This window comes from Lonchura striata, chromosome 2 (genome assembly GCF_050655825.1).
Source record: "Lonchura striata isolate lonStrDom1 chromosome 2, ASM5065582v1, whole genome shotgun sequence".
NCBI lineage: Eukaryota > Metazoa > Chordata > Aves > Passeriformes > Estrildidae > Lonchura > Lonchura striata.
This window is the reverse complement of record NC_140704.1, coordinates 4294862-4437557: the sequence shown is the minus strand read 5'-3', so window position 1 is coordinate 4437557 and position 142696 is coordinate 4294862. Positions and strand designations below refer to the sequence as shown.

The window sequence follows — 142696 nt, the reverse complement described above, 5'->3', positions numbered from 1 at the left end:
TGAGTGGAAGCCAATTTTTTTCACATCCCTGGAGGAAAATTTCCAGCCCCCATCATGATACCCCATTAACAGGAGGCTGTGGGTGATGCTGCCTCCAGGCAAGGTGCTGCCCAATGGGTTTTGGGGGAGATAACCAAGCAGACCAATGGATTTTGGGGGAGATAATCGAGGAGACCCCCATAACCCTTAGGGTTTGCACAGGGACTGGTGTTTTTTAGGTGTCTGCTCTGGGCCAAGCCAGGCCCTGCCTGTTTGTTTCAGCCTGGCTGAGTGTGGGAATGCTTTTCTCCCCCTCTCCCACTGCATTTGACACAGAAAATGTTTGAAAATCCCAGGTTTCTGCCATCTCCTGCCTCTCCCACTCTGGGTAACAGGAGGCTGAAGGAGAAGCAAACAAAGGTGTCCTTATGCTCTGGACAGCTGATGGGTCATGAAGCAGCAACTCCTCCTCTTCTCCTGCTGCCCCCTCAGGAATCCAGCTTCCCCATTGTCTGCAGCAGTTCCAGGCACGTTAAAGGACTCCTTGGTGTGGCTGTCACATCCAAACCAGGGCTGAGGGCTGTTTTTATCAATTATCCAAGCTGCAGAACACATCTGAGCCCTTTGCTGTGCCCGTGGTCTGTGCATTCACTGCTGGGCTTTGATGGGTGCAGAGGTGACAAAGACAGGGGAAAAGGCACAGCAGGCATCTCATTACCCTGCTCATCTGCACTTGTGTGCTCATTCATGTCTCAAAATCATCTTGGAGTCAGACTTTCCCTTTTTTCAGTGTTTGTGTAGAATCAGGCACTCCAGGACCTTGCTCCACGTGCAGGAAGCATCTTTTAATCTGAAACAGTGCCACTGTACAGGTGTGAGTCCAAGGGACAGAGGATGGCAGGTGGCTCATTTCCAAAATCCATTGCAAAAGCAGGGACCAGATCTCACCTCATCATGGTCTACAGCTTCCTTGTGAGGAGAAGAGATGGGACAGGCTTTGATCTCTTCTCTGACCAGTGACAGGGTCTGAAGCTGTGGAAGGGGATGTTTAGTTTGGATATTAGGAAAATATTCTTCCCCCAGAGGATGGTGGGGCACTGAACAGGCTCCCCAGGGAAATGGTTACAGCAGCAAGCCAGATGAGACTGGATTTAAATAAAGAGAAAGACATCTGAGGGTCTGCACAAGGCAGAGCAAATCTGGAACTCCTTTTCCCTGCCTCTCAGGACTCCCATCTGCAAGAAGGGATCAACCCCTTGCTATTTTGCTCTTTCTTTTTTTTTTTTTTTTTTTTTCAGATAGTGTCTCAGATGCATGAGGAATTGCATCAAGCTCCTGCTGCAGACTGGGATGTCATAAGAACACAGGGAAAAAAATCACAGGCTCCAGGTAGCGTCCCTGTGCATGCTCACATTGGCACCTGGGAGAGCTGAGGAGAAGCATTTCCAAGAGATCTGCTGGGGAGGGTTTTGAAAGTGTTTTCATGCCCATGACCTTGTCAACAGAGCTTCTGAACCTTGTGATGGCCAACAAACCTTCATCCCTGCGCCGTGCCCTCATCCTCTTTATATAAACCCAAGCCCCAGGCGAGGGCAGTCGGCCAAGCAAACACAAATTCCTTCCTTCCTTCCTTCCCTGCTTCCACCCTGTGCTCTGCTCAGCGCACGGGCCCGACATGGGGCCTTGGAGAGAAAGGTCAGGACCATTTGGTGTCCTCTTACTTTGGCTAGTGAAAGGGTGTCTCTGGCTGTGCAGCCTTCTAAAAATAAGCCAGGCTTGCAGAGAGGTTTTGCTCTCCACCAAACACAGGAATAAAAAGGCAGGAGAGGTAGGAAAGGTGTCGGGCGAGGGAGGTGTCCAAAAGCTGCCACGCTGCTTCCCTCCGAACCACACATATGCTTCCTCCTTTGTGTGAGCATCCTGCATGCTGAGAGAGGGGCAGAGAGGGAAGCAGAGGCCTCAGAAAGCCTCTCTTGCCACTGGCATGGAATGCAGACCTGCTGGAGGGACCACAAAGGGACCCCTGCCCTTTGAGCAGGCTGGCAGCAGGGGTGGGCACGATGCCTGTGAGTGGGCAGGGTGCCACCACGGCTGCACGGGGGACACGGAGCAGTGCCAGCATGCTGAGAGGGGCTTTGAGTGGCCACAGTTTGGGGGAGACCTCCTGAGAGAGAACCATGGGCTGCCCAGAGCAATAACAGCCCTTGCTCAGGGGGTCTGCTGGGTTGGGATAGATACGGGGTAAATTTGGGGTGCAATCCTTTGGGAACAGGTTTGCCTGCCAGAGGCAGACCCTAGGAGAGGTCACCAAGGGACATTTTAGGGTTTTAACCTCTTCAGGACTTTGAGGGGTCCAGCAGCACAGAGCAGGTAGCAGAGGTGGCTGTAGCTCTGATAATTCAGGTCCTGGTGAGGATCTCCCTCCAGAGCTGGCCAGTATAAACCAGCTCACTTCAGTGCTCATCTCCATCACTTTTTTTTTCCTTTGGCTTACCATGCAAATATGTCCTGTGACAGCACTTCTCCCGTGATTTTGAACACTCAATCCAGCTTGATGTTCTATGAAAGGCATTTCTCACTTGACTTTTCCCAGGCAATCCTGCCTCGACCAATTAATTGCTCATCTAAGCAAGCCCACAAAGTGTGACGAAGTCAGCAAGAGACAGTGGAAAAATGTGCCAGAAAACCACAGATTTGCCCTGGCTTTCAAAATCAGGAGAGTGTTTCCATCATGTTTATGGAGAGCTTGCAAGTTTTCATCCTGAATGCTGCATGTGGTTCCTCTGGGTAGAAGGAGGGGGATTTCCACCGAAAGGAGTGTGAAGAAGGTCATAAGAATGGAGAGCCAACCCTAGGAGAAGGGACTAAATCCTCCTGGTGTTGTAGATGGATTTTAGTCATTATATGATCAGTATTATATTTTATGGCTGCCTAAAACAGCTGATAGTGGGATTTGAGAAATCACTGGCCATATATTCTACACTATAATCAGGAATGAATCTGGCCAACTGCCCACAGCTCTGTGATTGCATCCCTCCAAAGAGCCTTATAGTATTCCTTGAGGTCTGAGTGGATGGCAAACACTGGGAGCAGTCATCAGTCTCTGACAAAGCAGAGCAAGAGACGGTGACAATAAATAAAGTGGAGGTCAATCCAATTTCCTGTGATGGGCCATTTGTGAGGGGGAAAGGGTTTATCTGTGTGAGAACCCCCTGACATTGTCCGGGCAGCCACCCTGTTAATAATCCCCTCCTTCAACAGGTAAGGGTGGAAACGTGCCTACCCAAACCCAGCTGGGATTTTACATCCACAACACAAGGGCAACTCAGGAGCTGTGGAAGAGAATGTCAGGAACACACAGTGACGGCCCCCTGGATGTGTGTAAGCCAAAACCTGGGGGAAAATGGTTTATGGGAGAGGGAACCAAGAGCTCTTCACTCAGTTCTTTCTGTAACTGCTGTGCTGTAGATCAAAGGTGCCCAACAGCACAGCAGCACAGCAGCACTGGTGCTTACACTGGAGGACAATTCATCCAGCCTGGCTGAGCTGACAAGTAATAAAAAATAAAAGCCTCGGTGGTAACCTGGGAAGGCCGCTGTTTCCCCAGGAAAACAAAAGTTTTTGCTAAAAACCTTCTTGTCCCCCTGTTTTTGACAGGAACCACCAGGAAAGGCACCGTGCTGGGCTGTGAGTGCAGCTCTCATCCCAGCTCTGAGCTTGGGCCACTCGTTCTGCCTTTCTCTGTCTCATTGCTGTAAGATGGGGAGATTCATTAATGGCTTTAAGCTGAAAGGGGGTAGGTTTAGATTGGATGTGAGAAAGAAATTCTTCCCTCTGAGGGTGGTGGGGCACTGGAACACATTGCTGAGGGATGTTGAAGCCCCATCCCTGGAAGTGTCCAAGGCTGGATGGGGCTTGGAGCAACCAAGTGGAAAGTGTCCCTGCCCATGGCAGGCATGGAACTGGATGAGCTTTAAGGTCCCTTCCAACCCAAACCATTCCATTATTCTGTGAATCATACTTAGAAAACATTGCAGGGTTCTCCAACAAGCATTTGACTGCCACAGAACGATCTTATTACATGTGTGTCGGGTTGACTTGGATGATGTCCTGGCCAACATTCATCTCCAAACAACGCTGAGGTGAGCCAGCTTCAGGCTATAAACAATGGCTGTGGTGCTCAGGAAATCATGCAGGTAACACTTCCAATTCACAGCTCAGCCATCACTTAGAAAACACCTTTGGTGACAACCAAACAAAGCTCCCAAGAGCTGATTTGATTCCTGTTTGCTCCTCAGCCCCTACGTGCTGCTGGAAACCCGTTTGTGTTGTGCTCTGCAGAGTGGGGGAAGGCAGCCAAGGGAAGCAGTACAAAATCTGCCTCTGGAGGTTCATTCCAAGGGAGCTGCAGGGACTTTCACACACGTATAGAAACTTATTAATAATAAACAGAGTCGTCTGGAACATTCCTGCATCCCAGGGAGGGGTTAGTGCTTCCAAGTCAGGGAAATCTAGCAGATGAGCAAAGAGGGGCTGCGAGGATAAATGGGAATGTTGGCGTAGGGTTATACCCAGAGGCTTGGATCTCTGGAGGAGGGGATGGGGAATTGCCTGCCCCTGATTCAGCAGAGCCAGCCCAGAGATCAGAGCCAACAAAGGCTCCTATTGCTGGCAAGAGCAATGAAATTAAAGAGATGTTTCACTATCCATCATCAGGTGTGTCAGTTTTCAACACTTAACGGCTGCGAGTTAAAGCCTTTCTCGGCTGCATTTCCAGTCATTGGCTTTTAATTTTGGGCACAAAGGAGGGAATTACATTGGAAGTATTGCAGGTGAGATTTCCTCCCTCCTGCCACACATTTCCACAGCAATGCATCAGTAATGAGACTTCATGGGCAGCGTCTTCCTCGGCAAAGCAGAATAATTAATTCCGTTCTTTACCTGGCTGCTTGTCCAAAATCGCTCTGGGGTAATGGGATAAAGACTATGCCAGTCCTTTTCTCTGGTATGTGACAGCTAAATGCCACACAGCAGATCACATCATCACCCCTCCTTGCAGAGCTGGGGTGTCTGAGGGGCAGGGCACCGTGCTGAGATCTCGCCAGGAGTCTGTGCCTTGTGCTCAGCCTCTCCAGGTGTGGTCCCAGGCTCTCCTTTGGCATCCCAGGCTGAGGAACACATCCACGGGGCACATGTCAGCTCAGCTGAGTCCAAGCAGTGTTGAAGAAACCCTGCTGCAGCCTTTGCCCTAGGTTCAGCCCCTGAGTGAAGAAATGAACAGAACCACACAGAGGGTGAGAGCAGCAGCCTATGGAGCATGGGAGGGCTGAAGAAAAGAGCCCCTTCGCTTTCACAGCCACATGAATATGTGTCAGGCAGAGATACAGGCTCCCTTTTGGCATTCACCAGACAACAGCAATTTTTCAAGGCAGCATCATATGGATTTTCCTTTTATAACCATCTCTCTCGTGGAAATCCCCATTGGTCCCTGCTATTCCAGCAAAGGAGAGTGTCTAATTCAGCTCATTTTCCCCCAGGAAGATCCAGCTGATTATGCAATAGCAATGTGTACCAGCACGTTAATGGTGCTTGGCACCTTCCTGGGCTGCACGGGAGGCAGGGGATATTGCTGTCATTATGGAATTAGTCATGCTGGAAACACCGCGGGGTTTGTTTAATCCAAGGAGAAAAGAAAAAGAATTGGTGGGGTGGGGTGAACAGAGGCAGCTTTCTGAGCCAGACAGGGAGGGAGCCAGGGCAGGACCTGGCACCTTTGCCAACGAGGGGGTGTCCCAGCAGCTCCCCCTGTTCCGGGTGCCTGGGGGTGTCCCAGGCACTGCAGGCTGCAGTTTGGGGGTTTATGCACCATGCAGGACCCCAAGAGCTGGCTAGCTGGATTTTAGCAGCTATAAAACAGTCAGGTCACTGCAGACCCCCATGGGAGGAGTGGTCTGCAGGGAAAGACCCTGCCTGGCCTTTGCTGACTAAGGAGATACACAGAGGTTTCTGGAGAACCCGTGGTCACACACTGGGGATGCTCTTGTGTTGGTGAGGAGAGGAGGGTCCAGGCCAATGCTCCCTGCTCTGCTGCTCTCCAGCCTTTATTGCAGCACTGCTGCACTGTCTGGCACTCTGCAGGTCCCCTCCACCTCCCCAGGCCTTTCTGGGGTCAGGCACCATTGTCACACACTTCCCATCCTCTCCCCTGGAAATAAGGGCACAGCCTGAGGTGATCAGCCCAGTGACCTGGGTTGGAGCCCTGACCACCCCCTGGCCCAGAGAAGAGCTGTGCTGGCTGCAGGTGCCCCACGAGGTGCATCCAGCTCCTTCTGGTGGTTCAGAGGACATCTCTGCAGGTGAGCTTGCAGCAGCTGAGACCCACCCTCACTCTGCTGCCTCTTCATCCCACCTGGCCCAGGCACCTCTGGGCTCACAGCTGCAGCTGTGTGCCAGCCTGTTACAGTGAGCTCATGGGCACTCTATTTCCCCTTCCCCAGGACCCTGTGACTCTGATCAGATAACCCTGGACCCTCCTTCCTGCCCCAACGGGGTTGGTGGAGAGCCAGGGAAGCCCACCCTGTCCAAAGTCTGTATAGACCCCTGACATTTCCTGTTTGTGCTCTTTTGCCCCACTCTCCACATGGACACTACAGAATAAAGAGAGCTGAACCAACATATCTGGGGTAAGAGCCTCTTTTGGAAATCTTTGCCATCTCCTGATATTCCTCCCCTACAGCCTCAGACTTCTGGGCTAGCCTGATATTCAGGGGGCTGTGCGAGGTGGGGAACGTCACCAGCCCTCCCCGTGCCACTGGCTGTGTGCTCAGTGCCAGGACACAGCTGGGATTGTGCCAGCTGCAGATTCTCTGCCTCCAATCTCCTCCTCCCAAGCCAAGATTTAATGGTTTTGCAGCAAACTCAGTCCCCCACCTGCGCCTGTGTAAGGGCTGCTTACATTTCACGTGCTGTCAAGGGCCTTCAGCTGCTGCTGGCCAAGCTGGCCCTCACAGGACCAGGAGAGGATTGGTCTGGACTAAATTAATGCACAGATATGTCCCTAAAGCTGCTGTGAGCCACTCAGCCCACAGGAAACACTGCCACGTGTGATGCCATAGGGAACCAGGCCAGAAAACTTGGCCTAAGGAGAAGGGAAGTCTGTTCCTCCTTCAGCCACACCATGTCCCCTCCCATGAGCTTTCCTGCTGGGTGCAAGGTCCTGACAAAGGACATTTTCTCTCCAGTTGCTTCTGGTGCCACACAAAAATGTCTGCAGCAAGGCTGGCTGTGTGGGGCAGCGTGGTGTCCCCCTCTCTCACCTCTGAGGGACGAGGAGCAGAGCTCCCATCAGCTCTCTCCATCCCTCACTCGTGCTGAGGGGGAAACAAGATGTGGTGGGGATGTGCTCTCCCTGCTGGGTACTGCTAATTAACATAAGAAACACTACCAGAGGCTATGAGGCATCCAAGCTGAGTGTAATTAGCTACATGGGATTTGCTAAGTGTCTCAGCAGCCCGGACAGCAAGCAGGGAACCTCAGGGCCAGCCTCTGCCATGGAGCTGCTGTGTGACAGCGGAGCCCCCGAGGGCTGCTCAGTGTGCCCTGCCTGCTCCAGGGCTGTGTTGGGATCTGTGGAATGGCCAAGCCCCTGCTCCCTGCCCCAGGTTGCCAACAGCACAGACATCTCTCTCCTCCTCGCTGCAGTTTATTTAATATTTATGCACCCAAGTGCTCAGGAATATCCTGACAGTTCGTATGCTCAAAAGTCCAGCGCTCTGCTGAGATACTTCACTGCCTGTGTTTCTTTTTCCTCCTTTTATCCTTTGCACTGGGCTCTGCAAAGGTGTTGTCACTGGGTCAGTCTGTTCTCCTGCCTGGGGAAGGGAGCAGCTCCCCATCTGGTGCCAGGGTGTCTCCTTGTCACCTCCATCTGCTCCTCCCAGACACGGGCAGGGATGCCCTGGTGGGATTTCATCATCTCACCTCCCTTTGCCAGGCCATGGAGATCTAGTGAATGCCAAGAAGAGGGTGTCCAAAAGCTGCCAGGTGAACCACACCTCCAGAAGCGCCTGACCTTGCCCACTGAGCACCCAGGGCATCCACACGTGTCCACAGTCAGACCCAGACAGGTTGTCACACCCCTCAGGACTTGGGGACTTTAGGGACTGTGAGCCCAAGGTAGAAAATATTTTATGCTGCTTCTGGTCTCCATGGTCACCTTGTGATGGACATGCCTGGTTTCATCTATCCTTTATGGGGATAATAAACCCACCCACTCAAATCTCTGAAGGCTTTGGAAGCCACAGACAAAGGGATCTATCCTCAAGAGGCTGAACCAGAGGCAGTAGGACACCTCTTTTGGATTAGCCAAAAGGGGACAAAAATAGCCTCAATCCCACCGTAAACCTGAACCTGGGTTGTGATTCATGCCCTGGCTGGCTGCCCACGAGGTTTGCACAGGAATTTGTGAGTGGAGCTGTTGGGTTTCTGGCCCCAGCTACCCTGAGTGCCTGCAGGAAGGATGAACCCTTCCCAAAACATGCCAAGGCTTGGAAAGGAGCATCACGTCACGCCTGGCAGGAGGAACCTGCTCCAAACATAATGCAGCTTCTGTTCAAGGCTCCCTTTTCTATTTTTACATGTGTGGAGTGGTGTAAAATGTGCTTTTTTATTGTGCTTTTAAAGGAACCCCACGTGCAATGAAACACAAAGCAAAAGGACTGGAGCCATGCTGGAAAAGGGGAGATGGGGAAGGAGAAAACAACAAAACCAAGCCAGCAACCAAAAATCTGTCACTTGCAGATGATGTTAGATGAGATGTTTGGTCCTGCTGCTGCTCTGTGTGTGCTCTCCTGCTTCCAGCCTGGCAGCCCTTACCTGTCCTCCAGGAAAAAGGAGTCAAAATTACTCACAGGAGTAATGCTGACCCAGTGAACAACACCAGGGGCTTCATGGTAGGATCTGGGGTGAGTGGGACAAACCCTGTGACAGCTTTGGCACTGAAATAATTCTCTTTCCCAGGGCTTCTCACCTGGAAGCCTTTTCCCAAGGCTTTTTGCACTGATTTTAGGCATCTTCCCTACCCTAATGGAAGAGAAACATGTCTGTATGGCCAGAGAGCAAGAAAGCCCCAAACGAGGGGGGAAAATTCTATATATTCACTTGCTTAATATTTGATAAAATGCAGTTCTGTCTGAGCCCAGGGTGATTTGGTTTAACCACAGTGTGCAGGGGAGATTTTTTACATCATTTTGCAGATAGAGGCTGAGTCTCTTGGGTCGTGCTGTTATCTCATGAGCAATCACTCTTGTCCATCCTGGGGTAAATGAGAAAAAGTTTGGGATGAGGGAAGGGGCTCCAGGTGCAAGGGAAACCCCAGGGATGGTTTTGAATGGCAACTGATTGCCTGCATTGAGATTTGCCCAGAGGGTGAGACATAAGTGCTCATCTCCTTTGCACACAGAGTGGGAGATTCTTTAATTGCCCACCTCACATCCCCCAAAAATTAATAAAAAAATTTCCTTGGGCAGGAAAGCTTCATCTTTCCCCATTCCCTGTGCTTGCAGTAAATAAAAGCTGCTCCCTGCTGCTTCTCTCGCCTTCTCTGATCTCTGGTGTTTCTCAGCCCTGGCCTCACCCCAGAGCTCTGCAGCTGAAAGCAAAGGTGGGATGGGGCTTTCTGCAGGACAGGTGCCACAGGGGAAGACAGCCCTTGTGGCTGGGGTGGGACTCATTTCCAGCTGGAGACACATGTGTGGGTTCTCATCTCTCAAACACTCTTTGTTTCTTCTCTTTTTGGGAGAGAGGAGCTTCCTCCTCTGTCGGAATCTGAGGCATTGATGATTCTGAGATTGTAGAAAGTCTCTGTCTGTCAGCCCCGCTGCCAAAGCAGAAGCCATAAATGGTCTGTGCTGGTTTCAAGGTTGTTTATTCTGTTGATCTCTCACATGTTCTGCTGCCCTGCCCAGCTCTGTCCTGCAGGGCAGCGTGTGGGGCTCTGCCCTCAGTGGGATGTGACAAACATTAAATACCAGAAACTCCCTGGGCTGGATTTACAAGAACGTGCCAATATCTGTCACCTACGTTGGACAGTGTGTCCCCAGCCTGAACCAACAGAAAAATGCCAACACCACAGTGAGACATGGAGGGCATGAAGAAGGAGAAAAAGGACAAGGCACACCCAATTTCCTCCATCTTGTCCCCTTTGGACCCCTCATCTAGAATCCTAAAATTTTACTTTTGCACCCGTGCCACACTTAATTATTACTTATATCAAACACTCAGAGCTTGTAATTCATCCTGTGAGATTGAAAACTCTTTTCCATGGACAGAGATCACAGCCAGTGTCTCTGGGGGCTCTGTCCAGGGGGTTCCTGATCCCTGCCAGGGTCCCAGACCTGCCAGGGCAGCCAGAGGGATGCCCTGGGTTCCCACACCCCTCCCTCTGGATCTCACCTGAGGTGAGAGTCACCCAGATGTGGGCAGGACTGTGGCTTGGTATTTTGGTAAATAATGCACTGAGTGACTGCAAATCCAGTCACTTCCCACCTCAACAGGGTCCGTGGGTCTCTGCCCTTGGCACTGGGAATTGAGGAGCAGGGACTGGTCAAGAGTTACAGCTTCATTTTGCTGAGGATGATGCTGTAGCTCACTGCATTGGTCTAACACCAGGACAGTCCTGGAAGAACCTTTTAATCTTGGCTTTTAAGGGCTTTTGTTTCTGTCTTAAAAGCACATCTGCTGTGTCTGTGTCACCTAACCAAGACCAGGGCTGGAGCCTGGGCTCCTGTGATCATCCACAGCATGGTGCTGCCTCAGCACAGTTAATTCCCCCACAGGAGGTGCCCTGTGTCACTCCCAACATGCAGGCAGGACACTGCAGCCCTGTTTGGGACAGCAGAAAGGTCAGCCAGCTGAAAGTGTTTGGTACAGACACACCTCTACATGAGAAAACAGCATCATCCCCAAAATGAGCCAAAGCCATCCGTCCCCCTGCACAATTGCCTTGAGAGTAGATGGATGTTTTGGGAACAATGCCCCAGGGCAAAAATCAGCTGGAAAAAACAACCTGGGAGCCAAGTCCAGTGGATTCCTTAGTGCCTCATCAGCCTCCTGAATGCTGTGTCCAATCTGCCCAGAAAATTTCTCCTCTAGATTAAACACCAACCATAAAACTCCTGGCAGGGACCTGGCCACCAAGGCTGGCTTTGTCTCTACCACCCATGTCCTAAGTCACTGGTGCTGAGCTCCACTCACACACCCCCTGAATCAGCTTTATTTTTTAGTGTGAAAACCCAAACAAGAACTGGAATAAACTGATTGAGGCCCAGGTTGGGTTGTTGCAATGGGAGGTGTAGGCATTTCTACTGGGGCACTGTGGGCAAGGGGTTCATCCCACTGGGCTGGGTGAGACCCTGAACTCACAGGCTGCTTATGGTCACTGCTCATCCCCTAAATCTTCTCTAGGGGGGAAATTTTGAAGAGGATTGGGGAATAAAAATCCTCTTGTTTGTTTGTTTGTTCTTTCTCTGTAGAGAGAGAGGATTTTTGGAAATTGGTCCAACTCCCTTCTTGCCTTGCCTGATACATTTCTCCCCATCCTCACTTGGAGGAGGAGCTGAGGCAAGTGCCTGATGCTGAGCCCTGGGATGTGGGGGGAGGCACAGTGGGACATGAACATTGTTTGGGGGGTGCAGTGCCACTCCTCCAGCTCTTCCCATTGGGAAACACCAGCAGCAGAGGCAGGGATGGGAAGAAGGTGCCCTGAGGAGTGCAGGCAGCAATTGTGGGGATCTGTTGCCCACAGACTCCCAGGCTCTGCAGCTGATCCTGGGCTCATTCCAAGGGGCTCCATCAGCAGAGCTGGTTGCCCTTTCCAGTTTTTCAGAGCTGGAAAGGGCAGAAGATTGTTTTTAAGGAGGCTTTGTCTTGCTGGAGGTTTGCCTAAGTGTGAGCAGTGCCCTACACCCTCCCTGCAGATATGGCTGTCCCCCCTGCACTCCCCAACAGGTTTGGGGATAAAATATGGAGATTGTGGGTTGATCATTGCCATGCCCCACCTGAGGATGGAGGATCCCTACAGGGAGGCAGGGCCCTGGCACAGAGAAAGGCAGCACAGCCTCCAGCCTCACTCCTGGAGAAGGTTTGTGTTGTAAATGTAGGTAAACCTGGTGGGAAGAATGATGATGTTTGACTCTAGTTTAGAAGGCTGAATGATTTCTTTATAATAACTCTACTATCATACATTAATATACTATTTAAAGGAGATAGCAAAACTACAAACCTACTTTTTCTAACTACCATATCTAACTCACAACTTGTGACCCTCTTGCCATAGTCCAGCCTCAGGTGGGTTGGATTGGCCATCAGGCTCAAACAATCCTCACCAGAATCCAACCAAGCAATCACCCCAGGTAAACAATTCTCCAAACACATTCCACATGGGAAAGACAAGGAGCAGAAATAGAAATTGTTTTCTCTTTCTTTCCTCTCTGCTCCTCTATGAAAAATCCGGAAAGAGAGAAGAATGTGCCTGTGACAGGTTTGCTCTCCACATCCTCCAGGGCACTGCATGGCACCCACTGAGCAGCAAGGCTGGGATATTTGGAAAGCTCCTTCCCCCCACTCCTTCCCAAGGGCCCAGGATATGATTCAGCCCATCCCAAAGCGGGGGCAGGTGATTCACATCCTCCCATCACCTGTATCTCCTCATCAGCTCCAACAGAGCCTGGGGCAGGAGCTGAATTGACCATCTTTGGTGCTGGATCCAGCCCTTCATGCCCTGGAGAACTGAGCAGCACCCTGGCCTTGCAGAACCTGAAGCTGCTGGGATAGAGGATGATATTGCAAGGTGCAGCATGTGCTGGAAAATCACCAGTTCTGCTGGATTTGGAGATGCTCTGTGCCCTGACTGCCTCATCCATTTATCCATGCAGCCTGACAGGACATACCCTGTTTAAATCTGCCACCCAGCTTTAATTTTTCATGTTTCTTATGCTGCAATTTTTTTTTTTTTCCTCTGAGAAATTATTTAGGCAGATGGCTGAGCTTGATATTAATACACTTATTTCAACATTTGCAGAGAGCATCTGTTCAGGGAAAAAAATCCCCTAAGTTTTGCAGGTTTAAAAAAAATTTTTTTTTCATCTTCAACTTGAATTCCAAGAATCTCAGAAGACGACCACTCCTTCTAAGAATGCTGAAAATTTCATTTATATGCCAGTAAAATGGCACTACACTGAAATGTCAGTCACTAGCAGATGATTTGGAAGGGGAGAGGGAAGTGAATGTGTGACTTGAACTGATCAAGTCTAGACAAAAAAAAAGGGAAACTCTGAAAATCAAGATCCTCAAAGGGTGGCTGAGACAAAGCTGCTGAGAAATTACAGTTTTTCCTCTTAGAGAAGATCTGACAGTTTGTCTAAATCCCACATACATCTTTCTTCCCTGGTAAAATAACCTCCTACAATAATTTTAGATTATTAATTTTTGGCCTAGCCACAATAAAAATAAAACCTGATTATGTGGTTCATCACTATATGTGAAGAATGAACCATTCTCTTCTGTCCAAACCCTCTGGGTCACCTTTCTATTAAGCTCTACTTGCACCCAAAGGACTTTCTGATGCTGAGTTATTTTATTTCTCTGTTTTATGACATATGGAGCAAAGTCAAACAGTAAATATCTTGCTGATATTTTCAGCTGGCCTCCACAGCACGTGGCCTGTCCTGATGAGCTTTAATAACAATGTCTACCCATCCCTGAGAGCTGTGGATCAGGCTCAGCTCTCAACCCAGACGTGCATTTGTGCAATTGCCTCTGCAAAAGGCTTTCTCTCTGCTTTAATACCACAGGGCTTTGAGAAGGTGGCTGTTTGTGCCTTCAGTTTTTACTCTGTCTTCCTCATTTTTCCCACTCAAGCAGCCCAGAGGGTGCAGCCAAGCAACCAAGCCCCACTTTTTTTACTTGTGATGGAGATTGATCTCAGCAGGTCTCAGCTGAAGTGGAGTCACCCACTCCAGCCATGCTGACTCTGGACAGTATCTTTGATTTGGAGTCACTCTGGATTTGGAGCTTACACTCTAAGGGCAAGAAGAGCTTTTGAGCTGTGCCTCTGACAGGTTTTCCCTTGGTTTGATCCATCCTGTGTCCAGCATCACTCCAGTCTAGGGTATTGCAGTGAGAGGCAGTGTTATAAATCACAGCATACACATGCTTTAATTATTTTGTCAAAATGATTTATAAGCTCTAACTTACTGGAAAGTACCAGGCTGTACCCATGGACCAGACTTTTCTGGTCCTTACCTGTGTTAACTCAGCACCTCTTCCTCCCACAACCCTGCTCAGGGGAAGGTGCTTCCCTGAATTTGGCAGTGCCTCACCTTGGGAAGGGACCTGGCACGGCAGAGATATTTTCCAGCTCGAGCCAATGTGCCACACACTGCCCCTGCCATCCCCCCCTCCACATCCCCACCCCAGGGTCACTCAGTTTATCCCATAACAAACTTTTCTGGCAGGGTGTCATCTCAGGCAGAGTAATAAAGATTTGCAGCTGAGGCAATGCCAAAAATACCTGGCATAGCACGCTGCATCCCAGAGCACAGGTAAGGGGGCTGTGATTTCCTCCCTTGCAGTGAGGGAGGGGAGAGCTGCAGGGGTGCTGCTTTTTGAACGTTTTCCCAGTGGTTTTTGGGTTTTTTTTGCTTTTTAATGACCTGCTTAACCCGTGGCTGAAGGGTGTAATTTATGGCTCCAAAATAAAACCAGGGGGTTCACGGCCTTCGTGCTTTGGCTCCCTCTGCTTTATCACCCACTTCATTCCTCACAGTTTTGCATGACAGCACAAGGGCTGAGTGCCACGAATGGTATGCAGATAAAAACAGGGGGGAAAGGCTTTCCCTCAAAGTCCAGCACGGTGGAAGAGTGGAAGGGAGGGGGAATGTGCTGGGGGTGGCTCTGGAGGAGCTGGGAGATGCGGTGGTGATGGAAACCAAGGGCTGGATTCAACCCCATGGACACTGAGGGGCAGGAAAATCCCTGGGATGGTGGGGACAGAGGCAGTGGTGGCCACACAGGGGTATCCCACTTGCCAGCCTCTCTGGGGTTTGCTCTGACCTCAACTGCTCCAGCCTCAGCCCCTGAAAAGTGAAGAGACCCTGCAGGAAAGCTGAATGCTGCGCAGGGAAAGGTCAGGAGGCATCCCTACACCTTCCTTCATGGCAGCAGTTTGGGGGCAGAGTGAAGGTGAGTCCCTTTCCCTCACCCTTTGGTGGAGGACTCTGCCTTCCCTGCTCTGCTCCTCCCTCCTGAGCTCCTTCCCCTGCAATTCCAGCACTGAATTTAGGTGAGAGGTAACTTGAGGGGTTGTTGACATGCCAGAGGGACTTGTTTCCTTCTGGGATTTCCAGTCAGGAGCAGAGCAGCAAAGCCTTGGGACTGGTTATCTCCCTGCAGACGGAGCCAGAGGAGGCTCCTGCTCGTGTCTGGGGGCTGGAGCCAAGGTCCTGCACCTCCTCAGCTTTCCAACCTGCTGGGATCCAGGTTTGTCAGCAACAGTGGGGCCAGAGCTTAGTCACAGCTCTCTGCTCTGAGCTGAAGGCTAAGGTTATTTCTGTATTTCTGTATTATTTCTGTATTTCTATATTTCTGTATTTCTCTAATATTTCTGTATTTCTATATTTCTGTATTTCTGTATTATTTCTGTATTTCTATATTTCTGTATTTCTCTAATATTTCTGTATTTCTATATTTCTGTATTTCTCTAATATTTCTGTATTTCTATATTTCTGTATTTCTATATTTCTGTATTTCTGCATAAATTCTCTATTTCTGTATTATTTCTCTATTTCTGTATTATTTCTGTATTTCTCTCTCCAGCTCCACCACAGACACAATTTTACAGCCCTGGAAAACATTGACTGGTGGATTCTCTTTGCGCTGATGGAAAATCCTTGAGGAAGGTCCAGGCCAGGCTGTGGAGAGCCATCCATGCCCAATCCTCTCCCTGATCTCCATATATCCACTCAGAAAATAAAATCACACCGCTTTGCTTCCCTCTGGCTTTTCGTGGGGGTCCATACCCAGAAATGTGCTCCTTTCCTCTGTCCATTTCCATAATTAAAGCAATAAGCAGTGGATGCCATTTAAATCAAGCCTGAACTCTCGAAAAGCCACCTGTGGTGTTAAAAGCAAGTCCCAAAGTGTGTTAATAGAAGTTAATTACAACATTCCCATCGAGCAGGGCTCAGTGTCCCCCAGTGAACAGGCAGGGGTGATGGGCTTGGCTCTGAGTGCTGGGCTCAGCAGCAGCACGGGTCAGGAGGGGAACAGTGCCAAGCTGGGCAGGCAGAAAGCATGGGAAGGGTGGTCTGATTTGCCAGTTAGACCCCCTAAATTGAGTATCTCACCCTGGGTCCTAGAGCCACTGGTCCACCACATCAGTGGGAACGGACCTGGCACTGCAGAGATATTTTCCAGCTCGAGCCAATGTGCCACACACTGCCCCTGCCATCCCCCCCTCCACATTCCCACCCCGGGGTCACTCAGTTTATCCCATAACAAACTTCTCTGGTAAAATAACCTCCTACAATAATTTTAGTTTATTAATGATTGGCCTAGCCACAATAAAAATAAAACATCATTATGTGGTTCATCACTGCATGTGAAGAAGCCACACTGGCTACCTGCAGGATAAATGGGATTTAAATGTGTCTTTGGCACATTGAAACCATCCCAGGAGAAGAGAGTGGACTAAAGCATCTTTAGGGCATCAGTACCACCACCCTGGGGAGAAACTCCTGCAGGCTGTTTGCAGCTTTTGCCATCTCTCCCTCAGGGTGTCCGTCCTGCTGTAGGGCCCCAGTGATCTCCTCTGACACAACCATGCAGCTGGTCCTTTGCTCATGAGTCAAGTCCAAGTTATTAATTCCATTTATATCCCCTCTCACAGGCAGGAACCATGAAAGGTCTGGGAAGGGATATTCCAGCAGCAACATGAGCACAGGACCCTCTACCATCAGTCACTGCTGTCCCAGGGCTGGTGCTTTGGGATCCTTGAGAACAATTTGGACCCATCCTGGCTCCAGAAGAAGTGCAGACGTGTGAAGATGTGCAGTGCCCAGCTCTCCCCTGGGCTGCTGTAAACATCTTCACCCATTTACATCCTTCCTTTGCACAAGGACTGGAGATCTCAGTGCATGGGCAGCTTGACATTGATACTGCTCAAAGTGGAAAGCAGAGGAAAATAAAAACCAGGAGAGGTTTACATTCACCAGAGCCAAATTGTTCAACCCAAATAAATTTGTCCTGAGTTTACTGTCTGGAAAAGCATTCTAAAATGCTTTGCTTTTCCAGACTGTTGTGATATGCCTGCTCACATGTGCACAGGGACAGGATCCAAGGAGAAACAATAACATCAGGACCTTGTCAGAAAAGCCTTCAATTAACAGGATGCTTGGCACATGCTTAAGATTAAGCATGTGCTTAAATCCACCCCCAAGAGCACAACCCTCAAACATAGTGGGGAATCCATCCTGCAGCCAGTAACTGATTCTCCAGAGCCATCAGCTGGGACTTAAAATATGTCCTCAAGTGCTCTGCAAGGCAGGGGCCAAAGTCCCACTGAGTCAGCTGAGTCTCTGTCTCTCCATTTTTAATTAAATTCCACTTTTACAGGAGGAAAAAAAATGTTCACAAGCAGTTGATTAAAGCTTTTCTAGGTCTTTTGATCAGCATGGGACAGAGGACATGTTCAGTCTGTCATTAAACATCCTCTGATGGCTTCTAGTAATTACATATTTGTCCTAAAAAAAAGTTATATTCAATTTCTCTCACTTCCATGCTTGCTGCTTCATGATTTCACCTTCTCCAAGCAGACCCTCAGTGTGTATGGAGGATAGAGCAGCATTTTTGCTTGCTCTGCCCCACAAAGTCTGTGTTCTACACAGCATAGACCCTGTTTCTGCAGAGTTTTAGGGAGGTGGCATCTCCACCCTCACTACACACATACAAAATGGGGCAAAGAATGTCCAAGTTGGCAGCACAGCTGGGAATTGGGATACTTTGACAGCAAAGCCCCCTGCTTGCTCCTCCCTCATAAGACTCTGATGTCTGCTTGTCTCCATCCCTCACCTTGGTTCAGCACCTTAAACTACTGATTTTCCTTGCAGGGAGGGTTTTGTAGGATGTGGAGAGCCTGGTACTCTGACTGTTTCTTTGGCATTGCTTTACCATTGACTGATTTGATGGCATCAGTCATTTACCATGACTTTACCCTTGATAAGCCCTGCCACTCATCACAGAGGCAAACTTGCTGTTTCCATCCTGGCTGCTTTGCCTGTGCTCACACTCTCCAGGTGTCTCCTCACTTCATCTCTTCCAGTGTATCCACACAGAATTTATTTTCCACACTAAGACAGACTGAAAAAACTTTGGTTTCTTCACTGCTGTCCCCTTGGCCTGCCACTAAATATTCTTCATCTAAGGGTATGCTCTTGAAAAGCACATAGATCCAGGAGCTGCCTCACAGGGCTGCCATTTAGCTGAGATCTATGAGTTATTATTCATCTCTGGAAGCCAGACTCACTCACTTCAGCGTGTCTGGATTCCCTCGTTACACCTAACACCTGCCTTTTCCCTGGATGGAGGTGTTATTTATTGCCTCTTGCTTGGCTACAGTGAGGACAAAACCATCCCAGCAGTTCCCAGGCTGCTCTGAGAGGTGCAGTGGCCTCGTTCCTCGGGGCTCCAGCACGGCAGGTGAGCACCGATGGCGGAGATGAGCTGTGAGCACAAACCATGCCAGGCTCACCAGCTTTTCCCAGACCCACCTGTCACTATTGGACACAAAATGAGTACCCAGAAGCTTGGTAAGTTCAAAAGAGAAAAGGAGCTAATTTTATTTCTGACCTCACAATTATATAGAATTCCAAACATGATGGTGGATTGGAGGATGAAATTGCCACCTCTCCAACCACGCTGGTCAAACCAACAGCCCATCAATTCTCTCCTCCCACAAAGAAGAATGCAGAACAATCATTATTTACATGAACAGTGTGTGAGAACTCCAGTAGAAATATCCAAACATCAGAAGGCATAGAAAAGTTTTAAAAGAACTTTACATCTTTCTAAAGAACTATAAAAGAAAACACTTTTAAAAAACAGGGCAGGACCCACCAGGCTTTATCACACTCACCAGGGTTTCCCAGACTCACCAGGAGACCATGAACCACCCCTCACCTGAGGGTGAGGCAGGGGCTGGTGGTGATGATGGGATGGGCAGCGGCACCAGAGGGAATTTCTGCCACAGCCGCTGACCATGAAGAGGGTGAGCGCTCACCCCTGTGCAGCAGTGATTTGAATTTCACTGATGTCAGCAATAAATTCACTCTATCCAGCTCAATTAATAAATTTCTGGGACCCGTGAATGCATGCAGCAGAGTGTGCAGGGTGTATGGAGCAGTCATGATCAGAAGATGAACCCACCTCTCTGTCTCCCAGCTGTCTCCTCAGTACTTCCACTAGAGCAGGGGGAATATCAGCCAAACTGCAGGCAGTGAATCCCCAGGGATTTTGCTCTGTCTTGGGGCTGTCTTGGCTTTCTAGGTGTCTGATAAAGAAGGCAGGAGCCTCACTTGCAATGGAAAATGTAAACCCCCTCCCTCCAAATTATTATAATTTCAAAATTAAAAGGCTCTCACACAAAGATACGGGAGTAGGAATAACAGTTCTTTAATAGGAAAATTAAAATACAAATGGAATAGTACAAAGGAAAAAAAAAAAAATCACTGACACAGTCAGAGGAGGCCAGGTCCCCCTGTGTGTCAGGGAGGTGACACAGCCCCATCCCAGGGTGGCTCAGCCCTCCTGCAGTGCCAGCTGTGCTTCTGCTGGAGCAGGATCCTGCACCAGGGGGGAGTTTTCCTCTGGAGCTCCAGGGCTGGGGGAGATGGGCCTGGGCTCCTCTGGGAATGCAGTGGGAAGAAAGCTGCTCCTCTGGGAATGCAGGGGGAAGAAAGCTGCTCCTCTGGGAATGCAGGGGGAAGAAAGCTGCTCCTCTGGGAATGCAGGGGGCAAAGGCTGCTGTGCTGTTCCCAGGTCAGATTGGATCCAGGTAGGAATGTTTGGCTCCTCCCCTGGGTGCAGCATCTCCCCATGGATGATGGAATTTTCTCAGCCATGCAGGGACACTCAGTGGCCATGTACAGCAGAGATCTCCTGGGAGGAGGATTGGCTGTGGGAGAGATAAAGAAAACTGCCCCATGGACAGGAAAGAACTGCCCCAGCTCTGACAGATGGGAAATAAAATACACAACCCCAGCCACATCTTTCAACCTAAGACAGAGGCAAAGATTTTTCATTGCAGGAGTAGGCAGGGTCAGCAGAGCATCCTTGTCTCAGCTGTGGGGTGAGGGCAGCCCCCACCTTTTTCAATGTAGACAGAGAAAAGAACTTGGGCACAGCCAAGGGCAGACCAACAGCCCCTGTTCAATTTAAGCATCATGTCAGATCCCCAACTTCACCATAAGGCAATTCCCAGGTCTCTTGCTGCTTTGCTACTCCCAGAAGCCTTGAACCACTCCAAAATTGTAAGTCAGACTTTACAGCACCCTGAGATTAACTGAGGAAACAACACCTCCATCAAATTTTATTTTTAAAAAACAAGATACATGGGGTACTTTGCCTGGCTGGCTCCACTGTGTAGGGCTGGGCTGTGTGGTGCTGTGGTGCTTTTTGCTTTTTCAGTGTTTCTGCAGGGATGAGAGACTCATAAAATCATCTTAAAAACCAAAATGATGTGTCACACAGTTTTCAGCTTCAGGATCCATGGGCTCATCTAAATTAAAAAACCAAACAGATTGGGGGAGCTGGGAAAGCTGGAAAAGCAGACTCCAAATCATACACAGGCTTGTTATCAAATGTCACCGTCACTACAAGAGACCAAGGGAAGGAAAACCCAGGGAGAGGTAAATCCCTTTGCAGAACTGAGAAATCCAAGGCTGCAGAGCCCATTGTTCCCTTAGCACGTCAGTTTGGGAGGAATACTTGGAGATTCAGTCCTTTTCCTGAGCAGGACGTCAGCTGCTTAATGCTTGTTAGTGCTAATGAAAATCATACAGCCCGAGTTGTGCTGCAGCCAGGAATTCCTCCAAGTGCTGCCATCTTCACTGTCATCTCAGGGAAGATGCAGGAGCAGAGCCTGAAATATTGAACTTTAAATCTGTGCCAGCTTTAAACAAAGCAAAGCCATTGCAGAGGATGCAGAGAGGTTTATTGGGTTGCCCTTGAATTTTATCCAGCTGGCTAGGGCAGGCCACAGTCACCTGCCTTTATAATGTTCCTAATAAAAATAAAAGTGCAGAATTCTCCACTGGATTCCTAAGAAAATTCTGGGGTGCCTGCAGGGCGAGAGCTCTCGTCCTACCATGTGCCCATGGGGTCCTTGTCATACCAGCCTATACAGAGATGGTGACACACCAGACCTGTGCTGGTCTCTGCAGGGGACAGTAAAGCTGGTGGAATCTCCCCCTTAAAATCATGACTCAAACCTTTACCCTTTCTTATCTGCCATGGGCAAGAAGCCAGGTTAAGGATTTGTTGGTCAGGAGTGTCCAGACCACAAAGATCACACATTTCCTCTGTGATCTCGACCAGTCTATTCACCTCTCAGCCTTAGCTTCCTTACTTTTAAAGTCTAGGCAGTAACAGCCCCTTAGAGGAAGGAAGTGTGAGGATTTGTATGTTAATATTTGTAAGGCACTCAAGGGATAAGTTGAGGAGCTCCATAAAAATGTCTGGCAGTGATGAGTGATGATTTTTCTGGGCGTATCTTGAATCCAGCCCAGGCTGCTATTGTTCCCAGGGCACCTGTGGGTACCAAGCATGGGGAACACGTTCCTTAGCTGCGTCAAGATGGGGAAAATAGGAGGCAGAAGGAAAATCTCACATTGCTCCAGTGGGTAAAGCCTTCACTCACAACTATGTATATCAAATCTGCACTAAAATCTGGATTAACTCCCAAAGATTTTTTCCATTTTTGGTCTATTTCTTCAGTGTTTCCTTTGGTGGCCATGCTGGTAGCTGGCTGGATCTGATGTTTTCCCTCACTTATTCCATGATCAGGGATCTCTGAAGTGTTGTGGCTCCCCTGAGAGGTCTCAGCCACAGCTCTCATTTCATGCAGGCGTGGGGCTGAGAGTCCCTGCTTGGTCCCGTTGCTCCGTTGGAAACATGGGCTGAACAGCAAAGGTGTCAAGGGAGAGAAACCTGAACTTCCCATTCACGTAGCTGGGAAGGGAATTTATACCAAAACATGCTATTTTAAGCCTTATTTCTGTACTCAAAGAATAAGACCACTGTGAAAAAAGAAAAAGCTTTCATGGAAAAGTGGCTGCCTGTTGGTGGGCAGTAGAAGGTGATCCATGACTTTACTAATGAATAGGGTGGTGCTCAGGAAACTAAATTTGAAAGTTTTCCATTCTAGGAAAGGCTGGCTCTTGCAATAAGACATTACTTCACTTGCTTTGCTGGGGTGATCTATTGCTTTGCAGACTGTACAGCCTTGCCTGTGGATGCAGCCACAAGGACAGAGTTAGGAGGAACTTCTCTGCTTGTCTTTCTGGATGAGTTGCCTTTTCATGCACTGATTAAATATGTAGCACTGTGGAAAGCCTGATTTTTCTGCATGGCAGCCTGGAGGTCTTAGGCCCAGGGAATAAAAAGATCATTTATCAACAGCACCTCTTTTACCCAGAGTCGTGGTGGAGGGATCAGCTCTTGGGTGTGATCATGAGAGCTTGGGAGAAGCTGCAGAAGTGAAGCAGGGCCAAAAGCAAAGCACAGGACCTCGGGATTTTGTCCATCTGTGATGAGAAACCCTGCTTGAGCAGCGAGGAATGGAGAGCTGTCACTGCAGATGGCTTGCATGGGCATCTTTGCACTCCCTGCCTCCCGGATGGGCACGGGGATGCCAACAACCACACAGTCATCTGTTCCTTCGCTGCCAGGGTGGCTTGAAACTGGTGTGAGAGCTCAGCCCTGGCGTGGTGACAGGGCAGCACAGCAATGGTGACACCATCCTCGAAAGAGAGAGCTGCTGAGGACATGGGAACTGCTATAAATAACCTGGTGCTCCGCTGTGAGCTGTGCAGCCTCCATGCAGATGGGCAGAAATTTGCCTCAGGCCGACATCCTGAGACTCAGGATTGTTCATGCTTACCTGTTACAGAGCCAGGAGGCAGAGGAGAGCAGGATCAGGCCAGAATGTTGATTTTTAAGACTTGTGAAAGGTGGCTGTCAGACCTTCCGTGTACATATTTGCACGATGCAGAGGCAAACACCAAACCAGCCGAAGCCCAGGGCAGCCCAATCAGGAGTCCTGGGGAGTACAACACAAGGTCTGCTTGCACTTCGAGGAGAAAGCTTGTGGAAACAGATCTGCTCTGACAGAGGCTGGTTTCTGTAGCTGGGAAAAGAGTGTGAATCCCAAAGCAGAGGGCTCTCCATGAAGTGCAGCTTGCTGCCAAGGAATTCTCCTCCCTCCCCCTCTCCCTTCTCTGAGGCTCTGACACTGGAAATGGTCCTGCTGATTAGACAGTGTCAGAGCTGCTGAGCCTGAAGCTGGAACATGGAGTACTGTTCTGATGCCCACGTTTTCAGAAGGAAGTTGAAAAATTGAGGAAGGTGCCAAAAACAGCCACAAAAATGATACACGGGCTGAAAGAAACGGCTTCTGCGAGATTTGCACAGCTCGAGCTGTTTAGCTTATCAGGAAGAAGATGGAGAGGACATTGTAGCTCATAAGTACGTTCTCTTAAACAAAACCAAAACAAAAACAGGTATTAAGTATGTCTTTAATCTATCAGAGAAGCCGTAGCAAGAAGTGGTGCTGGAGTGCACAGCCAGCCAAACACACCAAGAAGGGAAAAGGATTTGTGTATTCCCCTTAACTGTGAAGGTTAAAACCACTCTAGGGAGGGGACCGTGCTCCATCTCCTGGGTTGCATTTTCTCATCATGCCACCAGTTCCTGGGTGCTGGACCTCAGATAGATGGGATCTGCTGGATCCTGGAGCTCAGAGGAGAGAATACAATGATCCCTTCTGGCTCGAGGCTTTCTCATCATTCCCAGCAAGGCAGGAGGAAGGAGAGCAGATGTTCAGTGGCCACAGCCCACAGCACAGGTTTACCACTCAGAGCAGGCTTGTTTCCTCTGACCAAAAATACCAGCCCAAGGCCTGATCAGCAGCTGCACACCCTGGTGTTTAAAGGGCTGGTGCCCAAATGTGGTAGGGTGTGACATCGAGTGTTTTCCTCCTTTGGGCAATGAGAGACTGCAAAAATCAGATGAGTCTGTCCTGCTGTGGGCAATCTCAGGTCAGACAGGCCTTGGACCCACCTGTGACAGCTTTCTCTGGTGGGATTTCCAAGCTGGTGCCCCCACAGGAGGCTGTGCATGGAGAGCCTCCTCTGGCCAAAGCTGGGTTGAAAATAACTCCAGGCTTTGTGTGATGCAAACTCAGCAGCAGCCCCCAGAAATAGGCAGGACCCAGTGGCGTGGTTGCACATACTTCTGTGGGGCAGGGCTGGCCTAAAATAAGGGCTGACCAGAAGAAGAAAATGACCTACTGGAAACAGCCTGGCCCTGCTCTGCTCAGGCCCCATTTCCACCTGCGTAACGAGGTGTAAAACATTCCCCAGTGAAAACATTAACTTGTTTATATGCTGTTTCTGACTAGGTGTAAATACTTACTCAAGGCACGGACAAGGAAAAAAAAATAATAAAAAAAAAGCTTTAAATGCTTTAACATTCATGAAAAGTACTGTGTGTACCAGGAGTTTCAGTGATCACTCTGGGAGAGCCAAGTGCCTGAGCAAATTAGCCTTGGATTTGAACAACCTTGCAAACGGCTGTCTGAGAGTGAGCAAATACGGTGTTATTAAAGACAAATGAAAGTAGCAATTCAAGTGAAAAAGACAGAGTTTTGCTCGTGTAGATGCTTAATAATTTTTTCCTGCGAGCGCTTCTGTGATCAACGATGATAAGAGCCAAGCCTCCTTTACATCCATCGGCCCTCAAATGATTGTTTAGTGAATTTAGTGATGCAAATTGCACGTGTCACAGTCCCCACCGCTATCTGGAGCCCGTGATTCATTTCAGCCTGAAGATTATGGTGCAGTGTGAGGCTTTGTTTGTTCAAGAAATGCTCCTGCTCTAACCTTCTCGGAGGGCTCCATTAAACACAGTGCTTCCCACTTCATCAAGAATGTGTCTCCTATTTCCAATAAACACAACAGCAAATTAGTTAGGGAGAGGGACCCAAAGAAAACAAACACGCTTGGAGCACAGACTGGAATTTCTGTAGCCTTTGAAGTTATGGGGAGTTTTTGCAGCTGGGGAACACAGCACCAGGCAAGAACCATCTCACATCTCCTGCTGGGCTGGGCACCTGTGAAAGCCAAGGCCAAGGTGCTGTGCCAGGGCAGAGTTACTCCCCCCATGAGCCCAGATTGCTCTGGACGTAGCCAGAAGCCCATGAAAACCTGTGCAAATGTGTTCTGTAGGGCTTTAGGCCCCTCTAGGGTAAGATAACTTTTCTTTCACAAGATAATAAAGAGGCAACGTACTGCCTACTTTCCCTTCCATGTGTTTTCTCTGAACCTGCTGCCAAGGGAATTACTTCAGTCCAGCTGAGTCCTAAAGCCTTCCTACATCAGCACACACAGGGTCTGGCTGTCATTACACAGAGCATCACCCCTAAAGCTTTTGCCCAGGAGTCAAAGAGGCTGTGACTAAGCTGGTGTGGAACAGGGCATCCAAAGCTCCTCATGCTTCCAGGAGAGCTGTGCAGTCCTGGCTCCCAGGTGGGCTGCCTGGGAAGGCAGATGTGCCTGACACAGGGTGGGGCTGAGGCCATCACACCAAAATACACACCAAGAGGGCAGCACAAGCCAGGGGACGGGGTTCCATGTGTAGAGGCCTGAGGGACACCAGCTATGGCCAGGCAAGTTCCTCCTCTGCTGCTGCTGCATGCACAGGGCCACATTGACACTGCTCCTCTGGTGTCACTGCTCAGAGTCTCCACATGGATCGGGTGCTGAGCCCTCACTCCCATCAGCCCTGAATTTCCAGTTGAAGCAATCTCTGCATGGAGCCTGCTGTGCTCTGGCTCTGGAGATAGCTAATCTTGCCCAGGACTCCTCCTAGCAACAAATATGTTTGTGCCCAATGTGATAGTAAACATCAGAGGTGGAGTGAGAAGCATGCAGAGCCAGCAGAGCTGAACGAAGGAGCTCCCTATCTTGAGCAGAGTAGCTGGCTTGACTTCTCTTTTTTAAGCTTGGGCTGATTTCATGGGGAGAACAAGACATCAGATATTTCCCTTTCCTTGTCTAAGTGCGTCAGATCTTTAGGTCTCCATCAGCTCTGCCAGAGGCAGCAGTGGCTGCCATGGCCAAGTGGGGAGTGTGGTGCATGCAGCAAACACACAAAACTCCTCTCACCACTCTGCACCTGTATTCAATCAATCCTAATTCTGCAGCTTTTTTGATGTGGAAGGGCCAGAAGCTGGAATCACTCCTTTTTTCTGTACCCTGGTCTGAGTATATGGCAATAATTGTTATATGTTTTACTTATTGCGTATATCGAGATGTGAACATCTGAAGTGCAAAGCTGTGATTTATGTTTCCAGCACAGCTGGATCCAAAAAACAGAGAATGCAGCACATGCTGTCAAACCCGGGCTCCCAAAGTCCAACCTTGGAGCTCTGTGCTGATGAAGATGTGGCCAATCCATCAAAATTAGGAGGGTCAAGGTCAGATTTACACCCACTGGGTCCAATCAATACCCAGCTAAGACCATTGATTTCATGGCTGTTCAGCAGAGCAGGATCTCAGAGGTGTTGGAGTGGGCAGGTTCTCTCTTGCTCTCACTGCACCAAGTGTCTTAGGGCTCTGGATCTTTATGGCAAAGCTGCTTTTCTTCAGCTTCTTTAGGAATTTAATCCCAGGAGGCACAGTGTCCCTTCCCATGGCAGGGGGTTGGAACCAGGTGATCTTTAAGGTCCCTTCCAACCCAAACCATTCTGTAATTCTGTGAAGAAATATAAACCAGACTCCAACAAGATGAACCCACAGGCTCTCTGGCCTTCACCCAGCTTCTTCCCTGCCTGCCCTACAATGATGACAGTAGCAAATCTCCATGAGGTTTTGTGGGCACCTGATCCTCCTCCACTGCTCACACCAGGCAGCCCAGCCCAGATATTTCTTCAAGGTTTGGCTGAGCCAGTTCAACTCATGACATTGGAAAAAACCCTATTCTTGTGTTTTTTCCTGGCAAAGTTAGTTTTCTCCCTGAAGCCACTCACAGTGGAGTCCAGCAGCCACAAGAGAAGAAGGACAGCAGAGCTGAGAGTGAGGGAGAGTGGGAGAGATGGGAGGAGAAAGAGGACCTTTGTCTCCTCCCTGGGCCCCAGGTAATGGCACTTGCCAGTAATTTCTATCTGTGTTCAACATGGGATTACTCACTCCAAACTACTTTACCTCTTCAGGATGTGTGGAGAAGAGTTATTCTCTTGCCCCATTATTAAGAAACTCCCTTTGGCTGCTGCCATGCTGGCACTGCTCCTTGGGGCCAGCTGGTTTTGTCCCGGCACAGAACTGGCCCTGGCATTGCCACAGGTCTCAGCCACCACATTTCCCACGGGAGAGGACAGAGTCCAGTCCTAACTCTGCTTCTGCCTGCCTTGAACCTCAGCATCACGTGTAGGTGCTGGCTCCAGGCTGCCTCCCATCTCCAACTGGAAAATCTATTCACTGTACCTTCTCTTCTTTGATCATTAGACCTCCAGATCCCATGATTTGCAGCTCAGACTGGCAATTCGCAGTCACAATTCCCCCCACCCCACCCAAGTGCCTCCTCCTCTGGATGTTTTGTCATTAAAAAGTCTGTCTAACTTTTGGCTAATTGGCAGAGGTTATGTGCATGCTTCAGGAAAGGAGTAAATCATTATAACCTCATGCCTCTGTAGTCAATTATAGATTGTTTTCCCAGCTCAGCTGATTTGGCAGGCGGCGGCATTGCAGTAAAAAATGAAAGCCTTGAGCCAGCGTGCCTGACGTCTTTGCTCGAGAGCAGCTCAAACCAGAACCTGCTCCTCAGCCTGCTCCCCAGTCTGGGGAGGGTGAGTTTGGATGTGAGCCTGTCCCAGGACCTACAGATCTTTTACTCATTCATTTGTTCCCTTTTGCCCAGGTGAGACACAGCTTCTCCAGTGCCACCAGGCTGTCTGCTCCAGCCCCTTCCCACCATCTCTGCAGGAGGGGCTGTTCAGGTGCATCCTCACCACTGCTTTGCTCCCTTTCCTTTCCTGCTTTCCCTTCTCTGGTGCAGAGGGGAGATTCCCTCCCACCTGGATTCCACATTGGCCTTTGTGTCCGAGAAAAAATATTTGAGGAATATCTGGGATTCGTGTTCACAAAGACTCTTGTTGTCTCACATACTCCAAGAATCATTTTACCAATTTCTTGGCTGGACACCTCCAGTGATGGTGCAGGGGCACAAAACCCAGAGAACCGACAATGGACTGAAGCATCTGAGTGTCCCTTTGGCCACTGTCACTAAACAGAAGCCGAACTATTTCTTTACTCTTTAAAAACTTGAGAGAAACAAGGTATTTGTCCAAAAGGCACGACTCTGGAGCATGTGCCAGGGCATCACTAGGCAATGTCCAAGTGCTCTGTTTACCAGCCCAGCACCTGCCAGGGCAGTGCTGATTGTGCAGCCACTCAGGGAGTGACAGAGGGAAGAATTCTGGGAGGCTGCTCAAGCCAGGGCAGCCAGACAGAGCCTTCCCAACCATCTGCTGTGGGGTTGAGTGTGGTGCAGCACAGAACTGCACCAGAGAAGGGAAACCAAGTAGAGGAAGGGTGGTGGGTTGGGATAAACCAGGATTTCCAGCCTGTTTTGCACCATGATGGCTTCCACAAGTCAGTTTTTTGCTTTCACAAGTCAGTTTTTTGCTTTCACATCACATTCTGAGAGCTGTCTGTGCTGGCAAACCACCCACCTTGCTTTTCCCCTCAGACCCCCATGGAAAGGGCTGGATCACACTCTGGGGCTTCCTGGGACATGTCACCAAGGCAGTTCTGGATCACCAGGTTGTCTTGGTGCCTCAGAAGAAGTTTCTGGGTGGCCTGGACCTGAGTCTGTGTGGTGAAACCTGAAGAACAGAATTCACAGCAGGTCTCAGAGGTTTCTGTGATTGGCAACTGCCAGTTAAAATGGACACCTGGAAATTGGCTCCTAACCTGGGATCTCCTGCTGTTTTTTCTGATCTTATCAATGGAAACCTGAATTTTCTGCTTGGCTGTGAAAAAGGTGTATGTCCTTCACCCTACTTGAGGTTCAAGATTTTCATGGACATAGCAGACCCAAGGGCTTGGGCCATTTGGCAGAGTGCTAAAAGTGCCTCCAGCCCCTGGAAAAGGACCAAACCCAGGCCTCTGAGGCCGTTTGGAAGCAGCCATTTGCTCCATAGTAGGAGTAAAGAATTAAGTAGTTTGGTCCACTTGGCTTATCCAACAGAAAATTACAAGGCATTGAATATCTTATATTGATATATCTGACAGTAGCTGTGCAGGGAACAGATTTTGGAAGACAGGTAGCCCTGGCTGGGCAGTGACAAGAGGGTGAGTAGCAGAAGCAGCAAAAAGCAGAAATGAAATGTAATATTTAACAGCAGATTAGCCAGCAAAAATGCTCCCCTACAACTGCACACAAAGCCTTTAAATCACATCTGGATGTTTTCCTGGCTGATAGACTGTAACTCAGCAGAGGTGATGAGCCTTCTGAAGCCTTCCCAGATAAAAGCTCCTGAGCAGGAAGAGGTGAGGGCGTCTCCATCTGCTGCTCCTGGTCCCAAACATGGAGAAGAGCAGACCACTCTGGGTTGCCTCCACAATCAACGAGCACAGAATGGGTTTCTTCTCCTAAATCTATCACATAATTTAGGGCAGAAGAACCTCATCCTAGAAAGTGTTTATTTTTCTTCATGAAGCAAAAAGTGAGTATGGGGCCAATGAATCCAAGGCACAGGGCAGCTTGAGGGCACCTGGAGTTAAGGGAGGTGCATCCTGTCAGGATCAGGAGTGTGGCTCTGCCACAAGATGGGTTTTGTCCTCTCCTCCCCCTCAATTCTATCCTTTCTCTGAGGTTTTCAATCCCCCCTTCTGAAGGGCTTTGAAAAAATTCTTCCTTTGCAAAGTCCCTGAGCTCGGTTTGGGATTTTTCCTGTAGGACAGCAATGTCCTAATAATATCCTCAGCACAAAGCATGGGGACACTTCAGGATGAAAGGAACACAAGGTTCTGCTCTTATTCAAACACTTCTAAACTGCAGTGCCAGTTTTTTCACCAAATCTTTTTTTAGGGAAAAAAAGAAATTCAGCTATCCAGAAATGCCATGCAGATTTGCGTCAGCTTTTGTTGAATGTCTAAAATAACATTTCTTTTTTTTTTTTTTTTTAAGGAGTCTGTAGGAATTATGTTCAATAAAATCTGATAATTGCCTTTCAGGATTATAAAATCAAGAAAAAATATTTCACTTACAATTAGTTTCTTGGTTTTAGTGTCTTCCTAATTCTACCTTTTACAAGTGTTTCAAATCTTTCAAAGTCAAAAGAACTCACTTAGTTCCTAGCTAAAAGAAATGCTTTCTTCAGCAAGTTTTTTTCCTTATTAATTGATTGATTCTCTTCAAATTTTTCTGAGAATTGCATTTCTGGTTAGCTTAAGTCTGAACTTTCAGTGAACTATACCAGTCACTGAGCTGCTTTATCAGCTTAATTAGTTCACGAAGTGCTTGTTATCAGGTTTCTTTGACCCAAATTCCTCACACCTAGAAATGTAAATAACCCTCCCCTCCAAAATAATTCCTGAAAAAATCACATCCACTGATTCACTTTAAACACACCTGATGCCTTATATTTCTTGGCCAGTTAATATTGATTTATTTCAGGCAGTAATTAACCACTCTGTGAGTAAGGGATGTTTTATTTTTTTGTCTGTGACAATATGTAGTTATAAAGAGGGATCGATACTGATCCAGCCAAGCCACACTGCTGAGAAATTGCTGCTGTTTGCATTTATTATTTATACTGTTTTGGAGGTATCTGAGTGCTTAGCGTGCCAGTGATTTAAAAGTGATAAAAGATGCTGTTAATTTATGGATTTTGGTGAACTTCCTCTCCCTGCAGAGCACATGTGCACCCATCACAGTGGTGAGCACAGCCCAATCCTCCTGCCCCTGGTGGGGCCTGACCTGCTCTGATTTCCAGGGAAAACTGCTGGGCTGAACTCAATGATTTCAGAGGCCTTTTCCAACTTTGATGATTTTACCATTCCACGAATCTAAACCACTCCATTTTCCCTACCTCAGCATCTGCCACCAGCCTGCCCTGCAACAGGAGCACTCAAAAATCAGCTTTGGGGGCAGCTGGGAGGCTTGGAGCTGGTGTGGCTATAGTTTTTCTGTCCTGGTACCACTAAATCTGGGTGACACTGGAGTGCAAGAGCTCTGCTCACCCCTGCACCTCAGTAAAACCAAGCAGGCAAGCACCATATATCCTTAAAAAACCTGTATGACCCAGAGGGCAAGAGCCGTGCATCCTACAGGAGCCTCTATAGCCCAGCAGGAGAGCACCATATATCCTGAAAAAAGCCCATATAAGCTATGAGGAAAGCACCATATAACCTCAAAAGAGCCCTTCTGATAAGCCAAGATGCACAGTACTTTTTTCACTCCCTTTTCTACATCCCTGAGATTTCTGCAGGGCACAGATTGCAGCAGCTGCTGCTGACAGGGAGCTCCTCTCTCCTAAGGAGATCTCCAAAGTAATTCCACGTTACCTTCAATGAGAAAATACTCTTTTTTTTTTTTCCTTTTTTTTAAACACAGTAGCTGGATGTTCTAATTTGATGGTATCAGGTGATTTAAGGTTGTTTTTTTTTTTTTTTAAGACCCCCACATTATTTATTTATAGTGTTTTTGCTGTATATTCCAGCCAGGAAAGATTTTGCCTGAGGGTTGGTACAATAGCCTGCACAGTGTCTCACAAGCAGGCAAACACAATAAGCAGGCAGATACAAGAGTAAACTCTTGCCACATATTTTCGTCCCCTTATTTTAGTGTTGTGGGATTAGAGTGTTTATGTTAGATTTGTTCTCTGTTATTTTCTTCTCTGTGTATAGTGACTGGAGAGCTGCAGTGTGACTCAAGCACAAAATATATCCTTTAAAACTTACCTTTCACCCATGGCTTCATGCAGTGCCTGCTCAAAATCGTTCCGGGAGCCTGGTGATTATTTATCAGTTTAAGAACTTTTTTTTTCCTGCTTAAATTAAAAAAAAAAAAAAAAAGTTTCTCTCCCTTGTGACCAGAGAAAGCTGCTTGAAAGAAACTCATCTGTGAAAACAACTAACATGCATGGTCTTTAAAACCCTGTGGTTTTTTTCCAAATCCAGTCTCATGATTTTTCATTTTTCCGTGTTGGCTGCAGGGAGGGAGATCTGCCTCGTGATCCTTGGTTCTCCTTAGTGTGGTGCTGTCACTGTTGGAGTTAAATGATAGATTTTTGGCACTTTGGCAAGTTGTATGTGTTCAATATGTTTAATTAACACCCTTCTATTCATCTGGGATAATTATATCAATATCAGAGTTAATGACGAGTAATATTTATAGTGTTGCACTAAGCTATGTGTGTTTATAGAAATAATATGAAGTAATTCTTAATTTACCGGAAATGCAGAAGGGAAAAAAAAAAAAAAGAAACATGACAGTGATCTAATAGTTATAAACCAAATATGTCTAAAAATACATCCATAAACTGGAATTGTTGTATGGAGGAATTCAACATAATGATATTTTTTCTTAAAAATATCAGAAAAGCCTCAGAATAGCTGTACTTTTTGCAAGTAAATGTGGGAGGGCTGAAGTGAGACATTCCAGAGCTTGGGGGTTTGCCTCAGTTTACAGAGGTGGGGAGTGAACAGAAAAGGTGAAGGAGGAAGCAGTGAAAAACTGTATAAAATTCCTCAACCAAAGGAAATGTTTCTGAGTGCCTCAAGCTGCATCGAGGCAAGAGAAAAGTTTCTCATGCTTGAGTTCTGCTAAAACTGTCAAGGCCTTGCAGGTGACTTGAATACCAGCAAAATCTCCCAGTTCTATGGCAGATTTTGTGTGTTCAGATGTCTTGGTTTGAACAGACAGGTGTCTGCTAAGGAAGGCAGGAGCCTCCCTTGAAACGGAAAATGTAAACTCCCTCTCTCTGAATTGTTATAATTTTGAAATTAAAAGGCTCTCACACAAAGATATGGGAGTAGGAATAACAGTTCTTTATTAGGGAAGGGAAAAAAACAAAACAAAAACAATGCAGTAACAAAATAAACCACTGCCAGAGTCAGAGCAGGCCCTGTCCCCTGTGGGTCAGGGAGGTGGCAGCAGCCCCATCCCAGGGGGGCTCAGCCCTCCTGCAGTGCCAGCTGTGCTTCTGCTGGAGCAGGATCCTGCACCAGGGGGGAGTTTTCCTCTGGAGCTCCAGGGCTGGGGGAGATGGGCCTGGGCTCCTCTGGGAATGCAGGGGGAAGAAAGCTGCTCCTCTGGGAATGCAGTGGGAAGAAAGCTGCTCCTCTGGGAATGCAGTGGGGAAGAAAGCTGCTCCTCTGGGAATGCAGGGGGAAGGAAGCTGCTCCTCTGGGAATGCAGGGGGCAAAGGCTGCTGTGCTGTTCCCAGGTCAGATTGTATCCAGGTAGGAATGCTTGGCTCCTCCCCTGGGTGGAGCATCTCCCCATGGGATGATGGAATTTTCATCTGAGTGTCCCCCCATGCAGGGACACTCAGTGGTCATGGACAGCAGAGATCTCCTGGAGGGAGGATTGGCTGTGGAAGAGATAAAGAACACTGCCCCATGGACAGCAGAGAACTGCCCCAGCTCTGACAGATGCCAATAGAACTCACACCCCAATTCCAGCCTTAAGACCCCAGACCAGATCCATCTCCACCCACAGCAAGCACGTCCCTCCCGTGATGGTGACACGGTGCCCTTGGCCCAGCTGCTCTTCACGCGTTGGGCTGCCTGTCCCCCCACTGCCACAGCAGTGCCACCACCCTCCTCTCCTCTGCCAACCCCGAGAGCTGCTGGATGAGCATCCCAGCCCAGGAACACCCAGGTTTGTCCCTGGAGAGCAGAGGCGAACTCAGGGGATGCAGCACCCAAGGCTTTCAGCCTGGGAGCAAAAGGTCAAACTCTTCCCCACGGAGAGATTTGATGGAGTAAAATTTTTAGTGGAAAAAGTTTAGGAAATAAGAGCTTTGAAGTCAGTGGGAGTGATTTACACCATCATGTGGCCTTACTTGTAATCCAAACAGCATGAAAAATAGATATCTGGATTGGCTTGGTTGCTTTTTTTAAAGGCAGATCAACTGTAATTACTGGAAAAAGTGAACAAAGGTTCAGGGGCACAAGGACATCTTCAGCCTACAAAGTCTGAAACATTTCTTGAATTTCTTCAGCTGTCTCAGATAAATAATTCCAGTGTTTGAGACATTCAAGTATTCAACAATTAAATAATAACATGTCAGTTATAAATAAAACTATGTCCAGTATATATTATATGCCTGTAGAATTAAATCATAAACCTGAAATATTATTTCTATTTATATCATCAGAAACCAAACACTCCTTATTAAAAAGAAAAAAAGCACCCACACAGACTCTTAGGTACAAGTTGTCCATGTTTTTCCTTCTGAATCAAAGAGCTTTGAAAACTTTGGGATCCAGCCTTGGGGGTGTCCATCATCAACTTCCTTTGAAGCTCTTGAGGACTGAGGACACCTGAATTCTTGCAGGAAAAATCTCTGAACGTTTCTGGACCTCAATTACAGAAGGAAAATGGAATGAGTTAGGAGTACTCAATCACTGGGTCACTTTGTACTTTGTTGAAATGAAGAAAAAAGAAAGAAAGAAAATATAGGGGAATTGTTTTTATTGTTATCTCCCGTCTTCAAAATGCTGTGGCAATAACAAAAGCATCCTCCAGCACACAAAAGAGAAGAAATAAAGGTTAAAGCTGGGTGGAACTTTATAATATTTTTCAAAATCTTTTTACTTTAATTGCTAGTTGTGATGGCAGGGAAAAAAATATGTAAAAAGCAAGAATAGCTAAAAATAGGTCAGATAAAAGGCAGTATATCTAGCCATAAATTATCCAGAGCCCAATAAAAGCTCAGTGAATGAGACAGTAGAATGTGTGGGGGCATGAAGACATAATGATATTAAATTAGAGCTTGCCTTCCAAACTGAAGAGGGCTGTGAATTACTCTCATTTAAGAGCCTTGCAGCAATCGATAGTGGCTTTTGCTGCCTGTGGACAGAATCTCATAAATCCCCTTTTATTTTGAGTGGCTGGGCAGGAGGAACAGACCACGGATGCTTCAGGGAAGGCAGGAGGAGAGGTCCCCAGGTAATCACAGCAGTGCCCGGGCTCTCCGTTCCAGCTCGGATCTGCTCCCCCTTCCCACCCCCGCTCCCAGAGGGTGCTAAACTGCATCTGCTAATTGCTGTGCCATCACACTGTAGAGGTAAAACTGCCCAGCTGGGCTGCCTTTGGAGGATTTGGATCTCCTTGGAATCCTCTGCCAGCACTGTGTGCTCCCTCCGGCTGGAAAACATCCCTCTAAAGTAACATCGACTCCGAGTCCTCTCCCGGTGTTCAGACCAGGGCAATCCTGTAGGAACCACACTGTTTCCTACACATAAATAGGTGATCTTCCAGTGAGTGCCCAAAGAATCCAAATTATTCATGTCTGCATCCACCTGAATTTACCAGAGCACCTTCTCATGAGCCTCATCCTTTTCCACACAGGTACTGCTTGGACATGGGTACGATTTCCAAGCTTAGAAGTTCCCCCTGTTCTGTAACTTGCCAAGTGCTGGTGTCCTGATTTTTAGGGTGGATTACAGTAGTGTGAGAGGTGTCTGTGGGCACAGTAGGGCTGGAAAACCCATCATCCCATAGCTGAGGCTTACTACAGGCCACAAAACTCTTCCTAATCCCCTCTTCACACACTGAAGACCAAAAATAGAAGTAAAATGTGCCACAGGAAGCAAGGAAAACACAGAGGAGACATTTCCTATGGTCTAAGTCATAGAATCATTGGATCACTAAGGTTGGAAAAGATCTCCAAAATTATTGAGTCTGACCATTAGTCCAGCACCAACCTCCTCACCACAAAACCCTGTCCCCACGTGTCACATCCACACAGCTTTGGAACACTTCCAGGGATGGTGATTCCACCACTTTCCTGGACAGCCTGTTCCAAGGCCTGGCCGCCCTTCCAGTGAAGAAATCTTTTCTTATATCTGATCTGAACCTCCCCTGGCACAACCTTAGCCCCAGAAGGACTCATTAAAGGCCTCCCAGAGGGAGCTGGAGAATGAGCCATACCTCCTACTATGGAAAAAGGTGACAAACGCCAGCAATCCCAATAAAGCCCCAGGATGAGCCAAGCTTCATTGCCTTCCTGAGATATTTGCATTGCATCTTGTGTGTTAATAATTAACACAAACTTGATTCCAGGGCCATTACCTTGGGCATGTGCTCCTCTTCCTGGTGGGTTTAGGAAATGAGCCCTCGGCACAGATGGGCATGACCCTTGAAGGCACAGATGGACATGATCCTTGGAGGAGGTGAGTAAGGAAAGGGCTCTGCTTGGCCATGAGAAGGAAAACAAACGCTTGCTTTTGGCAATGGCAGTGGGCAAAGGAGTTCTCAGGAGCGTTATCAGGACCTTGGGAAGGAAATTGCCCTGCCGTGCCCGACATCCCTCGTCCAGCCGGGGTTTTCTCAGCCCTCAGTGTGAGAAAGCCGAGGCCCACGGTTATCTGCATTCCTCTCATTCCACCAACAAAGTCTCCCTGCGGTTCATTTCCTCCAGAAAGGTATTAAGGAATATTAAGGGGATAGGAATCTGCTCATTAAGGACACGTCCGGCAGATCCCTCGCTCGCCGAGGAAAGACTGCAGGGCTTAATTTACCCAATTGGTGATGATTGATTAGCAAGGCCATTTTAAAATGCTTTTGATCCCCAAGTCCCCTCATTACAGGCATGGCTGGGGCTGAAGCCTTGGACTATTCCCAAGTAATCTGGGAAGATGAGGGTGCTTTGAACAAGTTTTTATTAATACTCCTATCGATAAGCACAAAGGGGCGGATGAAGAAAGGCATTTTGCCAGATTGCATCCACCTTGCCAGGTTTTCCACAGGCTTGGATGGCTCCACTGGGCTGCTAGATATTCCCCAGCTGAACTCTGGGTGTGCAACAGGCCCTGTGCATGTGTGCCTGGCCATGGGGTCCTGTGCAGCTGCAGCAGTTGTGCAAACACACTTTGGATCTGCCGAGGCTGTCACGGCTGCTCGGGTGGTGGGGATGTGTCTGGAACACCAGGCTGCAAGGGAAGCACACATGTGGCAAGGCAGGCAGGGCTCTGGGATACACAGAGGTCCCCAGGTCATGCTGGTTTTAAATGAGGCTTTTCATCTGACGTGCTAAAATTTTATGCCTCTCACAGTGAGAAGGTGGAGAAGTTCAGAAACTGCCAAACAGCCCAAGGAGAGCTTGTTCTCAAAGAGAAGTGTCTTTTCTGCAGTCTGAGTCCCTAGCCAAGCAACAAGCATTTCAGTGAGAGGAGGTGGAGAACAGGCAGAGAGATGGCAGGACAGGTCCTGCCACAGGAGGCAGAGAAAAGGCCAGGAGATTGGCATGGAAGAGGAAAAAAAGAGAAGTCCTACATGAAGGATTTCTGGCATGTGTCTTGTGCCTCAGGCCATCCCTTGTCTGATCCCAGACCTGCCTCTGAATTTGCACCCAGACAACCTCCAGGTCTGACTGCAAAATTATGCATTTGAAGGCTGGTTTGAGTCTGGTCTGCTCAGGAGACACACGTGGTGCCAATTTGGACTCAGGTCTCCAGGGACTTATTTGGCTGCAAAGTGATCACAGGTAACTCCTCAGACACCGACGGCCACGTGAGACACGCTGAGATCTGCTGATGAGAGAGAGATCTTTTGGAGAGAGCAGGCATTCAAATCATTCTTAATCTGCTGCTGGTTCTCAGCCTAGCTTGCAGGTGGCAGCAAGCTGTTCAGTCCCACCCACAGCAGCCCTCTGGGCTCCACTGCCCACCACTGTGGAGAGGATCCCTCCCGAGCTGTGTGTGCAGCTCTGCCCTGTTCATTCACACAGGTGAAGGTGGGGATGATTCAGAAATCAGAGATTGCATCCCACTCACCTCTCCTTAGATGGCTCCAGCACCGCTGTCTGTCTCTGAACTCATTGTCCTCCCTCAGTCAGTGGACTGAAGCAGGCACTCTCAGGACATGATTCATCTGCTCTGGTTTAGATGCCAACTCCAGGATGAATTGTGTGCTAGCCCCATGCCCAGACTGGTTAGACAGATCTGAATTGTAAAAAAAAAATAAGAGTGTGCAGGTTGAAAAGCTTAGAGGTAGACATCTATGAAGGAGATAAACCAAATGAGATGCTTCTTAGCATGTGGAAATGTTTCCTGCAGCTGGAGATTGGCAAGGCCTGCTTTGGGCCAGAGGACTTTTCTCAGCAGAGATTCCCATGAAGAATGTTAACAACAAAGCCCACATTCCCTGGGTACAGTCTCCTGCAGATTGAGGAATAACTACACGTGGAGCCCCATAACTGCAATCTGAGTTACCTGAATTTAGGTCTTTGCATGTGGTGAGGACTTAGGCAAAGCCATGATACTCCTCAGAAGGAAATCACTGCCCTGTTTTTCATGGCTCCTCTCAGCTTGAGGAAGGTGTTCTGCAACACCTGCCCTGTCCCATGGGAGAGGTGTGAGCTCCTGAGTGTGGCCACAGTGGTTTACCTGTGCTTTCCTGATGATCTGTCCATGAACATCTCGCTCTTGGAATAATCTGCTGGCAGCCAAGGCAGAAAACACAGAAGTGGCCATGTGTGGCAGGGATGTGGTGACCCTAGAAGAAGTTTCAGATGGCCACATCAGATATGAATTTGTTGTCATGCTTGTTTTTGAAGCTCGTCAAAGTTTTAGCAGCAATGTTAATGCTACCATGACTTTTAATGCTGACACAATGTTAGAGGACTCAGTGCCTAAGAGCTGAATCCCAACAGGCACAGCAAGGGCACTAAAGCTCAAATATCAAGGTACCAATCATGTTCTTGTAGCTATAGTGACTGAAGTCACTATAAAAACATACAATAGCCTTTGTATGAGCAGAAAATGGGAAGCAGAAGAAATGCATTTCTGAAAATCGTCAGCAAGTTCTCTTTGCTCAGAAAGAAGTGCAGTTAAACAGAACAAGAAAAGGGCAGCACATTCAACCCTCAGGTCAATTCTCCTTCAGACTTCATCAAGAGTTGCATGTCTCTGGTGGATGTGGCACTTTAGATACCATTGACCAGACACAAAAGAAAACACACCTCCATCTCTCTTTGGCAGACCCATAAAGTTTGTTGCTTTTCTTCCATTTCCCTGGGGTCAGGCAATTACCAGGCCCTTCAAGGTTTCATTTTTTGGGGAAAGTATGTTTTAGGTTCCTGTGGTGATGAAGAAAATGGTCAGCATTGAAGATTCAGAAGGACCATTTTTGATCAATGGGAACACCCAGCTTTCCAGAGGGTGGGTGGGATTGGACTCATCATTTTCAAGGGTGGGGTTGGTAATTCTGGACCAGCACTGCCCGAATCAGCCTCCTGTCTCCCCATCACTCAGCAGCTCTATACAGGCAGCTGACTTAAAGGGAAGAAAAGGTCAGGTTTGAGCTGGGAAAACACAGATAAAGACAAACCTGAGGAGGACAGTCACTGCAGCTTTCTCCTTGCCTGTGACAACCCTGTAGTGAGTTGTGGGGGCAAACACATCACATGCTGTCAGGTGCTCTGGAAAGCACTCTGAGCAAAACAAGCTGATTGACTACCAACAGGCTGACGGTTCTCTCTGACCTGCTTTTCAACATGATCTCTCACCAAAACACTATTTTATCTTCCTTTCAGCTCAGAAAAATGATTCTGTACTTCCTCATGAGATGCTCAGCTCTCAGTCCCAGCTGGATGTCCTGAGCACTCATTTTAGGGGTTTAGGAGACAAGTTATGCTGCAACATTTCTCCATGGCACAGACTCATGGGATGCACTTATCCAGCTGGACAGTAAGTGAAACTTCCAGCCTGCTTTTACATCTCAAGGTGATGTCTACAAGCTACATTAATTCTGGGACAAAATCTGCCCTGTGAGACTCATAGGCGATGCCAATTGTCAAAACTCTCTCTGTCCTGGTGGGATTGACCTCATCCTACACATAACTGTAAAATCCATCCCTCACTGAGTGCATCCCAGCACACCTCTGTTCACTATCAGTGCCAAAGTCAGGAAAACTCTGGCTGTGTTTTCTGAAGAAATTTAAGTTAGGAAGGGAGATGTAAGATGGATGTTGTTGTGGCGCGGCATGCGCTCCTCGCCGCGGCACCCCGAGCGGTGCCGTGCTGGGCGGTGAGGGAAGAGAACGGGCGGCCGCTTTCCCCCGCAAGCTCTGCAGTTTCAGTTCGTGGCGCGCAGGGACAGACGAAGGCGACACGGGACTTGGGGGGGAACGAGATGGTTTTATTCCATGAGCCCCAAGACCCCGGCGGGCGGGGGGGCAAAGGTTTTATACAGAACTCAGGAGGACGGGTGTAGGAACAGTAACCAATGAGGGAATAGCAGGGGAGGAGTTTAGGGCAGAACTAACATCTGGAAGCTGAGGAGGGGGCTAGAATGAATGACAGGGAAGGTTCTAGGGAAAGGGGCAGGGAAAGGGAGGATTGGGGGGGGGGAAACAGATATTAAACAAATATCAAATGAAAGAAAAACACACCACCGCATCTCCCTCTTTTTCTTTACAAAAAGAAGGAGAATTTTGTGGTTTAAGCAAATTAATAAAACATGCAAATAATATAAAATCATATGATAACATTGTAAATTACTTAAAGGACATGAAAGACACATTATTGCATTTATAGGGCAGGAAGAGTAGTAACAGCCTAAATTAGACACAAGACTGCACAAAACTTGCTGTTTTGCTGCTCTGAGTAACAATCTAAAATAATGTAAATAATGTAAATAATTGAAATAGAATGAAATAATTGACAGAAATTAAACTAAAAAATTTAATTAGAATGATTAAAATTACAACTATCTAATTTGAATAAAATAATTAAATGGAATTATTGGAATTAAATATAATAAAAGATCAACTAAATATAACTAATAAATTTTTTAAATTTCGCAGCAATGCAGCAAGCCTGAAGCGATATAGTAGCTGAGTGATTCCTGTAGCAATAATGGTTAAACACAGCCTTTAAGTCAAAAAATATCAGAAAAGACTGAATTAATTATAATTATAACAAAACAACTTAATATAAAATCAAATTGTAACATTACATATTATTAAAAAAACATAAATTGAAAGACATTAAAAAATGATAAACTAATTGTGATTACAACATATGAAACATATAAAAACTTCATCTGGAATATATAAAATTGTCCTAAATCAAAGTCCAAATTAAGGGTACAAAGCACCGCAGGATTTGTGACTTCATCTGATTTAGAATTTGCTGCGTCGCGGCGTTTGCGATGTTCAGCTTCTTAAATTTTTAAAGCAGAGTCAGCGGATAACGGCGCTTGTTTTAAAGCAGAGTCAGCGGATAGCGATGTGGTTTGTTCAATTTGAATGTCCGTTTGAGAGGTGGGCATAATATCTTGAGTATTAATTAACTGGGATGATTTTTTTTTCTATAAAATATAACTCAACAAACAGATTATTCAAAAATAATCAAAAGCAAAAAGAGGAATTCGTAGTTAAATAAAAAGGAATATTGGGTAGGGTACATTAAGGAATAGGATGGGGGAATCAGACAATCACTTAATTAGTGATTGCCATGATTAACAGGGGGTATCGGTAAGGGGTGGACCGGGGCGCCGCCATTTCAGGGGGAAGACAAAATGACGGATCCCCAGTCCCGGGTTTCGGCTCCATTTCCTCGGGAGAAGATCCCTCCCGACCCTCCCCCCGGAGGACGAGCCCGAAGAAGGATGGGGAATATCCAACCCCGCCTCCCCACAATAGGGACTAGCCTCGTGCAGGGACGGTGCAGGGCTATTGGGGGAGAGATGGGACTGGCGGGAAGCCAGGGGTGGAAAAGAAGGGTCAAGGCGGGAAATGGGTCCCGAGCGGCGTGGCCAGCGCCATCTTGGGAGGGGGTGCTGGGCACACTGCACTTGGCCTGAGCAGTGTCCGGCAGGGCACTTGGGGCGGCTCGGCCACAGCAATCCCCAAGGGAGGATAGGAAAGGGTTTTAGGAAAGTCCGAGGGGATGGGGGCATAGGGAGCTTCACAGAAGCAAAAAGGGGAAATTTATAGGAGAGGGGGGGGGCCGCCCGACGCAGCTGGATGTCGGCGCAATGCGTGGGTGTAAAGGGCCCCTTTTAACAACGCTCCTATAGCTAACGTGTCGTCTTCTTAGCTGATCCCTACTGGTGTCTTTTCTACCCCCTCCGTCCAGCCCAGAATGGGGAGGGGAGGATAGAGAAGACAACTTTTTCGAGGAGAAGAAAAAGCGATCTAATCTAGGTCCCCACAGAAGACTAGGCGAAGGATAGCACTCAGTGCTAGCTTCCCCCAGAAAAAGAAAACCCACCCGCTTGCCAGGGACATGCACGGCTACAGCCCCAGTCTGGGCGCAGACGGGGGTTAAAACGCGAGAAAAAAAAAAGGTGGCAGACCCAGCCGCCCGTCGGGGCGACCCCCACCCCGTGTAGCCCACCTTACCTTGCAGGCTCGGACGGAGATGGCTTGAATCTTCTCCTCGACTCGATGGAAAAGTCGCGCTAAAAACTGGGGATGTTCCTTCCCGGTTTTGGCCCTTCCGGAAGCCTGGGTGTTCCCGTTAAACCAAGACTCGTCCCCGAAGCCTTGGTTTCGGCCACTATCAGCCTCCGGTGGTCTCGCTGCAGATGCTGACCGAGGAACGAACCTCTTCTCGGTCAGCCCCTCTTCAGGCTTCCCCGAGCCGCTGCCAAAACCGCCCTCTGTGTTCTCGGGTAAGTCTGCCCGCCAAAAAGCTCTGCAGCCCGGCTGCCCGTGCAGCACGGCTGCTCCAGGGCGGGAAGATGGCGAGAACAAAGAGGTCCCGGAGCCTCAATCTTTTTCGCTCGGCGCTCAGCTCCTCATAGCATCAGGCAGAGCGTTTACGGCCGTAGATGTTCCTCTTCCCTCCTTCTTCTTCTGTGAGGCGGGCGCCCCCACAAATTTGCCCGTTTTTTTTACAAGACGAAGGAGGTAACCATCCTCTCGCTACCATATGTTGTGGCGCGGCATGCGCTCCTCGCCGCGGCACCCCGAGCGGTGCCGTGCTGGGCGGTGAGGGAAGAGAACGGGCGGCCGCTTTCCCCCGCAAGCTCTGCAGTTTCAGTTCGTGGCGCGCGGGGACAGACGAAGGCGACACGGGACTTGGGGGGGAACGAGATGGTTTTATTCCATGAGCCCCAAGACCCCGGCGGGCGGGGGGGCAAAGGTTTTATACAGAACTCAGGAGGACGGGTGTAGGAACAGTAACCAATGAGGGAATAGCAGGGGAGGAGTTTAGGGCAGAACTAACATCTGGAAGCTGAGGAGGGGGCTAGAATGAATGACAGGGAAGGTTCTAGGGAAAGGGGCAGGGAAAGGGAGGATTGGGGGGGGGGAAACAGATATTAAACAAATATCAAATGAAAGAAAAACACACCACCGCAGGATGTTACTCAACAGAAAGGTCCTTTTATCCTGCACTGGCTGCAAATTTGTAAAGAGAATCTTCTGCTGACCCAAGGAACTCTCTGGAAAAAGAGAAGGGTGTATCAGCCAGAGTAACAAACACAATGCAAGGCAGGACACAACCTCTGGACTTTGGTCCTGCAAAGTTCAGATCCTCTGCAGATCTTCCCACATTTGCTCTTCTGAAATCCTGTTCTGCCTGTGACCTTGGCAAGGAGCTGAGTCCAAAGCTGCCTCAGTTCCCTCTCTGCAGGACCAGGGGCACCAGCACTTGTTTGTGCCCCTGAAGCTCTCCAAGCGCTTGCAAATTGTTCAGACGCCGAGTATGATCCAAACAAACTGAGCTGGGGGTTGTGTAAACTATCCATGCACATAAATTGGGACATTTAAGAGGGGAAAAGGAAGGTTTTGTTTGTGTATTTTTTTATTGCAGGGTATAAACAGGCAAATAAATAATTTACCATGTGATCCATGTTTTAAGGCAGCCCAAATGCATTCCTGCTGTGTGTTTCAGAGCCCTATTCAAAGTCAGAGACAGGCAAGGGAGCAACCATACATTTATTTTATTGCTCTGCAATAAGTAAACAAGCTCAAAAGGGTTGAAAGCAAGGATGGGAAAGAATGTGGCCATTCTTTTCTTCCAGATCCCAGGAGGAATCTCTCTGTGTTCTTGGACTAGGGCTCATCTCACCAGCCTTTAGATGGCAACATCACGGATGTCTGCAAAAGCACAGGTCCTGGAAAGTTCCCTTTGTGGAGAGAAGGGCTTATTTCTGCAGCATGAGTTGCCTGATTTTGTCTGAACCCTTTTAGACAGTCGAGCAAGCATCACCCCCTGTCTTCTGGGGGAAGCTGCAGCAGGGCCATGGATTGGCAGTGCTTGTGGGCCAGGACAAGAGGCTCACAGGGGAGGACAGGCTTCTCCTTGCTGTCATGTGGCTCCAAAATCGCAGAACTGGACTCCTGGGGACTGCAGGTTTAAGAGAATTATATTCCAGCACACCCAGGTAGGGCTAGATTTGTGCAAGAAGCAACCAGAGAAGGCAAGGTCTTTAAATATAAAATAATCTTTTAAAGGTGGTGGGAATGGAGATGCAACCTGAAAATGTGGCTGAGAAGACTTCTGTTGGATCATTTGGTCTCCCGTCCCTGGGACTACACTGGGATCCATCTGGATTAGTCAACAGAAATCCCAACAAGGGCTCAGCTCACCACTACCACCACAAGTTGGGGTTGCATCATTTCAGCCCCAAACCAACCATGAGACAGGAGAACAAACTAGAAACACCTCTGTTGCCCTAATTCTTAAGATTTTCTAAAGCCTTCTGAGTTTACATTCTGTTAGAGAACTTTCTCACACAACTTTCTGTAAACAATCTATTGTTCTGCATTCCTTCATAGAGGTAGAGAAACTCAGTGCACTGGTAGTTTGTCCAATGTCATTGGAGAGGTGGCACCTGCACCCTCCAATCCACTGTCACTTTTGGAAAAGTACAAATGCTGGAGTCAGAAAATAAAGTTCCTCTTTTTCACCTTGCAATAGCAACAGCTTGCGTCGTGCTTTCACGTGTCCTATAGTGACACACCTCATTACCTGCTCTGAACCAAACCAAGAAGAAAGGGATGCTTGGACACAGACCCTTAAAGCTGTTAATGCAGAGTTTGATTCAGCATTGGTATTTGTGTGAAATTGCCCCTCACCTTCCCAGGGTGTCTCAGCATCACAAAACCTAAGGTTGTCTTAACTGTATGAAGGAAAACAATTTCCTTTCCCTCCCACCTCTGACTTATCACCTAGGCTAGGATATTTGCTGCTCTAGAAAGGATACAATATGAAAGCCACAAAACAGGTAGGAGTTTTCTCTGGAAAATCCAAGATCATCACATCAAATGTCTGGGGTAATGTTGCAAGGAAACTCACTGAAAGACAGGGAAAGGAAAATCCTTGTTCATGTTTCAGTGGGTCACAAGGTGCAATAAATGTCGATATTATTGAATGCAAATATGTACCCTGGATCAGTTGACTGGCTCTTGGAGTTTGGTTATTCAGTTATAGAGCAATGGTTCTTGCTTTTGCCTTTCAAACAGACTTCCGAAAGAAGATCTTGATTTTTTAATTTAGACCAGATTTGTCTCTTTTCAGGAAGAAAAAAATCCCACAGTATCTATGGTCCAAGGCACTGCCAAACCTATTTTGTACAAATTCTCTATTCATCAAGAAGAGGGAACCAGAGCCTGGCAGGAGATTGGGTGGATGAGGTTTCCCACAAGATCTCTGACCTGAAGGTCAAAACTGCTTAGCCCACTGTATGTTAGCAGCCACAGAATTCAGCTTCCACCTAGATACAGCAAATGTTAGCATAGAACCACAGAATCGTAGAAAAAAAAAATCTGATTGGAAGAGACCTCTGGAAATAATCCAATCCATCCCCCTGCTCAAAGCAGGGCCAACTACAACAGTTGCTCATATCTTTACACTTCTTCAGCCTGTGTTCAGAAATAAGGTCTGTGACTGAGTTTGTTCTCCTTCAGCAGGAGCTGTGTAAAAATTCTGCTTTCCAAGACCTAATCCAGGGAGATCTTGGCAGCACAGCAGACTGGGTGACTTTTCCCTATGTATTTCCTCACTAGTATTCTAAATATCATCTGAATTGCAGCCCCACAAATTCAGTGGCAGTTATCTCCTTTTCCTCCACATTAAAGCAGCTGATTACCTTCCAAAACCAGCCCAAAGCTCTCAGTGTTTCACCTCAAGTTGCCCAGAGTTTAATGCACTTTCTGAAATTTTGTGCCACATTTAGATCTGTGCTCACCCTCCATTTCCAGGTAAAGCTGGTGCATGTTGCTGCAAGAATTATGTAAATAGTGACAGGTCAATATCCTCAGCACCTGATTTTTGCTCAGAAAGATGGGTAAGCAACATCAGAGATTGAAAACATTGGTTTGTACTCTGACGGAGGGGGGTGTGTAGTCCATCCTGCAGACTTGTCTTCTCTTGCTGTCCTATTGAAAGTAACAGCCCTGCTTCCATGGCTCTCCCTTTTTAATCATGTTCACTCAGGTTTGAACTGATTTGCCCTCATGGCTGCATGCCATGAGTGGCATTTATGGTCCTTCTCCTCCTCCTGTCCAAGAAGGAGAAGATCACATGCAGGGTGAAATGTGGGAGCACAGGTCACCAAAAGGCTGCAGCACTAAACATCTCCTACAGGCATCTCAGTCCTCTGGGTACCTGAGCATGTGGTGGGTGAGAATACTCAGCTTACTCAGAGGAGGAAAAGCTGGAGGGGTTTTTGGTGTTAATGAAAACATTTTCCTGGTACAGCTGGAAGCAAAACCCTGCAAAATTTGAGTCAATTCCTGAAGCTTTGCTGATGTGGTCTTCTGGGTCCCATCAGCAAAGCAGGTCATAAAATCATTGAATCACAGAACATCCTGAGTTGGAAAGGACCCACGAAGATCACTGAGTCCAACTGCTGGTCCTGCACAGGCCAGCCCACAGAATCACCCCCCATGCCTGAGAGCACTGAGCTCTGGCAGCCTCGGGGCCATGACCATTCCCTGGGGAGACTGTTCCAGTGCCCAAACACCCTCTGAGTGTGGAACCTTTTCCTGATATCCAACCTAAACCACCCCAGGCACAGCTACAGCTGTTCCCTCAGGTCCTGCCTCTGGTCCAGAGGGCAGAGAGCAGTACCCGACCTTCCTCTTCCCCCAGGAGGAAGCTCAGTGGTCAGGTCTCCTCTCAGTCTCTTCTTCTCCAGGATGAACAAGACAGGTGACCTCAGCTGCTCCTCATATGGCTTCCCCTCTAGGCCTTTCACCATCTTCAAAGCCCTTAAGCCCTCAGTGATGCCTTAAGCCCTCAGTGATGCACTTGCCCCATAACTGGCATTGTCTGTTCAAGTCCTGCTAGAGCCATGTCAGAGAAATCCCTTTGCTTTTCCCCCTTCTCTAATCTATCGACGAAACAACCTCATCAAGGAAAGATGTTTTAATCCAGCAGCTGGTTCTGAGAACATCATGGTCCCCAGCAGTGCTGGATGTAGTTGGTGCTCTGAGAGGTTTGGGAGAAGCCCTTGGTAAAAGCAACATCACCTTGGCTGGAGCAAAGGCTCAACAGCAAAGCTCGTAACGCACCATAAACGTCCCCCTCCAAACTCTGAATTAAACACCCACTCAGCTGAAACGTTTGAATGGTGAATATCATCATCTGGGGGCGTGGGGGGAGGGAGGGAAATCTAGGCAGCTTTATTTTTTCCAGTGCTACAGAAAGAATTTCCTTCCTGCTGCAGATGTGCGCTGGAAACAGTTCCCCGTCAAGTTGGAGCAGCTGCACTCGTGTGTCACCAGGCAATGAGACTCCAGGCCTGGGCTGTCAGCTTCACTGTTGAAATTAATGGGCCAGACTCCTTAAAATCATCCCATTTAAGTATATATGTGCTATGCTGGGTATAAAAGGCAACTGCAAGCTGGCAGCATGGAGGGAAGGGGAGCGGGTCAGGAGGAGGCAGGAGGGAGAGGGAAATGACAGGGTGTAAAAAGAGAAAATCGGGAGAGGGAGAACACATCCTCAGGGGAAAGATATTAATTCGATGAAAGAAGTGTAAGGAAAGCCAAGAACTGATCAGATAGCACTGGAATGAGAGAGAGAGAGAGGAAGATATATGTATGGATAGATGGATGCACAGATATTTACGACCTGTACAAGAACAAGCTCGGTGTGAGACTGTATCAGTGCCCCAAACACCAGAGGTCACTTGGATCAAGTACCTAAAAGGGTCAAAAAAGCTTTCAGCAGCAACAGCAAACTTCAAACCACAGAACAAACACAGCCCAGCAAGGGAATGCGCTTTTTTTTTTTTTTTTTTTTTTTCCTTACTTACTTAGTATTCAGGAGAAGCAGCATTCTCCTGCAGCATTTAGAGAGAGTAAATAATCAGGAACTTTCTGCTGGAGGAGCTGGGAAGGGGCCAGGGGAGTGAGGCAGGGGAATGGCCAGATGCTGGCAAGGCTCCCCACGTGCAGAGGAGGACAATGGGGACTTCTCACACCCCACAGGGATCCAGGGCTGCCACAGGGTTTGGGACCACGAGGGCTGGGGGAGCCTCCAGGGCCACTCTGGGCTGGGGAACAGCTCAAGGCTTGGCAGAAACCTGTCACTCCACCAGTGGAGAGATGAGGGGACTTCTCCCCACCTTTGATCCACCAAGAAGTATCAAGAACCATTTTTAAGACAAATATTCTTGTTTTCCTGAAAAGAAAAAAAAAAAAAAGAAAGGAGAAGAGATCTTGAAATCAGAGGCGCCGTCCTTCAACAGAGGGTTTAAAAATGGAGATAACTCAGAATTTGGTGATGATAGTTAATAAGAGAAATGATCTTTTTGTCAAGATTTTTCTGTTCAATCCCTCCCTATTTTTTTTTTCCTTTGCAATCAGAAACATGAAGCTTCTGATCTGGGAAAGAATGCATCTTTTTTTTCTTTTTCCTGTGAAAAAAGTTGCATTTTTTCACAGTTCTTTTCCAAAGCTGCCGCTGCTGCAGTGAATCAAATCCCCTTCTCCTGCCTGCAGTGGTGGGGCAGCAAGATGAGAGCAAGGGCTGGGGCACAACCAGGTTTCCCTGCATTTCCCCTCAGTGCAGCCATGCAGGGGGAAGCAGAAATGATCCAGAGGTTAAATACTGCCATGAAGAAAACATCAGCCTCGCCTGCATGTGGAAACTCACAGCTCCGGGAGCGTGGAAATGCATTTTTTGAAAGAATTGTTGTCACGGGGGTTGTCTGGGCTGCTGGAGAGGGAAGGGTGGTTTGTGAACAGATCCCCGAATTCAAATGAATTCCTGAATGAATGAATGCCCAGAATTCCTGGCAATAATGGGCCAGGAATGCTGCAGCTGTAAAATGGGGGAAACAAAACAATTCTGTTTTGCAGAAGGACCTCACCAAAGATGACTCCAACGAGCACATGATCCACCGATCCATCACCTCCCAGAATCCCACATGAGAAGGTGGGATAATTACTATAATTTTAATGTACTCCATGAAGATTTAAATACACTGGTAAACTAAAAATATCCTGCTTTTCCGTGAGGGCGCTGACTTTCTGAGGTAATGCTGCCCCAGAGCTGTTGTGGTTCATGTGCCAGCCCCTTCTATCACCCCTCAGGGTGCCATAAACCTCATCACAGCTTTGCCCAGTGGAAAGTCTTTGCCTCCTGCATTTTGCACACCTCTCCTTTGGAACGAAATAATAAATAAATCCTCTCTTCTTTCTCTTGTAATCTGTGGTGGAGCTGCAGAAGGAACAAGGATGGAGAAGAGGATGTGAGCAGCAAGGGTGGGAGCAGGGAGCCTGGGCCAGCTGAGTGCTTCAGCATGCTTGGAAGTGTCAGTGAAGCAAATAGTGTGTTTCTAACACAGTCCTGAGTGTTGAAATCCTGCTTAAATTGCCTCCAGAGCTGACATGAAACCCGAAGATCTGGAAGGATCTCCCGTGATTGATTGAGTGACTGATTGATTTGATTACATACATTTTATATGTGTGCGTTAGGGCTGGGTTTGGCTGTCTAAACACCATTTCCCAGAGCCAAGATAGAAGCTCTGGGGTATCCAGCACCAGACTCCAGCTCTTGCTTCTGAAGACTGCTCGTCTTCCCTCGGCTCTGTGTCCCTTTGCCAGCACTGTGGGATGTCTCAGATATACAAGGGCATCTCAGATGGCACCAGGCTCCTGTGTGTAGGCACTGAATGCCACCCTCTGAGTCACTAAGGCTCACAGAGATCATATTTTCAAAGTTCCCCTCAGAACTTTACCTTAAAAATAAACAACATCCAAAGCCAAGAGTTTCCTGGATAGTCAGTTAATTTTTGTGGGGGTTGGTTTGGAAGTATTCTGAAATCTGATCCTCGTTGTAAAGCTGGGAATCTTGGCAGCCATGTCAAGAAGCAAACTGTGTATATTTTGCCTAGAATTGTTTCCACTATATAACCAGGAAATAATAATAAAAAAAGAGCCTCTTCTCCTTTAATTTATACGCAGAGGTCTTCATGGGTCCCTTGCTTGTGCCCCATCATGCTGGAAAGAAGGAAACCTGAGATGAGGTTGGTTCTTGCATCTGTGCAAATGCAAAATTCTTAGATAGAATCAACGTGACTGTTCATGTGAGGTGGGTTTAGCAACACAGAAGTTCACTGGACCATTCCTATGGATATCTTGTTTCATAAATGAGGTGAAACAGGCTTCTGCCCTGGATGAGGGTCCAGGCTGGGCTTTTCCCAATGCTGGGAAGGTCTCTGACTTGGAATTGCAGAGTTTTTGGGTCTTGGGAAAAGAATGGGGACAAATGGGTCAGTCAGGACTATCAGGTTTTTGTGTTCATTTGTAGGGTCTCCCTCAGGAGACCCACAGGACAAGCTCAGAGTGAAGGAAACAGAGGATTTCACAAACCCCAGCTGATACAAAACCAGTGACCTTTGTTCTGCTCCTCGGTTGACCACTGAGAAATTATTATTACAGAGATAAAGATCATAAATTTTTGTGCCTGGCTCTTTTCCTAGATCCTGTTTAACAGTGTTTCTTGGCAGTTTCTTAGTAGATACTTTTTAGCTCTGGCTCTCTTCCTGGAGCTCTGGCAATTAAAGATATTAACATTCAGCTTTAAAAATAGCAAGGAGTGGGTATCCAGCCTCCCCAGATGAACACCCCTGAACGTGGGGAGAGCCTTCAAGGATGCAGAGCCCAGAGCTGAGCCATGCAGACCATGGAGACCCAAGCCTGGTCTCTCAATGCCCTTTCCAGTCCTTCATCTCAGGACTTCCTCACCCTCCCTTCTGCCTGGCAAATTCACGCCCACCCCTTCCAGATTTTTCACCCCTTGGCTGGTTTATACAGAAACCCTGATGTTGACAGGATGTCCCTGTCTTTAAGTGCACCAATTTAGGTTGTTTTGCTCCTGGGTAGAGCCACCTACCTCTGCTGTGTTTTCCAGGATGCTGAAGTATCACTGTGCCTGTTGAGCTAGGAAGGGAAAAACCAACAAACAGCCTTTATCCTCCCTCTGCTTGAGCTCTGACAGCATGAAGTGGAAATGACCTGGCTGGTGACTTAGTTCTGAGCTTCCCTGCCTCTCTTGGCCTCTCTAAAATACAGAGGAAGCACACTGTTGTCTCCAGATCCTGAGGGCTGCCCAAGGAGAAGCAGACCCCTCTGGGAGGAATATCTTCATCTCTGCTTCCCTCCTCACTTCTCTATCAGCAGCTGGCAAAAAGGGTGTGGGAACAGGCCCACCCATTAAGTGAGCACAGAGAAAGACTAGGGCTGTGTACCCCAAACTTCTCTGGGAGTCCTTGATGTGTGTCCTTGATGTTACCCAGTGAAACTTTTCTTCCAGCTTGCTCAGGGCACTCAGGAGAGAGTGCTCTGAACTCTGCAGTATTTGTCACTGCAGTGATGCTTTCTCTGTTGAGGACCATAAAGATCCCTCCTGGGAGATTTGGATGAGGCTGAGAGTGGGCAGAAACTCAGGCCAGATGGATGCCACACAGTTCCTGCACACTTATCCCCAAGGGAGCTCATGGGGCTGGACCACAGCAGGAAGGGCTCTGGAGTCTGGGCACAGTGAAGATGTCCAAGGACAGGGAAGGGGGGAGCTGGAGCTGGGGGTCTGCAGCTGATATTGGGAGATAACCAGCAAAGGAAAGCAGCAGCCCCAGCTTCCCTCCAGGAGCTGCAAGAGCTGCCAAGGACAGCCCTGCAGAACTCGCTGGACAGAGCAGGAATTTTGATTTGGAACCTGTGGTAGCCAGAACACAACCGAGGAGAATTTGAATGTACAAATAATCTCATAAAATATGGAGTGAGGGCACTGGAAGGGATGTGACTTGAAAGGCAAGAAAAGTCCTCCTGCTCCTTCCACTTATCACCCCATGGGTCCTTCACACCCCCTGAGCTTGCAGAGCTCCCAGCTTCTGGGATCTCAGGGATTATTTTGGAGAAAGGTCCAAGGCAGCAGCTCAAACAAGCAGTATTGAGCATAATTTTGGATACAGAAGAGCCACTTCCAGTGTGGGGGTGGCCTGTGCCCCTCTCTTCTGGCCAGGCACTCAGGGGTGAGGTCACAAAGCAACCCCTGGAGGAAGAACCTCAAAGAGAAATTGTGACTTGCTCTGCCAAACCTGGGCCCCAAACCTGGACATTCTCCATGCAAAGAACATGGCTCAACAGCTTGGTGAGGGTGAATCTACAGGTTGGTGGTGGTGGTAGTGAAGAGGGAATTTGGGGTCTCAAAGGTAGGAGTGGGAGGCAGCAGTTGTGCAAAAACCAGTGAGCTGGTGAGTGAAAAGGAAAAGGGGTGGTGTAGTCACCCTGTTTTGGGGAAGGACAAAGTTCCCAGGACCTGGAGATGTCTTTACCCCTCTCTGTGATAGTGGTGATGACAGTTGTCCCATAATTTTAAACAATGAATTATTTGCTCTTGAAAACTTGACCTTTTAGCCCTCAATTCTTTGAAATCAACAGGAAGACTATGGCGCTATCTCATAATGGGCAGTGCTTGAGGCAACGCCTTTCACCAGACATCTGAGGTTTTAATCACTTTTGGTTATTCCTCATAATTTCAGTTAATAAATCCAGGGTGGTTACAGCGATGATTCATGCAGGATGCATCCTGTTTCTTCTCTCCCACATCTCTCTGGCAAAAAGCTGCTATGGATTAGGAACCTTGCCCTTCATTTTTGGAAATTGCTCTCCCACTATAGACTCCAAATGAGAATTGCTGTGGTATTTCACTGTGTGCTATTTCAGAGAGCTGGCTTCTTTGATGCAGTCATCATCTATATGGAAAAGAGGTGTGTGCATGAATCAATGGTATAGTTCAGCTGCATCTGCATTAGAAAGGCATAAAAATGAATGAAATGCAGGAACTGAAATGTGCTCTCCCAGGATGCTGTGCTAAATCTGCACTTCAGAAATACGCCAAGGCGCTTTCCGGGCATGGGCTGCAGAGCCAGGAGTGTCCTACGATTCCACACCACACTTCCTACATTGCCATTTTCTCCTCTGGTGACTGGAGCACCTCAAGGTTTGTCTGAGTTCCTTGAAAGTTGCATGATATGTCTTTCATCTGCTATTTTTAAAGGGTTTTTTTAATGGCTGGTTTTCTATTTTCCTTTTGTCATTGCCCACTTCTAGAAAATGCTGGTGGTTTTCAGTTTCTGGAGGAAGGCTGCTCTTCTCCGTGAAAGAGCCAGCAGAGCAAACTGTGCCAAATCAACTTAATACAAAATTATTGGTCCATGCAGCTTTAGACATCTTAAGAGGGCCCTTTGCAGGAGCAGGACCAATTTTCTGCTTTGAGTCTGCTCATCTCACCAGCTGGGATGGCAGAACCACGCATCCCAAAACCTCGTCTGCTTCTCTATTTGATCAATTAATAACCACAGCAGATAAAAATGAAGCCAGAAGCCCTCAGAGGAGCAGATAATCTGAGCTGCCTTCCTTGTCCTTCAGTAACAGTGAGAGGAAAAGAAAATAACCTTATTTTTACCCAGCCTAGTCCTATCTCCTGTTGCTCCTCACGCGAAGACAGGCTGCAGCTCACTGCGAGAGGGGACCACAACACTCACTGCAAGCACTGGTGGGGAGTTTGTCTCTCTGGGATGTTGTGTTGGTTTTGCATCACAGAGGATGTTCAAGACTCTGCTTGTAACAGTGGAGAGCAATGGGAAACTGCTGGAACATGGTTGATTTAATCCCAAAACTGACATGTAAGTTTGGTCCCCTCAGGGACTGCCATTTTCTGATCCCTGGCTCTAAAGGCAGCCTGGGCATAGATCTAGAGAACTCTTGTGAAAATCCTGGGTGAAATGAGTCTCACCCCTTAACTGGAGGGATCTGAACATGTTCTGCAGTTTCCTCTGTGGACTGTGGAAAGGGGACAAGCCCAAAGAAGAGGCCATTAGCCTTCATCAATAAAGGAGGGTACAGGGGAGCTGGAGAGGAGCTTTTATTAAAAGCATGAAGAGACAGGACAAGGGGCAATGCCTTTAAACTGGCAGAGGGGATGTTTAGATGAGATATCAGGTGGAAATCCATCCCTGTGAGGGTGGGCAGGCCCTGGCACAGGGTGCCCAGAGAAGCTGTGGCTGCCCCTGGATCCCTGGAAGTGTCCAAGGCCAGGCTGGACAGGGCTTGGAGCACCCTGGGATAGTGGAAGGTGTCCCTGCCCATGGCAGGGGGTGGGATGAGATGATCTTTAAGGTCCCTTCCAACCCAAACCATTCTAGGATTTTATGATGATTGCTCCCTTGACCTCCTAAAGAACTGACAAATCCTGGAGACAGAAGAGGCTATTTTGGGCACATCTTTGCATTCCAAGCCAAGCTTTAATGCCTGAGTGTCTCTTTGCCCTGGTACTTTCATGTTATGAGGAATGGAAACGTTCTCGCTGCAGTTTAAGGAGGACAAAGCATTTCTCTTCATTGTCAAAAGCACAGAAGAGAACAGGTAGAAGAGGAAATGAGCAGCCAGCTCTATCCAAAATTAACAGCTATGCATCTCAGGAGACATGTTCAAGCGAGTTTATCTCCCCCAAAAAATTGGCAGGTTGAGTGAAAACACTTGGTAGAAGAGTGACCCCGGGGAGGATGAGATACCTTCTGCATAATTATCTGCAGCCGGGGATGGGCTCTGCTGTGGTTGATGTTAATCTTTCACACCCACTGTGGAACGGCCAGAGAACAGCCCTTGTGGTGAAATACACGAATGGGAGGCAGAGGAATGCAATGTTCCTCTTGTTTTGCATGGTTCAGGATCAAATGCAGCCAACACCCGGAGCACCTATCGCAGAAGGGAGCTGTGCCTTATCACCAGCTTGCATCCTGTTGGCAAGCACAGCACCCCCAGCCTCACAGCTGGGACTCCTATCACGCCATCTCTGCCCTCAGGATCATGTAACTAAAAGGTGAAGTGGAAGGAAAAAAGAAAAAAAGGAAAAAAAAATAAAAGCTTGAAATGCTACAAGAGCTCTAAGCTTTGATTCAGCAAAGGCTTTGAGGATGTGTCTCAATTGAATGAGCCCTGAAATTGAATCCCATCAATAAGCCTTAAGAAGATTCTTATGAAAATAAACCATGAGTATTTCTCCCCTCAGAAAAAGACAATAAACTAGAGCCAAGTCCAAAGTTATGAAAATAATCACCAATAATTTACAGCCTAATCAACTGTGGGAGATACCATTGGTTTCTAGGGGAAAGGCTGTTATCTACCAGGATCAATAACCACCTTGTAGCAAAGCCTCAAGCTGCTGGCAGGGGCAACCACAATATTCCCTGCAATTGCTGCTCAGCTCCTATTTATGGGAGCGTGGTCAAAAAACCAGCTGCAGGAACAAATTCAGAGCTGGCCTAACCTGACACAGAGTCTTTGGGAGAGGCACCCACTCCTGCTGAACCTGAACTCTCAGGAAGGGAAAAAAGCACTTAGGAAAACACTTTATTTCCCACAAAAAATAACCCTGCTGCGTTATGGGGGAATTGGGTGATTTGGAGTTGAGCACAAGTTTGGGATTCACTATTCAGTGACATCATTGCAACCTTGTGCTAAAAAGTCCCTTTTCATGTGACCCTTAGCCTTGGTCATCATCCCAGGACTTAGAGGGGCCTTAAAGAGATAAGGAATGGACACCTATAGCTGTAATGGAAGAAAGGAGGTGAAAATGCCACCTTGTCTTTGTGAGGAACACCTGGCACTGAGAAATGCAGCAAACAGGGCTCAGCTATCACCCTGTTCCATTGTATCCTTGAGCCTGAGACAACAGGGTGAGAAGGAAGGGAGAGGGGCAAGGTTTGATAAAGCACTGCCTGGTTGGAGCCTCGTAAATCCAGCAAGGCAGCAGAGTGAGGGGATTGTCCCAGTCTGCTGTGTCCTTGTGAGACTCCACCTGCAGTGCTGTGTCCAGCTCTGGCGCCCTCAATACAAAAAAGGACATGGAGCTGTTGGAACAGAGCCCAGAGGAGCCCACGGAGATGCTCCAGGGGTGGAGCTGCTCTGGACCCAGGCTGGGAGAGCTGGGGGTGCTCACCTGGAGAGGAAAAGCTCCAGGGAGACCTTCCAGGGCCTAAAGGAGCTCCAGAAGAGCTGGAGAAGGACTTTGGACAAGGAGAATAGACTGAAAGGGGCAGGTTTAAATCAGATATTAAAAATAAATTCTCTTGGAGGCTGCCAAGGCCCTGGCACAGGTTGCCCAGAGAAACTATGGCTGCCCCATCCCTGGAAGTGTTCAAGTTTGGAAGGGGCTTGGAGAAACATCAATCTAGAGAATTAAACCCCACATGGCAGGGGTTTTAGAACTGGATGATCATTAAGGTGGCTTAAAACCCAACCCATTCTGACTCCATGACTTAAGGTGTGCACAAACAACCACAGCTCTTGGATGGGTCAGTGCCACCTGCAGGGGGACATCAGTGCTCAGAGCCCTTCCAGGGGGCTGAGTTCACAAGTGCAGCTCTATGACCTGCAGAAAGCTTTCACCCAGGTCCCTCCTGGTCTATGAGCTGGTGACACAACATTTTTTCCCCTCTGAGCACTGGCCATAAGCTCTGTTTGTTGGTGGCCAGGCCATTTCCCTGCTCCCTGCCAGCCCTGCCTCTTGTTTTCGGGTTTCCTGCAGGCACAGGAGGCTGAGAGCTTTCCCTCCTCCTCCTTTCCCTTCTCCCACAAAATCAGGCACAGAGATTGGGGGGGAATTCCTGAGTTCATCCCTCCCTTGCAGAGGAAGGAAGGGCCTTGTGCTGTCCTTGTGCCCTCTGGGGCTATTTTGCTTTATGCCTCTACTAAATCTGTCCCCAGGGCTCGGGGTGGCTGCAGCAGCCCTTGGGCTTGGCACAGGGGGTCTGTTTTAAGGTTGCCACAGCGGCTGCCATGGCAGCATTTAAAAATGGCACAGGCTGTTATTTAATGCCAGCTGGGCAGGGATTGCAGGGTCGGTCAGTGACCCAAAGTGACCCATTGCAGATTGTCCTTTACAGCAGGACTGTCCTGGGCTCTGGCTGGGAAGGGGGATTCACCCTGAACGCACAGGGAGCTGAGCATTTTGGCTGAGTTTTTGAGGAATTTCCGTGAGAAGGACTAAACGTTTAGGCCAAGCAGCGCTGTGAGCGAAACTGGTCTCAAAGAACAAAGTGTTTTATCTTACAGCAGAAAAACCTGCTTTAATTACATGTACATAGAAGGAGGGAAGGCAGAGCTGGTGATAAGAGACCTGCAGCAGCCCCAACAGAATTAGCTTAATTTCTCCTGTGCCCTTAATTACCTTAGAGGAGGAAGGGCTGGAGGGATATAAATGGTTGGGGAGGTAAGTGGGAAGGGAAGGTGGCTTGCAAGGCTCTCCAGACTTCCCCAGCTCCCTGGCTCCTGCAGCCATTCCCCAGGGATGGTGTTGGCACTGCCAGAGACTATCCTCCAAAACAACAACCTGCAAGGTCACCTTGGGGTGCAGCTGAGTTTGGAGTGCTGAGAGAGGGGGTTTGCAGCTCTGAAAAGCAATGGGAGCTGGTCAGCCATGGACATAATTCTGGGAGTAGCTCACCTAGCAAAGGGCAGGCACTGCCCAGTGGCAAACTGAATGACAGTGGGGATGTCCTGGCACAGGGTGCCCAGAGAATCTCTGGCTTCCTCTGGATCCCTGAAGTGTCCAAGGCCAGGTTAGACAGGGCTTGGAGCACCCTGGAATGGTGGAAGATGTCCCTGGCCATGGCAGGAGGTGGCACTGGATGATCTTAAGGTCCCTTCCAACCCAAACTGTTCAATGATTCTATGAGTAATAAATCATCAGCACTTTAATAGCTTGGTGGGATTTGTACATCTGCCTGTGACTGCAAATTGTTCACTCTGAGGCTGTATCAACAAGCCCAGCCCCAGGCTGTGGCTGTGGGAAGAGGACGGAGAACACAGCTGCCATGGCATGGGGAGGAACAGTTTTGCAGCTCTTTCCTCCCCAGTCAGCCACACCTTGCACAGGGTGGTTGTGCTGCTGTCCCCTCTGCCCTCTCATGAGACTGCCCTGATGCCCAGGGATGAGGAATCGAGCCCTGCTTTTCCATTTAAGGTCAAATTTAATCCTGCCTATCTGTTCTCTCTGTGGGACCACGCCACACCCTCATTCAGCTTTCCCACAGTCCATCTGAGCTTTCCTGGGAGAGCCAAAAACACTGGGCTTTTCTGTGATTGCTTGAGGGTGAGGCTTTTTCTCCAGGCAGCAGGACGGGAGGCTCTGGGGGACACAGAGCTCTGTGTGTCCCTACCTTGGGGTTTTTGGTGACTCATCCAGGCAGGAGGAGGATCCCATGACACAAGTGACCTCTTCTAAGATCAATCCCCTAAGCAGATGCTGGGGCAGTGGACATGCTCATAAAGAAGAAGGAAATAAGGAAATATGTGCCTGTAGGGAGAAATGCTCACTCAGTCAGGTGTAGTGTTAGTCCTGGCCATGGTGTGGGCCTGGTTTGCATCTCTGGGACCTCCTGGGCAGACCCTGGGCATGACTCAGGGGCCAGCACAGACAGGGAACACCCCCAGCATGGGGGATTGTGAGCATCCACTGGGCTGGGTGTAGGGAGAAGGGGCATGGTGCTGCCAATGGATACAGAGGTTAAAATAAAAAGGGCAGAAAATCGTCAGGCATGATAAACAAGTCCTGCTGTCTGTGTCTGCATCCTCCAACCCATTATTAATTAGTTACTAATAAACTCCTTCCCAGATGGAGGTGGCAGCTTTACCCTCCCAGTGAACCCACACCATTTATCTGAGTCATAAAATCTCAGAAGAACAGAATGGTTTGGGTAGAAGGGGCCTTAAAGCTCATCCATTTCCACACCCTGCCATGGGCAGGGACAACTTCCACCATCCCAGGCTGCTCCAAGCCCCATCCAGCCTGGCCTTGGACACTTCCAGGGATCCAGGGGCAGCCACAGCTTCTCTGGGCACCCTGTGCCAGGGTGTCACCATACAAGATTCCATGGGACAAGGAGTAGTGGCTTCCAAGTGAAGAAGTCTTTTATCCTAAGGGTGGTGAAGGACTGGCACAGGCTCCTCAGAGGGGTGGTGGATGCCCCATTCCTGTAAATATTTGAGGTCTGGTAGGATGGAGCTCTGAGAAACCTGATCTCATGGGAAATGTCCCTGCTCATTGCAGGGCGCTGGAAGAGATGGACTTTGAAGGTCCATTCCAACCCAAACTATTCTACAACTCTAGGATTCCGTGGTTCCATGATCCCATGATTCCACAACTCTCTGACTCTCTGATTCCATGATTCTATGACTCTGGGACTCTCTGACTCTCTGATTCCATGGCTCCAGACCTGAGCCCCCCAGCCCCACAGGCTGCTCCCACCCCAGTACTTGCTCTGCTCAGTGCCCCATGGGGTGGGAATGTTCATGAGGGGAGGGGACATCCCTACCCAGTCCTCAAGACAAGAAATTCAAGAGTTTTTTCTTCCAGACCACCCAGGAAATAAGTGGCAATGCAAGATCAGGATTTGGGCTCCCAGCTCCGTCTTCCAGCCCCAGGCTTACACCATGAAACAAAAAACCAAAACCAAAACCAACAACAACAAAAAAAAACCACAACCAAAAAAAAACCAAAAAACCCCCAACAACAACAACAACAACAAAAAACCCTAAAACCATAAACATCTCCAAACACAGTCTCCTGATAAAATATTTTAAGAGATTAATTAAGTTAAATTCTTAATCCTTCAGCCTTTCCCAAGGCCCAGCTCCACTAAAAATCAGAAATGCAAAGACCTTAACATAGGGCTGTAAGAAAAACAAATTACAGTGATCATTTATTTTAACCCACAAAACTGCAAGAACAAGTAATTACCCTAAACCTACAGCATTCTTGGGAAGAGAGCAGTATATAAAATAGATTCCTTATGACTTTTTGGGCCAGCTTTGTAAATTTCCTTTTGGAATTTCTGACACAGAAAGGAAAAGGAGTTTTTTAAGTGTATCTGTGAGAAGAGAGTATGACTTTCAATTTCCAGAGTGGAAGCATGAAAATAAAAACTTCTATGTGAGCTGATAAAGCTTTAACTTTGCATATCTATCTTGATTCTCTCTGTGAGAACATCCATAAAATCTTTACAGCTGGGGAAGGATAGGCCTTTAAATAAAAATGCTGAAAAAATCCTTAGTGAAGGAGAGAGTACAGCCTCTTTAATCATTGAATTGTGTTTATTGCAACAGATTATGGATCTGAGAGGAAAAGAATTCAAAAAATAATTATGGCTTTAAGCTATAACGGGATAGCCATTATGAAAAAACACAGAAGTTTGCTGTTTATAGGGGAAGTTGTCTTAAAGTTGCTGTCCCCAGCTTTTCAGAGATGGGAACCCCATGAAATACTGCAGGAGCAGAGGCAGAGAGGGATTTGTGAAACATGAGGGGGCAGTTTGTTATAGTGCTTTTATGGAGACAGACTGTTTTAGGACCTTAGCTGAGGCACCAGTCCAAGTCAACATCCTGCAAAAACCTGAATTCTCCTTCTGGCACTCAAGGTGATGAGCCATGAAGTGGCAAGGCAACTTCTCCCCTTGTTTGCACCAGCATAAATCAGCTCTGTTGAAGTCCAGGGTCTTGAAGGCTTCCTCCAGAAGCAAAGGATCAGACCCAGCCATGGACTGTGGTGGTGCTTTGGGCTTTGTGGGAATGTTTTAAAATGTGTGCTTTATTGTACTGCAGCAGAACATCTTAGAAAATGCCATGACTGAAAAGAATAATTTTAATAATAGGGGAAAAATTATGAGTTTGAGTCAACAAAAAGACAGCCTGCATTGGGACTGTCAAGGCAAAGTGAATATTCAGACTTAGCCTTCACTCACACAACTGAAATAAAGGGGGAGTTGTTCAGGTGATAGTGAGACTAAATCATTGAAACCATCAGGCCTGAGATTTCATTCCTCACAGCCTCAAAACCCACTGTCTCCCACGGGCTAGATTGTGCTTGTATAAGACTTTCCTTCTTGGCTTTTTGTGGTGATTTATGTTTCCTTGCAGTGTGTTGTTTTGCCATAAGTTATACCTTTGTGCTCTAGCACATCCCCTGGTAAGCAACGAGACAAAGCAGGAACCTTTAGGGCTTTTTTTTATCTGTAGTGATTGGAAGAAGGCTTTTCTCTATATCTCCCACAATTTATTGGGGGCTGATAAAAGGAAAAATTCCAAGTCCTCATGCTCGGTGAGAAACAGGAACATCAACTCCTGGTCCAGGGAATAAGGAGTTCTCAGTACAAAGAAGCCACTCTCTGGGTATTAGAGGAATCTAATTTCTCCAGAATGAACCTTAGAAATAAAAAAGGAAATATTCTGTGTTTTTATTGACACATTACACCATGCTACTTCACACCTGATTGCTGCACTTGTTCATCACCTAGGTTTCAAAAAAAAGCCAGATCCTGATTCTTCAGCATCCAACAGCTGAGCTCACACTGCAAGGAGTAAAGGAGAGTTACAGAATCATGGAATGGTTTGGGTTGGAAAGGACCTTAAAGATCATCTAATTCCACTCCCCTGCCATGCATAGGGACACCTCCCACTATCCCAGGGTGCTCCAAGCCCCATCCAACCTGGCCTTGGACACTTCCAAGGATGGGGCACCTACAGCTTCTCTGGGAACCCTGTGCCAGGGCCTACCCTCATTGGGAAGAATTTATTTCTAATATCCAACCTAAATCTCCCCTTTTTTAGTTTAAACCTTTGTCCTGTCCCTACATACCCTTGATTTGGGTTGAAGGAGATCTCAGGGGTCGCCTTGCCCAAAGCCTGCTCCAAGCAGTGGACAGCTCTGAATGGCTCAGGGCCTCAGCACTGAAACTGCTCAGCCAGCTGACAAGGGTGTCAGCAATTCCCACAACTAGTTTTTATTGTTTAAATCACCTGAGGATTAAGAATTAACTTATCTTTTAATTAAGAATCAGTTCCATTTCAGATTGCAGCATGATTTAATTTATTCAGAGCGTTCCTACAGTTAATTGACACCAAGCCATCCACAATGGCACTTTCTGTCTTGGTGCATTTCCCAGTCTGCTCCACTCTGTGGTCTGTGCAGCCCAGATAGCACAGATACATGAAAGAAAGAGGAGATCACTGGTGCCTTGAGGCTGCTTCTTGCACCCTGAAGTCACACGGACTTCAAAGGAATTGGATGGGCTGCTGCAAGATGAGGTGCTTCACAAAAGGACACCTGGAGTCAGTGGGGAGTGAAGAACATCCCCACGTGTTGGTTCATGGCCCATCTGGCTCTGCTCCTGTGTCCACCAAGGGCTCAAGAGCCAAGGAACTGAGCAGAGGATCAAGAGCTTAGAGCAGAGTGTGAGAGCAGGGAAAACTTGCAGTGCTATTGCCTTGAGAAACGGGCCCTGGGCTCACTCTGTGCCTCTTGGACTTCCAGAAGTGCTGCCCTGCATTTAACAGCCCTTCAGGAATTTCTGTGCCATGAGTTAGCTGGACATTGTTTTCAAAGCCTGTAAATGTTTTGTACTCACTCCATGATCAAAACGTGCTGCCAGCTCACAGAGGCAGCAGGAGCTGCAGGGAAAAGGAGATTGAGGCATTTTGTTGGATGTGGGAGCTGAGGTCAGTGCAGGCTGCAGAGTTAAATCTGTCAGCACAGGCTGGCAAGCAGGTCCTTCCCTTCCACTGGAAAACACCGAGCAGAAATCAGTGAGGACAGAAACCAACACTGAGCAGCTCGGGAAGGAAGGACCCAGGAGACAGCACAAACACTCAGGGGTTTAGATGGTGTGACCCCAGATTTATGCTGGCAGCAGGGAAATCCAGTGCTGAAGAGCTACAGAGATGGTCATGGAATCAGATCTCACATTTCAGCAGGAGCTGGACGATTTCATTCTGTCCTAAATAAACCAAATTCCCATGCAATGAGAAGAGAGTGACTTGGTGAGGCCCTGGCACAGGGTGCCCAGAGAAGCTGTGGCTGCCCCTGGATCCCTGGAAGTGTCCAAGGCCAGGCTGGACAGGGCTTGGAGCAGCCTTGGATGGTGGAATTTGTCCCTGCCCATGGCAGGGGGGTGGAGCAGAAGGCTTTTTAGTGTCCATTCCAACCCAGACCATGCTGTGACTGATAAAATGCCCTGAGTGCTTCCCTTTTTGCATGTTACTTGCAGCAGGTTCAATTCAGGTTTAAACTCCAGATCTGGCATCATGCATGGGGGGGCCCATACACACACACAGAGATCTCTTGGTGCTGTGATACCCTGGAATCTCTCTCCAGATCTCCCACCAAAACTCCAGGATGCTGGAGATGTTCTGCAGCCCTTGCACTGGGGGGATACTGCCCCAGCCCTGACAGGGATATTGCAGATCTCTGGTGGCACCTTGACTGCACCACTCTGTGTAAGCAGCAAAACCAAGCCCCCAAACCTGGGGAGAGGATTTGCACAGGAGCAGCAGGGCTTGATCTCACCACTCTGGTGGCTGCTGGTTGCTTTGGATCCTCTACCTAACCCAGGTGTGAGGCAAAAGCTGCATGTTCCAGGCTATTTGCATGGACTGAACTCCTTTATTCACCACAACCTTGTGGAAGGATCGCTGTCTGTGCAGCAGCCTGGGCACACCTGCTCACCATGGGATGCACAAAGGCTGGGGGTGCTGCAGTGGCTCCAGCTGTGCACCTTCAACATCTGTCTCTCCATACATTTCCCTATCTCACCTTTTTTTGTTAACTTTGTATGACTTCACACATCAAGACAGAGTGACAAGGTGATGCTGTGGTGAATCCAATCACACTGTTTTTAACCCTGATAATTTCTTAATTATTTTACTAATATTTAATATTTTATATTAAATTCTATTAATTATTTAAACTTTTTATTAATTTTTAACCCCAAAGCAAATGGACAGGCCTTGGTGGAGATGGGGATCTCTTCCAGTGCTGGTATCATTTTATACGAGCTGTAAGTGTTTTGATGGCTTGATTTAAACCATTAATACCATTAAGTATTTAATTAAGAAAGTGAAAAATTAATTATATATGTTCATACAATAGTAGTCATGATAATACTATTGCTAATGAGCAATAATTAATGATGGGTTGTATTTGGAGAGGCAGTACCAGGAGTGACACCACTGGGATCAGGAATGTGCTCTGGGAATGGTCACGGTCACGGATCAGTCCTGGCTGCCCCTGAGGAGGGAACAGAGAAATCTTCCTGACACTGCATCCAGCCTTTCTCCACCTTCCTTACCTTGGCATCACCTTCAAGAACTGTGGACTTGGGAGGGGTCCTGGTTTGGGCAGAGCAAGTGTTGGGAGCAGGAGGTGGACCTGGAATATTCCAGGGTTCCTGCATCTTCTGTTATTCAGCTGGGTCTGTCTCCCTTCTCCCCATCCCTCACACAGCTCAAACACAGATCTGTGCTCCCCACAGCAGACCTGAAAGAAACTTAACAAGAAAGTTTTATCCGTTGTTGTGCACCTTGTGTCGGGCACTGCAACAACATATAAATAATCAAAAAAATAATAAAAATATGCCAGCTTCCTCCCCAAGTACAGGAGTGGTGAATCTTGCCAGGGACTGGTTGTCACCAAGCACTTATTGTCACTGTGTGTGTGCTAACACAAGCTGCTCCTCTCCAAGCTGAGGGCTATAAATAAGAATTAAATAATGGTAACTGCAGTGGGGAAGATGATGGCAGTGTTATTGTGATAGATATTCATGCTGGACCCTTTGTGGGCTGTGGGATGAAATGTGAGCTTTCTACACAGTCAGGAACAGCCCAGAGAGCATTTGGAAAATTCCAGGGGAAAAACTGATTTGATTTTTGGCCTTCCTCAGGGAGGAAACTCACAGGACATATTTTCCTGGCTGTGGGAGTAGCCTGTGAGAAGGGTAACATGTTCTCCATACGTATGTCCCCATCTCACTTTGCATCCTCAGGAATGCAAGGGTAGCAGGAAAACGCAGCTGGGAATCTGTAATGAAAAATTCTGCCGACTCTTCAAAGAGCATCTCTGATCTCTTTCACAGGCGTGCTCATCTTGCTCATCAGAGATGCTGCTGACGTGAGGGGCTCCAGCTCTGAGAGCTGCAGGATCACTCTCCAAATGGAAAAGTGCTGGACCTGGGGGAAGAGGCTGTTGGGAGGGGAGAAAGGTGGAGCTGCAGGGGGCCAGTGGGACAGGGCATTGCTGGGGTTGGTCATGGTATTTTGGGGTATTGCACCTGAGTGACAGTCATGTCTGCCTCATCCATCCATCCATCCATCCATCCATCCATCCATCCATCATCCATCCATCCATCCATCCATCCATCCATCCATCCATCCATCATCCATCCATCCATCCATCCATCCATCCATCCATCCATCCATCATCCATCCATCCATCCATCCATCCATCCATCCATCCATCCATCATCCATCCATCTTCCATCATCCATCCATCCATCCATCCATCCATCCATCCATCCATCCATCATCCATCCATCCATCCATCCATCCATCCATCCATCCATCCATCATCCATCCATCTTCCATCATCCATCCATCCATCCATCCATCCATCCATCCATCCATCCATCATCCATCATCCATCCATCCATCCATCCATCATCCTTCCATCCATCCATCCATCCATCCATCCATCCATCATCCTTCCATCCATCCATCCATCCATCCATCCATCCATCCATCATCCATCCATCCATCCATCCATCATCCATCCATCCATCCATCCATCCATCCATCATCCATCATCCATCCATCCATCCATCCATGCATCCATCATCCTTCCATCCATCCATCCATCCATCCATCCATCCATCCATCCATCCATCATCCATCCATCCATCCATCCATCCATCCATCCATCCATCCATCCATCCAACCCCCATCCCTGCAGCCCCAGCACGGTGCAGAAACCCCTCCCCAGAGGCTCTCCATGACTTGTGCTGTGCTGTTTACCTCTGCAGTTTGTCCTCTTCAATTCCTCTGGGGTTTCCTCCCTCTTCCACTGTCCAGTGGCCAAGATTGCTGCTCAGAACAGTCAGGCTGGGAGAGGAGAAGGCAGGAACTGGCAAGATAAAGAGTTTCCAAGGACTTCTCCCTCCTGCTCCCTGCTCAGAGCCTCTGTGTTAAATCAGCAGAGTTTTTTGTGCCCCTTCTCCTTTCCCTAGAGGCTGTCCCAGGACAGCTCTGCTCTGGGAATCAGAAACCTTCCTGTAGCCACTCAGTCTCATGAACTCACTTTCAGCTCTTTTGCCCTCAATTCTGCCCTGCCTGATCTTTCATGCTTACCCCTGAGATAAATGTGCAGACAGCAGCTGCATCCCTTCCCAGCTCCCATTTCAGTAGACTAAGCAAGCTTGGGGAGCTCTTTTTGTGGGGCAGAAGGTTCATGGATCAAAGGCTTCGCTTTCACTTGCACCAGGCAATTTTCCCTAAGAGCAGATTTGTCTTGGTATTATTAACATAGCTCATGAGAGGGGAAAAATAATGGAATGTCTTTATTCCTGGAGATGCCAACCCCATACACAGAAATGGTGGGTTTTTTTTCAAATTAATTGAAAAGGAAGATCCATCATGGCATCAAGGCTTGTGGAAAAAAACAACTTGTGTGTTCTTTTTTTTTTTTTTTGCATGAGCAATCCCACTTGTGGACTGGCGCTAAGAGAGATGCTGGAGGATAAGGGCTTTCAAAAGTTAATTGATTAGAGGAAAATCCCACCTCCTTAATAGTTATTTGGACTCGTTTAATATTTTGCAGCTATTACACAGTTATAAAGTAGCTGATAGAAAAGCCCCTGTATTACAGATGGAAAACTATTTCTCATGAAAAGATCAAAGTCCCAGTTTCCACATTTGAGCACCTTTATCAATAAATCACATGCCAGGATAAGAAATTGCAGTGTCAGCTTTCTACTTGCAGACCAACAAGACTGAACAACTACTGAAAAGCAGAGAGCTCAATTTTAATTCGATTTTCAATTGTTTTTAGGTACAATAAGGATATTGACAGTTAATATTCTGCTCAGCTCTGTCATTTAACCAACCTTTTCAAAGAGATAACCCCTGGCTCGGGATCAGCTGCGGATGGTCACCCTTAGGAGAATTTCTTCACTAAATAGGAGCTTATTTCACTGAGAAGTTACGCTCCTGTGGTGACAATCCATCATTGCTCACAGGGCTGGTGTTGTCAGAAAAACCTTATTTACTGCTCCTCTGACCAAATCAAAGCTTTCCAAGTGGGCATGAATACACATGTCTCTAGAGAAAATGAGAGGCCTCGGCTTCTGGGAACAGCTCAGCCAACCTTCCAAAAGTCTGAAAACTCTCTTTACAGGCTTGTGCTGCTGCACAAAATAAATCCAGCCCAGAGAACCCCTGATCTGCCAACAGCACCCACAAAGTGCCAGCACAGTTGGACTCAATGATCTCAGAGGCATTTTCCAACCCTAATGATACTGGGATTCTAAGAAAGTCAGTGAAAACTGCAAGGGTGGCCTTCTCTGGAAGGAGAAAATTTGGAAATTTCTTGATCTCCAAGGCTTGTGGAGGGAGAGCTTTTTGAGCTCAGCTCTGGGTCAAGCCTGGGTAAGATGCTGCAAAGTGACAATTCCATTTCTCATGATTTTTTCTGGAATCTCAGGTTGCCATGCTGGTGGTGGGAAGTCCATAACAGGCCCTGGGAATTTCACTTCTGACTTTCACGCAGGTCTCATTTTTTTCCTTTATGTTTTTACAAAACTCCAGTCACAAGTCTACGAGGGTGTGAGAATCACAGGTTTCCATTTTCAGCTGAAGGGCTCTAAATGTGACTTTTAGGTATGAAAGTACAGATGAAACTAAGAAGAAGTCACAATTACTAATTGAATATCTCACATTGAAGACTGGGCCTTGAATTTTGTCTGCTCAAGGCCAGCAAAGCTGATGAGGGAAGTGAATTTTTATCCTCCCTGTGGAGTGTTCTGATGGTCAGGAGATGTGAGGTGGTTCAGGAGCCACCTGTCTGCATGTGTGTGATATAAATGCTTGTATTGAGAGAGGGTCACAACCCATCCCTGGCTTTTTGGTGCCATTTGAGGTGGCCCAGGATGTCCCACCAGGCCAGAATGGCACATATCTTCTGCAAGTCCTAGGCCAGGCTTGTCAGCCCCCTGTCCTGAGTGCTCTGGAGCTTTTCAATACCACTGGCTGCTTATGTTAAGGACTGAATTATTCTCCCATATCAGCCTGCTCAGCCTGCAGCTGACAGGGACAACCCCCTGTCCTGTGTCTTGCTGTGCCCACCCAGCCTCTCAGGACTGAGTATGAACAAAGAAGCACTGAACTGGTGCTGAGGCATCTCTGGGTCTTGCCTCTTTGGTTACTAATTCACTGTGTGTGAGCAGTGTAGGGCATCCCTGGCTTTCCTTGAGGGTCAGATGTGAGCAGGGAATGAGGAGCTCAGCACTGGCCTTGGTGGGGCTCTGTGAGCCAAATGGTGATGGTCGCCCATGGATGGGGACATTTCATCCCAAGTGCTGCCATCTCACACATCAATAGCTGTATCCCCACCCTCCTGTGCTCTCCAGGGGGAATTTGGGGAGTCCTCACTGCCTTTACAGCCTCAGCAAGGAGGGCAGCTTGAGGGGGAGGGAGCAGGCATCCAGGGCAGTGCTGGAAAGCAGGTGGGGCTGAGCAGAGACAAATGAGCTGCAGTTTACCCAAACCATGGCTCTGCAGCAGGAGTGGCTGATACAGCTGCTGTCCTCACAGCTCAGAGGGGGCAAAGCCCCTCTCACCACTCAGGCCATGAGAGAGATGTGAGGAGATGAAAAAAGGGAGCCAAACCCTCCACCCTTGCAAGATCTGATCATCCTTTTCAGTTGCCCAACAGCTGTGAAACCTTCTCTTCCCTTCCCCATCACATTGTCCTGCTCATAATTACTTCATCAAATCAACTTCTTCTCCTCTCCTTTTCCTCCTGCAAGTTTCAGATTGCCCAACCCCACTCTGTGACAAATCTGAAACCACAGCTGCTCCTGCACCCCTCATGCCCGGCCTGCCTCTTTTTATTGAGTGCTTTCTGTCAGACACATACATGTATACACAAATGTATATTTTTATGAGCCTCTGTTTTCCTCACAGCACTATTTTCTTTCCACTGTCTTGGTTTTGCTCCCTCTCTGGCCTCATAGGGCCATTTGTCACTCTTTGGATTTTTTTTTTTTTCTTTTATCAAGATGTTTTCTCCTGGAATGCTTCCCGCCAACGCAAGCTGCCTGGCCCATTAACTTCCAGAGTTCAGCTGACAGCCTGGACTCCAAGGCCCATTGCCTTGTGATACTGAGTGCTTCTGAGATGCAGGAATTAGCTGGTAAAATGACCCAGTCACATGCACAGTAGGAAGGAGAAATACAGTTTCAGGGTACAATAAGATAATAAATTTTGCAGCTGTGCTCAAATCCTTTTTTTTTCCTCTCTCTCTCCCTCCTGCTTTTCACTCCTTCCTCTTGTGTGATAATCTGATAAATGGTTGTGGAAGTTTGACTGTTTCTTAGCTGGAGGTTTATTGAAGCATTTGCTGCTGCAGAAAAATTGTGTTAAATTTCTCACAACAAGCCAAAGCCTCCAATCCATTGTCACTCACAGAGATCGATCAGGCTGGTGCCCACACTATTGACAAGCAGAAAGACCTCTGAAATCTTTGTTTAAGCACTCAACTGGTGCCATGAATTATCTGTATTTAAATTAGTAAGCCCGCATTCATTATGCTTCCCTGCTAATTGGGTCTTGCTAATGATCATTAAACCCACGTCCCCACCATCTTGTTAGCTGACAATTTAAAGGGATGGTAAAAGGCAGCCAGCAGGGAGGCTGCACAATTCCAGAGGTTGTTAATGGCTCTGGAGCTGGTTCAGCTCTGAGCCCGTGGTTTGATGCCAGCTCAACATGTGTGTGTGTGTGTGACAGAAATAATTGCTGTGGCAGACACCGCTGAAGGAGAGGGGACACGAGGTGGTGGCTCCTCAGTCCTGAGGAGCAGAGGAATGCTGCTGTGGATGCTCCAAGCTCCTCGTGTGTGGTTTCCACACTGACAAAGCTGCAGGCTTCCTGCACTGAGGAGGTTCAGGCTAAGAGGCCTTGGTGAAGAGGATATTTGTCACTGTCCACCACAAAATTAATAATTTATCTCCTCTGTCTTGCCCCCAGGGTAGGGGACATTGCTGTTAAAGTGCACAGTGGAGGCGTGGGGGGGTTTGAAGACCAAAATCTCACGGAGAACCCAGATGGGAGCAGGGATGGTGATGGATGACCCTGTCTCCTCTGGGGAAGCATTTTCCTACAGCTAATGCAGCTGATCCAACCTTCCATTGGCCATCCTACACTTCTGTGAGCCACCACCCCCTGCCCAGCCTCTTCTCAAGATGAAATTTCTGCCTCTGTGCCTCCTTAGCAGGGCTGAGGGCTGTGATGTTCACCCACCTTTGTAAGGGGAGAAAACAGGCTGGGTTTGAACAAGAGCAGTTTGAATTTTGAGCGTTGGTAGCTCCACGTTTGTGCAGCCATCAGGATCTGACTGGGATTATGGATTATCTCCTTCAGCACCTGGGTACCCACAGACCTGGGGCACTGCAGCCTGCCAAGCCTCCTCCAGGTGGTCAGCCCTGACAGCTGATGCCATGAGAGCGCCAAGGGGGGAGGAAAGTAAAGGACTTGGGTAGTTAAACCTCCCTCCACCTCGATGATTTAGTGGTAATTACATATTGAAAAGCAAAACGAGTGGCTGTTTGCATAGCAACTGCAATATAACTGCAGTGTAATTACAGTTCTGCCTCAGAGGGATTGCTGGCCCTTTAGAAAGCTCCTGTCCTGCCTCTGCTCCAGTGTGCATCCCCACCTGGGGAAGCAGGGGAAGGTGGCAGCAGGGGGTGGATGGGCATACACCTCAGGGTGTGAGATTCCAGAAATTTCTGGGGCTTTCAGAAATACCTGAGCTGTACAAGGAAGGGTGCTGGAAGGACCCAGGAATACAGTTCTGGAGCACAAGTCCTGGGTTGTGGAAGGTCCCCCAGGAGAGGGTTGGAAAAAGGAGTAGAGAAGGTGGCCTGGTGTAGGTCAGACCACACACCAGCTGCTCCAGCCAGTGTTAGGGGGCAGACAGCCCACATTTAGGGCAGAAATGTGTGTGTGGGTATGTCTGGTTTCTCTTTTTTGTTTGAGATTCCATATGGCTGGAGAACCAAAGAACCAGGGCAGGAATGTCATAGAACCATAGGATGTTTTGGGTTGGAAGGGACCTTTAAAGGCCATCTAGTCCAGTCTCTGGACCAGTCCATCTAGTCCAGTCCAGACCCTTCTCTGGTCTGTTTGAAGGACATCTTCAACCAGACCAGAGAAGAGACATGAGGAGAGGACTGAAAACCCATCCCAGATGGGCCAAGGCACACTTCAGATTCCTTAGGAATAGGCACAGGATAGGAACACTTCAAATTCTTTAGGGATAGGTACTTGAACCTGAAGTAACAATGGTACCCACTGAGAAAAACACACAGACCAGGCTGAGATGGAGTTGTAACTATTAATTCCCACAGAACTTTCTGTGGATGTGTTTAGTTCCATATCCTGTTTAGAGCCAAATAACCATGTGTGGATTCTCCCAAAAACTAATGTATCTTTCTCTCTTTCTGCCAAATGAGTGACAAGTCAACCTGAAAGTGTCCCACATATTCCTAAACTTTTCCTGGGGTCTCAACACAGAATAAACTGCCAAGACACTTAAGCAGCAACCTCCCCTTGACCTAAAGAGGGTCCCAAAAGCCTGAACATCCTCCTCTGTCAATCCTGAGCTGAATCTTTACCACCTTGGGGAATTCACAGCTGGTATTAGGTTGACAAATCTCAAGAGGTTTTAGGTGTCACAGCTTTAATAGGGCAAAAAATGAGAAGCCCTGTGGGCTTGCAGGCACCTTGTGCCCTTTCAGACCTCTCAGGGCAGCAGAGATGTCCCCACAGAGGGTCTGGGGAGGAGCCACATGGGAAGCTGGTGCACAAGGGGGACATCTGCAAGCACAGACTATTTGGGGACAGTTGGTTGAGGCCCTCGATTGTGTAAACTCTGTAGTCCTGGTGTAATTTATCCAAACTCAACACAGATGTTGAAAATAGGGCAGATGAATCATGCCCTAGAAGTGTCTGTTTCTGCTGACTACAAAGGGAGCCCAGGGTGACCGGCTCTGCTGGAAATGGCTGTGCTGTGGATACGTGAGGTCAGGTGAGAGAAATCCCACATCCCCCACTGCTCCATCTCTGTTTCTTACCTGCAACAGTCACTTCTCAAGATAAAAGACTATCCCGGGCTCCAGGGCTACCTAATCCTGCACTGAGCTGCTCAAATAAATGACAGCAGTCAGCTGAGTAGGAATTCCTGCAGGCTTGTTTGCAAAGTCAATCTCAATTTTGAAGCAAGGCTGTTTTATTTTAGTGCAGTGGACAAGAATTCAGCAGAATTCTCAGAGCTGAATGAAAGGTTTTTAGTGCAGCCAACAGGAAGATGAGTGATGCAATTGCCCCACTCCTCCCAGTCTTTCTTACTCAGATTAAATTCAAACTATTGTATTCCACCCCAACAGTCTGCACTTCCCACAAATTCTGTGCTGACTTACACATGCTTCCCTCATGAGAATTATTGTGGGGGTAATGGGAGGAATTTGGGTTTTTCTCTCTCCTCCACCCCAAACAATCCAATCCTGTGCCTTCGCAGGACCAAGCAACTCATCTGAAGGCCTTCCGTCAAACCGAGCCCTGGGAAAAGTGTTGACAAAATTTAAATGTAATCAAATTAAACCCCATGTGGACTGGTGGTAGAAATAATACATTTGAATATCATCATTAAGTTTCATTGTTACCAATCTGCTAAGAGCTACAGCATCTCCCGTGCTGGAATTTGCAAACTGAAGGATGTGGCAAGCACATTTCTCTCCCTCTCAGGATTTTTCATAGAGGTGCACAGAGAGAAATGAAAGAGAAAACAATTTCTATTTCTGCTCCTTGTTTTTCCCATGTGGAATGTGTTTGGAGAATTGTTTACCTGGGGGTGATTGCTTGATTGGATTCTGGTGAGGATTGTTTGAGCCTGATGGCAAATCCAACCCACATGAGGCTGGACTATGGCAAGAGGATCACAAGTTGAGTGAGAGTCAAAGAAAGTAGTATGCAGTTTTAGTATCCTCCGTTTATATTGTATATTAATGTATTTTAGCATAGTTATAATAAAGAAATAATTCAGCCTTCTGACATCATCATTTCTTCCCATTGGGTTCACCTGCATTTACAACAGAAGGAGACATCAATGAATTGGTTTCCTACGTCTTCTACGAGAGCATCCAGCTCAGAGCTCGTGTTGAAACCAATTAAATTTGTGGTGGAGAGCAAATTGAGTTTTGTTGCATTTTTGGTTGGTTTGGGCTCTTTTCCCCCCTGTGGAAGGGAGGGGCTTGAAGAAGAAAAGAGGAGAAGCTGGAGAGAAAGCAGCAGCCAAGGCTGGTTTGACCAGCAGCCTGACGACAGCGCGGCTGCGATGTACAGACGTGTGCAGCAGGAAAGGGACCGGAGCCACGGCAGAGCATCTGTCAGATGATAACTCGCAGTCATTTGCAATCTGTGCTGGAGGGAGACCAAGGGCCTGAGCCAACACTTCCAGTTATCCAGGCCTTGTCTCCGGGCCTTCACTCCATCTTCTTTACATCCCATAGAATGAGGCTCTCCTGCTGCTCTACTGTAGCACAGCAGTGACATCCAGGGGCCATTTCATTTGCTGTGGAGATCAGCCTGCTGATATGTAAGAGTATATGTACCTCAGCCAAAAACCCACTGAAGGCGCTTGGAAAGATCCCCATCAACGTCAACAACTTTTGATCCATCTGTTTTCCTCCATGGTTTTTAGCAGTTAGCAAAAGAAGGGCCCTTGTGCTCCATTACCTCTGTTGCTACCTTTTTGGCTGAGTAATCTAAGAAAAATCTCCCTGTGCCAGCCTTCTGTTCAACACACAAAGTGACTTTGTGTGCTGTGATTCACCCAGTCCCCCAGATCTCCCCAGAACCATGATCTATAGCAATAACAGGAGGTCCACCCACATCTCTGGGTCCATAGTGGCATAACCTCAAGCTTTAGCACCAAAACCCAGCCATTCTACTCCTCCAAAGCTGGGGTCAGCCAATTACTGAGCCAAAGGCCACCTTGATGAGAGAGCAGTTGGCATGAAAAACCTGCCAAGCTTTAGCTGTGTTGGATCCTAGGAGGTCATCTGGACCTCGTGGGGGAAATCTGACCTCTGCACAGCTGGTTCAGATCTCTCACTTGGATTTAATTGGAATTTCCCAGACTCCATCTCATTACAACTTTCCTTGATGCCATTTCCAGGGCTTATACCTGCGCAGATGTTGACAACCTGCAGTAAAGTCACTTCATTTTTCCTTTGGATATGTTTTTCTCTCTCTAAAGTAGGCTTGCAATGTTGAAAATCACTCTCTTTGCTGTTTCCTTAGGATCTTTTTTTGGACATGTGAACATCAGGACTAGACATAACTTTTCAGAAATGGTCTCACTAATGCTGTTTACAGAGATAATATCAGTTCAGTGCTCCCACTTCATATTTGCCGTCTGCGCAGCCAAGGATTACTCCAACCTTCTTGGCTAAGGCATTGCTGGGAGTTCAAACACCAGCAATTGTCTACCAGGACCATTCCAGTTGGTTCTGAGTCACTGATTTCCAGGATGTATCCCCCCTACACACATCCTCTAAGGTGTGACCCCCATCACTTGCTCCAAAACATTTGTCTTTTCCTGTGGCCACACCAAAATGAATTTTCAGTGGTTCCCACTTCAGCCAGAAGCACCTGCCTGCACAACCAGGCTGTGCCCATGGCTACTTGCCACCAATCTTGTTTTCATCTTCTCTGCAAATTTTACCTGCTTTCTGTTTGGGTTTTTCTTTTGCAAGTAAGGGGCTGCTGCTCTGTGGTGGTTGTGGGATCATTCTCCAGCTATTTGCTCCTTGCATTTTTCTTCCTCCCACTTTTCTCTCAGCTTTCACTTCCCCTCCCATGCTTTTACTCCTTTTTGCTAACATCAGTTGGATCTGATTTTGTTTTCTGAAGGTGGCTTGTTTGGCTCAAATCACTGGGCAGGATGGCAGATGTTTGGGTTCGAGGGGAGGTGTAATGAAAGAGGATCACACTGAGAACATGCCCTGCATGTCTCTGCTCTGCCTAGACCAGATGTGCACCATGTGGCCCAACACAACAGTCACCAAGCACTGAAATTGAGAATATGAAAATATTCCTTAGAAAAGAAGTGCATAAAGCTACCAGAGGTGTCTCACTAAAAATCTCTTATTCTCAGCAAAAAGAGAGGTTTCCCATGGCTCAGTAACTGTTTTGATAACCCTTTCACTGGTCTGCAGACTACTAATAAATAGGTAGCAAAAGAAATATTTTTCTACAGGCTTAACTACAGCAAGGCAAGCATTTTCTTAATTTTCATTTTTCTCCCTCTTTTTTGGGGCTTTCCTGGGTTGGGCAGGGCAGGCTGGAGAGGTGCACTAAGTGCTTACAATAAAGACCAAGTGGAAATTTTGCATTTACACACTCAGTTCCTGGTTGGGGTGTACTGGGCAGTGAGAGACAAAACTGGGTGAGGGGGAAGGAATTAAATTATCTCTGTAAATAATAGGTGTTGTGTACCCAGCCTCAATGGAAACAGGTAACAAGAAAACTCTCCCTGGAGCCATGTTAATGCACAAGCAGAACTGGGCTTTGGGTTTTCTTATGCAAAAGCTGTTTGCACTCCTTAGTTTCAGCCACTGAGAGAGCTGCCTCTGTAGAGGATGCAATTATGGAATCAACAGAATGGTTTGGGTTGGAAGAGACCAAACCATCCCATTGAGGACCATCCAATTTCAACCCCTCTTCCATGGGCAGGGACACCTTCCACTATCCCAGGCTGCTCCAACTTGGCCTTGAACACTCCCAGTGATGGGGCAGCAACAGCTTCTTTGGGAACCTGTGCCCGGGCCTCATTGCTCATCTAGCAAAGAATTTCTTCTTAATATCTAATCTAAATCCACCTTTTTCCAGCTTAAGGTTTTTCCCCCCTCTCCAAAGTCCCGCTCCAGCTTGTAGCCCCCTTAAGCACTGGAAGGGGCTTTAAGGTGTCCCAGGAGCCTTCTCTTCTCCAGGCTGAGCAACCCCAGTTCTCTCAGCCTGTCTAGGATAGAATTCCACCATCTTTTGATGGTTGTAAAGCCCTTTCTGCCTGTGCACGTGGCTCTGTTCCCCACTCTGCAGTCAGAGAGCCGAGGCAGGGCAGGTCCAGCCCCAGGTCCTGCAGACAGCCCATGGCAGAGGAGATGGGCACTCAGAAGTTGGTGCTGCCACTGCTGCCCCCTCCTCCCTCCTCCCCTGCCTGACCCTGCAGCAGTGCATGGCAGGAACTCTCTGTCCCTGGGGTGAGATCCCAGGGCCCCTGAGGATCATCTCCTGATTGGAGACTGAGCCGAACATTTCAAAAGCACTATTCTTCCATTCAAAAGCATATCTTCTTTAGATCTCTTATGGAGAGCATAAAAAGCTTTTCAAAATAGCCAGCATGATTATTCATGACTACTCATTTGCAGCAGCGCTTGTTTTCCATGGCAGCACCGATGAGCTCACCTGAATAAAGATTTTTGGGGGAGAATGGATGGCTGGAGGTTTTGCACATGCCAAGATGTGGGCTGGCACTGTCCCTCTGTGCTGGGCAGAGACCATAGACCTCATTCCCATTCCCATCCCCATCCTGGTGCTGCTCCAGCTGCTGCCGTGCTCTCCCACAGCTGTGCTGTGCCTCTGGCACTGGGAACCCATCCCTGCTTGCTCTATTTACCAGTCCAAAAGGAGGAAGGGCTGGGGGCACGCTGGGTTTTCCAGGGAAGCTCTGGATGGGTGGGCACACCTGATGGAGGGTGAGGATTCCTGCCAGAAGAACCCGCAGTGACGTGCCCAAGGCTGTGCGAGGAGGATGTAGCAGCACAGGGGAGGAAGCCCAGCTCACCAGTAAAGCCCAGCCTAGCTCAGGATGATTTCCCAGCAGGCAGAATATCCCTTCCCCTCCTGCTCACCCCTGGCCTCCATGTACTCCGACCAGCAGGCTGCCGGGACTGGAATTTCCTGACTCCTGAGACCTTGGCTGTGCTGTAACACCCACTGGAGTCTCCTTCGCTTCCCCCTAGTTTTGTTTGTCTGTGGTTTTGCACAGGGGAAAAAAAAAAAAAATCCCCAAAGCAAGCAGAGGTTTCTGAGCCCTCGCTCTGCCCAGCAGAGAGCACAGGGCGATGCTGGGCTGCTGTGATCATTTATTGTTCAGCCGGGAGCTGCGGGTTCCAGCGGCAGCTGCGAGCGATGCGGCGCAGCCCAAAACCCAGGCAGGGCTTGCTGGGCTGTCTGCTGCGTGATGTAAGCCCTCCTTTAATTTGTTTTCCAGAAAATTCGTTTGGAGGAGCGCTCTGCGAGCGGCTTGGCAGCAGCAGCCGGGGAGGACATCAGCTCTCAGCCCTGGCCAGGGGGATGGCCTGGGGGCTTGCAGGGCTGCTTTGCCTCTGGGTCGGGTCCACAGCGAGTTACTGCCGGTCACCCGCTGTGTCAAGCTCCAGAACTGTTGTTTGTATGGCCCAGAGTGGCCAGCCCAGAGCACTCCGCACCTGTGGATGTGACAGTAAAAACCAGGGATAAATAACAGCCCAAGCAGGAGCCAGTGCAATTCAATTTGTATTAAGTGAATGCAGTTAAGTGGGGAAGGATTCTCAGGCTGGCTGAGAGCGGCTTTGCTTTCCTCTGTGGGTCTAAGGATGGATGTCCAGGCTAAAAGTATTTGGAGGATACAGCACAGAGAGCTTTGCCTCCTCTGTTCTGCACCACTTGAATCTTTATCTGTAGGATTTGGAGGGAGCATGGCTGAGAGAGGGAAGCACAAAGTGTGCCAGCTGTGGTGGGAAAGGCATAAACTGGCAAGTGATCTGCTTGTCTTTGTCCTTCCTTCCTTCCTTCCTTCCTTCCTTCCTTCCTTCCTTCCTTCCTTCCTTCCTTCCTTCCTTCCTTCCTTCCTTCCTTCCTTCCTTCCTTCCTTCCTTCCTTCCTTCCTTCCTTCCTTCCTTCCTTCCTTCCTTCCTTCCCCCCTCCCTCCTTCTCCTTGTGTTTATTAAGATCTCACTGACTTGTGCTGAGGTTCCAAGCCCTGTTCCATCTTCTCCTTCTCTTGGAAGTCTGGGTTGTTCTTTCCCATGGACTCAGAGCTGCAGGGGATCCCCAAGGCCATCATGCCCACCTGTGGCTTCAAGCAGAACTCACCAAGTCCAGCTTTAACAGGTGTTTCTGGAAAAGAAGCCACAACTGGTGCTTGCTCCAGGAGACCTCCCCAACCTCCTGGCAGCATGTCCAGGTCCCTGCTCACCCCTGCCCAGCAGAAAGATTTACCTTATCCCAGATTTCTCTTGCTTGTAGCATGTCCCTTGCTTGTCCTGCCCTTCAGGGACAAGGAGAACAGACTGTCCCCTGGTGTCCTCAGCAGCCTTCCAGGAGCAGCTCTTGGCCTGTGTGCCTTGTCCCCAAATGGAATGGGGAGGTCAGTTCTGCATTTCCTGGCCGTGAATATGTGAAGGAGTGCAATTATTTATGGGAAAGGAGGTTCAGGCATCTTCTCCTTCCATGTGCCAGCCCATAAGCCTCATTGGGGTCATCAGGCTGAGGACTACTGGAGTAACACCACTGGAAATCATGACTGCTGACCCCAAAGCTGGAGAAATGGGCACAGGTGACAACGGGGTTCCAATGGGGTTAATTGAACATGTGCCTAAATGCTTTGCTGGAGGAGGTCAGAGCCAGCTGCAGGGGGACACTGGAAGGTGGGATGGGAGAGCAGCTGATGACTTTCCTGGTCTCTGGAGCATGGCAGTAGCTGGGCATTGTGGCTGAGCACTGCGGGTGAGCAGGACAGAGCAAACTCCTCCTTGCTACCTTGCTGCAGGTCACCTCTTCCATAACTCACTGAGTCATTTCCCCCTACAGAAGGACAAGCTGAAGAATTTGGTTGGCCAGATTGGGTTTTTTGATTTTTTTTCTCTTTTGGAAAAATAATAGCATAGCATTTCCTCTGCCTTGTCCTCTCCCGTGCTGTACTGGTAGCTGCACTGAAGCTGATTGATTAGTTTAATAACAGTCAGTTGATATGCAGCCATAAAATTATGCACTTTTACTCATCAGGCTGATTGAACTCCTCTGCTGACTGTACAGGAGCAGAATGGCAGACTTAAAATAATGAGGGAAACAGCCAAGGGAAAAGCAAGCCTGGTGGTGTTATTGTTTTAAAGCTGAGGAAGAAAATGAGTCCAGGGAGGAGCTTTTCCAAAATAAACACCAAAATACAGAGGGAAAATGTTAAGATGTAATTAGCATTGGTACAAGTGTCATTAAATGTCTGCTGGGGTTGGAGAGCTTCTTTCACACCCACCTGATCTATTTTGGGGTTTCTGGAGGTTGGGTCTGACCCTGTTGAACATCCCCAGTCCCCTGATCCTCAGAAGGGGTAAGAGGGGCTGAACCCTTTGTAGGGTGAATAAACTCAATGGGAAAAATATGGTAATTCAGTTTGTTGTTTAGCTTGGGGTTGTTTTGTGGTTTTTTTGTGTTTTTTTTTGGGTTTTTTTTTTGTTTGTTTGTTTTTTTTTTTTTTTTTTTTTTTTGGTTTTTTTTTTTGTTTTTCCTAATTCTGGCCAAGGAGGGAAGGATATAAGGATGGAGCTGGGGAAAAAAAAAAACCAAACATGACTGGGAAGGGATTGTTCCCTCTGCCCTGACTCTAACAGCATCAGTGGAGGGGAGATGGTGTGATGGGGACTGCCAGAGCTCCTGCAGCCTGGCCTGGCAAGGACAGGACTCCTCTCAGAGATGTCCCCATGGCCCTGAGCTCTGCTCTTTGTGTTCCTGGGCACCAGGGAGCTGAAGTCAGCCTCTGTGCTGCGGGGTGTCAGTCACGCTTTCTGAAGCCACCAAAGGGAATTGAAGGTTCCTGCTCAGCCATGAATCAATATGCAGGAGCAGGCAGCAGGGCTGGCTGATGAAAAGCCACACAGCCCCCATCCATGCATGGAGAATGGCATTTAAGGCTTTATATCCCAATAAAATATTTCCCAGTGCCCCAGCATGGCTTGCTCGGGTGACAGGCTCTCTGTTTGTCCTGCACACATTCATTTTCTTTATAAGACCAATTTGTCTGCAATAGGTCAGCCAGCTCCTCGTGCCCATGATCCCCATCACTCCCACTGCTGTGAAACATTTTAATTGAACCTGCTCACGTGCTGTGTCCCCAGCACAGGGCTGGCAGCCTTGACCCCAGGCCCAGTCTCTATCCAGAATGCAAAACTAGTCAGAATTTTCCTTTGGGGCTCATCTCCCTGAAGGAGGGGATGGGAACAGGGAGGGAATAAGGGGCACTTGGTGTTTATTTTCTCCCAGAGAAATGTCTGGCAGATGTTTGCACAACTCTTCTTGCCCTTTCCCCCTGACTGCACCCCATCCAGGTTGCTCCTGCAAGCAAGGCTCTCTTCCTCATTTACCTCAGAGGGCTTTGGGTCAGGCCATGTGTATTGTAAATGCAGGTGAACCCAGTGGGAAGAAATGCTGATGTCTGACTCCAGTTCAGAAGGTTGAATGATTTCTTTATTATAACTATACTATAATACATTAATGTACTTTTTAAAGGAGATACTAAAACTACATACCTGCTTTTCTAACTATCATATCTAACTCAATAAAAACTCGTGACCCTCTCGAGAAAGCCCAGCCCCAGGTGGGTTGGATTGGCCACCAGGCTCAAACAATCCTCACCAGAATCCAACCAAGCAATCACCCCAGGTAAACAATTCTCAAAACACATTCCACATAGGGAAAACAAGGAGCAGAAATAGAAATTGTTTTCTCTTTCTTTCCTCTGTGCCCCTCTATGAAAAAATCCTGAGAGAGAGAAGAATGTGCTGCCACACGTGTGTGGCTGTGCAGATGACACACTGACATATCTAAGGGTGCTGCTTCTCCAGCTGTTCTTTTTGGGTGCCCAAGAACCAGGAGTGAGGTTCTGGCTTCTGGAAGCTCTGAACTCTGCCTTGTCTCTCTGCTGTCATGGGTCTGCTTCCTTCCTGGCAGCCTGGGCTTTTCCTTGGGCTCAGCAAAGAGGAGGCTGCACCTGAATCCAGAGCTAAGGAGAAGCTCTGACTGTGGCTCCTTGTCCTGTGGAATGGAAAAGATAAACACAAACTGTGCTGGAGCAAAGACTTTGCTGTTATTTGCTGTTATGCTGTTATTTGCTGTTACTCATCTGCATCTAAAGTAAAAAGAGACCCCGAAAATTTCTAACAAAATGTCTTTCTGCAAGCGCAAATCTTGGTAAAAGCTGTCAGAGTTTCTTTATGCAATGGAATTGGAAAGCTAAATTTAACTGCTCCTTCAGGCTTCCCTCCCCTTTCTTTTGTTTTCTGGCAAAAGCCCCATTACCAGAATGGAAAGCTCCAGTATTGAAATTTTCCATTAAAGTTGAAAAAAACAACAAACAACAACCTTTCCAAAAAACCAATAGTAAAACCTACCAAAGCTTCCCTCCCCCCCCCCCCCCCCCCCATCTCCTTATGCTGAGCATGTGGAAAGAAGAGCCCTTTCCAAGGTAAAGAATGGCACAGGAAGAAAGCATAAGAGGAAGCAAGGGAAGGTGACATGTGGACAGGGACTGCAATCACAAACAATATTCTGACTCAAAGGCTGTTCAAACACATTGTGCATACTCAAAATTACTTTTTTAACCATTTTTAAACTGGTTCTTGCCAACTGAGAGTGGAAGCCTAACAACAAGAGCCTGTTTATTCCTGATTTGTGCTCTTGGCAGAAGATTTGGTCTCAGTGACCTCCTGAAGTCCTTTCCAACCTCATTTAGTCTCTGATCCTATAAGCACAAGTCATTGAGCTCACCAGGGTCCTTGTGCAGATTGCATTAAGGACAATGAAGAGAACATGGTAAGTGAAGGACTGAATGACTTCAGCCCATGCTGAACATCTTCCTCCAGACTTGAGTGTCACAGAACCACTTGGGTTGGAGAAGACCTTTAAGGCCAAGTCCAGCCCTTAATCCAGCACTGCCCAAGCCACTACTAAACCCTGTCCCCAAGTGCCACATCTAACACATCTTTTAAACCCTCCAGGGATGGTGATTCCACCCCTTTCCTGGCACCTGTGCCGGGGCTTGGCACAAATTGAGGCCATTTCCTCTGGTCCTATTGTTTGTTATTTGGGGGAAGAGCCTTGCCTCCACCTGGCTGCACTCTCCTGTCAGAGATTTTTGGAGGGCCAGGAGGTTCCCCCTGAGCCTCCTTTTCTCCAGGCTGAGCCCCCACAGCTCCCTCAGCTGCTCCTCATTAGATTTGTGCTCCAGACCCATTCCCAACTCTGTTCCATTTTCTGGACATGTGCAGCGCAGAAAGGAAAGGGGAAAGGAAAGGGAAAGGAAAGGAGGAAGAAGGAAAAGGAAAGGGAAAGGGAAAAGGAAAGGAAAAGGGGAAAAGGAAAGGAAAAGGGAAAGGAAGAGGGAAAGGGAAAGGGAAAGGGAAAGGGAAAGGGAAAGGGAAAGGAAAAGGGAAAGGAAAAGGAAAGGGGAAAGGAAAGGGGAAAGGAAAGGGGAAAGGAAAGGGGAAAGGAAAGGGGAAAGGAAAGGGGAAAGGAAAGGGGAAAGGAAAGGGGAAAGGAAAGGGGAAAGGAAAGGGGAAAGGAAAGGGGAAAGGAAAGGGGAAAGGAAAGGGGAAAGGAAAGGGGAAAGGAAAGGGGAAAGGAAAGGGGAAAGGAAAGGGGAAAGGAAAGGGGAAAGGAAAGGAAAGGAAAGGAAAGGAAAGGAAAGGAAAGGAAAGGAAAGGAAAGGAAAGGAAAGGAAGGGAAAGGAAAGGGGAAAGGAAAGGAAAGGGGAAAGGAAAGGGAAAAGGAAAGGGAAAAGGAAAGGGAAAAGAGAAAAGATAAAAGGGGAAAAGAAAAACAAAAAAGAAAAACGTTTTGCCAATGATTTAAAAAATGTTTTATAGAAAGCAGAAGGAATGTGAGGCAAAATGCAGGTCCTCAATGCCCCGCCTGCGCTCTCCCCTCTGCGGGGCCGCTCCGTGGCCGCCGCTGCTTTTGTTTTCTTCCGCCGAGTGACCTCCCTGTCACTGCCAATGTCACCCTGGCCCCAGGAACCCCAGCAGCCCCTTCCGGACGGGGAACACTCGGTCACCGGACGAGAAATTTGGCTGCAAACCCCAGAGAGAGCAAAGCTGCGTCAGAAACAAGCGAGCCTGGGAACGGGGGGAGAGAGGGGAGCTCTCAGTGATCAGCGTTCAGACCCAGCACCAATTCTCCAGGGACTTCACAAACGTCCTCGACAGGCCACAATGCCCCTGTTGAATGCCACCCCCCTCGGAAATGGAGGGTTTTTCTGTGTCGCTTCACATCCCGACTTTGCCCCCGATGTTGTGGTCAGTCTGGAGCTGCACAAGCAGCACAGGGTCTTCCCCAGGTGGCACAGCTTTATTCTGTGGTTGACATTTAGCTACAGCTGAGATGGGCACGTTAAAGCCATGATAAGGAAAATATTTGCTCAGCATGGAGAGCTGCTGATGGGTAAAAATTGCCTGGTGTTACCTTCAGCATGCCTTACATGGCATGAGTGGGGATGCACGGGCTGGAGCCAGGAAAATCCCAACCTCTGGAGGTTCACAGGCTATTAAAGGTACCAGTTATCCCTCTGGGACCCCATCTTCTGGCTCACAGCTCCATTTGCCACACGAGCAGCACTGACTTCAAAGTATCAGGCACTGCATTCATCTGCTTAAATCTGCTGAAATCCTGCTGGAGCAGCTGATGGGGATCAGGAACCTGTTGTCCCAGTTTGCAACAGGAATCCAAAACAGACCAGATGAGCTACAGTGCCCTGAAGGTGCACTCCAAGGCCTGCTGGCTGCACACAAGGTGTGGTGTGAGGAATAGAGACTGCTGCCCTGTGAGTGTGCCCTAATAATTTGTCAGCATCGATGTTACCAAAGCTGCCTCCTCTGGAATACAAATGCCCTTGGACCTGCTTGTCAGCTCTGCTGTGATCACATTTTTCTCCCAGAGGTCAGCCAGCCCTGTATCCTGTATCCTCTCCCCTCGGAAGCAATCCTCAGCTGTAATGAAGTCCACTCCCAATTTTAGCTTTTGTTTGTTGGCCCTCTCCCTGTGATAAATATTTATTATCACGTTTATTATCACATTATTTTGGTGACTCACTGTCCTCGACTTCCCAGCATTGTTTGTGACAGGAACTTCTCAGTACCTGTTTCATTAACAGCCTGCAAAGAATAAACTTTGTCTCCTGTGGACTCAGCCCCCAAAAACCCCTTCTGCCTCTCCTTTGGGGTGAGTTCATGACCTGCTCTTTGTCCACTTTGATCACTTCATTCTTTTGCACTGTCACTGCTTTCCCCATGACCAGATGGGGCTGTCCTTTCTTTGAATGTCAGTGGCCAGCAAACACTGGTCCCAGGGCAACCATCAATTTTCCCTCCAGCACTGAATTAAACCACAGCCACCATCCTGAGGTCCCCAGCTGAGTGATTACATTTTTGATGTGTGGTAGTGCATGCTCAGCAATGGCCAGCTGGGTTTTTAGAAACACTGGTGCCATCTTTCTACTGCAGCACAGGTTTCTCAGGCTGAAATCTTTGCTAACCAAAGTCTTCTTTTCATTTCTACAAATTAACGTCGAGAGCTCTTCCCCACTTGAACTCAAAGGCTCATCTCAGATCCTGCCCACCCTTGGGTAATGTTAGCACAGAGATGCAAAGGCATGGGAGACTCTCAGGCTCTGAGGTATCAATAAATCTGAAAAGGGTATTTTTTTATTAATAGGTGTGCTCTGCTCCCTTTCCTCCCTTTCATCTTCCTCCACACTGCAGCCCATTACTGCAGCACTCCTCTGACCTGAATCCCTCATGCCTCACCCCAGACTCCCCACAGCCCTCTAGAAACTCCTGGAAATCTCTCCTCTGGCAGAGCTTCAGTCTGCTTGTTACACAAAATCCAGTTTTGTTCTGCTTTTTGCCTGCTGTAGTCCTGCTCGTTTTATGATCAGTTCACACCATTTTGCTTGCATTCTCTAGTCTCCAGCTAAATAAAAAAAACCCAAACCTGTCCTACCCAGGACCTGTCAGCTTACCCTGTTACCTGCCCATTTTTGCCTCCCTTCACAAACCCAAGGTTTTCAGCTGCTGCTTGCAGAGGAGGTTGCTCACACCAGTATTTTTCTCTTTCTTTCTCAATCTCTCAGAAAAATCTCCCAGCTGCTCCCCCCTCTAAATTATTCCTTTTTCAGACTCAGGGGTTCTCTGCAGTCTGTGCTGACCTGTGTAACTCCATGTGATGCTCCATCTGTTGTTGACTTCTTTGTGTTTACTTACTAAGGGGAAGCTGAAAACACAATTTCCAGCTCTGGCCAGTGTTCCTGCCATTCCTCAAAAATAAGATTTGTTGTGGATGGAGCTCTGATTCCGATCTGCTCAAGGCTGTGGCTCAGCCCCAGGGATGCTGGCTGAGGGAGGACATGTGAAAAGTGTCCCGTGCAGTGCTTTATCTCCCGTGAGACACATAATTCTCTCTGTCTCAGTCTCCACACTGAGATGTCAACAGCTGAACCTCCAGTTCAAGTGTATTTATGCATATTTATCCCTGCATGGCCAGTGAGGTGTATTAAAACCAGTTTATTTCAGAAATAGCATCATTTTTCCTGGCGAGGCAGAGCAGCTTCTCTAATTTTCTGTGCCACTTGTATTTTTGGGCTTAGTGAGGCAAAATGCCAAGGAGTGACAGCCTGTTTACCTAAGAGCAGCTAAAAGAGCTGTGTGGCAATCAAGGTATTGAGTGGGTTGGGCTGAAAATAGATCAGCTTGGGAAGGCTTTGATCAGAAATATTCACTGGGGGCCTGGCTGGCCGTGAGCACCAGTGGCAGCCCCCCAGGGGATATATCCCCCTGCACATGTGCTAAGCAAGGTACACACTCCTCCTCCCCCCATGAGCCCCACCGTGGAATGGGATTCATTATCACCAATGTGGTCATTTTTCTTCCCCACTGGGAAGCCCTCTTTGGAAAGGGTTTTTGTGGCTTCACTGGGATATCACCAAGTCTTTAATCTCAACAATCATTTCCTCAGAGAATGATTGTTTAACCCCTTGAAGCTCTCCTGAGCTCCCACCAAACCAGGCTCCAAACCTTTCCCAAGCTGTTTTGCCTCTTTCTTTCTCCATGAGCAGACATGCCAAGCCCAACCTACCCATGTGATTACCAAACTATTTGCCTGCAGCCTTACATATCTCACTTTATACAGCCCCTTGTGCCAGCTTCTCTTCTCTGGGCATGTCTACATTGCAGTTTTGGCCCAGGCTCCAGGTCTGGTGTGGCTTTTGGCATCCTGACAGGCAGGACAGATTACAGAAAGGTCTGGGCTCTTTTGGTGGCTCCAGGAAAGCTCTCACCCTGAGATAGAAGAGCATGAGCACAGACCAGGCTCTGGCTTTGAAGGTGTGGGATTCAACAGGTTCAGTCACAGGCCCTGGGCTTAGCTCCAGAGAGAACAAACAGCATCACATCTCTGTAGCACTTTGTTCAAGAGTGTTCCTGCTCCTGAATTGCTTAATTTTGCAGCATATGAGGCACTAGGCTTTTTTCTTTGCAGTTTTCCAGCTGCAAACATCAGGGAGAACTGGTCACTGTGCAGGGATACAACATTGTAAAACCAAGGGCTCTCCTCAAGCTGCCAGCCACAGAGCTTGTTACAGACTCAGTGCCCACTGTTATCACAAAAAACCATGGTTACATCAGGAATTTTCCATTTCCAGGGCTGCCAGGCTCTTAGTTCTACACCTCATCAGTGGGAGAGAAATAAAAGCACTGCCTTAGGGCTGTTTGAAAGCTGCAGAGCATGCTAGGTCCATCCCTGCTGTGGATGACAGTGCCTGTACCTGTCCCCAGCCCTGCTGATGTTTAAGGCTTTATCAGACTCCACAGGAAAAGAGCTGAATGTGGTCCAAGCAAATTCCTGAGGTTTTCCAGTCTCCTGTTGCATCTGGCACAATCCAGCTGAGGATCTCAGGGTCACTGGCTCCAGGCCGCATCCTCCATGTCACACATCTTCCAAAGGCTGGAGTTGTGTTTTACTCTATAAAGGTATTAGAAACTAAATTGCTCTTTGAACACAATGGTGCTGCCCATGCAATTCTCCTTGCAGGTCTTAGGAATTGCCTTGTTATCCACATCAGTCCTTCCCTGGATCAACCAACAGCACAAACCTCATTAAATCCCACACTCACTGTTGCATGCCTACAGCCCTGGGAGACTCAGGGAAGAGAAAATCCAACTGTCAACACATTTGGGCTCAGAAAGAGGAAATCAGAATGAAGAATTAAAAATGGCAGATTTTTGCAGTGCCACTGTTTTGGTCCTGGGTCTAGAGCAAAGCTGATCAGATTTCCAGACGCACCAGTGGAATGAGGATCAGTAGTTTGCTGACCAACTTCTCATCAGGGAAACAAAGGGATGGCAGCAAGTCAGGGACTTGCCCTAAGTGAGCCCAGAGGGGCTAGATCCTCAGCTTTGACTGCAGTTCCATGGAAAACAAGATAGCAATGGAATATGTGACCTTCCAGCATCCTCAAGGTCCTTCCTGCCTGATGGAGGAAGCAGCAGTGGGGCTCTTCTGTCCAGCAGTGACTACACACAGGGCTGTGTTTTCCCACTCACATCCTTTAGTTAGAAGTCAATGTGAAAGGCAATTTCAAGCTTTGGGATGTTGAAAGTCTCAAAAAAAAGGAATTTTCAAGTATGGGGACCATGTATGGATTTTAGCTGATGCCTGAATACTTTAGGGGTTGTATTTTGGGATGTTCCTTATGCTGCTGAATCACAGCCCAGACACTGAGGTTTGAGAACTGCTGGTTTAGGGAGATGGTTTCAGACACTGAGGTAGAAGGTTGGGAGGCACAGCAGGCACTTGGTTGGTTACTGGGATCAGCTGACACTCTCCAGTTTGTTAAATCAGGTAATCTGACCTTAAATCCAAGCCTGTAGACGCAACCATGGAAAGGGCACTTCCAGGAATAGGCCATTTATCCTGTCACTGTGCACGGAATTACAGTAAGATAATAACTCTGGGATGTGGTTTATTTCCCTCTGGTTGCTGTGCCTTCTGGATGCTCAAAAGAAGGCTTTTCTTGCCTTTTTTGTTTCAATTTTAGTTTATTTTTATTTTTAATCCTAACATTGGCATTCCCTTACTTGCTGACTCCAGTTTTAAAATGGGGAAAACAAACGGAAATATATTAGTGCTGCCTTTGTGGGAAAGGTGCCTGCCAACATCTCAGCCCTGCTCTGTTCATAGCATCCAACTTTTACCTTCTGTCCCTGTGAGATGCTGGGACTGACCAGATGATGTGGATGCTGTTCCCTGACTCATCCTTACGGGCTAAAGTACCAAAACCAGCACATCAGCTACAAAACCCAGCCCCTGCTCCAGCACATTGTTAGTACCCCTAATAAACCTTGTGCCACTGGAAATCCCAGGTGCCCTGTGTAAGCAAGCATAGGAATCAGCCTAGCAGCCATCCCCTGACTCGTTTGCACCTAAAAGCAGGCAAAAAATAAAATATCTTTAGTGGATACCATTCCTTGGAAGGTCACTTGTACTTCAGATCACCTCAGCCTGGTGTCACATTCAAAACTTGCCAGCAGATTTGGGAAAATCAAAGCTCAAAGAACAGCTCCAGTCAAGGACCCTTTATTCCATGGGGTTTCCAGGCAGGGCTTATGCAGTTGACATAGGGATCATGTTTTTTTTTCTTTAGGAAAGAATTTCAGGGAGGAAGACTGGTGGGTACTGAAAGCAGCTTTGTGTCCTGTCACTAAGTTTCAAGCAGGTCACCTGGGTACCTAAAAAACTCCAAACAAACAGGATCCTATTGCATCCTTCTGATCCCAGGGATAGTTAAGAGTGGCTGATGCTGAGGGCTGTCTGCTGCTCCACTGGGTCACAGCTGCAGCCCCTGGGTAAATCTCCCTTTCCAGCCAGGAACGACCCTTTTAGAGCACAGCTCATCTCACCCCAAAGGAATCAGCTGCAATAAGTAAACAAAATTCCTACAAACCCATCTTGTAGGCTGCTGCCTCCTTCAAGGGCATTAAACTTTTTCCAGTCATGTGTGAGACCCCTGCCTTGGCCAAGGGCTGGGGGAGAGGAGCAGGAAAGCTCTACTCAGCCAGGCAGGAGGATTTGGGAAGTCACAATGTCCTGGTGACCCTGTGTAAGTTTTTTCCTTATACCCCACGTGATGCTTTTCAAAATTGCCAGTAAAATCATGGTTTCCTTTAATTCCATTGCTTTCTTTAATTCCAGAGGTGGAAAGTGGGGTTCTGTACAACCCCTCAGTGCATTTATAGCCACCATTCCCTTAAGTATCCTCAAAGCAGGGAAAGCTTTCCTCATGGCTCCTGTGTGACCAGAGATGTCCTATCAGGTCTAAGTGGGAAGGAATGTCCATCTCCTCCTCACCTGATCTATACCTCTCCAGGTAAATTAAAATAATGCATTTTACTCCTGCTGACTGTCTAGATGCTTCCTCTTGGTCTAGAAGCATGGAAAATTGGGGATTTGGCATAGACTGTTATGGGTAGCATCCCCAAAGTACTCATCAGCAATTTGGGATTAAGTAGTCCCTGGCATTTTTGTCAGGAAAACAGGCAGATGTTATCAGATAGTCTCTCTGTCACTTCCCGTTCACTGTTTGTGAACCAAGGGATAATTTCCAGCTTTGGAACCTTTTCATTCCCAAAGAGTTGAAGCTGACATGGTTTGTGCCAACAGGCAGCCAAGTATAGAGGGGAGGGAGAGAGAGAGAGAAGGGGAAATTTATTATTTCTGGGACACAAGAACCCATCCAAGGGTTCAGCCTGAACTCTTACAACCAGAGGAGACCAGGTCACGTATGGGATCACTCACTCCTCTAATGAGGGGCTTCCCAAGGAGCACGGGTGTTACCTACCCCAGGACCTGCACCCACTGTGTCACCCCAAACTGGTTTGAGCAGGGGATAAATCCCACAGCAGAACTTCTCTGGCTTAAACTGAGCCCTCCCCATCATCCTTGCCCTGCATGGACAAGACAACAGAGGCACAGGGAGTCACTGGCAGTGGGTTAAAGTCTGGTGGTTCCAAGTGATGAAAAACACGAGTGTGCACCTGTGGGTGTTGGTGTTGTGAGCCACTCACAGCCAGAGCCTGCCTCCAGCACATCAGGCTTCAAATTCTGCTTTTGTTTTTGTGGAAAGCAGCCTGTCCCTGTCCAGGCAAGAGCAGGGATAGAAGCCAAGCCAGGCTGCAGGTACTGAGGGGACAGGAAAGAGCAGCTGTGGGAAGCAGCAAGAGTCCAGCCCAGACCATCTGCTGCTGGTGGATTAATCTCTAACCTGTGCTCTTAGCTGGCCAAGGGAAACTTGTTAGGCTGAATTTGTATCTCTAGCTTCAGGTTACAGCCTGGCATGTTAAAATAAACCATCCCTGACTTCGTGTCAGCTTAAAAAGCTGGGCTGTGGGTTAGAGATGTAGAAGGAATTGTGGAAGGAGCTGTTTGTGATCACCAGGGAGAGGAGGAGGAGACAGCTCCATGCTGCCAACAGCTTGAGCATGGCCAGAGCACCTCCTTGAGAAAAAAGAAAGGATCAGAGCCCCAGGATAAAGGAGTGTCTGAAAAGAGCCTTGGCCCCATGAGAAAAGGCTCTCTTCTGCTCTGGGATCAAGCGTTGTGTTCTCTGAAGGAGCAAATTTGAAACAATTTTTATTCTCTTGCTACTATTGTTTCTCATTACCACTGTTTGTCTTGTGTTCTTTTGTGAAGCGTCCTCTGCCAGACGAGTAGCAATCATGAAAACTTGGAAGTATTGTGGAGGAAGGAGGATTTTTTTTAAATTTCCTTTTTAAAAATGTGAAATTAAAAAAAAAAAAAAAATCAGATGTTTTCCCTGCTAGTGAAAAGTAAGGTGAGAAAGAGGAATGTATGGGGAAAAAAGCTGTCTCACAGCTTTGTTGAATGCTGGAGAAGGAAGAGATGGATGAAAAGCACTAATAAAAAGCAAAGTTTGAGGAGTGGACTTGAAGACTGCCTTACGGCTTATCTGATTCCCCACAAAGGGGCCGGGCTGTCTTGCAGGACGGTTTCAGGTAACATCAGCCCGAGCCTCCTGACTCATCCCTGTGTGGGTTTTGGATGTGCTGGAGCTGAGCTGAACCTGCCAGGCTCTTACAGTTTGCTTTTGCACACATGGAGGAGAAGCTGGGCTGCTTGGACCGAGCGTTACAAAGCCTCTTTCTAGGAAAGGAGCTTTGCGTAACAGAAGGGAAAATAGGTCGTTGTCAAGGTTTAGGGCATCTGCAGAAGAAAGTAAACAAGTGGTGCAGCGTGGCCGGGCTAGAGGGGAGAGCAGGATCTGCTCCTGCTCCAGACAAGGCTGTGCTTTGAAGGAGGGCTTGGCTGGGAGTAAAGACAGCCTCCTGTTTACAGCAGTGGGATTCGGGTTCTCCACGTGATCCTTGGCAAAGCATCCCATGCCTGAGCTGAGTCTGGGTGCAGGGAGGAATCAGCTCCCCACAGCACCCCAGGTTTTGGGTGCCAGGCTCTGTTGGGCACGACACACAGCAAACAGGGCCTCGGAATCGCTGTGGAGCTGCTGCGGGAGGGGGAGGCTCCCCGAGGCAGAAAACCATGGCAAAGCAGAGCCAGGCAAAGCCAGAGCACAGCCTGCCCAGGGACACAGAGAAAGAAACAAAAAACAAGGCAAAAAAACCCCCCAAAAAACCAAAAACCACCAAAACAACCACCAGCCTCCTGCAAAAGCACCGCAAAGTCCTTACAAACGCCCTGGGGCATCGTCCAAGCGAAATGCCAGGGGAGATTTTGGGAAGACATCCAGCTGACACAGAACCACAGCACGTTACCTTCCCGAGGGCCGGGGGAGAGGCCGGGCACCCACCCGGGCAGCAGCGGCCGGCTCTGTGCTGGCAGCCCGGGCTGTGGGCGAGCCCTCCCCGCCGGGGTACAGCCTGTGCCGGAGCTGCGGCAGCCGGGGGGCTCCGCGGAACATCTGCCAGCTGCCCGGCCCCCGCCGCCAGCCCGCCAGGACATCTTGTTTGTGTTTTTGTGCGGAGCACACTCCCAGCGGGTTATGTCAGAGGTGAGGAATGCAGGGCCACCCTGTGTCATGAGATCAGACTCGCATTTTTAGGCCGAGCTCTTACCGTATTTGCTGGGAAGCGGCGCGGGGGCCCCGCAGGGGTGGGAGATCCCCCTTCGCCCGCATCCCGCTTTTCCAGCCCTCGCTCCAGCGGAGCCGGGTGGGGCGGATGGGGCCCGTCTGCTGGAACAAGCTCTCCCTCTGTTCCTCGCAAGGAGCAAGAAAGGAAACGCAGTGAATTAAGGCGAATGAAAAGGCGGCAGTGAAAGGCGGCCGGGAGCGGTGCCAAGCGCAAGGCGAGCGCGGGGAGAGAGCTGGTGGCGGGCTGCTCTCTGCCGCCGGGGAAGGCATCGGCACCCGGGGCTGCCCCACCGGGAAACTCACCCAGACACCCCCAAAACATACCCCTGCCAGGGGCTGAAAGCGTGAGGAGCGACATGAACCCCCAGGCCAGCGAGGAGGCTGGGCTTGGAGCCCCTGGAGTGAGAGCATTTGACCCAAACACCGCCCAGAGCAGCGGCTTTCCCCCAGTTCTGTTGCTGGGATCCAACCCTTACATCCCACCTTTCTGAAATTTAGAGGCTGCTTGGTCCAAGTCCTGCTCTAAGAACGCTGGTGCAAAACAGCTCTGCTGATGTCACACAGAGTGGCTGCACTGCCCGTTCCCAAGTTTTCCTGCTTAAAACTTGGAGGCTCCTTTGCAGCTCTGCATCTCACCAAGGGTGGAAGTTGGGGAGACACTGATCCTGGTGCCAGTGTGGAGAAAATCCACCGAGGCAGGGTCAGACCCTGGCACAAGAAAGGCTTCTCTTCTCTGCTCTAGTGTGGCTTTTATTTCCTTTTATTTCCTTATTTTTCCCCCTTTTTAAAAATTTTTCTGAAATAGCTACAACAGTAGATCTTGAGATCGAAAAGCCCAAAAATGAAGAGAAACACTTCCACAGGCCACGTCCCAATGCCACTGCTTGATATTTTTGGTTTGTTTGATTTGGTTTTTTTGGTGGTTGTTTTTGTTGTTGTTGTTTTTGTTGTTCTATTTTGCCCTGCTGAGGATTTTGACATGGTGTTTTGTTCTGTGTCAGAAGGAAAACAAACCCTGAAATACCAAAGTCTTTCACACAATGGTCTTTCCTTTCTCTAAACACCCCTGTGAGCTGGGCCTCTTGCAGCTCTCGACTCTTCCCAGAACAGGAGAACAAATACTAGGAAATCTGGAGGGGTGAAATACACGGATGAGCTGCAGGGAGCTGGCAGCACCAGCTCCACATGATTCCATGTCTCCAGTGCTGCCTGCTCCTCACCTCAGGGAGGCAGGTGAAACCTCCAGTAAGTGCTGATGGCTCCTGTCCTCCTGGGAGTTTTCTGCTGAGCACCTCAGTCTCCTTTCGCTGTCCTTGTGAGACGGAACAGGATAATTTTAAGTCCTCATCTCTTATCCTCTGGCATCTGCTGTTTTGTTGTGTCACTCCCACACTTCTATGGTCCCAAAAGTCTGCTTGGGAGATTCTCCCTTTTGTGGCATGAAAATGAAAATGGTGATTTTAGGTCCTCTCTAGACTTGTGGTGCTGTGGAGGCACCAGAGGAAATGAGGTCTTGAGGAAATGAGAGAGGTGACCAGCAGGCACAGAAGGGACTAGCAGACAGCTCCAGAGGGATCTTCAGACCCAGACCCCTCCCCTTTTCACCCACCAAACACAGAGGTGATGTGTTGACAGCAAGGGGCTGGTTGCTGCCTCGTAAAAATGAGGAGGGAGAAGCAATGGTGTGGGAAAATTAGACTTGTTTAATGACTTAGGACATTATCTTCTCTTTCTTCCCACTCTCTTTGTCTGCCTTGCCCTTCATAAAGTTGTGCTTTGATAAGATTTTCTTTTTTATCATCTGGGGTGGAGATTTTGGTTCATTTTCCACAGACTGAAAAAGGAAGAAAATGGGGCTTCATGCAGCATTTAGCAACAGCCGTGGACACTGAACCAGGACCAGGTAAGACCTGGAGAAGGGGTTGCAGGTCCACCTTGGCTGATCCAGAAGACTTCAAATGACATGAAATAAGGATCTTGGCTTTCATTAGATTTTTCAGCTGCCTTTAAGAAATAGAAATCTTCAGCAGCAATGTTTATATATATTTATATATACATATATATTTAGATTTTATACAAGTTCAGTTCTACTGCAGTGAACTCGTTCACTTCTGCTATGCTCCTTCCGTTTTGGGGGAAAAACAATGACATTGCTTAGCAACCTTTAAACCATTTTTAGAGAGCACAATAATGTGGGAAGGATGAAGTTGATGTCTGTTACCTTGCCCCAGGTTACTTGATCTCCCAAATATTAACTCATCTAACCTTATTATTTGCTTCTAATCACTATTGTTTTCTGAATTGCAGTTGAGCATCCTGAAATCATAGAATATCTCAGGTTGGAAGGGTCCCAGAAGGATCCTAGAATGGTTTGGGTTGGAAAGACGTCAAAGATCTTTGTGTTCCAACCCCCTTCCAAGGGCAGGGACACCTTCCACCATCCCAGGTTCCTCCAAACTCTGTCCAGCTTGGCCTTGGCCACTTCCAGGGATCCAGGGGCAGCCACAGCTGCTCTGGGCACCCTGTGCCAGGGCCTCAGCACCCTAAAAGTGAAAAATAAAAAGGATCAACAAGTCCAACTCCCTGCTCCTTGCAGGACTGCTATAAATGTGCACTGCTTGACTTTAATGTTGGGGTTTCACTGCCTCTGCAGCGTGGCAGAGCACCAGGCTCTCTGGGGAGATCCAACAATACAAGGCAGCGAAATCTCCATCCGACCCAGGCAAGCAGCTGCTTTGCCTTGCTGCAGCCCAGCAATGGGATATGTTGTGCCTGCCAAAGCAGATACTGAAGGTTCTTTCTTTCCTAATTGTCACTTTTTCTGTGACTGCTTCGAACACAGAACCAAGGAGCATGGAAAGAACAGTGCTTCCCCTGTCATGGATGGGGTGGGAAAGGCAGGAAAAAAAGACTGAAAGAAGAATGTGAAAGGCACCACAACATTCAGAGGCTTGACTCTGATTTGCTTGAAACAGTGTAAACAAGCAGGTTACAAAACTTGGAGCTGTGACTGGTGCTGGCACCAGAAAAACAAGGAAAACATGTTTTAGACCAATTATACTGCAGAAGATATATGAGATTTTCAAGATACCTAAAGCCATCAGCATCAGGAAGTGCAGTAGTTTGAGTTTTAGGGCCAGATGTAAACACCAGGGCTACAAGAACCAAATACTTAACCTGATATAAAGTGACTGTTGTATTGTTTCTAAAGATTTTGCACTGTTTGAAAGATTACCTACCATAAGATCTCTCTGCTGCTCTTCTAACCTCCCTGCTGGGATGCCCTGCAGCTGGCCCAGGCTCATCTTCCCCAAGTTCTTTATCCATCTTTCTTCTCTTCCTGCTCCAAACCTCAAAATAGCTGTGGAATTCTGTGCAAACTGTCTTGAGTTTGCCCTTTTCTGCTGGATACTCACCCAACCTTTCCTGACCTATGGCCGTATTTCCCCACTCTTTGTAACATCCATAATAATGCTCTCTGCTCATAATAAGGGCAGGACTGCCCTGGCTTATGCTCCTGCCTATGAAACTCACTGAAAGAGCATCCCACATACTGGACTCATGAGCAACTCAACTCACCTACACAAAGAACAATGAGGCAGAGCTGGTAGGTCTGAGCAAAGGGCCCAGGTCAGTCCCTGTGGAGAAATAGGACAGGACTTGCAGGAAGATCTTGTTCCTTGATGTTCTCCAAGTTCCCATTGGAAGCCAGGCAGAGCTTCCTGATTTTCATGGATTCAGCTCTCTGTCCCTCAAGGCCACCTCTCCACTGGTCCATTTCCATCTGGTGTCTCCCCATCCCATGACTGAAGAGGCTGTCCTGCTTCCTGATTCATCCTTCCTGGTTCCTACAGAACAGGGAGACAGCCACAGACACCCATGATGGTTTTGGTTCTCCAGAGCTGTGGTTCATTGCTCCAGCCCTTTATGCTCTTACATCCTTTAGGGGAAAAAATCAACAATCAGTACAATGGTGCACCTTCCTTTACTAACCCAGCACACACTTCAGCTGCCCTACCTTTCCCAGGAGGGTGGATAGCTGGGAGATGGGAAGGCACCTGAGAAGTGATGAGTGGTGCTCCTGCTCCAGCAGGAAGTTTCAGGCAGCCTCAGCATGGTGATTTCATCCCCTTCAGCAGGCCCCTTGCCAGACACATCCTGTCCAGCTTGTGCTGGACAGACTGGCCATGAGAGGAGTCAGTGGCAGCCAACTCCAAATGGCCAAGACCAGCCTCTTTCCAGTGCTCGGGAGCTGATTCATGGTTTGGTTTTCTGCCCCACCCAGTCTAGAGTGAGTTCAGCACATCCCTCTGAGCTTCACTTTCCTGCTTTCAAGTCTCTCCCTCCTTCAGAGATCTTCCCACATTCATGGCCCAACCCTGCTGCCACCAACTCTCTCTCTTTTCCTGGACTGGACACCAAGGCAGCAGCCAGGAGCTCGCTGGCTTTGATTCATACTCCTCTAGGAAAAAAGCTGCTGATTCTGCTGGTGATTCTTCCTCTTGACTGTCTGGCCCAGCACAAAACCTTGGTGTTCTTCTCCACCCCTGTCTTGGGGGAAAAGGCCACTTCTGAGGGCCACTGTCCCTACAGGGCACTGCTGAACTTGGAATGTGGGAAGTGGAGCTGTGGGAAAAAACACAGCTTTGGGAGCATGGGAACACATTCCTATCCCATCAGCTTTGTGCCACCAGGCAACGCTCAAGTTTGGTGTGTGTTAAAAATCAAAACCTGATGGTTTCCCCCAGGAATCAGGCTCCTGAATGACGTAAGCATTTGTTGTCTCTCTCCTTAAATAACTACAGAGCAGAGCCAAATGGGTTTTCTCTCCAACAGATGGGCTGCTGACAGGTGCTGCTGGGGGCTGAGAGATGGAAAATCACGGACGCTCTGATATGGTCTGTCACTAGCTTGAAGAGAAAAAAAGCAGGTGAGATTTGGTCTTCTTCTTCTGCCACGTTATTCAGATGCTGTAGAAGTATAAAACCACAATAGTATTGTGTTAGGAAAATACTATTACCTCGTCTCAAAGGCAGGGGAATGGAATAAGTCCTAAAGATGGAAGACTGGGATATGTCCTTTGGGACAAGGAGGATCTGCTTCCATAACACAGGTCCCAGAATAAGCAGGGTTCTGTCAGAATGGCATTGTGTAAAATAACAGAAAACAAAAGCCTTTCTTTGTCCCTAAATAAGTAATTTCTGTTCTTCCTTTGTGGTTCACTCTTAAAGGCTAGCTGAATCCAAGGAGGATGTGGTCACACTCGTTGGAAACTCCAGATGCTACAATGTAAAAACACAAATCTGCATTAAACCGACATTTTTTATGAGTTAAATCTCATGTGCTTTCACTCTATTTTTCTCACAGGGTGATGGCAGGCTGCTGCAGTTTTCATGTCCCTTGGAGAGCATTTGCCCAGTTCCTCAGAAATCTCCCCCTTGATTTTTTTGACAGGATAAAGTCTTTTGTTATTTACTGATGTCACTGTAGCCTAGGAGAGAAATCAACAGAATCATGAATTATAGACTATCCTTGTAGAACTTTTCACTCTGTTTGATTTAGTGTGAACAAATTCCAGATAATTAGAGATGAGTTCAAGTTACAACACTTCACTTCTGTCTTCTGAATTGCCCTAAGTAGTGAGGAGTGTCTGGGTTGAGTCACAGGGGTCATTGGGAAGGTGAGATCCTTCTGTGTGTAGGTGTCAGTTTTGAAGAATCCTAATTCTATAGCAATGCATCTGTGTATCTACTCAGGAAACACATCAGACTTTCAAAAAAACCCTCAGAATCCCCAGCATAAAAACATCACATGGTGTTGTGTGGGTTTTCTTCAGCTTTAGCTGTGGCATCCTCCAAGTGGTTCTTTACTTGCAGGTCATTTCCATCCCAGCTACTACCTCCTGCTGCTGAGCACTTGAGGGATAAGGAAAGAATCATCTTGGCCTGGGTTTTTGAGATCTGGGACTGCTGGACATAAAATGTACCATCTCTGCAAAGCTTTCCACCAGCATCCTCATTTTGTGCGTAGAAAAGCAACTCCAGCCTTCCATTCAAATGAAAAAACCAAAAACCAAAACAAAAACCCAAACAACCAAAAATGGAAGGGGTATAGGAAGAGGCTAGGGTCTTGCTTTCTCCTTGATCAACAAAACCCTTTTCTCAAAGCAAAACTAAAGTTGCTTCATCATGATATTGGAAGATGATGTACAGTGCTCTGGTACAACAACGAGGGTGGGGTGTCCCAGAGCACACAGCCACCCCGGGGCACAATTAGGAGAGTTAACGGGACTTTTCCATCGGAATGCTCCATTTATTATAAATAGCCACCATTTTAATCATAACTCACTGCCTGCTGGAAGTCCTTTGGTAGTGCCATTGTCATCTGTGGACACTGGAGTCTGGGGAGGAGAAGGATGTGTTTGTTATTTGATGGACTCTTTAATGAGGGCTGTACTCAGTTCTCTCCATGTGCACAAAACACCACAACTTGGAAAGCCTGGGTGGTCTTTGGCAAGGTGCTCTTCATACACCCAACTACATCACCAAACACCTTAAGATAGTCAAGGTATAGGTGATGCACTCCTGCCTACCCTTGGAGTTTATAGCTTTTACTGTTGGTTAAAAATCTGAAAAAGTTAGGCCAATATGTGGACATTGGGCCTGGAGGATGCCTCAGCTCAGGTGTTGATAGTTTAGCTCATGATTTTTAACTTCTGGACATCACAGGGACAACGACTTGGTTTGCGTGCAGTCTGATGAACCCCATGGTTTCCAGCCAAGCACTTGACCCAGAGAATCAAACCAATAGCTGCGTGACTCACAAGGAAAAATCAGCAACAGGAACCATAAAAATCCTTGGAAAGTTGAGTGGACTCTATTGCCCTGTAAAACACCACAATGGCACAGTCAGTTATGAAGCAGCACTTTTACCAGCTGGGAGAAAAGGAGGAATGGACCTCCTTTGGATGTGAAAGTAAAACTCTGCTTATTTCTAACTCTTCAGAAGATGGGACAAGGATGGCATCAAGAAACTAAAACCAGACAAGGAACAGAAGGAATATTTAAGGAAAAACATTGCAGCATCTGGCAAAATATTTTCTCTTTATATCCTTCCTTGGGGTAATGGTTATTCACCACCTGAATGTCATTGGTGGTTGTGACTCCTCAGGATGTAAATCACAGAATCACAGGGTGATTTGGGTTGAGAGGGACCATAAAGATCATCCAGTTCCAACTCCCCCATGCATAAGAAGAGCAGCTGTACTGCACATGTGATGGGCTGAAGGGACAACTCAGTCCCCGGGGTAGTGTCTGGTGAAGGGTGGCTTTGATGAGGCTTACAGGAAAGCCACTCATGGTGGAGAGAAGCACTTGGGGTCCCAGCTGGTTCATGTTTTACATGCAGTCATAAAAAAATCAAACAATCATTTAGCGTGCAATAAGCGGATGCAGGAAGGTTTTTTTAAACCAGAGTCACAGCAGGTCGTGGCCAGTACTGATTCCTTGCTGTTATGGTCAGAGGTCCCCTCTGATGCATGGGGGGACTCTCCTATCCTGTGCTGATGTGACCTGGAAACCCCTGTTGTCTTGGAGTTCCCCTGGCTCCAGGCCCATGCAGGGGGATGAAGGCACTGACTGGTGTTCAACATCCTGTCCCACCAGAGACTGGATGGAAAATACTGATTTCCTTTCAGAGGAGATTCAGAGATGCGTTTATTGAGGACTTGTTTCTCCTTGGAGCCAAAGGGATTGGAAAGACAAAGCCCCTTCCCCTGTCATGTTGAAGGCTCCAGGCATGGAGCAAGAAGGTAACACAAGGCTCAGTAACATGCAAGATCTTGGTTTCCTACACCAAACCACAGTGCAGACTCCTGGCTTCTTTGTCAGCCACCATGGAGCCAGCAAACATTAAATTAAGTGCTGTCCCCACCAAGGTACTAACAGTCCCAAAGTGACATCTCTTGTTGCTCCTTCTACAAAATGCCACACCCTCTCTGGGGGTGTTTTCAAGCTAAGGTGATCTTTCAAGCTTCATGGCTGGGAAGAAGCCCCCTGGGATCAGATGCACAGGCAGAAGAAAACATGACAAAGGAGGCACGGGGTGTTTGACCTGGTGACAGCAGTAATTGGCTCAGATTTGTTTGGCTCGTGGATATTCACTGGTGCTGTTGGAGGTGGGATGTAAGAGCACCACCAGCCCTGAGGTGCCACATTTTTCTGCACATGGATGCAGTGACTGCCCTTTTGAAGGAGGTTATTAATCTTTGCCATGTCATTGCTTTGAGCGATGGAGCAGTGAAAGATCCATTCTGCAGCACCTAGAGAGAAAGCCCAAAGACCTGGCTCCTCAGAGAACAACCCATACCCACCCACTTGGAGGACAGAGACTCCTCTCTAGAATTTCACAGCCACTTTGGGAACTTGGGAACTTTGAGGTTGAAAGCCCCTCCATGGCAAATACCTGGAGGAACACTTCATCTTCCATGGCTGTAAGAATTTGTCTTAACTAAAGATTTTCAATTAAAAGTCAAGACTGAATTGCTGCAAAGTGCCAGAGATAAGAGTCATTAATACTGGAATGCAAGTTTTAAATAATTTTTAATATGCTCTGCAAGACATCCATAAAAGGCCCTTAATCAATATGCTCTTCAATTCCTTGCATTAGGGTTTGAGGAATTTAAATTCATGGCAGGGGAAGGGTCGGGAAATCATAATGAATTTCCATTAGAGCTCTTAACACAGCCAGACCTGGGAGATCATCAGGGTGCAAGCTGTGGGGAGGGTGTGACCAAATGGATCAGACATTTTTGGTGGTCCCAGTCCATGGAGAATGGGTGTTGTGGCTTGTCATTGATATGTAAGCAAATTTTTGAGTCCCTGTTGGTGACAGCAGCTGTGATTTTGCTTGGCCATTTCAGCCAGTATCAAATATTCACTGGCACTACTGTCAGTTTAAGCATTACCTGACCTTCCCCTGGTGAGAAGAGCAGAGAGGATGAGGATGGGCTGAGCTGTGGACAACAGGACTGCAGGTGCTCATGCCTTGGGACCCCAAACGTGCAGCATTCCTATGCCCTCACAGACTTGATAACTCTCTTCCTGCACACGTACAGGGTTAGTTTTTTGGTTGGTGCACAAGCAAAGCAGGCTGATACTCCTTCTTCCCACTGCCATCGTCTCACAGCAGGAGCATGGAGAAGCATGAGCTTTTCCAAGGTGAGGAGGACCAGGACAATCCAACCCATCCAAGAGGACACTGTGACAATGCAGGTTTGAAGCTAAGCCTGTGCTTAAGCATTTGGCTGGATCCAGGCCAGAGGTGCAGAAAAGAAATTTCCAGTAAGGACAAAACTCTAGGAAGAACCAAACCCTAGAGGAAGCTCAGGGTGAGGTTTGTGCTTCCTATTTCAGTCTAAAAAAAGCCCTGTCCCAGGAGGGGGTGAGTTTCAGTAACATCCAGAAGATCTCCCACACGCACACACCAAATATTCCAATCCTTCGTACCCAGCACAGGGGTGATGATAGTAAAGCACATGGAAATTCCACATGCAGATGGACCCTCAGAACATCCTTCCCTGCAGGTAGCCCAGGGACAGAGCAGCATCACCCTTGGAATGGCTCACGGGAGGAGGGACACACTAAAATTAGAGGTGGTTGTTGCAGCCAGCTTGACCCCCAGAGATGATGACAGGGCCTAGGGATTTATCCTGTGGTGGTTATCTGCTTGCTCTGTGCCATGGGTTTGGATGAGGGCCAGGTATTTGTCTCACCATTTTTCCTTGGGAGAAGACAGGATCTGGGGGCTGTGCCCTAGGAGCAGGCTGGATGCAGTCACACTGTTTCAAAGGTTGAAAAAATACAGTCCTGTAGAGGAAAGCCAGGTGAAGCTATTTATTAGACTGCCTCAGGCCCTGCCTAGTTTACTGCCAACCTAAAAATTCCCCAGTGCTGGGAAATCAGCTTGGACCTTGTGTGCACATTGCTGCAGCTCAGCCTGCGTTCGGAGGGTGCATCTGTCTGATTTTGCAATCCCGAGGCTTGAAATGGGCTAGGGAAAAGCAGGCAGCCCTTTGGAGAGGGATAGGGGAAAATAAACAAGGAAAGAAAAACACAAGGAAACCAAAAGCGCAGGCGGGAGGGAAGGGAAAGGCAGGATTTTGTCTCGGGAAGGCGTCGGAGCCTCTGAAGACTGTCCCCGCCGTCGCCTCGCATTGCGAAAGAGCTTTTGGCTCGGTCTCGGGTGCCCCTCGGTTTTCCAAGGGATGCCGGCACGGAAAGCCTGTCCCGGGCGCTGCTCGCAGAGCGCAGCGGGGATGCCGGGGAGCCGGGGGCCCCGCGCCGGGGCCGGGACGCGGCGGGAGCGGGCTCGGCGCGGGGCCGCCTGCCATCTAGTGGCACCGGGACCCGCTCCCCTCCCTGCCCCGGCCGAGGGAACCCCCGAACGCAGCCCAGGCCCCTCCGACACCCCCCGCGTCCCTCTGCATGCGGGGGAATCGCCTTCGGGTTTGGGGGTTCCGAGGGGATTCTGCCAGCGGGGCTGGAGCATCTGCCTGGAAAACGCGCCGAGACGTCAATGCGGTGGAGCGTGAATGTGTTTGCGAACTGAGGAGCCGCGCCGATCCCAGCAGCCATGGACTCCTGCCTGTGGCTCTCTCCCCCTCCCCTTCCTGCACCTTTTCCCCTCCTTACGCCTCTGCTGAGGGTTTCTCCTTCTTTCCTTCATTAAAAGAAATAACCCGTGGCAGGAGCAGGCTCTGTCCTCCCCTCCATCTTTTCACGTTCACTGCAGGCTCCCTCCTGCCTCCCATTTGTGGTCTCGTTGCTCCCCCACTGCTGCTGGTCCCCATGGAGAGCGGCGGGGGCGGGGGGACACAGCCGCGTTCCTTCTCTTCCTTCTCGCATGTCTTTAACACCCCCAGATCTTTCAGGGATGCTGACATCTCTCTGTTTCTGCACCCAGAAGTTTGAAAGCTGAAAGGGAGGGGCGAGGCCTGAACCCCCCTTCCTTTGCATCTTCCTGCAAATTCCAGCAGTAAATCTCCTCTGTTGTGCTGGGAGCTCCCCTTTACTTTTGGGGTGACAGTGTCACATTTCATACGCAGGGAAGGAAATGGAGATGGCTTTTCAAAGGCCACCCCACAAAGGGATGGAGTAATGCACTTCCTAATCTCATCCTGCCCCTTGGGGTCCTTCTGAGGGGTACAGAGCAGAAAACTAACATGGACAAAATCAAATAGCCCACACCAGGATGCTTATCAGGCGTAGAGCTGGGATTTAAAAGGAGAGGGAAAGCTGGGCCCTGGGCAGCTGTGAGATGTCAGCCAGTGGCAATGATGTGCCCAGGTGGTTCAGCACCTGAGGGGTGTCAATGATGATGCCAGCAATGGGTCCTCTTGGCAAACCAGCACCAGACACAGATCATCTCTGATGGAGCAGGTCAGAGCAGCCTGGCAGCACCCCAGGATTCAAAAGCATGGGGAAGAGGGCACAGGGACACTGGGGGGCTGTGCCCACAGCCCCTCCACTGGCAGTGGATGCACAAAGCCCTTCCCACTGAAATCAGCTTGGAGGTGAGGTCCAACCAACCCCAGATATGACCCAGTTCTGGGGGTCCAGTTTGCTCATGGTCTCTTGTGGCAGCTATTGCTGGATGCAAGACTCTGCTGCCGGATTTTCCTGCCATCCTGCACAGCCTAACCTGGATCCAGCAATGCACTTTGGATCTGAGGACTCCAAATCAACACTCTCCATCTTCAGCAGTAGCATCACAAAAGTGGCATTTGGGGTTTCCTTGTGTTCTCCTCACTCACCCACCTCTCACCTTGCTCCAAAAATACGTTCACCCTACTTTTCCTTCCATTCTTTTTCTTCTTTTATTGCTTTGTTCTTTAATTAAAAAAAAAAAAAACCTACAAAAACCAACACAACTTTTCAAGTTGACTGTACAGCCCAAACCTTCTGCTAGCCTAAAACCTGGGCAGTCAAATATATCACAAAGGATTTATTCACAAGGACAGTCTTGTTCCATAGGTGCTGTCAGCCAGAAGCTTCTTGAAGTCCTTTATGCAAAGTGCTGCACCACAGTTAGTTGGGAATGGGAAGGGAGGAGGTCTTTTTGGCTCTTGTGTTGAGGGTGCCCCTTACCAGCTGGTGACAGTGCTGGGAACTGGTCCCAGGCATGTTTTCTTTCCAAGGAGAGGTCAGCACCCTGTCCAAGGCAGGATTTTATCCAAGGGAAAAGGCTCAAGGCACCAGTATGACCCATCTCCATCCCGCAGTGTGCTGCCCTGGGGACCAAGCTTCTGCTGCTGAGGAGGGGAGGAAACCTTCTAGGAGGAGAAAAAAAAAAAAGAGATTTCTGAGAAATGTTGCTACTTGGTACAGGTACCTTCAAGTGTATCATAAGAGAACAGAGCTGCCCCTGCTCACTGGGGTTTCCCATCTCCCAGGGTTCTGCCCATTTTTCCTCTACCATCCCAGCTGGCTGGGATTCCTCATTCCTCCATGTGAGCCAGTTCCTTTTGAGGTTGATTCCACATTAGCTCCATGACAAGCTAGAAGGGAACTGCGGAGCCAGTCCTTACACTTTTATCAGCACAGGATTAATTAAAAAAGAATTCAGAAATAAACAAAAAACAGCTCAGCATTAACCGCATGCTAGAGCAATTTCCAAGCAGGTACCCCAGTGAAATAAAAACAGCAATTTGCAGCTAAATAAAAATAACAGTTAAGCATTTGAAACACAAATGCACCATTCAGGAGCAGCAGATAAATATTCAGACGCGTTCATTAGGAGGTTGAGGCTGTCTCTCAAATAAACAGGCAGGTACAAAATAGCAGCCTGAATACTCCAATTACGCCAACATTGCATCAGTGCCGATGCTCCCGGCTCCGGGAGTGGGAGGGGGAGAAGGGGAGAGGGTGAGGAGGAGGAGGGCAGCGGGGAAAGCGCGTGTGGGTAATGGATATATATATTTTTAATTTGCCTTAAATTTTGTTTTATGTAACCAGTGTTTGGATTCTCTTCCCCGGAAGGTTTAACTCGCAGGGATGGGAAGCTCTCCTGTGGCACTGTGCTCCTCGTGGCTCCCCCGCACTGGGGAGAGCAGGGCTTGGTCTCCTGCCCGCAGCCCTAAACCCACCCTGCAGAGCCCCCGGGCAGCGAGGGACGGCCGTGGATCAGCGCAAAGCAAAACAGCGCCGAGCCCAAAAGCTACAAAGCCTTTGGAGCTCAAGTGCTGCAGCTGACTGGAAAAACAACAGCGTAGCGCCCTGAGCCCCCCGCCATCCCCCTTTGTACCGTCCCTGCCCCACGGCTGGGATGTGGCTCTGGCACAAGGGGACACTGAGCAGAGAGGTGCAGGTGGTTGGTGCAGAGTCTTGCTGTGGGGCCGGGGGGATGCTCAGGGACACTGGGGTGTCCCCAGCCCTAAGCACAGCGACACTTCTTGGGGTGACATGTGTCACCTGGGTGGGGACAGGAACACCCTGCCTCACACACACTGCATGGGGACACAACATGAGCCCTGCTGTGGGGCCGGGGGGATGCTCAGGGACAATGGGGTGTCCCCAGCCCTACAGTGAGGTGTCCCCAGCCCTAAGGACAGCGACACTTCTGGGAGTGACATGTCACCTGGCTGGGGACAGGAACAACCCTGCCTCACACACACTGCATGGGGACACAGCATGAGCCTTGCTGTGGGGCCGTGGGGATGCTCAGGGACACTGGGGTGTCCCCAGCCCTAAGGACAGCGACACTTCTGGGGGTGACATGTCACCTGGGTCAGGACAGGAACCATCCTGCCTCACACACACTGCATGAGCCTTGCTGTGGGGCCGTGGGGATGCTCAGGGACAATGGGGTGTCCCCAGCCCTACAGTGAGGTGTCCCCAGCCCTAAGGACAGCGACACTTCTGGGAGTGACATGTGTCACCTGACGGGGAGCAGGTGCCGCCCCACCCCATGCACTCCATAGGAAATGCATTACTCCCACCAAACACAAACTCTGCTGTGGGGCCGTGGGGATGCTCAGGGACACTTGGGTGTCCCCAGCCCTAAGGACAGCGACACTTCTGGGGGTGACACGTGCCACCTGAGGGGGAGCAGGTGCCGCCCCACCCCATAGGAAACGCACTACTCCCACCACACACAAACCCTGCTGTGGTGCCGTGGGGATGCTCAGGGACACTGCGGTGCCCCCAACCCCAAGGCCAGCCACACTTCTGGGGTGACATGCGCCACCCGGGGGAGCGGGGCAGACCACTCGGGAGGGTGCAGCACTTCTCACCACACACAGATTCCTGTGCGGGCCGGAGGGGCTGCCCAGGGGTGTCTCCCTGCCCTGGGGACCTGCACTTTGCGTGTGTCCCCCAGGGCGGTGCCAGGCGCGGCTTTTCCCCGCTCCCCTCACGGTCTGTGTGTGGGGGGGCGGCGCGGCGTGCGCGCGCCCCCTGCCGGCCGCGCGGCCCCCGCCTGTGCCGAATCTGCGGGCGCTGCCGCCCCGAGCGCGGAAAGTGCCGCGCTGCGCCCGCTGCCCGCTTTACCCCGGCCGCGATTTCATCATGCGGGGGGCGGGCACCGCTCCTCCTCTCCCTCCTCCTCCTCCTCCTCCTCCTCATGCCGCTTCCCCGTAGCGTCCTGCCCGCCCTGCTGCGCCGCCTCGCCCGCCCGCTCCGCTCCGCCGCCCCCCCCGCCATGGACGGCCCGCAGGCCGAGGCGCTGCTGGCGCCGCTCCGGAACGCGGTGCGGCAGCAGGTAACGCGGCCCGGCCCGCGCCCCGCCGCCGGGGCTCGGGGGTGTCGCCCCGGGGGTCGGGCGGGCTGTGGGAGGCGCCCCCGGCCCCCTCGGGGGTTCCAGCCCTGCGGAGGGGTCTTGGCGCATCCTCGCCGGGCGCTGCGGCGGCTCCGGCTGCGGGCACTGCGCGGCCTGGGGGAGCCCCCCGGTGTCCCCATGGGTGTCCCCATGGGTGTCCCCATGGGTGTCCCTATAGGTGCCCCCATGGGTGTCCCCGGGTCTCTGCTCAGGGCTGGTCCCTCGGGCACAGGCGGTGCGGGAGGGCAGCCGCGTGTGGGTTTCCCCTCGCGGCTCTTCGCCCTCCCCGCGCTGCCGGGGCCGCCTGGCAGGGCTGGAGCTGTCCCTCAGCCTCCCCGGGTGTCCCCTCCCGTGTAAAACAGCCCCCTCGTCCCCTCGGGGTGCCTTAGAGCTGAGTTTGTGCCGCGTTCCGGAGGTGAATGACGTTCTTTGGAGTTGCATATTTGCCTGATGCAGTAAGGGATGGTGATTCCTTTGCATGTTTTCCATTTCATCATCTGGTTAATCCAGGTGGGTGATGTGTCCTTTTAGCTGGGGCTGCATCGCATTGTCTTCCCATCTCCCTCCTTTTGCCATTATCATCCTTCTTACCAAAGAAGGATTTGGTTGTATTTTCATTTCTTAAATAAATCTTGGCACTCCGGCTGTGTACGGCAATGGACCTTGTGGAGTTCCTTTTCCTCTCTTCACCACCTGCCAGACCTGCGCCTGTGTGTCCCCCATGTGCCTCCTTTAAGTGGCTGAATCCATATTATTCTCCTTAGCTCCACACAGAGCTATGCGTGTGTCCCTTGTATTGGCAGATTTGTGCGTGTGTTTCCCCATTAAATGAGTGGATTTATGGCCCTCTAATTATGCCAGCACTTCAGTGAGTTTTTATTATGAATCACTGTACAGCATAATGCCTTGGCAAGAGAGCTGCTTGTAAATAAAGCAATGATCTCTAGAACCAGCCAATTTATTTAGTTTAAAATCCTGGGTGCTGTCATTTGCCTGCGAATATCAAGGCACCCCTTTTTTTCAGGGGTTGAAACTGGGGTGTGGGGCACCAAGGGAAAAATAAACAATAGTCCAGCTGGAGCCACACATACTGTGTTGTACAACTGGCTGTAGTAACTCCTGGAGATATTTGCACAGGAGGGGATAACAAAGATCGGGGTGGTTGATGCCTCTGGATGCAGGAGTCTGTGTCTGGCAGCTCCAGGAGAAGTGGTTTAATTAAACCTAAGGGACTCAGCCTATGGAGAGGGAGCAGCCTATCTTCCTGCAGCAGTGCCTGATGCAATAAGCTGCCGTGATCCAGGGGTGGATCCCTCCCTGCTTTGCTGGTCTGTGGGACAAAGCTGCAGCAAAATTTGCCACATCGAGTGCTGCTGTGCACTCCTCCTCTTGGGCAGGGCTGGGGATCGGAGCTTTAATTAGATTGAGTCCTGTCAGCAGGCATAATTATTTGCTTCAGTTGTGTTTGTTGTTTTTTTTTTTTCCTTCTCCTTGCGTATGTCTGAGCACTCTTACTTATAGGTCAAGACAAAGAGTTGCTGTGTGCTGCTTTTGGATGCTCAGCAATGAGCAGGGTGAGGGCTCCGTTGAGTCAGCAGGAGCTGCTGCTTTGCTGCTGCCTTGATGTTTTCCTCTGCCGACCCCCCTGGCTCAACAAAGGCAATTTTGACTTACTACTTTAGAAGAAAAAAACACCAGATCAGATCCCTCCCTCTGCCACGTTTCCCAGGAATGGCAGTTGCAGTCCTCAGTCTCAGAGTGAAACTTTCACATTTTTGTTTAAGTAGTTAAGAGGAAGGAAACGGGAGATTTGTTCTGTTTGTGTAGTTGATGGGGTTAATTCTGACAGGATTCTTATTTTTCCTTCTTCTCATTGTGTGTGTTTTAGTGCAGTCCTTGGAGACATCATTTTATTAATAAAATGTGCTTTTGAACCCCTCAGTCTCTGGAGCACTTTTATCTTTTCTAATCTGATTACAGAATGGCAGTCTGTGTATTCTCTTCTCTTTGCCTTCTCAGTTACCTGTAATGTATTGGTCAGGAAAGTTCAGAATTTAGGAAAAAAAGGTTGGTATTGTGGAAATGTTGTAATCTCTGTGGATTGTGTTTTTTTTTTTTTTGTCTGCTCAAGATATGCAAGGTGCAAGAAAACTTGGAGTATCCTATTTTTAGAACATCTCACTTGGGACAGCTTTGACATCACTGTGCTTTTTCTTTCAGCACCTTTGTCCTTCTCAGTAATTCAAGCTAGATTTTGGTTTTGGTGAAGAAGAGTGGACTCAAAGGTAGATTTTTAGCAAGACTTTTAGGAAGACTTTCATTTTTCTCCAGGAGCAAGCTGGGCTTGACAGCTGAGGATCATGATCATAAAAGAACACTTTTGGGTGTGTAGGGATTGAGCATTTCTCTGGGCTGAAAGGGCAGAGACCACTGTGGAATTATAACAAGGTGGTGGTGGTGGTGGTTTGACTTAGGTCAAGGCCTCCTGTGAGCCCACTGCAGGGTTTTGCTGCTCTGAAATATTTAGGCTTTGGGGTTTTTTTAAGGGTATTTTTATTTTTTTGTTGACTTTGTTGTATCTCAACGTTTCAGAACAGGTGTTAAAAATTATAACAGTTTTCACTCAAAATGCAACGTTTTCTTTGCTTAGACATTGGGCTGCAAATATCTGTCTTCTGTGAGACTTTCTTCTGAAAATTTTTGTCCTCACTGGCCAGTTTTGGTCAGATAGAACAGAGGAAAAGAAGTCTGAAATGGTCATAGGCTTTGAGGAAAAGGGAAGGGGTGGAAGGAAGAGAAACCTTGTAGAAGGAGATGGAGAGCACAAAGCCTGTGTTCACCATCTGAGAATCCACTTAGTGCATCCTCAAAGACAGGAACCAGCGATGTGTGGAAATGTGATGTACATAGAGGAATATAATTCCACATGGAGATTGAATAGCAGGTCTGTGGTTTAACAGTTGTGTGGGGTGGTTGAATTTCCCTAATGAAGTCTACTCTGCTAACTCTTAAAAGTGTGTTTCTCACTTGCAGCCTCTGGAGACCTGTGTGCAGGCTGGACAGAAATCTCCTTTTGGATTGCCAGGGGAGCTGGAAGAAAGAGAGATCTCATCTGTGGCAGAGAATGAATCTGTAATGTTCTTTTTCCCCTAGGGAGAGCTGGTGAGGAAGCTGAAGGAAGAGAAAGCTCCCCAGGTGGACATAGACAGAGCTGTAGCAGAGCTCAAAGCTCGGAAGAGGGTCCTAGAAGCAAAGGTGAGTCTGGAAATTAAATTCTGGGCTCCACAGTTTTGTCTTGAAAAGCATTAAAATGTCTTCTAAATTCTTTATTTCAGGTTTGGTCTAAACAGTTATAGACTGAATCACTTCTGAAGTAGTTTTTACAGGTTTCCAGTTAGTGGCAATTTCATTCTTTACCTGTTACACTAATTTCTGTTAGCATTAAATCAGTGTGGAAACAAATACATAGGAGTTCGGGTTGCCCAGTAATCAAAGCTGAAATTGATTTTATATTCACTAATCTTTGTTTGCTGTATAGATTTTTTGTGTGCAGAGTCAAAGCACATGCTGTTCACTGTGGTGAATTTTCAGATTCTTTGTGCATTGAAATTCCCTGCCTGTCATAGAATGTGTCTATTTAGAAACCACCCATTTTGCTACAGTAGCAAAGTTTTTCTAGATATTTCAAATAACCTGTAGTTATGCTCAGCCTTAGAGGTGAAATTGTATCCCCTTTTTTCAGTACAGCCAAGCTCTGAAGTCTGTGCAAATTAAAGATGGAACTTGATGTTTGTTGTCTTTAGATTAATAAAGAAGTAAAATACACTTTTTTATCCTGTAAGCTTCCGTCCCCTTCCCAGACTGAAACAACAAAAAGAAGCTTGAAGCTTAAAAACAGTCACTTGTGCAAATTCACCAGGTTATTTCTAATTTCTATTTCATGCAAACATGATTGTAGTTGTTCCTGGGTGGTACTCTTAAGATCTAATGAGTAAATACACTTACAGCACTTCTTACAGCTGCCTGACTGAGAATGTGAGTTCACCTGAACTGAAACCCATTGACCCTGTTTGTCCCACAGGGTCACGTGGGATGAACAGGTGCTGCTCTCTGCCAGGTCTGGCTTTGTGGCTGCCTGTTTACATACACTGTACCCAAGAAAATGTCATTTTTACTGAGTATTCAGCATAGGGACTGGGCTTTGAAACCATTGCGTGAAACCTGCATTGATAACTAGATCATCCTGGAGGAAATACTATCTAGATGTTTTCCCAGTTTTGTGTACCAACCCTCAGAAGCTTGGGGGGATGACAGAAGGCAGGTGAGGAGTTCTGGTGTCCTGTGGACGTCACCAGGCAGATTTGAAGTCCTGGTGTCCCTGTGGATGTTACCAGGCAGATTTGAAGTTCTGGTGTCCCTGTGGATGTCACCAGGCAGGTGAGGAGTCCTCGTGCCCTGTTGATGTCACCAGGCAGATTTGGAGTTCTGGTGTCCTGTGGATGTCACCAGGCAGGTTTGAAGTTCTGGTGTCCCTGTGGATGTCAGCAGGCAGGTGGGGGGGTCCTGGAGTCCCTGTGGATGTCAGCAGGCAGGTTTGAAGTTCTGGTGTCCCTGTGAATGTCACCAGGCAGGTGGGGGGTCCTGGAGTCCCTGTGGATGTCAGCAGGCAGCTGTGGAGTTCTGGTGTCCCTGTGGATGTCACCAGGCAGGTGTGGAGTTCTGGTATCCCTGTGAGCCCCACCTCTGTGTTGGAGGGTGCCTGTGGGATGCAGTGGGGAGGTTTCTTAGCACTTACACAATTTGTGTGGGCTGTCAGTGCAAGGGTGACCTTGCAAATGCAGCATCTGCCCTTGGGAGTGCAGCACTCCAGTACTGGAGTGTTTCTCTTCTGATGCTGTTCCCAGCAAGGATCACAGTCCCTTCTACCTTTGGGGAAAGGCACCAGTGGTGGTTTTCAAGCCCTGTGGTTCTTACTTGAAGATGTCAGAGCAGCTCTGAATGTGAAGCTTTGAGCAGGGTGGTGCAGCTAAGTACACAGAGTACAGTGCTTTTAAAATTAGACCACGTTTATTTGTCATTATATATAATAGAAAATAGGAAGTTTAAAATACATGGACACACAATAATTTTTTGTTACTCAAAGGCTTTTCAAAATGATAGTCTGAGACACTTAGGAGGATCTGAATTTTCTGCACTTCTGGGCTTAACTCTGCCTTAATGATCAAAACAACTGCCTTGAAGGAGATCTTTGAAATCTGTTGACCTCACTAATGGATTAGATTGCAAAAATTACAGGTTTTCAGATAAAGTAGTGGGTCTGCTCTCAAACATTGTCACAGTATCTTGTCAGGGCATTAAAGCACTCATAAGTTTTCTGAGTGCAGACCTAAATTTTACAGATAGATTTTCCATGCACAAATCCTTAAAATCATCCATTTGGCAGAGCATGAGGATGATGGTGCTTTTAATCTTCATAGTCAAAATTTTTTCATGTGAGGAGCACTTTACTGAAAGTAAAGTATATGCCAAGAGTTAGATGTGTGCAGTCTGAGATGGTCACTTAAAGATATTTTCATAATCAGAAGAGGGAAGAAGATCAGAATTGGTTTTGAAATTGGGATTTTTTTTTTTTTTGCAGTGATTGTGAAGAAAGCTGAGGATAGCTTGCTCAGGGAAAGTTAGGTCATGAGTCCACCTCAAGTGTCTGAAATGATGCTGCATTCACACAAGGATGTTCATAATTGAGCACTTGAATCTCAGTGGGAAGATTCCTCTTTGGAAAATGAGGATGTTGACAGGATACCTTTTCTTCAGAGTGGTCTTTGCAGACTTTTCACTCACAGTGGTGAGTGGATTTCTCCTCCTGCCAGAATCAGGGGCTGTTAATGGTTTTGTTTTGCCTGACTTACAGGAGCTGGCCTTACAGCCCAAAGATGACATCGTGGACAGAGTTAAGATGGAAGACACACTCAAAAGGAGGTTTTTCTATGACCAAGCTTTTTCTATTTATGGAGGTATGGGTTTGAAAATTGTACATTTTAATCCCTTTAGGCTAATGTTATGGTCTTTCTAGCTGGGTGAAATACTGCACTCTAGCAATGTTATATTAATGTGGCATACAAGAGTTTTTTTTTAACTTTGCTTTAAACTTTCCTGCTTGCGTCTGTAAACCTTTCACAAATTCCCCCTTCCTGAAGTGTTTTGGTTGGGATGGGGCTCAATTTTTGTCTTGTGCTCTCTGAATGGAAATGAGTGGACTTTAGGATGCATATCCTGAACATTACATTGGTAGAAGATGGCTTCTTTGCTGAGGGTAGAGTGTTTGGGGCTTAAGGAGATCATCAGCTTATTTATAACTATTCATCTCTACCTGAGATTCTCTTGGCAAATTAATCACAGAATATTCTGAGCTGGAAGGGACTCACAAGGATCATGGAGTCCAGCTTTTAAGTGAATGGTCCACAAGGAAGCCAGTAGTCCTCAAACCCACTGTGAACTTTAGAACCTGTTCCCTCAGTGAACTTTGCCAATCAACTTTATGGCACAGGTGAATAAATGTGGCTGTAAACCTCTTCAGATGGCTGATATGAACATCTCAGGAGGCAGCACAGTGCCTCTGTGGTTACTGCTCTTTCACCTTAAATACCAAATTAAACACTCTGAGTTGTTTTATTGGCTTTTTTAAAAATCTTTGCAGCTACACTGATGATTTGCAGATAGTTGTTATTTATTACTGACAATAACACTGCTTCAGCTCGTGCATGATCATTTCTTCTGTATTCAGATTCCTTCTTCACATAGATTGCTCTCCCAAAACAGAATCCATTGGTGGAGAGAATGTGGTTTTTAGATTTGTTGGTTGCATGAGTTTATCACTATTAGATTCTGTCACTACCTGGTGCCTCAGTAGTGCTCTGCAGCTGAACTGTACTTCATGCTCATAAAATGAAACCAGCTGATAGAAATGCTGAAAAGGGAAGACATCTCCTCCAAACAGTGCAGTTTTGTACAGTCTCACCCTTCTTTTTTACCTTTTCCTCTTTGCAGGAGTCAGTGGTCTGTATGACTTTGGGCCTGTTGGGTGTGCTTTGAAGAACAACATCATCCAAGCATGGAGACATCACTTTATTCAGGAAGAGCAAATCCTGGAGATTGACTGCACCATGCTCACGCCTGAGCCGGTTCTAAAGTAAATATGGGTCTTTTTTTTACCTGCAGCATGTGATTTCTGGTCATAGGTGCTTTTTACAGTGTTCTGTAAAATTATGCACAGGACTCTTGAGTCTGGGTCACCCAGTTTCACACCATATTTAGGTACCAGTGCACAGATCAGTGTGAGAAGCTTTTGTTCCATAAGTCAGGGAAAGCAGCGGCACTCACATTTGAGAGTTCAAAACCTCCTAGCAGTCCCATTAGGTAAGAAATTGTCATAATTTCTTTTCCTAAAGGATTAAGAAGACAAGGAGAAGGGCAGAAGCTTTCATGCAACTGAGATACAAAATACTGGGAATATCTCCACCTGAAGTACTGGTTACTCCTCACTACTGCAGCTATGTCTAGTTTTGATCATGATGCAGTTCCTGAAGGCAGTAACTGTCATCTTTGTGACACCTTTAAGATTTAGATGCATTGATACTTCCCACAGATCATATTTTCTGAGGGATGATGCTGCTTAACATGACTCTGTAATCCGAAGCAGGAGTGAGCCTGCAGTTTTTGAAGGATTTAACTTTGATAAAGGTCTGTCCACTGGGATCACACAGACCTGGGGCTGTCCGGTGGCAGCTGTCACATTGCTTGTTTTGTGTCATCTCTTGTAGGACTTCTGGTCATGTAGACAAGTTTGCTGACTTCATGGTGAAAGATGTGAAAAACGGGGAATGTTTTCGTGCTGATCATCTCTTAAAAGGTTTGATTTTGTTCCAAGCTGGGTGAGTCTGGGGATTTCTTGTAGTGGTACAAGCACTGGGAAAGAGAATGTTTCTCAAGGAAAGCCTGCTGGTGTAACCAGTCTTTCTTACTTGTGTTCGCAGTAATCAATCATACCATACCAAAAATCCCATAGGTTCTGTTAGTGTCTTAAGTGAGGTTCAGGATCTCTGGTGAAAACCCAGTTATGTCCCTTTTTATAAACCCAGTGTCATCAGGCTGTGAAAGATTACTGTGTTGTCTAAGCCAAGGATTCCCTGTATAACAAGATTCTTGTACTCCAGTGCATTCTGGTCTTAGTTTTCTTGAAATTCAGTTGCTTTTTTAAGTACTGAGAAACAATTGATTGAGGGGTCAGAGTATGTTTTTCCTGTGAGAGGTCAGTTACGTGGCAGTAGATGATTTTCATGTGTACCTTAGAAACAGACCTCAGGCATTTCTTTGATTTGCAAAGTTTTCACACCTTTTCCTGATTATTAAAATTTGTTTGGAAAAAAAAACCCCAAGAAAGTCACAGGAAGGAATCTCAGAAATAAGAAGCCTGTTGGAAAAGTTTATCATGTACAGCTCCACTGTGAATGAAAGGATTGTTTCACTCTGCTTAAGTGAATGGTGCTCTCTGTTTTTTGAGCCTTTTCCTTTAAATTCAAATATGCAGAACAATCTATATTGTCATTAAAGCACTTTTCATTATATTCATTAAGATTTTTTTTGTCAAAAAACAACTGAAAAGAAGCCCATCCAACCTCTGCCTCCTTTGCTGAGCAGCCTCATCAAACAAGTGTGTTCTGCAGCCCCTCCCTGTGAACAGCCACCTGCTGTTACTGTCAAACTGAGCTGTTACTGATTAAAAAGTCAAATTGATTTTTTCAAACAAGAGAGGGAAGTCTTGGCATCACTATGTGCTTTTGTGTGTCAGGGAAGATGTTGTGCTGTAACCTGGAATACAGTCCAGCCCCACTGTACCAGCTCTGTACCTGCCTCTGTGAATAAAATCAGCCTTGGTGCTTGGGATCAGACATTATTTCTTGTCTGTGTAATAGAAAGCAAGAAAAGGACTACAAAGGACTGCTTGGGTTTAGAGAAATAATATTGGAAAAGAACTGGATAAGAATGTGTTGTTTTCCCTGTGGCACAGCAGTGCAGTGAACTGTAGGTCACCACTGCCCTGAGGACAGAGCATTACCCTGGTGGACACTGTCAGGACAAGTTGTGGACATCACTTAACTCATGCTGGGGAATCCTCCCGAGCTGTTTTATGCTGGGGTCAGTGATGGAGTTGCAATCTAAACTCATAACTAACTTTTCTTACAGCTCACCTGCAGAAACTGATGTCTGACAAGAAGTGCACGGCAGAGAAAAAAGCAGAAATGGAAAATGTTCTAACACAGGTGGGTGCTGCACGGGGAGCTGGCTGCTTCAGGGAAATAGTTGTATGATTGGAGTCCAGAGGCAGTGGCCCTTTTCTGTTCCTGAAGATGCTCGGAAGTCTTTACCCCAGAGATCCTCTCAAATACAGACAATCTAATTGTTAATAAATACTCTGAGCTTGTTGGTGAACCACATCTCCCTGTTTTGGAGAGTTACTGCTGTTACATTAATTAATCTCTTGAGTGTTGGGTTGGTAAGGCTGAAGCTCAGTGTTGGAGTTGATTTGCTTTGTTTCACTTCATACCCTGGCAAAAAGCTTTTACATTTGTCAGTCCCTTCAGTGGGATTGTCATACAAAGGAACAGAGATGGATCACAAGTTTTGTCAGAGTTTCTTTGAGTCAGCTCAGCACTGATTTGCTTTGTTCTGAAATTGTCTCAGTGCTTTGAAGCACTGGAGATTTGTTCCTCTGTCTCTGGCATCCCACAAAGATTTTTCCTGTGTTTACCATGAGAATAGTTGGTGTTCAGTCTGACATTCCTGAACAACTGTAGAAACATTTGCCTTTTTTTTTTGTTTTGTTTTTCTTTGTTTTTAATGTTTGTTCTCATGACTTCTAGGATAAATGCTTCCAAAGCCATGCATTGAATGAATGTTTCCTTCCAAAAGGAGAAACTTTTTTGTCAGTGTTATACATCACTGAGCAGCTGTCATTAGGTTTTCCACACTACAACACTGAAGTTTGACCGTCCTTTGGGGAAATCTCTCTATTAATAGAGTATTTTTATACCCTATTTTTGCATTTTTTTTCCTGATATATGAAAGATCATGACAACTAGAAATTCAGAACAGCTCTGAAAGGGCATCTAATGCATAGCTCGAATATTGTGTTTTAAGCAACAGAAGAAAAATAAATGAATGCAAGCAAAGCCCTGCAGACATTTTAGCTTTCTTCTCTCTCATTGCTGTATTTTTTTTTGCTCCCAACGCAGAGCTCCCCATGTTTTAGCTGAATCTGTTCAAAAGGATCTGTTCTGGTGGGTGGTGGTGCAATCCCAGTGACTTGTCGTGTGCTTTACACCCACTCTTAAGCTCAGACCTCCTGTGGTATGACTAAATCCCAGACCTATTACTAAAATGGGTTTGCAAATGTGCAGAGTGTATTCTCCTATCACTGGTTCAAACTTCAGCTTGCTTGAAAATTTAGGTTAGAAGGGAATATTTTGGGCAGGTGATTCAGAGCTGTAGATCACGCTCATAAAGATAAAGAGGACATTCAATCCTGTTATCTTGTCTATAATTAAAATAATTCTCTTGTGTTTTGATAGTTGGACAATTATGGCCAGCAAGAGCTTGCAGATCTTTTTGTGAACTACAATGTGAAGTCCCCTGTCACTGGGAATGACCTGTCCCCTCCTGTTTCTTTCAATCTGATGTTCAAGACCTCCATTGGGCCTGGAGGAAATATGCCTGGGTAGGTGCTAATTTCATTCTGCTCACACTCTCCTTGCTTTAGAGATGATTTGGAATAAAAATAAAATCTCTAGAGTAGCCTTCCCCTGCCTCTCAGTCCCAGCTTCCTGCAGCACATCAGCATTCCTTGGAATCTTGGGGAAAGGCAAGAGAAGCAAGGGGCTCTTGGAGAATCATGAAAATACTTAAAGCACCCAAAATACAGATCCCAGCTGTGACCTTGCTGGTTGAAGTAGTTTTAATGCTGGTCTCCAATTGTCTGTGGCTTCATGGCTGTAGAAAACCGACTTCAGGATACCTGTTTGAGGAAAGAGGTGAAGTTTTTACCCCTTCAGTCTATTCCTTAATTGGGTTTTTTGCCTGGAATTAAAAGTCTCAAGAGAAAAACTTTCACCTCTAAGTTTTGTAACAACTGTGGCTCTGTCCCTGCCTTCCCCACCCTTAAATCTTCCTGATTCTTCCTCTCCTCCATATTTTTTTAGCTATCTGAGGCCAGAAACTGCACAGGGAATATTCCTCAACTTCAAACGTCTGCTGGAGTTTAACCAAGGCAAATTGCCTTTTGCTGCTGCCCAGATTGGAAATTCCTTCAGGAATGAAATCTCACCCCGCTCCGGCCTTATCAGAGTGAGGTACTGCCAAATTCTCTTTCAGCAGGAGGGTACCTGGGAGCAGGGAGCATCTCTCCAGGGTTTGTGCAGCATTATTTCACTTTAGTGCTTTCTCCCAGAGGAATCCTGGTTATGTGCCTGGTGAGTCTCAGGCTTTAGAGATGAATTCACAGTTTAGATTTTAAGTACAGAATTCTAAGATTGGCTTGTGAGAAGTAGAATCTCTGACATAATTGTTATATTAGAGATAAACTCAGTTTCACTGACAGAATTTGGCTTCCATCATAGTCTGAAAGAATCATGTCCAAGGTAGCTGTGTTCTGTACAGGGTTTTGCTTATTTAATTCTGTTTGTAGTATTTGCTTTGAAACTGAAATTAAAACGTGCTTGACCTTGCAGCAATATTTCCTTGTCTCAGTCCTGCAGATTCTGCAGCTCTTCAGCTTGCTCCAGAGAGGAAGTTGGGAGATAACCTGACTCAGGACCAGTGTTTGTGTCGCCAGATCAGTCAAGCTGGAAAGCTCAGGGTTGTTGGGAATTACTTTCAGTTCTGTCTCTGGATAAAAATGATTATTGCCTCTCAATAGCGATAATCTCTGATTTTAAATTGATCTATCCTAACTGGAAGTCTCTTCCATATAATTTGGAACAAGAGCTCCCATGCACAGGCAGTACATGTTGTAAACCTGGTAGTTGATTATTTTGTGGTGCTATAAATGTCACTGAGAGGCTGTGGCATCCTTAGCACAGGGGAAACTCAGGAATTTCCTCAGTCCTCCTGTTCTGTTTTGCTCATCTGGAAATGAGAACTTCTCTCATTGAAATCATCTTCAGTCAAATATAAATGATATGCTTTTGGCACATTTATTGGAGACTGTTATTATGCAATCACAGGAAATTACACCCTGATGGTTGTGATTTACAGTTAATGATTACCTAGAGCTTTTTAAAGGTTGTTGATAACGAGCTAATTCAGTGGAAAATGATTTCAAGCAAGAAGGCTCAGAATCAATCTCTGAGTAAAGATATATTAAAGACAAGTTCTTAAAACAGAATTCATGCCATTGCTGTATGCAGCAGTATCATTATCTTCAGGAAATTACCACCTCACCTGCTTATTTTTGGCACCTCTGACATGAGTTTAAGCTACTGATTTAATCAGCAGACCCTGTAAGGAACAGCTGCTTTTAATATGATCATCACAGCAGTCTGGAAAAAATTCAGAGAACTTCTGGAATTACTTCCAAGGTGGTGTTCTCTGCTCTGATTCACAGTAGTGTTAACCACAGCCTGGAGAGCTCTAGATGAATTTGTAGAAAGTTTCGTTAGGAATTTGAAGATGAAATTAAATCCAGTGATAGGACAGGTTCATGTTCCAGTCTGCCCCTTGTCCTGGCTGGGTCTGCCTATGATTTTAAATTACTGGCTTGCTGTGAGAAGCTGAAGCACAATGGTTTATTAGGGTCTAATGCATAAAATATTTCATGTGTATGTGTTTGTATTTACTAGGGAATTCACCATGGCAGAAATTGAGCACTTTGTGGACCCCAGTGAGAAAAACCACCCCAAGTTTCAGAACGTGGCAGATCTCAACATCCTTCTGTACTCGGCCAAGGCCCAGGTCAGCGGGCAGTCTGCGCACGTCATGCGGCTGGGGGACGCCGTCCAGCAGGTAACCTTCCTCCTGCAGGCACACCCAGCTTGCTCCCTGCACTGGTGCTCTCAAGGCTGGCTTACAAACTGGCTTTTTAAAATTAGGGCTCTCAGAGATGTGTCTGTCCAGTCCCGTGTTGGTCTGAACACAGGTAGTGCAGTTGGAGTATTCTGAATCCAGGACTGAGGGTACAGATCACTGGGCTTACACAAAGTTTGTGCTGTGTTGGTGCCAGCTGGGGTTTGCTCCTAGATTTATGAGTAGTTTCTCTACAGTGAATCAGTAAGACTGAGATCTAAGCCTGGCCCTTGCTACCACAAGAATACAGGTGGTGCTGGGATAGGGGTTGGAAGTTAAATTTCACACTTAACTGGTGAAGAGGGACAGTAAGGAATATTTATACAAGCAAGATCTGGGAATCTCATATTCAGCTGCTGATCCCTATGAGTATGTGGCTTGCACAATGAGATGAATCACTACCTGAATAATCTAATTACGAATTGGTTGATTTACCAACCTTCTCCACCCCATTTCCTCCAACCCCCAAATGTAAAAAAACCCTGAAAAAACACCAAAACTGTCTTTAAAAAACATAAACAAAGCAAAAAGCCCCAAAAACAAAAACCAAAAAAAATGAAAAGAATACCACTCTTCTGTTGTATTGCAGCTGTGAACTGCAGGGTGCAGCTGTTGTAATGCCAGTGACTGCACTGTTGATACAGTGGGGTATTTACAAGTAGGTGATCCTCAGAGCCAGTGGGTGATGAGTCCTGGAGTAACAGTAACTCACTGTTTGATCAGATGGAGATGGTGCCAGTGGCACCAGGTGAATTTGAAGAGATGTAACAGCTTCAGGGGAGACAAAACTTAACCACAAGTTCTCTCTGTAACATGTCAGGTTGCCTGCAGAAGTTCAACAAATCATGACTTTGCTTCTTTAGGAATTCACGTGGGTGTTTTCTTCCTGCTTTTTCTCCCTGCAGGGTGTGATCAATAACTCTGTTCTTGGTTACTTCATCGGCAGAATCTACCTCTTCCTCACGAAGGTCGGCGTATCCCCGGAGAAGCTGCGCTTCCGACAGCACATGGAGAATGAGATGGCTCATTATGCCTGTGACTGCTGGGATGCAGAGTCCAAAACCTCCTATGTAAGTGGGCAAAGTGCAAACAGCAAGAGGAGCCCCTCTTAGATTTGGTTTATTTCTGTTTTTTTTCAAGTTAGGACTGTGTGTCTGATGCATCTGTCCGGCTCCATGTTGGTCTGAACACACGGTGTTGTCTAAGCCAAGGATTCCCTATATAACAAGATTCTTGTACTCCAGTGCATTCTGGTCTTAGTTTTCTTGAATTTCAGTTGCTTTTTTAAGTACTGAGAAACAATTGATGCTGTGAGGGGTCAGAGTATGTTTTTCCTATGAGAGGTCAGTTACGTGGCAGTGGATGACTTTCATGTGTACCTTAGAAATAGACTGCAGGCATTTCTTAGATTTGCAAAGTTCTCACACCTTTTCCTGGTTATTAAAATTTGTTTGGAAAAACAAACAAAGAAAGTCACAGGAAGGAATCTCAGAAATAAGAAGCCTGTTGGAAAAGTTTATCATGTACAGCTCCACTGTGAATGAAAGGATTGTTTCACTCTGCTTAAGTGAATGGTGCTCTCTGTTTTTTGAACCTTCTTCTTTAAATTCAAGTATGCGGAACAATCTATATTGGCATTAAAGCACTTTTCATTATATTCATTTAGAATTTTTTTTTAGTAGTGCAGTTGAAATGTTCTGAATCCAGGACCAGCTTCCTGCACAAAGTTTCTGAACTGTTCATGCTGCTTTGGTAGGTCCAGGCTCCTTTGCTGGAGCCTGAAGTAGCCTGTGGACACTTTACTGGTCAAATTTCATCTGGAGTTAAAGGAAACTGAGTCCTGGTGCTTTCCAAAGACTGTAACCTCTGTAAAAGTAGTGGGGAAGGATTTGTTTTGCTGGAGGTGTTATTTCAGGGCAGATTGCTTCCTGCTTGAATGCTTGCTCTTCCTTTCCCTCTTCCATGCTGTGAGAAATGAGTTCACTCCTGCCAGTTCAGACAGCTGGTACTGGAAGAAAAATTCCTCAAGGATTTGTTATCATCTTCCTGCTGAGTCATTAAGAGCTTTTTCATTCAAGCCTTGATGAGTGCCTTTTTTTCCCTCATTTCTTGTTGGTTGGATTTAGACTCATCACTACTGGTGTTTTGTTACAGCATGTTAGAGGAATAGCAGCCAGTAAAATTCTACCAAACTGAAGATTATAAAAACCCCAAACCTCCTGCAGCTCAAATGAGTGATTTGTCTTCATATAGAAAAGACCTGGAAAAGTGACTGAAGGAATGGTTTCCTCTGAATGTCCATAGCTGACCACCATACAAGTCCACAGCCTATCTTTCCAGCCAGCCCAAACCTGGACATGGTGTGGGGCCACTGCATGTAAATAAGATTATTCAGCTTTGCAAGTCTTGTCATGATAATGAGGACAATGCTGACAGAGCAGGGTCTCCAACAGGCTGACCCAGCAGTGAGCACAGCAATCCCAGGGGTGTGAAAGGAACACCTTGGGAGCTGGACCATGCTTTAGTTTGTTACTTAACTGACCAGAAATGTTTGTACCAGCTTGCAGTGCTCAGTTGTAAGAAGGGAAGTGGTCTGAGTAGCTTAAAATCCATTCTATAAATTTACTGCATACAATGGTGTGGGTTAAGGGATTTAAAGATCCAACCCAGCTCCCATGGGCAGGGACACCTACTATCCCAGGTTGCTCCAAGCCCTATCCAACCTGCCTTGAACTTCCAGGGATGGGGCAGCCACAGCTTCTCTGGGCAGCCTGTGCCAGGGCCTCAGCATGCTCATAGGGAGGAATTTCTTATTAATGTCCAATCTAAACCTGCCATCTTTCAGTTTAGAGCCATTCTCCCTTGTAGTGTCACTCCATGTCCTTGTCCAAAGTCCCTCTCCAGCTCTTGGAGCCCCTCTAGGCACTGGAAGAGCCTTCTCTTCTCCAGGTTAAACAGCCACATAAACCTGTATTCTGTGTTTTCTGAGAAGTAACTGCAACACCCTAATGGTCTGATTTCTGTAAAATCCCTCAGAATACTCTGTGACACCAAGATTGTCAAGCACAGGGATTTTTTCTGTTGACATACCTTTTCTGACACCTTGCTATATCACTCCAGCTTGGAAAACCACACAACATCTGGCTGCCTGCACATCCCACACTGATGTGACAGTGAGTGGGAAGCAGCTGCTGAGCCTTGTCTTACATGGGGCTGTCAGGAAATCCAGAGGGAGGTTTTATTTGCTGCTTCACCAATCCAGTGTAAACGGTGTTCTGAGATTGCTCCTTGCCATACATGCTGAAATACTGAATTAAGAGCTTCCCTTGCAGGTGATCTGTGTTGTAGCAGCTCCTAAGCCAGGCTTTTGGCCGTTCTAGTGTGGTTGATTGCCTGCTGTGTGTCCCATGGCCAAGCAGAGCCCTGGGGACATGATTCCTTGTGTGCCTGTGGCATGTGAGTGATAGGACAGCGTGCTCTGGCCCCAGCCTGAGCTGTTGGCACAGGCCTGTGCTCTGCCAAGCCATGTGGAAAAGCTGGCCCTGAACACAGGCACTGGGTAGATGACTGATCATTTCCTCTGGAAACAAATGGACTCACTCAAATGAGGGAGCAACTGGTGAGGGAGGGCTGCTTATTGTAACAGAGCTAATTATGTAGGAAAAACAGTCATGGGAGCAGGGAGGGCTTAAGGGTGAATAAACATATTTGATGGTTAAGTGAGTTTGTGAAAGCTTCCAGTTTTGTTTTTTCAGGGTTGGATTGAGATCGTTGGCTGTGCTGATCGTTCCTGCTATGACCTTTCCTGCCATGCCCGTGCCACCAAAGTTCCTCTCATAGCTGAGAAGCATCTCAAAGAACCTATATCCTTTCAGAATAAACCAGCTTCTCCTCAAGTGGAAAGGGATTGGACAGGGAGATGTCTTGAAGACCTGCACAGCTCTATTTCAAGTTACATCTGTATATTTATCAGGGAAACCTACAACTGCAGTCCAACATGACTTTGGGAAGTGACCTGGAAAGAATTGAGCATTTGTTACTCTCTTCCTCTCTTGGAGGGAAATTCCTTCATCCAGTAGTAGAGGAGATGTCTTTGTGTTGTGTAGCAATTAACTTTGACATAATGAAGGAACCAGGCCCTGCTTTCTGTCCTCAAAAGCTCCTTAACAGCCTTGTACAGAACAGTCAACATTGTTCAGTTTGAGGCAAATAAGGGAGCCATTGGCAAAGCTTACAAGAAGGATGCCAAGGTGGTGATGGAATACCTTTCCATGTGTGATGAGTGCTACATCAGCGAGATGGAGCAGCTGCTCAACGAGAAAGGGTGAGCTCTCTGTGTGTGGTACCTTCCTCTGACACCCTGATGTGCTCCAGAGGGCTGCTGCTTTTTTTTGAGCCACCTGAAAGCAGTTTCCTTGTGAGAACAGGCTGTGTGGGTCATCTGAGATGTCTGAGTGCTCTCACCAGGCATTGGTGGTCATCCATCAACATACATGTTTGTCTGTGTGGGAATGAGCTGCTGGCTTTAGTGGGATCATCCCAGAAGAGAAACAGTTCAGTGAAATGGGAATTATTTACCAGCTTCCCCACTCTGGTTTGAGAGTGGACCAGGACTGACTTAAAACTTTAAAATTAATAAAATAATTCTGTGACTGATGGAACAAAATAGTTAAATGAGAAGCAAAACTTGCCTGAGTATCCTCCAGTATTTAGTGAGCTGCTTTAGGACATGTTACAGCCTTTGGTTTACTGTGGCATGAATTTGTATGATTTGATCTGGCCTGCCTTCCTAACACATGCAGGAACTGAAAATACAAGTCTTTACAGTTGTCAGATTTGGCTGAAGCAGGCCAACAGCTGTCTGTGTTAGGGGAAAGCTAATGGTGCAGTAACAAATAAGCCCTTAATTTCCTGCTTGAAATGATACAAGGTGTAGGATAAATACATACATTACAGAATGGTAACACATCTTTCTTTCTTTCCCTGAGTTAAAATGTATTTCTTTCACATCTCTATGAATGTGAGTGTAGAAAAAAAATAGTAACACTCAAAATGGGCAGAGAAATTATTGCAGGAAAGAAACTTAGTCCATCCAGAATCTCCCTGAAATGGTTCGGTAGATGAGTTACAAGGAATATCCCTGCTTTTATTGATAGTCCAGTGCCTGCTTTGTGTGCCTCCCTTTTTCTCTTTGGTATATAGGCTTCATCCTGAGAATTTCCCTGATGACTTTTCTTCAGGCTGTTAACCACAGCAAAGTTCACTGTGATTATGAAAATGGTTGCTTTTAATGTACATGTAGTAATTGTATTATTAATGCAAATTTCTTTTAATGGGTATGCTACATGTTTCTTTCATCTCTGGGGTTTTCCCTGGCTTTTGTCATCTCACTCTCAGAGTCAACCAAGTGATGCAAGGAAATAAAACTTGTTTGTTTATTGCTGTAGCTTTTAAATTACATCTTTTTTCTTTGCAGGGAATTCACTGTTGAAACTGAAGGGAAAACTTTTCTAATAACAAAGGACATGGTTACTGTGAAGAGATTTCAGAAAACATTACATGGTAAATTTGATTCTTTGTTGTTTGATCATCATCAGGATACACTTCAAGTATGAACTTTATTGGTAGCATTGTTCTGTTAATATTGTAACACAGCATTAGGAGAAATGCCAAATATAATTTCCTTGAAATTTAAGAGTAGTGAGGCTTTTGGAAAGTCAGTGACTGCATCTCCACAGAGCTTTTGTCCTGATGCAGGAAAGGGGGCTAGAAGGAAATTTTCCAAAATGCATGGATTTAGTTCCTCAGAGAAGCCAGAGAAGGGGCCCTGAGTTGTTTTCTACAGCCTAAATATGTCCTGTACATGAGCTAAGTCCAAATCTCTACTTCAGATATTTGTATTTAGGGCAGAAATGTTTAATCTTTTATTCCATGTACTCATCTACATGTGAGCAGAAAGCCAGCATCAGCAACCATATCTTTTTCTTGTCTGAACACATTTTTAATGGTGATGTGTGCTATTTTGTGTTCCAGTGGAAGAAATCATCCCAAATGTCATTGAGCCCTCGTTTGGCATTGGCAGGATCATGTACACAGTGTTTGAGCACACATTCCGCATCCGGGAAGGAGACGAGCAGAGGACGGTGAGTGCTCCTGAGGCTGGGCCAGCTGCAGGCACCTGCCCTCCCCTAACATCCAGGGAAAGGGCTCCAAGAGCACTGCACAATGCCCAGTGGAGATGGGAGAGCCCAGCTGGGCTGTGGCATTGCTGGTTTTGCCAGAGTACATGTTATTTTTACATGAGAGCATTCTGGGGCCACGTCTGCACAAGGCTCTCGCTGGATTCCTGGCAAGGGGGTGAGAAATTCCTCCTTCTGGATGCACATTTGACAGTGTTCCATTGCTCAGAGAAAGGCATATCTTCAGTGTTTAATTTCCTTTCTTGCTGCTGCTTTTCCTGGAATCATACTTCTGCACAGCAGGATGGACAATGGACTGCTCAGTCCCCTGTGAAATTCAGCCTTCTCTGGTTCTGAACACCCCTAAAACCTTGTTCTGAAGCTTTGTTGTAGCAGGGGCCAGAGGGAAGTGTGTGTTTCAGGCAGAGCTTCCTCCAGTCAGTGTCCAGGTGTGGTGCTCTGTGCCATTGCTGGTGGCCCATGAGAAGCTGACTGGAAACTTGGTGCTGCATTCTGCTCATTGTTCTTGGCTCCTGGACTGTGTTCATAAAAAAGAAATAGAACATTAAAAAAGTGCTTCTTTATGTCCCTGGGTGTCACAGCATGTGGTACATTTATGACTGGGAGAACAAGGTTCAGGAGCCCAGAGTTAGGACACAGCTGACTTTGAATCTCAAACTGCCTCTGAAGTATAAAACACTGGGTTTAACTTCTTTCTAGTACCCATTTACTTTCCATGTAGCCTGGGCTGCTTTATATTGTGGTATATCTCACATGCATTGCTTCTGTGCCTTTCATACCTTGCTGATTGCCGGGAAAGATTTTATTATTTTTCCCTCACTTCTTGCACATTTTTACTTTTTGAGGGTGTCTGTGAAGGGTTTTAAAACCTTTTTGCTGCATATGCTCCATGTGTGTGGAGTCTCAAACAGGAAGTTTGGTTTAGAGTGTGCCTAAGACTAAATCTTCTGGAAAGACACCTCCACCCTTAATTTTCTGTAATTCAGATGAGGTTAAATTTCTTTAGGAGGGCTGTAATAGACCCATTCTGGTGGGAGATAACATTTAACAGCTGTCAGGACATAAGGGTGAATGGAGGCTGAAGAAAACCAGTCCTGCTCCAGTGGTGTGAGATGTCACTGCTGATGTCCTAGAGTAGGCCAGAGACTCCTCTGGAACACTGACCCTGCCTCCAGCCTCAGTCAGAGCTTATTCTCACCTCCTAAGAGTCTGATCTGACCACTAAAGTTGTATTTATTTACTTGTGCTTTTCCTTTTTTCCACAGTACTTCAGCTTCCCAGCTGTTGTAGCACCGTTCAAGTGCTCTGTTCTTCCTCTGAGCCAGAATCAGGAATTCATGCCTTTTGTCAAGGAATTATGTAAGTGTGTTAAGCACTTTGGGTCTGGTGGGGCTATGCACTGGGAAGAGAGGGCTCTCAAAACAGCATTGGGATCATGTGGCTCTCCAAAGTGCACAGGGAGAGTTGTTGACCTGAACCAGCTGAGTATCCACAAGCTTTGGGTATCCATCAAACTCTTCAGCTATGCTCAAAAAACCCACCATCATGACCATCCCTGTGTTGGTTTGGAGTGTAAAAGAGACTGCTTTTTTCCTTTTGTGTCAAAAAGAAATCTTTCCCACTGCTTAGGAGAAGCTGGTGCAGTGGGGTTTTTTTGTTTTGTTATTAAAGTTTGCTTTGCTTTTATTGGCCACCTAATTTATTGAGTCTGTCCCAGAGCTGCTGAGCCTGCAACCATTCTGCCAAGCAGCCCCCTGGTAGTGGGCATCATGAGGAAAGATGGGGGTGATAAAACTGAACAGATGAAGGGTAGGAACAGGGGTTGCATGTCAGACAGTGCCTTTTGCTGTCAGCACCAGTTCTGCCTGGGACTTGGTGTCCCTGCTCTGGATGTGCCCTGCACACTGAGGCTGGGGTTTGGAGCTAAAGCAGAGTCATGGCACTGATGGCAAGGGGAAAAACTTGGTGACTTTGCTCTTGGAGTGAGAGTTGTATTGCACTGTGGAGAGCTGGGAGAGCAGGGTGGGTTTGACTCTGTGGTCCTACAAACACTGGATGTTCTGTCAGAGTAAAATTGGGGCTCTGAGATGCTGCTTGCACCAGGGACAGGCAGTGCCTCATGGGGTGATGCCTTGAGAGGCTACCTGGAGCAGAGGCTAGACAGAGTTAAAGGAATAAAGTAGGGATTTATATAAGGGCCTTCAAAGGATACACCTTGGGCAGTACAAGAGGTGGGCTGTGGCTCTGCCCAAGGTGGATGTAAGATGGAATCCATATCATGAGTTTTCACACTTTTATAAATTTTGGTCCATTTCCATATTGGGGTTAATTGTCCAATTACAGCTTCAGGTTGTGCAGTCCATCCTCTCAGTTTGCTCTCCTCAATTCCCTGCTGTTTGTACTCTTTGGGCCTGAAGCTTCAGCAGTGTCCTTGGTTCTCAGGCTGGAAAAGGATTGTTCTGTGTGACTGAGCTGTGAGGAGAGCTTGCTAATGCTTTATATGAAGTTCAGAGTTACATACCAATGAGAACTTGCTAACACTTTATGTGAAGTTCCGAGTTCTGTACCAATGCAGTACAGAATCTGGAAAATACAAAAGCTAAAACTCAAGGCCTCAGGGGTGTGGGGGTGTGTAATGATCCCTGCTCTGTCCTGCAGCCGAAGCACTGACCAGGACCGGGATCTCCCACAAGGTGGATGATGCAGCGGGCTCCATCGGCCGGCGCTACGCCCGCACCGACGAGATCGGCGTGGCCTTCGGCATCACCATCGACTTCGACACCGTGAACCGCACCCCGCACACGGCCACGCTGCGCGACCGCGACTCCATGCGCCAGATCCGCGCCGAGGTGAGCGCAGCACACGCTCCCACAGCTCACAGAACTCACACAGCTCCCACAGCACACACAGCTCCCACAGCTCACACAACTCAGCTGACACAACTCACAGAATTCCCAGAATGGCCAGGTTGGAAGAGACCTTCAAGATCATCGAATCCAACCCAGCCCCAACACCTCAACTCAACCCTGGCACCCAGTGCCACATCCAGGCTTTGTAAAACACACCCAGGGATGGGGACTCCACCACCTCCGCAGGCAGACCATTCCAGAATTTTATCTGTGAAAAACTTTTTCCTGATATCCAATCTAAATTTCCCTTGGTGCAGCTCGAGGCTGTGTGCTCTGGTTCTGTCAGTTCCTGGAGAAAGAGCCCAGCCCCAGCTGAGCACAGCCACCTTTCAGGAGCTGTGGGGAGTGCTGAGGTCAGGCCTGAGTCTCCTTTTCTCCAGGCTGAGCACCCCCAGCTCCCTCAGGGGTTCCTCACAGGGTTTGTGTTCCCAACCCCTCTCCAGCCTCGTTGCCTCCTCTGGATGGAGGAGTCTCAATGTCCTTCCCAGCCTGAGGGGCCAGAGCTGGGCACAGCAGTCGAGGTGTGCCCTCACCAGTGCTGAGTATAGCACATGGGGCTTGGGGGCTGACACAGCCAGGGGTGCTCCTTTTGGCCCTGGGGACAGCATCCCCTGCTGATCCTGAAATGTCACTAATCCTTGTGGGGCTGCCTCCAGCTCTGTAGCAATGTAGCTGTTGTAGAAATCCCCAGGAACAGATCCTGGTCAGACAGAAGATGCTGGCCCAGTAGATAAAGTGAGCAGAAGCTTTTGTTTTTCTTGCATGCAGAGGTGTTGATTGTACCTGAAAGCCGTGCCTTGTGCTGATTGCAGTGCTCTTCAGAGTGGCTCTTTCCGTGAGAAGGCTGCTGAGTTAAAGCATTGACTTTAAAGCATTGATACAACTTTTGGGTTGTGTCTAGCTTTTAAAGGCTAGGCTCCTTGTAATCCACAGGCACCAAGAGGCAGAACCCTGGGGTTTGCCTTGCAGCTGGTGTTGCCTGTGCAGCACCACAGGAGTTGCTGAACCACTGCCCCAGAGCTGTTTGTGCCTTAAGCACACTCTGCCAGTGTGGCTACAGTGCAGACTGGAATAGCAAAAACCTCCCTGTGGTGGGCTCTGCCTCTGCTCAGAGCTCTGGATCTGCAGTCTGGGGAGGTTTTCAGGTTTTTCTTTTGTCCCTGATGCTCTTTTCTCCCTGACCTTCACCCCAGACACAGGAGGAGATGGTGCTCACCTGTGGGGCTGAGTTGCAGCTCCACAGAAGCACCTGCAGTGCCTGGAGCTGCTGAGCTGGCTGGTGTTTGGCTGGCAGTAACAGGCAGTGCCAATTCCTCAGGGCACCCTTCTGTCTCTGTCACTTGGGTGACCTCTCACAGCAGAGATGAGACTTTGCTATCCTTCAGTTTCTTCAAATTTTCAGCTTTCTGGCTGATCCTTTGCACCATGACAGTGTGCTGTGAGGGGCAAAGAAAAGGCAACTTGCAGCTTCTTTCATGCTGGTCTTACAGCAGGTAGGGCCTACCTGAATCCTGGCTTACAGCATCTTTTGGATGTGTGTAGTTTTGTTTTTTTTTTCCCTTCCCAAATTATAGCACAACATTTCCTTGCTTTGGTCAGTCATTTCCCTCCTGGATCACCCTAATAAAAGATAATCTAAGGTGTCCTAATAAATGGTTTTCTCCCCAAAAATTATCTTCCAGAAGGTATTTCGTACTTGTTCTATTGCTGATGTAAAAATTGCCCATGTCCCCAAATATCCAGTTTGGTTTTGGTGACTTTTTGGTTTTTATGTCTTATATCTTTGTGGCTTTTCCTGCAGATCTCTGAACTTCCTGGCATCATCCGAGACCTGGCCAATGGTTATCTCACCTGGGCTGATGTTGAGGCAAAGTATCCACAATTTGAGGGACAAGAGACTGGCAAAAAGGACACAATAGAGGAATAAAGAAAAGGACCTGAAGTAAAATCCTGTCAAAATGTCCACTTTTTACTGTTCATGTTAATATGAAATAAAATTACCAGGTATTATTCAAAGCTGCATTGTTTGTGCACACAGGGACTATTTGGGTATTTTTTTTTTCTTTTCCTCAATTGCTGACAAGATTTAACTTTAAAAACTGAAATAATTGCAGCCTGAGCTGAAGGTGTTACAAATAAAAGCACCATTGTATATGCCTGCCTCTCTGTGTTCCTGCAGCCTTGTGCTTTCTATAGAAGTGCCCGTTTTTTCTCTCATTTTTGCCCTCCTGCTCAGGGCTTTGGGTGTTGCAGGTTCATGCACAGGCTTTCATCTGGGTTTGGATCACCCTGGACTCTGGTGAAAGATGGTCCCAGGTGCATGGGCTGTGTTTGTGAAGGGTTATCTCAGTGCCAGTCCTCTTTTCTCTGCTGTGGTTCAAGCAGCCACCTCAAGAGATGGGTTCAGTGCTCTTTTTTTGGCTGCAAGTGTTTAATACCTGTATTTCTGCAGCATTGGGAGCATTTGCACATGGGAGAGCAGAGCAGGGGTTGGAAAATCCTGTTCCAGTTCTTGCTCCTGCTGGCCACGGTTGGTTTCCTTGGCTGAGGGAGCGAGCAGCAAAGAGCTGGCAGGGTTGTTTTTTCATTCAGTGTCTTCTGGCAGCAAGGGCTGAAAGCAGAGACTGCCCTGAGCAGGTGGGAGAAGATCCAAGCACCCTTTCACTTCCCTGGGCACTGGAGGAATTCAAAGCCCTGTGCTGTTGGAGGGCATTGGTTTTGGGGAACCTTAAACTCTCCTGGCCTGGGCCAGGTAGGAGAGGCCTCACATCTTGTCTTGCAGGCTCTCATCCCACTGAGAAATCCCTGGGCTAGAAACCTTCCCTTTAGAGGGTTGGGAAGCATTCTCCAAGTTGTTGCTTGAGTTTAGACGCTCGTTGAAAGATGAGTTAGAAAACAGGAATCCTGGGATGCTTGGGGTGTGAAGGGATGTTAAAGATGATGCAGTTCCAACCTTCTGCCATTGTCAGGGTACCTCCCCCTATCCCAGACTGCCCCAAGCCCTTTCCAACCTGGCCTTGGGCACTTCCAGGGATCCAGGGGCAGCCACAGCTTCTCTGGGTACCCTGTGCCAGGGCCTCACCACCCTCACAGGAATTTCCTCCTAACACCTCATCTAAACCTGCACTCTCAGCCGTTCCCCCTTGTCCTGCAACTCGAGGCACTTGTCCCAAATCCCTCTCCAGCTCTCCTGGAGCCCCTTTAGGCACTGGAAGGGGCTCTCAGGTGTCCTCAGAATCTTTTCTTTAGGTGAACACCCCCAGTCTTCTCAGCTTTTCTCCATAGTAAAGGGGCTCCAGCACTCTGAGCATCTTTGTGGCCTCCTCTGGACTCGCTCCAGCTGCTCCATGTCCTTCCCATGTTGGGAGCCCCAGGGCTGGGCACAGCACTGCAGGTGGGGGCTCACAAGGGCAGATTAGAGGGGAAGGATCCCCCTCCTTGCCCTGCCTTTGATGCAGCCCAGGACACTTCCCACCTCTGTAATTTACCTGCCTGCCCCCTGGCAGTCTGTGGTAGCTGAACTTGACCTTCCTGCATCCCAAATCAGGATTTGGCTCTGTCAGCTGTAGGTGCACTGATCCTCTTTGGGAAGCATTAGCTGTGTTAGCCCCTGGCATCAGCAGGTCTGACACTCAGCAAGGAAAGGCTTTAAAAAAAGGATGCAGAAGAGGATGCTTGAAACCATCAATGGGATTCATGTGACTGGAAGCTTTCTGTGCTCTGGCAGCTGATGCTTTCTTCAGCCTGGCAGGCAAACAGCAATTAGGGAATGTTTCTGAGTTTCCTTCAATTTTATCTAAACTTCTCCAGAAGCAGATGGACCAGGGGCATTGGAGAAGGGCAGGAAGAGCTTTTCAAAGTCATCAGTGCTTTGGGGTGTCCCTGCTTTTGAGGAGTCCCTGAAATGATGTGGGTTTTGAGCTGCCTTGAAGGACCTTTCTGTCTCCAAGCAGGTGTCAGACCTGCTCACTGCCAGACGCTCCCTCTGTTCACCTTTTCAGCAGTGGCTGAAGAGTCAGGACAACTCTCCATCCATCTCCCAGCCCCTGCTGCTGTCCATGGTTGATAAAGGTAATTAAATATCCCAGTAGATGCAGCAGGGCTATATCCTTCATGGAAAAACACAGAAAACTTTGCAGTGACTGGGAAAGTTCACAGGAAGTGGGAAACCATTGCCAGGGAACTAATTGGACAGCAAATTGTCATGACTTCACTGCTTGGGCTTCAAAGGGGAGATTTAGCCCAGGATGCAGGTCACCCTGTGTGTGGTTTTGTAGCTAACAACCTTGTTATTTGAAATATAAAACAATTTCTTCAGCCAGCTGCACGATGTTTAATTTGTTCAAGCGGGGACCAGACTGATGCCAGGCACAAGTGAGGTGCTCCTGCTGTTGCAGAGGGCAAAGGATGAGGATTTTGGGGAAGGTGGGACCTGATTCCTGCTGGATGGATGCTGATGTTGTGCCCCAGCCCTGCCCAGCATCCCTGAGCTGCTCACCCCCTTTTTATTTCACAGCCTGGGAGATGTACCCAGCTGAACACAAGTGTTCTAAAACTCACATGATTTCATGATTTCCAAAAAGTTGATGGCACACCTGTGTTTCAAACAAATGAAAGGGCTGGGACATACCTGAGGACATAACTTCAGGGCAGTCCTTGGCAGGGCAGTGAAGATTTAACTCCAGCACCCCCAAGCAGCAGTTTGCCAGCCTTTACCAGTGCCAGTGCTGGGAGCTGCTCCCATCCCCTTGTGGGTACCCCAGAACTGGCTGCGGTGACTGACCAGCACTCGGTCATGCAGGAATCTCCAACCTCCCCCCAAAGCAGCTGCAGAAAATAGCTCAGAAGGGGCTGCCTGATGCCACCATGTGGGAACCCAGGACAAAGGGAATATCCCCCTGTTTGCCCTGGGGTGCTTTCCCAGGAAAACACTGACTTTGACCTTCATTCATACAGAAAACTTCCAAAGCCTCAAGTTAAACCAGAAACCACAAAAGCATGAAATAGATTGTAGAGATTGTAGAGAGTATTGGAGTATGTCACATGGGTGAGAAATTTAGGTTTTAGGATTTTTAGTATGTTATAGATGGGTTCAAGATGGAGGATATAGGGTGTTGTCTTGAGTTCCTTTCTTCTCTCTTCTTTCTTCTTGGGTTTGGGTGGTATCTTGCAATTGGGTAGAAAAATCCGCATTGTGGGTCTTTAGGGGTCAGTTATTGGGTTAGAAAGGGAAATAATCTAGGTGTCACTTCTTAATTGGGTAGTTTAGGTTTGATTAGACTTAAAAAGACCTTGCAGCATGAGGTTGTTGGCCATTTTTGTGCTGTATTTCCTGCATGCAGAGCCTGGTGCAGACAGTGTGCTGAAGTTTTGATAAGAGAACAATAGACCAAAAAAGTCCAGTGCATCTCTCGTTCCTGACACAGAACCATTCCAGGAGGGTTTCCCCTGCCAGGGGAGCCCCCAGGGAGTTGCCCAACAAACTCACAAACCCTGTCTAAACTCACCCAGGGAGGCTCTGCCCTTGTCCTGCTGCTGCTCAGCACCGATGGAGCAGAGCAGGGAGCACCTTCAGCCAGCACAGAACCTGCTTCCCAGGAGAGGGAGCTGTCAGGCAGAAAATAGCAGTGAAAAGACGGTGTTGAGGCATTGAAATTATTTTGTAACTCTCCTGGATGTTTCTCTTGTGCTGAAGCCCTGAACCTCCAGCACTGCCTGGCTCTAATGCTCTTTGTTTATTCAATGGCTAAAAATGGTGTTGCAGCATGGATTTTAATGCAGGTGGAACAGCAAACCTGTGAGAAGCTGAGAAATGGAGCTCGTGGTGGCTCATCCTCAGGGGAGCGCACGGAACTGTGCCTGGAATGAATCATGGAATGATTCAAGTTGGAAGGGGGATTAAAACCATCTTGTTCCGACCCCCTGCCATGGGCAGGGACACTTCCCACTAGACCTGGGTGCTCCAAGCCCCATCCAACCACCCCAGGAGTGGATGGTTGTAGTGCAGCCTCTGTGGCTGGCAGAGTCCAGGACACAATTTGGCTCAGTCTCAAGCAGGCTTTGCAAGCAGGTGTCATGGAACCTCTGCTTTTGCTCTGCTGCTGGACTGGGACACTGTGGAAAGGAGTCTGAAGGTAACAATGTGAGCCTCACCTCACCAGTGGGTTGCAAAAATCACCCTGATAAAAAATAAAAACTGCCGAAGCAGACAGGCTTGTCCTAACGAAGATGGCTCCAGCAGATGCACTTTGGAAGCTCAGCTTAAACCTTTTTGATTCCTATCTTTGCTGTGACCTGCAATTCACCCTCTGTGCCACACAGGCAGAGTTTAGTATTTATAAGCAGGGGCTGCTGAGCCCCAGTCTAAGTCCACATGGCTCTGCCACCCTCATTTCCATGTTCCCGTGCAGGCTGATCATGTAACACCTCTGTAATCTGCAGCCATCTCCCTGCTTTGGGACAGGAGAGCATTGCCCATCCATCTCATGAAGCTCAGAAAAATGAAAAGTGCTGCCAAACCCCACTGGTTTTTTCTAAGTTACTATGGGATCCTTTAGGTTGGAAAAAAACCACTGAGATGATCAGGTCCAGCTGCTCACCTGGCACTGCCAAGCCCACCACTAAACTTTTGGTGGAGAAATAAAAACAAATATTCTAATTTACAAGATTTATTTTTTTCTGAAGAACTTCCTGAATCAACATACTTAGTGCAAAATATTTCCCTTCTTTTGCCCTTTCTCAAATACTTCCTCTGCCCACCATTCGAATACAAGCTCCTTTTAGACATGAACTCCTCTTCAAGAGGTTTCTTTGAATTCCAAACATTATCCAGGGAGATAATGGAGTCTTTTAAAGGACCACAAAGGCTGTGAAGGGAAAAGAAGAGAGTAAATCCACCTTGCCAGGTGTTTTGCAAGGAAATGCAAGGGATTATTTTTATTTCTTAGTGAGGAGTAGTGATCAGGAATATCTAGAATTGTTGAAGAGGAAGGAAGGAAGGAAGGAAGGAAGGAAGGAAGGAAGGAAGGAAGGAAGGAAGGAAGGAAGGAAGGAAGGAAGGAAGGAAGGAAGGTCTCTTTGTGTTTGAGCTGTCCTTTCTCTGCTTTGCATTTTCTGGTGGCCATTGGCCAGTCTGGTCCTTGTCTGATCACTGCACAGTCCCTCTCCAGCTCTCCTGGAGCCCCTTCAGGCCCTGGAACGGGCTCCAAGGTCTCCTTCTCTTCTCCAGATGAGCACTTCCATCTCTCCCAGCCTGGCTTCAGAGAAAAGGGGCTCCATTCCTTGGAGCATCTTTATGGCCTTCTCTGGACTCGCTCCAGCAGATCCATGTCTGGGGACCCCAAAGCAGGGCACAGCACTAGATGAGAGTGAGGTGAAGGGGAAGAATCACCTCCCATCTTATCAATATCCCTGAGCTTTGTTTTCCTCTGAGCAGGAGCCCCTCAATAATTTTCCAAATCCCATAGATCTATTCACAAAAAAATACAGTTCCAAATGATGAAGAGCAAAGCCCACAGATGAATTTTCTGCTCTTGGAGGAAATCAGATATGAAATAATAAATATATATTATAGCCTCCAAGCAAAACCCTGCTGGTCACTAATGCCCACAGATTAATTGTACTAATCCTGTGTGATCGAGGGGAGGTGGTTGGATACTTGGCACTATTTTGGTCCATTGCTTATGAAACTCCATCTCTGTGTTTGAGAGAAAAGACTTTACATAACCCTAATCACTCAGATAAGAAAAGGACTAAACTGTCCCAGAACATTTTATCTTCTGCACAGATGCTGCCTATGAATTTTGACTTGATTAAATCAACACGGCAATGTAATATTTTCATTCTGAATAAAAAATGTCCTCTGTGGGGGAAAAGGGGCAGAACTGCTCTCTTGACCAGCAAAAGGAGATGGGGATTGATGGAGGCTGGAGAATCCAGAAATTCACCTGCTCAGTGAAGAGTTGCTTGGAAAGCAGTTAAGGAAACAGTCACAGAGTCATGGCAGGGTTTGGGTTGGAAGGGACCTGAGAACTCATCCAGTTCCAACCCCCTGCCACGTCCAGGGACACCTCCCACTAGACCAGGCTGCCCCAAAACTCATCAGCCTGGCCTTGAAACATCCCACTGGGTCACCAAGTGATGTCTGGCTCAGAGATGTCCCCAGAGGAGGATCCCAGGTACCTCTGTTGGTGACTGAGTTTTCCAGATTGATTTACACCAAACGTGAGTGAGGACCCTGAGTGTGCTTTCCAGGCTGTTTAAAGAGAGACTTGGAAAGCTGAGCTCCTTCTCGGTGATTCCTGCAGGAAAACCTCAGCCTCACACCATCTTCTCCTCAGCCGAATCAAGGTGAGGATGATGGTCCCAAGTTGATGCTTCCCTCCCAAGCTCTCACTTCTCCCAGCCTCATCCCATTCAGGATGACTTGAATCTGACAGCAATGATGCACCTCTTTGTCTAGTACAGCTTTTATTTGTTTATTTATTTAGTTAATATATTTATTTATATTTTATTGATGACTTTATTTATTTATTTATTATATTTTATTGACAATTTTATTTATTTATTTATTTATTTGTTTGTTTGTTTATTTATTTATTCATTCATACAGTAAATTACCTGCAAATCAGAGCACATACAGAAAAAAAATTTAGGGGGAAGACTAAATCTCATAGCTGGAGGATCCTATGCAGCAAAACCGTGCTGGGATGTGATGTTAAAATGAAGGATAAGTACAAAATTCAATTTATTTTGTTCCCTGAACAGCAAATGACATTGGATCTTATATTAATATTTCCCTCCTGCTAGTTACTCCATGTCCTGCCCAGCTACCTTCTGCCTACCACTAAATGGGAACAAAGTCATAAAAATATAACTGGGAAATTCTGGGGGTTATTCCAGCCTCTCCATCCTCTGAGAGCCTGAAGGCAGAGCTCCATCAGCACAGCCAGCTCTGCCAGAGGGGGTTTTGCACCAGAGGCTTCTGCAGGGCTGACCCCCAGCACCAATTGTGTCTGATAACTAAAAACTCCTGACTGTTCTTCCCAAATAATTGTAAAAATTATAAATCCAATGGTTTTATAAATTATTAGATTCTGTGGGCTAAAAGCACCATGGATGGATGGGGATGTCTCACTCCAAGCCTGGCTCCCATCTGCTGCTTGTGGAGACACAGAAAGAGTCCTGGAGTCTGACCCCAGAGTCACAATTTAAATGGAGCAGAAAAATCACTTTCCCCATCTCTTTGCTTCTTTCCTTTGGTTTTTGAACAAGGGGTGGCCAGCTAAGGTGTTTACATCAGGAGTTCAGGTGAGATAAAGAATAGAATCACAGAATCACAAAATACCCTGGAAGGGACACACAAAAATCTTTGAGTCCAACTCCTATCCCTGGACAAGACACCCCCAAAAATCTCACCCTGTGGACCTGAAACCACTGAGGTAGGGAAAAACACATCTATTCCAAACTTTCTTAATTTCTTCACTCTGTAGGAATCTGAGGTATTGATGATTCTGAGATTGTAAAGTCTCTGTCTTTCTGCCCTGCTGCCAAAGCAGAAGCCATAATTGGTCTGTGCTGGTTTCCAGGTTGTTTATTCTGTTGATCTCTCACATGTTCTGCTGCCCTGCCCAGCTCTGTCCTGCAGGGCAGCGTGTGGGGCTCTGCCCTCAGTGGGATGTGACAAACATTAAATACCAGAAACTCCCTGGGCTGGATTTACAATAATGTGCCAATATCTGTCACCTACGTTGGACAGTGTGTCCCCAGCCTGAACCAACAGAAAAATGCCAACACCACAGTGAGACATGGAGGGCATGAAGAAGGAGAAAAAGGACAAGGCACACCCAATTTCCTCCATCTTGTCCCCTTTGGAACCCTTATCTAGAATCCTAAAATTTTACTTTTGCACCCGTGCCACACTTAATTCTTACTTATATCAAACCTTCAGAGCTGGTAATTCATCCTGTAAGATTGCAAACTCTTTTCCATGGACAGAGATCACAGCCAGTGTCTCTGGGGGCTCTGTCCAGGGGGTTCCTGGCCCCTGCCAGGGTCCCAGACCTGCCAGGGCAGCCAGAGGAAAGCCCTGGATTCCCACATCACTCGACACTGGGAAGATTTGCAGGTGAGAGGCTTTGTTATGAGAATTTATCTCCCTTCACCCCACGGCTGTCAAACTTTTCTAGAAAGCCCCAGGCACATTCCATAAACACGGAGCTTCTTCTCTCTTCCAAAGCTGTGTCCAGCCAGGCCCTGCTTGCTCTCTAATTGTCCTCCAGGGTCTCATTTGGAAGATGCTGAGGCAAAGCCTTTCCTCCTTGTATCCCTGCTCCAGGAACACAGTCTGGTACTCATCACTCACAAACCCCTGGCTGGAAAAGCCATCAGCTCCTCATGGCAGGAGTTTTGCCATGTGATGCCCATGGCTGCCTCTCCACTGTCCCAGATCCAGTTTGTTTGTGTGCAGAGGGATAATTAGCAATTCATAACACAGGCAAAAGAAATCAGTGAGAAAAGGGCCTCTGGGTATTTCTTTCTTCACTGTCATTTCATTCCTGAAAGAAAATCCCTGAGCCAGGGGTGAGGAGGAGGGGATTGAGGGGCAAGGACCGAACCAGCCTTTGCAGTTTGCAGAAATAGGGCAGAGCTGTGCAAAGATTATTGGAGCAAGAACATCTTGCACAAAACAAAACAAAAAACAGGCTACAAATCCTTCAGGAAGCAGCAGTCCTCCACCACAGCCTGCTTCCCAGTGAATGGATTAATTCCCTGCTTTTCATGTGGTAGTTTTGTGTGTGTTGGTGTTATCAGGGTCTGTTGTCACTTTGCCTATTTAGGGCTGATGGATTTACCACCAGTGAAACAAATGTAGGGGGAAAAAAAGGCCAATTAAAAGGACAGAAATGCTGAAGGGAATCTTCAAAATCAAACAGATCTATTGGGAGAAAATAAAGTGGGGGAATGCAGCATATAAAATCTGACAAAAAAAAAAGTTTGGTGTCCAGGTGTTGGTTTAGGGAGATGAAGTGTTGTGCTGCAGTGTTGGAGTCCAGAGCATCCTTTGGCTGCCTTGAGACCCTGGCAAAGGGCTCAGGGACCTTGGCAAGAAGTCAAAAACATCTGTGGCTTCAATTTTAGCCCATGGGAGAGGCTGCCAACCTTATATGAGGAATTACAAGTCAAAATAGTTCGAGTAGTTTAATAGGGGAATTGACACAGGGTTGAAAAGCAGAATTTGGGATTTTTTAGAATGTAATTTAGGGATACAAGATGGAGGAATCTGGGCATGCCCTAGCCTTTTCTTCCTTCTTGTTCTCCATGTCTTGCTGTGATGGTGACACTTTTCTGTTGGTCTAGGATAGGGACACACTGTCCAACATAGATTTTAGGTATTGGTATGAGAACTGTAAGCATGGTACACATAATTTTGAGTATATAATGTGGGAGATGTCCAAGGCTGGGAGGACACTGCCATGGCTTCTGTGCTAGCTGGACCTTGGCAGGTCAGAGAGAAATTATTCTACATAAGAAAAAATAAAGAACCTTGAAAACTCGGCTTCACACAATCCAGATCTTTTCTTCAGCACCTGGGCTAGGGAAAAAAGGACTTTCACACTGCTGGGGTCTTGCCAGCAGACCCTGACACTGCAGCAGGCTGGAAATGTCTTTTTATTTACAATAGTTGTCTCTTTTAATTGCTGTTTTTAGGCAGCTAAGCTGAGCTGCTTTGCATTCTAAAACCCCAGCAGGTACCTCCGTGTTGTCCACGTGGATGCTCTCACTCTGTTCTGGGGCTGAGCCCCTTAGAGCTGGGCAAGGAAAGAATCACAGAATTCATGGGAGATCCTGGTTGGAGGGGACCCATCGAGCCCAGCTCCTGGCCCTGCACAGGCACCCCCAGGAATCACTCCATGAGCCCTCCCCTCTCCTCTTCCATGACATTTTTGTCCATGGAGCTCAAAACTCTTCGCAAAAGGGAAATGTAGTGAGGGGACTTGAAAGAGGATGTTTGGTGTGACAGTGGCAGAGCCAGGTCAGTATCCTCTGCCTGACAGGGTGAGGTAGAGTCCAGGAAAATGGGCCACACTCTCAGAATTAGGAGTTTTTAAAGAAAATATGATTAATTGATCCATTGTTAATTTAAAAAAAAAAAAGTACTGTAAAAAAGGAGTTCAATCTGTGTTGGGCACTGCATTTTTCATGCAGTTTGTGTTTTCTGATTTCACATGTGTGTCATTTAGAAGTCAAACCAATTTCTCCTGATGTCATTATTTAGATTAAATGAACCCACAACTGCTTCAAAGCATGGGATGGGGGAACAGAAGAGTGAGGGTGTGCCTCTGAGATA

At 47.6% G+C, this 142696-nt stretch overlaps 1 protein-coding gene and 1 long non-coding RNA gene across 3 annotated transcripts; both read left to right on the top strand.

The window, feature by feature from the left end:
* Window positions 1-52948: 52948 nt before the first annotated feature.
* On the top strand, window positions 52949-106897 carry LOC116183191 (uncharacterized). The gene is made up of 3 exons (XR_014950424.1): window positions 52949-53957; window positions 98145-98238; window positions 98540-106897. It is a non-coding gene; the product is annotated as an uncharacterized LOC116183191 (long non-coding RNA).
* A 1005-nt stretch (window positions 106898-107902) lies between these two features.
* Window positions 107903-132501, top strand: GARS1 (glycyl-tRNA synthetase 1). Of its 2 annotated transcripts, none has more exons than XM_077789590.2 (17): window positions 107903-108065; window positions 111276-111377; window positions 114034-114136; window positions 115170-115311; window positions 115943-116031; window positions 117366-117442; window positions 118751-118896; window positions 119378-119527; window positions 121016-121178; window positions 122144-122308; window positions 124994-125106; window positions 125422-125562; window positions 126715-126800; window positions 127272-127381; window positions 128704-128797; window positions 130097-130287; window positions 132149-132501. In XM_077789590.2, the coding sequence occupies exons 1-17, from the start codon at window positions 107928-107930 to the stop codon at window positions 132272-132274; spliced, it is 2136 nt and encodes a 711-aa protein (XP_077645716.1). In that variant the 5' UTR covers window positions 107903-107927; the 3' UTR covers window positions 132275-132501. The 2 variants fall into 2 exon arrangements, with proteins under 2 accessions (XP_077645716.1, XP_085419140.1); XM_085563014.1 differs by having other exon boundaries at window positions 107904-108065; window positions 124994-125102; window positions 125418-125562.
* Window positions 132502-142696: the final 10195 nt, after the last annotated feature.

Coding starts and splice junctions, on each gene's coding strand:
- GARS1 (XM_077789590.2), top strand. CDS start 107,928: ATGCCGCTTCCCCGTAGCGTCCTGCCCGCCCTGCTGCGCCGCCTCGCC. Junction 115,312..115,942: donor ACGCCTGAGCCGGTTCTAAA/GTAAATATGGGT, acceptor CATCTCTTGTAG/GACTTCTGGTCATGTAGACA. Junction 122,309..124,993: donor CAGAGTCCAAAACCTCCTAT/GTAAGTGGGCAA, acceptor TTGTTTTTTCAG/GGTTGGATTGAGATCGTTGG.